The sequence below is a fragment of the Phyllobates terribilis genome, unplaced genomic scaffold (genome assembly GCF_046119375.1).
Source record: "Phyllobates terribilis strain yellow unplaced genomic scaffold, ASM4611937v1 Scaffold_3__8_contigs__length_932513732, whole genome shotgun sequence".
Taxonomy (NCBI): domain Eukaryota; kingdom Metazoa; phylum Chordata; class Amphibia; order Anura; family Dendrobatidae; genus Phyllobates; species Phyllobates terribilis.
Genome location: NW_027362763.1, coordinates 140,704,384 through 140,848,562, shown reverse-complemented (window position 1 = coordinate 140,848,562; position 144,179 = coordinate 140,704,384). Strand labels below are relative to the sequence as shown.

The following is a 144,179-nucleotide window of genomic DNA, read 5'->3' as shown; positions in this document are numbered from 1 at the left end:
TTTCACCACTTTGTCAGAGGAGGCTAAAATAATCTATACTTGTCTTCCTTAGTTATATGAAGCTAATGCTGCAATATCAGTGGTGATTTCCCTTCATTGTTAGTCGGCAGCGTCTAGCCAAGCCGCAGAGATCCAGTAGTGTGATAGAAATTTACACTATGAGTTGTGCTTTCCTGTAAAATGGGTAAAGTCCTCATATCTGTAATTAAACTTCTCCTATCTACTAGACAAACACTGGCGAGCTGTAAAAATGAGTGTAGCAGTCGCTCAATATTAACTTTTCTGCCTTCACAGAGAACATTTCATCTTCTAGATACCAGCAGTGCTAGAAGAACTCGGTGACTTCTGCGGATTTATGGCTTCTGTAATGTCACTGCCCGTGAAAAAGGCGCCATTATATGTAATCAATGACTGTCCTCAGTGCGCAGATGAAAAATCTAATTTCTATATGGCCGAATCGATGCACAGAGAAACATCATACTTATTTCATCATGATGGACTTCCCAGACAAAACTACAGGAGTTAATGTGGAGTTACACCCCATCTAATAGCCTCCACTCTTCTGAGAAGCCTTTTCCCAAGATTTTGGCGTATGAAAAGAGATTTTCCGTGATTATATCAAATTGGCATTACTAGGACCAGAAGTAATGGCACCGTGACCGCTGCAGACAATCACTGGCTTCAGCAGTGATGTTTTCATTTACAGCATATTAGTACAGTGACAGCAGAGGTTGCAGCGGTTAAGTGACTTATAGACTGGACACTTTTCGAAGTGACAACGATTACCAAAGCTGCGTCATTGGAGCACCAGAGAATTCAATGGCTGTTTTTTTTTCTATATACCCTTTAACGCCTTAACACCCTATGACGTGATTATCCGTCATAGGTCGCCTCCCCCTCCTTGGTGCGGGCTCTGGCACTGAGCCCGCAGCTTTTCCGGCACATGACAGCTGATCTGTACAGCTGTTATGTGCCCCTAACAGCTGTGGGTGGAATCTCGATCTACCCGCGGCTGTTAACTAGTTAAATGCCGCTGTCAATCTCTGACAGCGGCATTTAACGAGTGCAAACCGGATGTGCGCCATTAGCTCCACCCATTGGCACGCCCGTCACATGATCGCGGGCCGCCAATGGGTTGGCATGACATCCCGGGGTCTGCAGGAGACCCCTGTGGTTGTCATTGCCGATCTGCTATGAGCGCCGCCCTGTGGTAGGTATCTCTGGGTTCAGAATTGCCCGATGAATCGAAAAAAAGAACTAATCCGATCGGTAAACGGCGTAATGAGAAAAAAAATCAAAATGCCAGAATTAAGGTTTTTTGGTCGCCGCAACATTGCAATAAAATGCAACAACGGGCGATCAAAACATTGTATCTACACTAAGATAGTATCAATAAAAACGTCAGCTTTCGCAAAAAATAAGCCCTCACCCGGCCCCAGATCACAAAAAATCAAAACGTTACCGATCTCAAAAATGGCGCCATTTTTTTATTTTTATTTTTTTACAAACTTTGATTTTTTTTTCACCACTTACATAAAAAAGAACTTATACATGTTTGGTATCTAAGAACTCGTAATGACCTGGAGAATCATAATTGCAGGTCAGTTTTAGCATTTAGTGAACGTGATAAAAAAAAAAATATTGTGGAATTGCACTTTTTTTGCAATTTCACAGCACTTGGAATTTTTTTTCCCGTTTTCTAGTACATGATATGGTAAAGCAAATGGTGTCGTTCAAAAGTACAACTCATCCCGCAAAAAACAAGCCCTCACATGGCCATATTGATGGAAAAATAAAAAAAGTTATGGCTCTGGGAAGAAGGGGAGCAAAAAACAAAAATGCAAAACCCCACGGTCCTTAAGGTATTAAAGGAGTTTTCCTAAAATTGCAAGTTATCCCTCATCGATAGAACAGAAGATAACTTGCTAATAGCTGCAGGTGAAGAGAACAGCACTTACAAGCTCTTTCCAATACAACTTGTAAGTGCTGCTCTGAAGCTGGCCGGATCACTGGATCTGGCCAGCTTCAACTAACTGCACTCCTCTGATGTGGCAAAGGTAAAACTGCCTCTGCTTGCAGCATCAGAGAGTGTAGGGTTTGAGCCAGCAGTGCAACCATGCTGCTTGTTTGAACTGTCAATCATCAGGAACTCATAGCTCCTGGCAAGCACAAAGCAGAGAAGCAGAGATGTGCGCTCCTGAAGATACAACTTGGGACAAACCCTTTTATTTTACTGCAGCAGCATTGCTCTGACATGAGAATAACCATGGTAATGACCTGTCCAGGGCTCTGCTTTTTCCTCTCTTTTCTTCTGTGCAAGTCTGCACTGAGTAATTAGGATAACTCGGCATTAGTGATGAGCAGGGGAGTACATAGGAATCATGGGGCCCCATAGCAGAAGTTCTCATTGGGCTCCCCCCCCAAAAAAAAGTAAATAATTGTCAGGGCCACAGAAGAGCAGATCTCACAACTTTCCAGCCATTACATAGTAATTTTCCTCCTGCTGAAGTCCTAGATTCCTTTTTCATTGCCCCATAAAGTGTGATGCCAACAAAAGTGTCCCCCAAACACAGTATGATACCCCCATGGTGAATTCCTCCACATTCACAGTATAATGACCCTATTCTACCCCACCTCAACTCCCAAGGCACAGTATGGTGACCCCAACACAGCATGATCCCCCAACTGTGACCCCCGCACAGCCCTCCATGCAGTATAATGGGCCTACATACAATATAATGGCCCCACACCTCTCCAAACTCCACAGAGTATAATGCACTCACCATGGTCCTCCATACAGTATAAGGCACTCGCCATGGTCCTCCATACAGTATAAGGCACTCGCCATGGTCCTCCATACAGTATAATGCACTCGCCATGGTCCTCCATACAGTATAATGCACTCGCCATGGTCCTCCACACAGTATAATGCACTCGCCATGGTCCTCCACTCAGTATAATGCACTCGCCATGGTCCTCCACTCAGTATAATGCACTCACCATGGTCCTCCACTCAGTATAATGCACTCACCATGGTCCTCCACTCAGTATAATGCACTCGCCATGTTCCGCCACACAGTATAATGCACTCGCCATGGTCCTCCACTCAGTATAATGCACTCGCCATGGTCCTCCACTCAGTATAATGCACTCACCATGGTCCTCCACTCAGTATAATGCACTCACCATGGTCCTCCACTCAGTATAATGCACTCACCATGGTCCTTCACACAGTATAATGCACTCGCCATGGTCCTCCACTCGGTATAATGCACTCGCCATGGTCCTCCACTCGGTATAATGCTCTCGCCATGGTCCTCCACTCAGTATAATGCACTCGCCATGGTCCTCCACACAGTATAAGACACTCGCCATGGTCCTCCACACAGTATAAGACACTCGCCATGGTCCTCCACACAGTATAATGCACTCGCCATGGTCCTCCACACAGTATAAGACACTCGCCATGGTCCTCCACACAGTATAAGACACTCACCATGGTCCTCCACACAGTATAATGCACTCGCCATGGTCGTCTACGCAGTATAATGCTCTCTCCATGGTCCTGTATGCAGTATAATGCATTCGCCATGGTCCTCCACACAGTATAATGCACTCCCCATGGTCCTCCACGCAGTATAATGTACTCCCCATGGTCCTCCACACAGTATAATGCACTCCCCATGGTCCTCAACACAGTATAATGCACCCCATGGTCCTGTACGCAGTATAATGCAGCCCCCCATAGGGTAAAATGTAGCTTCCCACCACCATAGGGTAAAATGCTGCCCCCAGTCCTCCAGTTTTATTAGTACTCACTGATTTATAAATAAATACATACTTACCGCTCCTCGTTTCCTGCTGCTTCAGTCTCTGCAGCGCGTCTCTGTCATCACCTCAGCAGCTGCCAGCTCCACTGTCTGACAGAGCGTGGAGCGTCATCATGCCGCTGCGTCAGACGCAGAGGAGGAATGATGGGAGAGAGAGTGTCACATGACGTTCCCTCCTTCATCATTGGTATCAACCAGGGCTGACTCCAGGTTTTCGTGGGCCCCGGGCGAAAGAGTCTCAGTGTGCCCTTTAATACATACCAACATTCATGATGTACAGATACGGCAGAGAAATATAGGTATAGTACACAGGGCCCAGGCTGTCCCCTCATCCTTCATATATGCAAACATGCACACACAGTACGCAGACACACACACACAGTACGCAGACACGCACACACAATACGCAGACATGCACACAGACACAGTACGCAGACACTCGCGCAAACACAGTACGCAGACATGCGCACACTCACAGTACGCAGAAATGCACACACACACAGTACGCAGACATGCACACATATGGCAAGCAGACATGCACGCACACGGTAAGCAGACATGCATGCACACGGTAAGCAGACATGCACGCACACGGTAAGCAGACATGCACGCACACGGTAAGCAGATATGCACATGGTACACAGATATGCACATACACAAACAGATACACAGATAAGTACACATACAGCCATACGTACATATTTGAACACATTCTTAAAAACACATTAAACAGACATAAATATATATATACACAGTCATACACACTGACGTACACACAAGACACATTAGAAATATATTTAATATGGGGATTGGGGAATCTGGCGACAAGCCTCACTCACCTACCCCTTGGCCTGTGTCCGGTCCAGCTGCGCAGGGCCGCCGGCTTGTCTGATGGCCATCACAGGCCCTGGACCATCAGAGGGGCCCACTCACCGTTGGGGCCCACACATCTTCCCCAGCATCTCCGCAGGGAGGACCTCCGGCGGTGTTTGATTGCCAGCACTTCATCAGGGCCCCCCTCCTGCTCCACCGGCGCTGCTTAATTGACGGCACTTCATCAGGGCCCCCCTTGGGGCCTCCCTTCGTCAGGACCCCCCCTCGGGGCCTCCCTTCATCAGTGCCCCCCTCGGGGCCTTCCTTCATCAGGGCCTCCCTTCATCAGGACCCCCTCCTGCACCCCCCGCTCCGCTGCTTGATTGCCGCCGCTGCCCCATGGCACTGTTTTCAGGCATGGCCGTGTGCAGTGCGCTGTGTGGCTGTGTCTGCTAGTAATGACAGCAGGGGCGACACAAGCAAAATTAAAGGCGCAGTGTCGCCCCTGCCGTGTCATTACTAAAATACACAGCCGCACAGCGCACTGTGCGCGGCCATGCCTGAAGACAGTGCCGGTGGGCGGCGGCGGCAATCAAGCTGCTGAGCGGGGAGTGCAGGAGGGGGGCGACTGCTTTGGGGCCCCCCTAGCTCACGGGCCCCATAGCAGTCGCATGGCCTGCCGCCATTGGCGGTACACCACTGGTGATGAGCGAGTATGTTTTGTTAACCCTTTCGCCGAGTATGCTCAGACAAGCACCGAGTATTTATAGCTGCTCGGTGATATGTTTGAATCACTCCCGTGTGCATGATTTGCGACTGTATGACAGCTTTAATACATGTGAGGAATGTCTATTTCTTACACATTCCTCACACGTATTAAAGCTGTCAAACAGTCGCAAATCATGCACACGGGAGCGATTCAAACATAACACCAAGCAGCTGTAACTACTCGGTGCTCGCCCGACCATACTCGGCGAAAGGGTTAACAAAACATACTCGCTCATCACTACTCGGTATGCATCTCTGATGTCATCATCCAAGGACTTTTAAGGACAACTCAGGCCGCTGCACACTGCCTGCATTTCCAGGTAGTAGTGTATGCTGCTACCATGTGCTGTCCAGGAGTCTAGCCACACTTCCTACTTAGTTCTGCTACAGCAAGGTGCCTGATTATTTACTCAGCTGCTACTGAGGCTATCTAACATCCAGCTCAGCTCTGCTCTTCCTGGTGCTGTGCTGCACCCTCATGTCTGCTACATTAAGTTACATTCCAAGCTACTCTCTGCTATTCCCAGATGCTGTTTGCCCTCTTAACTTTGCTACATTAAGGTACATGCTAGCCTACTGTCTCTGCTGCATCAAAGTACCTCTCTGCTTACTTTGCTCTCCTGATTCAAAGTGCTGTCCGCGCACTCACCTCTGCTATCCCAAGGTACCTTTCTGCATATTGATCTCTGCTGATTCAAAGTGCTGTCCGCACACTCACCTCTGCTATCTCAAGGTACCTTTCTGCTTGTTTATCTCTGCTGATTCATGGTGCTATCTGCACACTCGGCTCTGCTGCATTTAGCACTTTCAGCTCTACTAATCAGCGTGCTGTTCCACATATCCAGCTCTATTGCTCCTTGCTGTACCATATGCTGTCTGGCTAGTCCAGCTCTACTGTATCAACGCCTCCTGTCTGTGCTGCTCACCTTGACCTATGGCGTAGCAAATCTACCTCACCAGGTGAGCCCATAGCAAACTGCAGCTCATAAAATGAGTTAATGCCGAAGATAGTGATAAATTGAGAAATTGCTGAGTGAGATTCCTTTAACATAATATTTAAAGCATTTGGCTATGTTCACATGTGGCGCCCCTGCGAGTTCAGTCGCCACAGAGGTACTGCATCTCACCCAGAGGTGTGGTACCCCATTCTCAGGTAAGGATGGAGTACTACCCAGGACCCACCTAACTACATCCAACACTACACTACTCCAGACCAGCAGGCGGGGCAAGACGCACTGCCTTATGCTGAGCCCTGTCCCTGGTTGGAAGTGGGGGGAACCAAGTAGTGGGTGTTGGTGGAGGAAGAATAGGGGAGCACTTCAGTAGGTATATAAAATAGGGAGCCATCTTGAGAGAGAGAGTCCAGTCAGAGAGATCAGTCTGAGGAGAGAGTGTGGGAGCAGGAGCTCTGCTCAGAGAAGAGGGCCTAGACAGAGAGGCCCAGGAGGACTGGCTGAAGAGGAAGGGAGCTGAGGAAGGCTCCAGGAGTGAGGGGATCCCAGGGGCACGGCGAGTGCGGAAGCCACCTGTGCGCCCGAATCTGCAGGAACGTGGAGGGATCAGGCCTGAAAGGGGACCGGCCCCTAACTAGTGGAGAACTACAAGGCTCAGCTAGAAACCGGAGGCTTCTGTACTTCCAGGGTGCAGCTGCTCACAACCGCAACTACATCGCTAAAAAGGGAGCCACATAGGATTCAGGGGACTGCAGGTTGCCCGCCAAAATCCGAGGTTACCGGCTTGGGACACTGGTTGCGAGGCGCAGGGCAGGAGGGTGAGAGCCAGCGCAGGAAGACGACCGAGGAAGGCACTTCCTGCCCTGGAGCTAAGCTCTGTCTGGAGAGCTGAACCAACTCTGCTGCGTCACCATCAGCTCCAGAGGATCTGCACCGCAGCGGCGGCTCCATATAGCCGCATACCACAGGTGGCGTCACGAACATTATCTATAAAAACTATATTCCCTTTTCTTTATTCCCCTTTTATTGACCGCCCTGGGTCATGGACAGGGTCACTGCCACCGTGACATCACCAACACCGACAGGCCCTGCTACCGAGTACCCCAAGGCCCAGGGGGCGCGTCACACACATCATGTTTTTTTCAGCGTTTTTTGATGCTTTTTTTTTAATGCAAATTTTCAGCTGGGTTTTGCAGTACCAACAAAGTCTGAGATTCCAGAAATCTCATGCACACATCATGGTTTATTTTTGTTCAGGATCTTGTGCTTTACGTGATTTTTTGAAAGATAGAGTGTGACACTTCTTTCAGCGTTTTTTCACCCATTGGAAGTAATGGCTGGTGAAAAAAACAATGAAAAAATGCACCAAAAACGCAGGTGTCAAGTTTTCAGCGTTTTTTTGTGCAAATACCAGAATGAGATTTTTTTTTTTCACTGAACTTTATGTACATGTGACGCACCCCTGGGCCTTCGTCGCGCGGCATCACGCGCACGGGAGCTTACCCGGAGCCGGATCTGTTGAGGGTTGTAGTCTCGTGGCGGTGACCCGGTCCGTGCCCAGGGAGTCAAACTGAGCGGCGATGCTTTAGCGGTAGATGTTGTACGACTACGCCACCCGTTGAATGCAGCTTTGGAGCTGCCGCTGCAGGGCAGACCGCTGAGGCCGGTGGAAGGATGGTGCAGCGGGGATGGTATAACCCCCAACGGGAGGGGTATGGCCTCAGGGCAGCAGGTGTAGATGATGGGGGTTGTGATGGTGCGGTAAGGAGGCACAGAGACGTGGGATGCAGTTTCAGGGTTTTTACTCACTGGTGTTGCTTCGGTCACTCCGGCCTTGAGTGACCACCCGAGCCGTGCTGCGTCCACCAGGTGTGGGACTCGGCTAACCCCCAGGCAATTCCGGAACGTGGTCCTGAGCTCCCCTCTCTCTCTCTCTCTCCGGCCATCCCCACCAGGGATCCACCTTTGTCCGGTTCCCTTGGGCCTCTATATGGTAAAACCTTTTAAGGCTTTCCTGACCCTACTCGTGGTGTACCTTCCTGGTGAATGTGGTGAGGGTCGTGGCAAAACTTGACCACGACCTCCGGTTCCTGATTAAGGATGTTTTGCCTCCGTCAGTTTGGGATCCGGTGCCCTCTTCTGCCAACCCTTCACCCTTTTTAGCTCACTCGTGGGATCTCAGGGTTCCCTCTTGGTCTTATGCCTCTGGGCCTTTCTTCCTCTTCCTCTCTGCTTCAGGCCTGGCCCTGGAGCTGGGCCCAGCCGGAGCCACAGCTCCCTGTCAGCCCTCCTGGCTGAGCTCCTCTGCTCTGCTTCTCCTCAGACTGACTGACTGACTCTGTCCTAAGATGGTGCCCACCATATATACTCCCTCTATGTGTGAGCCCAGGTGACTAGCACCCAATGGGCTCCTATCTCTATGCCCAGAGCCCCTCCCCTATCTGCCCCTACACTACTGGGATGTTCCACCCCCCCTCCCACTCCAGCCAGGGACAGACACTGTCGTACCTGCACATTCACCTAGTGGGAGTACCATTGATCTGTCCCCCGGAAATGGGATGAGTGTAGTGCATGCAGCTAGCTGAGCTCAGTCCCACACTCCATCCTTACCCGGGAGTGGAATACCACACCTCTGGTTTGAGGTGCAATACCCCTGTAGCAGCCGAGTCCTCAGGGTGCTACATTCCCCCCTGGTAAACCACAGCACGTCCTCGGGCTGTAAAAGAGTAAAACAATATAAAACATACAAAAATTTTAAAGTGCACTTACATATAAAACACATTAACTTTCAATATAAAACATTCTCATATAACACACACTCTTGATCTTCTGGCCACGGTGCAATTTATGACCAGGTAAAAGTGCAACAGTCACAAAAACAGTTCCTTATAAAACCGGTAGGGGGCGCCTTAGGAAGCGCAACTATTTACAGGGTGGCCGCTCTCAGTCCTCGGCCAGTGGGGATAAAGGGATGGCTGCTCACAGTCCTCAGCCTGGTTAGGGATAGGGACACACGGGAACTATTCACTAGTCCCAACGGGGACCATATTTTAATTAGCAGCAGTTCTTGTACCCTCACGGGTAACTATTTACAGTTCCACTTTACCGTACTTCAGTAACGGCGTCCTCCTGCTCCTTCCCGCGGGTAGTCTTCAAACCCGTCCGGGTCCTCTTGTTCCTCCTCGCACTGTAGCTCTTCCTCGGTCAGTCGGTGCACATGAAGAGCATATGGTCCCTTAGCACACTGATGCCGGGTGAAGGTGACCTCGTCACCCGGGTAAAGGTCACGTCCTCTGTGTCCCTCCGGCAGATGACTCTCGACATCTCTGCGAGTGACAAAGACGTCGCCGGGGGTTCTGTGATCCCGGATAAAGCCCCAACCGTGCTCCAGTTGGAACTTGATTATGGTCCCGGTGGCGCGGGGACCGTGGGCTGCACGGGGGTTTCGCCGGGTCCGACGTTTCTGCTCCACACTCTGAACTTGCAGCCGCTCCTCGCGGACCCGCCTCTCTCGCCGTTCCCTGTCGAAGACCTCCAGTTGTTGCCGGCAGCACTCCGCACGCTGGGCTGCGGCCGCCCGGGTCTCTTGGGTGAAGCCGATGAGGTTTTCTCCAGTGAGGTCCCATGCGAACTGCGCCTCCTCCAACGGGAGTGGGGTGATCTTGGCGGGCGCCGGAATCAGGGGCTCACACAGAGGCCATTCCTTCTGGAGTCGGGGAGTGGTGTACTCCGGAGGCCACACAAAGGGCTGCCCATCCGGGAAAGTATGTTGCGTGAACAGGTCTTCACCCAAGGGTAGCACAGTGGAGGTTGAGGGCGCGGTGGTGGTAGCGGCGCCCGGATTCACCAGGCCTTGCGACCAGGCCGGCGGCACCCTGAAGGTGAAGGGCGCTGTGGAGACTGCGGCGCCCGGGGGTACTCGATCTTGCGACCAGGCCGATGGCTTAGTGGAGGTAGAGGGCGCTGTTGGAACTGCGGCGCCCGGGGGTACTCGGCCCTGCGATCAGGCCGGTGGCGTTTCCTGCTTGGCCACGCTCTGGATTGAGGCGCGTGACGTCACAGAGGGCGCGGCCGCGGCTCCTGCCGCTTGAGGCCTAGTTTGGAGCGGTGACGGTGCAGCAACGGGCTCGGTAAGGGGGATTTCGGGCTCTGCGACGGGGAGCTGGGGCAGGCTTACGGCTACTAGGCTTGGGGTGGTGACGTCCCCTTTACCTGCTTCCATCTCTTCAGCTCCTTCCACGGCGTCGTCTCCGGCCTTCGTCCCTCCTGCACCATCTTCAGGGGCAGGCGTGCTCCTCGTTGTGGGTGGCGGCCTTTGCTGGCGGGTTCCAGCTTGCAGGGCCATTTCTCTGCTCCACTCGGCCAGCACTTCTTGCTGCACTCGGGCCATCTTCCGAGCCAAGCCCTCCAGTGCGGTCTGTGCATGCTCCCGATCTCGGGGGAGCTGTGCCAGAATCTCCACCAGGCCTTCGGGGGTGGCGGCCTGCAACAGGCTCCTGACCACAGGGTCGGTGCTGCCTGACTCTCCCTCCATCTCCGGGTGCGATCTCTCCAGACTCCTCCAGGCTGCACCCATCCTCTCTCTTTTGTTCTTGATCCGCCCATACTGAGGGCGGTCCTGGGGCAACTTGGTGATTGTCAGTTCCAGGGGCAGACCCCCCACTCTGATGGACATCTCTATCATTGCAGTCTCTGCTGGTGGGGGCGGTCTTTGCTTTTGGCGCTCTTCTGGGACCAGGCCCACGATGGGAGGTGGCCTCTTGCCACCCTCTGGCACGCCCATAATGGCGTCCGCTCTGCCAGGGCGGGAAATCATCTCAGATGGCGGGAATCGTCTCCTAATGGCGGGAAACTCCGTGGATGGCGGGAAAAGGCTGCAGATGGCGGGCAAACGGCAGGAAACGATCCGAGATGGCGTCCGATGGCGGGGACCCTCTGGAATTGGCGGGAGACTTCTTCTTACGGTAACTGTGAACTTTTCTTCAGGCACGCAGTACCCGGTGGTTGCGGGCACGTGATCCTGCCGACTACGCCAAAGTTGACGCGCCCCTGGGCCTTCGTCTGTTGAGGGTTGTAGTCTCGTGGCGGTGACCCGGTCCGTGCCCAGGGAGTCAAACTGAGCGGCGATGTATTAGCGGTAGATGTTGGACGACTACGCCACCCGTTGAATGCAGCGAAGGAGCTGCCGCTGCAGGGCAGACCGCTGAGGCCGGTGGTAGGATTGTGCAGCGTGATAGTATCACCTCCAACGGGAGGGGTATGGCCTCAGGGCAGCCGACGTGGATGATGGGGGTAGCAGGAATCACTCAGAGACGATGCGGTGTAATTCAGGGTCTTTACTGGTGATAAAGATAGACCCTCCCGGAGTACTGGCTAGCGATCGGGGCCTGGTCAGTCCTTGAGCAGATGGGATCTCCCCTGGCCAGGCGGAGTTGTAGGCCTCCCAAACTGACTGTACTCTTCTGGCTACCTTGCTAGAGGCGGGTATAAGTAGCCCACGTCCCTGAGTGTACCGTGTGGTGCTCACCCGTATGGCCGGTGACTCGGGGCCTTCTAGTGGCGTCCGCTCCACGACGGCGGTGCTGGTCCCACGCGTGTGACCGTGCCTTCGGGTTTCTTGGCCAGAGGACCTGAAATCCCCTGCCGGGCGGTTTCTGCTGCTGGGTAAAGATTAGTCCCCACAGCCTCGGACTCCGGGTCCGGTGATAGCTTCTCAGTCAGGGCGAGCTCTGCAGCTGCCAGCCCCTGACTCCTTATAGCACTGCTCCCACAGAGCTCCTGATGTTCTTTTCCTAGATCTGCTTCTCTTCTCTGTCTCTACTTCTTCTCTACTCACTAACCCTGCCTCAGCCCTAGGTTTATATAGGGGAAGTTCTTCCCCTCCCAGGACTGGGCAGGAGGTGTGGCATGCACAGGATCCCTGACCAAGAGACCTCCCACCTGCTCTCAGACATAACATTGCTGTTACTGTGGAAACCAGACCCCTGGGGTGCCACACATGCATAGCAGAGACAAAAGAACAGTGAAAAAAACGCACGAAAAATGCACCGAAAAAAAAGTAAAAAAGAAACAAAAAATCCTGAACAACCTCCTGGCAAGAGATCAGGTTTTGCTGCAGAAAATGAACACAGAAAACACCATGATGTGTGAACATAGCCTTACAATGAAGTGAGGCTATTGTGCAGATTAGAGGTTTTTTTTTTTTTTACTTCTGAGAAGTTTATTGCAGCACAGTATAATAATAATAATAATAAACGCCATATTTACTAAGCTGCCAAACTACTAAGTACATTGATAATAAATACTGAGGTTGCAAGATGATAACCTGAATTGTAAAGTCTACCAGAAAGATAAGTTTTCAAGGTGATTGTGACCTGTGATCTCAAGGTGAATGTGGCCTGTCATCAGTGACCTCACTTCTAATACAGATAACGCTCAGTCCCTCCTTCCCATAAATATTCACCTGTGGGGCGATCAAACCAGATTGGCGAAGGATTATGTACCCAAAAAATTGTGACATAGAACCATAAAATGCAAGTTTATGAGGTTTTACCAAACATTTGTAAGGAATTGAGTGTAATACACACAGTGCAGATGCCGGCTATGTTACATTGCCAGCATCTGCCTCTAACTGCAGTGATCAGCCATACCGCCAATAGCTGCTGCTAACCTCTTAAATGCCGCTGTCAATCACTGACAGCGGCATTTAAGTGCTGCAATCTGACCTAGGCATTCGCTCGGTCGCCCATTGGCCTCGCTGCAACACCATCGCAGGGAGCTGATTGCTTGCTATGACAGCCAGGAGCTTGCTGAAGGTCCCTGTTTCTGTCGTAATTTCTCCTGTGACTTCCGGCTTGTGGCTGGGTGTCATAGAAGGCTCTCATTTTACTATATACAGTAATATGTGGTAATGAAGTATATAGTACAGGCGATCAGATGATCACAGATCCATGTCCTCTTAGAAGACTGAAAAATAATAAGTGAAAAAAGAAAAAAAAATATATTAAAAATAAATGAAATAAAAACTAAAAATTCAAAATCACCCAGTTAAAAATAAAGAAATGTAAAAAATAAAAAAAAGACATATTTGGGATCGCTGCATCTGTAGAAGTTTGATGTATCTTAACATAAAATTAATTAACCCGATTGGTAAACACTATAAAGAGGAAAGAAATCATAACTGCAGAATTTAGATTTTTGGCTGCCGCAACACTGAAAAAGATAAAATACGATTTGTAAGCAATCTAACCATCAAATCTACCCCAAAACTGTATAAATTAAAACAACACTCAAAAATACAAAAAAAAATGCTTTGGAAAATGACGTCACAAACCAATTTTTTTTTTTTTTTACAAATTTCTGAATTTTTTAAGCCAATAAAATAGTAAAAAGAAAACAAAAAACCTATACATACTTGGTATCACCATAATCGCACTGATCTGGAGAATCATGGTGTCAGGTCATTTTCACTGCAAAATTAACGTTGTAAAAGTAAAACCCAAAAAAACAGTGTCGGAATTTTATTATTTTTTTCACCTGGTCATCGCACTTTTTTTTTTTCCATTTTCCATTATTTGATCAGATAAAATGAACGACGTCATTCAAAACTACAACTAGTCCTACACAAAACAGCCGCTGCTCATGGATGAAATGTGTTAAACTCTCATTGACTTTGCTACTTTAATATGATGGCGATTTTATACTTGCAAATCCGTGCTAGAATCAGCATCATATCTGCTATGTGTGAACATAACCGTAGGACACATTTACACGTAGCAGAGTATCTGGGGAAAACAGGAACAGCAAAAGAGATCATCTCATCCACATCCTGCGGAGACATCAGCACAGAATTATCACCGCGCGCACACACTCTGCAGGCGCTATAATCACTACCGCACACACACTCTGCAGGCGCTATAATCACTGCCGCAACACACTCTGCAGGCGCTATAATCACTGCCGCACACACACTCTGCAGGCGCTATAATCACTGCCGCACACACACTCTGCAGGCGCTATAATCACTGCCGCACACACACTCTGCAGGCGCTATAATCACTGCCGCACACACACTCTGCAGGCGCTATAATCACTGCCGCACACAAACTCTGCAGGCGCTATAATCACTGACGCACACACACTCTGCAGGCGCTATAATCACTGCCGCACACACACTCTGCAGGCGCTATAATCACTGCCGCACACACACTCTGCAGGCGCTATAATCACTGCCGCACACACACTCTGCAGGCGCTATAATCACTGCCGCACACACACTCTGCAGGCGCTAGAATCACTGCCGCACACACACTCTGCAGGCGCTATTATCACTGCCGCACACACTCTCTGCAGGCGCTATTATCACTGCCGCACACACTCTCTGCAGGCGCTATTATCACTGCCGCACACACTCTCTGCAGGCGCTATTATCACTGCCGCACACACACTCTGCAGGCGCTATTATCACTGCCGCACACACACTCTGCAGGCGCTATTATCACTGCCGCACACAATCTCGGCAGGCGCTATTATCACTGCCGCACACACTCTCTGCAGGCGGTATTATCACTGCCGCACACACTCTCTGCAGGCGCTATTATCACTTATCACTGACGCACACACACTCTGCAGGCGCTATTATCACTGCCGCACACACACTCTGCAGGCGCTATTATCACTGCCGCACACACACTCTGCAGGCGCTATTATCACTGCCGCACACACACCCTGCAGGCACTATTATCACTGCCGCACACACTATCTGCAGGCGCTATTATCTCTGCCGCACACACTCTGCAGGCGCTATTATCTCTGCCGCACACACACTCTGCAGGCGCTATTATCACTGCCGCACACTCTCTGCAGGCGCTATTATCACTGCCGCACACTCTCTCTGCAGGCGCTATTATCACTGCCGCACACACTCTCTGCAGGCGCTATTATCACTGCTGCACACACACTCTGCAGGCGCTATTATCACTGCCGCACACACTCTCTGCAGGCGCTATTATCGCTGCCGCACACACTCTCTGCAGGCGCTATTATCGCTGCCGCACACACACTCTGCAGGCGCTATTATCACTGCCGCACACACTCTCTGCAGGCGCTATTATCACTGCCGCACACACTCTCTGCAGGCGCTATTATCACCGCCGCACACACACTCTGCAGACGCTATTATCACAGCCGCACACACACTCTCTGCAGGCGCTATTATCACCACCGCACACACACTCTGCAGGCGCTATTATCACCGCCGCACACACACTCTGCAGACGCTATTATCACAGCCGCACACACACTCTCTGCAGGCGCTATTATCACCACCGCACACACACTCTGCAGGCGCTATTATCACCGCCGCACACACACTCTGCAGACGCTATTATCACTGCCGCACACACACTCTGCAGACGCTATTATCACTGCCGCACACACACTCTGCAGGCGCTATTATCACTGCCGCACACACACTCTGCAGGCGCTATTATCACTGCCGCACACTCTCTCTGCAGGCGCTATTATCACTGCCGCACACACTCTCTGCAGGCGCTATTATCACTGCCGCACACACACTCTGCAGGCGCTATTATCACTGCCACACACACTCTCTGCAGGCGCTATTATCACCGCCGCACACACACTCTGCAGGCGCTATTATCACCGCCGCACACACTCTCTGCAGGCGCTATTATCACCCCCGCACACACACTCTGCAGGCGCTATTATCACCGCCGCACACACGCTCTGCAGGCGCTATAATCACCGCCGCACACACACTCTGCAGGCGCTATGATCACCGCCGCACACACACTCTGCAGACGCTATTATCACCGCCGCACACACACTCTGCAGGCGCTATAATCACTGCCGCACACAAACTCTGCAGACGCTATTATCACCGCCGCACACACACTCTGCAGGCGCTATAATCACTGCCGCACACACACTCTGCAGGCGCTATAATCACTGCCGCACACACACTCTGCAGGCGCTATTATCACCGCCGCACACACACTCTGCAGGCGCTATTATCACCGCCGCACACACACTCTGCAGGTGCTATTATCACCGCCGCACACATTCTCTGCAGGCGCTATTATCACTGCCGCACACACACTCTGCAAGCGCTATTATCACTGCCGCACACACACTCTGCAGGCGCTATTATCACTGCCGCACACACACTCTGCAGGCGCTATTATCACTGCCGCACACACACTCTGCAGGCGCTATTATCACCGCCGCACACACACTCTGCAGACGCTATTATCACCGCCGCACACACACTCTGCAGGCGCTATAATCACTGCCGCACACAAACTCTGCAGACGCTATTATCACCGCCGCACACACACTCTGCAGGCGCTATAATCACTGCCGCACACACACTCTGCAGGCGCTATAATCACTGCCGCACACACACTCTGCAGGCGCTATTATCACCGCCGCACACACACTCTGCAGGCGCTATTATCACCGCCGCACACACACTCTGCAGGTGCTATTATCACCGCCGCACACATTCTCTGCAGGCGCTATTATCACTGCCGCACACACACTCTGCAAGCGCTATTATCACTGCCGCACACACACTCTGCAGGCGCTATTATCACTGCCGCACACACACTCTGCAGGCGCTATAATCACTGCCGCACACACACTCTGCAGGCGCTAGAATCACTGCCGCACACACACTCTGCAGGCGCTATTATCACTGCCGCACACACTCTCTGCAGGCGCTATTATCACTGCCGCACACACTCTCTGCAGGCGCTATTATCACTGCCGCACACACTCTCTGCAGGCGCTATTATCACTGCCGCACACACACTCTGCAGGCGCTATTATCACTGCCGCACACACACTCTGCAGGCGCTATTATCACTGCCGCACACACACTCTGCAGGCGCTATTATCACTGCCGCACACAATCTCTGCAGGCGCTATTATCACTGCCGCACACACTCTCTGCAGGCGGTATTATCACTGCCGCACACAGTCTCTGCAGACGCTATTATCACTTATCACTGCCGCACACACACTCTGCAGGCGCTATTATCACTGCCGCACACACACTCTGCAGGCGCTATTATCACTGCCGCACACACACTCTGCAGGCGCTATTATCACTGCCGCACACACTCTCTGCAGGCGCTATTATCGCTGCCGCACACACTCTCTGCAGGCGCTATTATCGCTGCCGCACACACACTCTGCAGGCGCTATTATCACTGCCGCACACACTCTCTGCAGGCGCTATTATCACTGCAGCACACACTCTCTGCAGGCGCTATTATCACCGCCGCACACACTCTCTGCAGACGCTATTATCACTGCCGCACACACACTCTGCAGGCGCTATTATCACTGCCGCACACACACTCTGCAGGCGCTATTATCACTGCCGCACACTCTCTCTGCAGGCGCTATTATCACTGCCGCACACACTCTCTGCAGGCGCTATTATCACTGCCGCACACACACTCTGCAGGCGCTATTATCACCGCCGCACACACTCTCTGCAGGCGCTATTATCACCCCCGCACACACACTCTGCAGGCGCTATTATCACCGCCGCACACACGCTCTGCAGGCGCTATAATCACCGCCGCACACACACTCTGCAGGCGCTATGATCACCGCCGCACACACACTCTGCAGACGCTATTATCACCGCCGCACACACACTCTGCAGGCGCTATAATCACTGCCGCACACAAACTCTGCAGACGCTATTATCACCGCCGCACACACACTCTGCAGGCGCTATAATCACTGCCGCACACACACTCTGCAGGCGCTATAATCACTGCCGCACACACACTCTGCAGGCGCTATTATCACCGCCGCACACACACTCTGCAGGCGCTATTATCACCGCCGCACACACACTCTGCAGGTGCTATTATCACCGCCGCACACATTCTCTGCAGGCGCTATTATCACTGCCGCACACACACTCTGCAAGCGCTATTATCACTGCCGCACACACACTCTGCAGGCGCTATTATCACTGCCGCACACACACTCTGCAGGCGCTATTATCACTGCCGCACACACACTCTGCAGGCGCTATTATCACCGCCGCACACACACTCTGCAGACGCTATTATCACCGCCGCACACACACTCTGCAGGCGCTATAATCACTGCCGCACACAAACTCTGCAGACGCTATTATCACCGCCGCACACACACTCTGCAGGCGCTATAATCACTGCCGCACACACACTCTGCAGGCGCTATAATCACTGCCGCACACACACTCTGCAGGCGCTATTATCACCGCCGCACACACACTCTGCAGGCGCTATTATCACCGCCGCACACACACTCTGCAGGTGCTATTATCACCGCCGCACACATTCTCTGCAGGCGCTATTATCACTGCCGCACACACACTCTGCAAGCGCTATTATCACTGCCGCACACACACTCTGCAGGCGCTATTATCACTGCCGCACACACACTCTGCAGGCGCTATAATCACTGCCGCACACACACTCTGCAGGCGCTATAATCACTGCCGCACACACACTCTGCAGGCGCTATTATCACTGCCGCACACACTCTCTGCAGGCGCTATTATCACTGCCGCACACACTCTCTGCAGGCGCTATTATCACTGCCGCACACACTCTCTGCAGGCGCTATTATCACTGCCGCACACACACTCTGCAGGCGCTATTATCACTGCCGCACACACACTCTGCAGGCGCTATTATCACTGCCGCACACACACTCTGCAGGCGCTATTATCACTGCCGCACACAATCTCTGCAGGCGCTATTATCACTGCCGCACACACTCTCTGCAGGCGGTATTATCACTGCCGCACACAGTCTCTGCAGACGCTATTATCACTTATCACTGCCGCACACACACTCTGCAGGCGCTATTATCACTGCCGCACACACACTCTGCAGGCGCTATTATCACTGCCGCACACACACTCTGCAGGCGCTATTATCACTGCCGCACACACTCTCTGCAGGCGCTATTATCGCTGCCGCACACACTCTCTGCAGGCGCTATTATCGCTGCCGCACACACACTCTGCAGGCGCTATTATCACTGCCGCACACACTCTCTGCAGGCGCTATTATCACTGCAGCACACACTCTCTGCAGGCGCTATTATCACCGCCGCACACACTCTCTGCAGACGCTATTATCACTGCCGCACACACACTCTGCAGGCGCTATTATCACTGCCGCACACACACTCTGCAGGCGCTATTATCACTGCCGCACACTCTCTCTGCAGGCGCTATTATCACTGCCGCACACACTCTCTGCAGGCGCTATTATCACTGCCGCACACACACTCTGCAGGCGCTATTATCACTGCCGCACACACTCTCTGCAGGCGCTATTATCACTGCCGCACACACTCTCTGCAGGCGCTATTATCACTGCCGCACACACTCTCTGCAGGCGCTATTATCACTGCCGCACACACACTCTGCAGGCGCTATTATCACTGCCGCACACACACTCTGCAGGCGCTATTATCACTGCCGCACACAATCTCGGCAGGCGCTATTATCACTGCCGCACACACTCTCTGCAGGCGGTATTATCACTGCCGCACACACTCTCTGCAGGCGCTATTATCACTTATCACTGACGCACACACACTCTGCAGGCGCTATTATCACTGCCGCACACACACTCTGCAGGCGCTATTATCACTGCCGCACACACACTCTGCAGGCGCTATTATCACTGCCGCACACACACCCTGCAGGCACTATTATCACTGCCGCACACACTATCTGCAGGCGCTATTATCTCTGCCGCACACACTCTGCAGGCGCTATTATCTCTGCCGCACACACACTCTGCAGGCGCTATTATCACTGCCGCACACTCTCTGCAGGCGCTATTATCACTGCCGCACACTCTCTCTGCAGGCGCTATTATCACTGCCGCACACACTCTCTGCAGGCGCTATTATCACTGCTGCACACACACTCTGCAGGCGCTATTATCACTGCCGCACACACTCTCTGCAGGCGCTATTATCGCTGCCGCACACACTCTCTGCAGGCGCTATTATCGCTGCCGCACACACACTCTGCAGGCGCTATTATCACTGCCGCACACACTCTCTGCAGGCGCTATTATCACTGCCGCACACACTCTCTGCAGGCGCTATTATCACCGCCGCACACACACTCTGCAGACGCTATTATCACAGCCGCACACACACTCTCTGCAGGCGCTATTATCACCACCGCACACACACTCTGCAGGCGCTATTATCACCGCCGCACACACACTCTGCAGACGCTATTATCACAGCCGCACACACACTCTCTGCAGGCGCTATTATCACCACCGCACACACACTCTGCAGGCGCTATTATCACCGCCGCACACACACTCTGCAGACGCTATTATCACTGCCGCACACACACTCTGCAGACGCTATTATCACTGCCGCACACACACTCTGCAGGCGCTATTATCACTGCCGCACACACACTCTGCAGGCGCTATTATCACTGCCGCACACTCTCTCTGCAGGCGCTATTATCACTGCCGCACACACTCTCTGCAGGCGCTATTATCACTGCCGCACACACACTCTGCAGGCGCTATTATCACTGCCACACACACTCTCTGCAGGCGCTATTATCACCGCCGCACACACACTCTGCAGGCGCTATTATCACCGCCGCACACACTCTCTGCAGGCGCTATTATCACCCCCGCACACACACTCTGCAGGCGCTATTATCACCGCCGCACACACGCTCTGCAGGCGCTATAATCACCGCCGCACACACACTCTGCAGGCGCTATGATCACCGCCGCACACACACTCTGCAGACGCTATTATCACCGCCGCACACACACTCTGCAGGCGCTATAATCACTGCCGCACACAAACTCTGCAGACGCTATTATCACCGCCGCACACACACTCTGCAGGCGCTATAATCACTGCCGCACACACACTCTGCAGGCGCTATAATCACTGCCGCACACACACTCTGCAGGCGCTATTATCACCGCCGCACACACACTCTGCAGGCGCTATTATCACCGCCGCACACACACTCTGCAGGTGCTATTATCACCGCCGCACACATTCTCTGCAGGCGCTATTATCACTGCCGCACACACACTCTGCAAGCGCTATTATCACTGCCGCACACACACTCTGCAGGCGCTATTATCACTGCCGCACACACACTCTGCAGGCGCTATTATCACTGCCGCACACACACTCTGCAGGCGCTATTATCACCGCCGCACACACACTCTGCAGACGCTATTATCACCGCCGCACACACACTCTGCAGGCGCTATAATCACTGCCGCACACAAACTCTGCAGACGCTATTATCACCGCCGCACACACACTCTGCAGGCGCTATAATCACTGCCGCACACACACTCTGCAGGCGCTATTATCACCGCCGCACACACACTCTGCAGGCGCTATTATCACCGCCGCACACACACTCTGCAGGTGCTATTATCACCGCCGCACACATTCTCTGCAGGCGCTATTATCACTGCCGCACACACACTCTGCAAGCGCTATTATCACTGCCGCACACACACTCTGCAGGCGCTATTATCACTGCCGCACACACACTCTGCAGGCGCTATAATCACTGCCGCACACACACTCTGCAGGCGCTATAATCACTGCCGCACACACACTCTGCAGGCGCTATTATCACTGCCGCACACACTCTCTGCAGGCGCTATTATCACTGCCGCACACACTCTCTGCAGGCGCTATTATCACTGCCGCACACACTCTCTGCAGGCGCTATTATCACTGCCGCACACACACTCTGCAGGCGCTATTATCACTGCCGCACACACACTCTGCAGGCGCTATTATCACTGCCGCACACACACTCTGCAGGCGCTATTATCACTGCCGCACACAATCTCTGCAGGCGCTATTATCACTGCCGCACACACTCTCTGCAGGCGGTATTATCACTGCCGCACACAGTCTCTGCAGACGCTATTATCACTTATCACTGCCGCACACACACTCTGCAGGCGCTATTATCACTGCCGCACACACACTCTGCAGGCGCTATTATCACTGCCGCACACACACTCTGCAGGCGCTATTATCACTGCCGCACACACTCTCTGCAGGCGCTATTATCACTGCCGCACACACTCTCTGCAGGCGCTATTATCGCTGCCGCACACACACTCTGCAGGCGCTATTATCACTGCCGCACACACTCTCTGCAGGCGCTATTATCACTGCAGCACACACTCTCTGCAGGCGCTATTATCACCGCCGCACACACTCTCTGCAGACGCTATTATCACTGCCGCACACACTCTCTGCAGGCGGTATTATCACTGCCGCACACACTCTCTGCAGGCGCTATTATCACTTATCACTGACGCACACACACTCTGCAGGCGCTATTATCACTGCCGCACACACACTCTGCAGGCGCTATTATCACTGCCGCACACACTATCTGCAGGCGCTATTATCTCTGCCGCACACACTCTGCAGGCGCTATTATCTCTGCCGCACACACACTCTGCAGGCGCTATTATCACTGCCGCACACTCTCTGCAGGCGCTATTATCACTGCCGCACACTCTCTCTGCAGGCGCTATTATCACTGCCGCACACACTCTCTGCAGGCGCTATTATCACTGCCGCACACACACTCTGCAGGCGCTATTATCACTGCCGCACACACTCTCTCCAGGCGCTATTATCGCTGCCGCACACACTCTCTGCAGGCGCTATTATCGCTGCCGCACACACACTCTGCAGGCGCTATTATCACTGCCGCACACACTCTCTGCAGGCGCTATTATCACCGCCGCACACACACTCTGCAGACGCTATTATCACAGCCGCACACACACTCTCTGCAGGCGCTATTATCACCGCTGCACACACACTCTGCAGGCGCTATTATCACCGCCGCACACACTCTCTGCAGACGCTATTATCACTGCCGCACACTCTCTCTGCAGGCGCTATTATCACTGCCGCACACACTCTCTGCAGGCGCTATTATCACTGCCGCACACACACTCTGCAGGCGCTATTATCACTGCCACACACACTCTCTGCAGGCGCTATTATCACTGCCGCACACACACTCTGCAGGCGCTATTATCACTGCCGCACACACACTCTGCAGGCGCTATTATCACTGCCGCACACACACTCTGCAGGCGCTATTATCACTGCCGCACACACACTCTGCAGACGCTATTATCACCGCCGCACACACACTCTCTGCAGGCGCTATTATCACTGCCGCACACACTCTCTGCAGGCGCTATTATCACTGCCGCACACACTCTCTGCAGACGCTATTATCTCTGCCGCACACACTCTCTGCAGGCGCTATTATCACCGCCGCACACACACTCTGCAGGCGCTATTATCACCGCCGCACACACTCTCTGCAGGCGCTATTATCACCCCCGCACACACACTCTGCAGGCGCTATTATCACCACCGCACACACGCTCTGCAGGCGCTATAATCACTGCCGCACACACACTCTGCAGGCGCTATAATCACCGCCGCACACACACTCTGCAGACGCTATTATCACCGCCGCACACGCACTCTGCAGGCGCTATAATCACTGCCGCACACAAACTCTGCAGACGCTATTATCACCGCCGCACACACACTCTGCAGGCGCTATAATCACTGCCGCACACACACTCTGCAGGCGCGATTATCACCGCCGCACACACACTCTCCAGGCGCTATTATCACCGCCGCACACACACTCTGCAGGTGCTATTATCACCGCCGCACACATTCTCTGCAGGCGCTATTATCACTGCCGCACACACACTCTGCAAGCGCTATTATCACTGCCGCACACACACTCTGCAGGCGCTATTATCACTGCCGCACACACACTCTGCAGGCGCTATTATTACTGCCGCACACACACACTGCAGGCGCTATTATTACTGCCGAACACACTCTCTGCAGACGCTATTATCACCGCCGCACACACTCTCTGCAGGCGCTATTATTACTGCCGCACACACTCTCTGCAGACGCTATTATCACCGCCGCACACACTCTCTGCAGGCGCTATTATCACCGCCGCACACAATCTCTGCAGGCGCTATTATCACCGCCGCACACACTCTCTGCAGGCGCTATTATCACCGCCGCACACACTCTCTGCAGGCGCTATTATCACCGCCGCACACACACTCTGCAGGCGCTATTATCACCGCCGCACACACTCTCTGCAGGCGCTATTATCACCGCCACACACACTCTCTGCAGACGCTATTGTGGCACCCCAGGGGTCTGGTTACCACAGTAATAGAGATATTATGTCTGAGAGCAAGTGGGAGGTTTCTCTGGTCAGGAGCCCTAAGCATGCAACACGGCCCACCCAGACCTGGGAGGGGAGGAATCTGCCCTTATAAACTGGGTCTGGGGCGGGATTAGTGAGTGAAGTCCCAGACAGAGACGCAGTCTGGAGGGCAGCAGACACAGGGAAAGTGACAACAGGAGCTCTGTAGGAGCAGGAGTGAGTGCCAGAGGCTGGAAGCTAGATAGCTCGCCTTGGCTGAAGACACTAACCCGGACACGGAGTCCGAGGCTGTGGGGACATCCAGGTCCAGCAGCAGAATCCAACCGGCAGGGGATTCCATGTCCTCTGGCCAGAGAAGCCCGGAGGCTCAGTCACAAGCAAGGGACCAGCACCGCCATCGTGAAACGGAGGCTAACGGAAGGCCCCAAGTCACCGGCCATACGGGTGAGCACCACTCGGTATACTCAGGGACGTGGGCTACTTCTACCCGCATAGAGCAAGGTAGCCAGGAAAGAGTGCAGACAGTCGGGGAGGCCTACAACTCCACCTGGCCAGGGGAGATCCTGCTAGCTCTCAGACTGACCAGGCCCCTACTGCTAACCAGTACTCCCGGGAGGGTCTGCTTTATACCATCAGTAAAGACCCTGAACTGCACCACACATCTCTGTGTTTCATCGCCGCACCATTACTACTGGGACGCTCACACCATCACTCCCATCATCCACATTAGCTGCCCTGAGGCAATACTTCTCCCGTGGGGAGTTATCCCATACTCGGCTGCGCAAACAACATCAGCCTCAGCGGTCGGCAGCGCAGCGGCGGTCCCCACTGACCGCAATCCACGGGTGGCGTAGTCGGACATTGTTATTACTTAAGACTGCCACTGGTTTGACCGCCCTGGGCACGGACCGGGTCACCGCCACACTGAGACTACAACCCCCAGCGATTCGGCTCCGGGTATCCCCCTGAACAGCACAGGCCCAGGGGGCGCGTCACTATTATCACCGCTGCACACACACTCTGCAGGCGCTATTATCACTGCCGCACACACACTCTGCAGGCGCTATTATCACCGCCGCACACACACTCTGCAGGCGCTATTATCACCGCCGCACACACTCTCTGCAGGCGCTATTATCACTGCCGCACACACACTCTGCAGGCGCTATTATCACTGCCGCACACACTCTGCAGGCGCTATTATCACTGCCGCACACACACTCTGCAGGCGCTATTATCACTGCCGCATACACACTCTGCAGGCACTATTATCACTGCCGCACACACACTCTGCAGGCGCTATTATCACTGCCGCACACACACTCTGCAGGCGCTATTATCACTGCCGCACACACACTCTGCAGGCGCTATTATCACTGCCGCACACACACTCTGCAGGCGTTATTATTACTGCCGCACACACACACTGCAGGCGCTATTATTACCGCCGCACACACTCTCTGCAGACTCTATTATCACCGCCGCACACACTCTCTGCAGACGCTATTATCACCGCCGCACACACTCTCTGCAGACGCTATTATCACTGCTGCACACACTCTCTGCAGGCGCTATTATCACTGCCGCACACTCTCTGCAGGCGCTATTATCACTGCCGCACACTCTCTGCAGGCGCTATTATCACTGCCGCACACTCTCTGCAGGCGCTATTATCACTGCCGCACACTCTCTGCAGGCGCTATTATCACTGCCGCACACTCTCTGCAGGCGCTATGATCACTGCCGCACACTCCCTGCAGGCGCTATTATCACTGCCGCACACACACTCTGCAGGTGCTATTATCACTGCCGCACACACACTCTGCAGGTGCTATTATCACTGCCGCACACACACTCTGCAGGTGCTATTATCACTGCCGCACACACACTCTGCAGGTGCTATTATCACTGCCGCACACACACTCTGCAGGCGCTATTATCACTGCCGTACACTCTCAGCAGGCGCTATTATCACTGCCGCACACACACTCTGCAGGCGCTATTATCACTGCTGCACACACACTCTGCAGGCGCTATTATCTCTGCCGCACACTCTCTGCAGGCGCTATTATCACTGCCGCACACACACTCAGCAGGCGCTATTATCTCTGCCGCACACTCTCTGCAGGCGCTATTATCTCTGCCGCACACACACTCTGCAGGCGCTATTATCACTGCCGCACACACACTCTGCAGGCGCTATTATCACTGCCGCACACACACTCTGCAGGCGCTATTATCACTGCCGCACACACACTCTGCAGGCGCTATTATCTCTGCCGCACACTCTCTGCAGGCGCTATTATCACTGCCGCATACACACTCAGCAGGCGCTATTATCACTGCCGCACACACACTCAGCAAGCGCTATTATCTCTGCCGCACACTCTCAGCAGGCGCTATTATCTCTGCCGCACACACTCTGCAGACGCTATTATCTCTGCCGCACACACTCTGCAGACGCTATTATCTCTGCCGCACACACACTCTGCAGGCGCTATTATCTCTGCCGCACACACACTCTGCAGGCGCTATTATCTCTGCCGCACACACACTCTGCAGGCGCTATTATCACTGCCGCACACACACTCTGCAGGCGCTATTATCTCTGCCGCACACACTCTGCAGACGCTATTATCACTGCCGCACACACACTCTGCAGGCGCTATTATCACTGCCGCACACACACTCTGCAGGCGCTATTATCACTGCCGCACACACACTCTGCAGGCGCTTTTATCTCTGCCGCACACACACACTGCTGGCGCTATTATCACTGCCGCACACACACTCTGCAGGCGCTATTATCACTGCCGCACACACTCTCAGCAGGCGCTATTATCACTGCCGCACACACACTCTGCAGGCGCTATTATCACTGCCGCACACACTCAGCAGGCGCTATTATCTCTGCCGCACACTCTCTGCAGGCGCTATTATCTCTGCCGCACACACACTCTGCAGGCGCTATTATCACTGCCGCACACACACTCTGCAGGCGCTATTATCACTGCCGCACACACACTCTGCAGGCGCTATTATCACTGCCGCACACACACTCTGCAGGCGCTATTATCACTGCCGCACACACACTCTGCAGGCGCTATTATCTCTGCCGCACACACACTCAGCAGGCGCTATTATCTCTGCCGCACACTCTCAGCAGGCGCTATTATCTCTGCCGCACACTCTCAGCAGGCGCTATTATCTCTGCCGCACACACTCTCTGCAGGCGCTATTATCTCTGCCGCACACACTCTGCAGACGCTATTATCTCAGCCGCACACACACTCTGCAGGCGCTATTATCACTGCCGCACACACACTCTGCAGGCGCTATTATCACTGCCGCACACACACTCTGCAGGCGCTATTATCACTGCCGCACACACACTCTGCAGGCGCTATTATCACTGCCGCACACACTCTCTGCAGGCGCTATTATCACTGCCGCACACACTCTCTGCAGGCGCTATTATCACTGCCGCACACACACTCTGCAGGCGCTATTATCACTGCCGCACACACTCTCTGCAGGCGCTATTATCACTGCCGCACACACACTCTGCAGGCGCTATTATCACTGCCGCACACACACTCTACAGGCGCTATAATCACCGCCGCACACACACTCTGCAGGCGCTATTATCACCGCCGCACACACTCTCTGCAGGCGCTATTATCACCGCCGCACACACTCTCTGCAGGCGCTATTATCACCGCCGCACACACACTCTGCAGGCGCTATTATCACCGCCGCACACACTCTCTGCAGGCGCTATTATCACCGCCACACACACTCTCTGCAGACGATATTGTGGCACCCCAGGGGTCTGGTTACCACAGTAATAGAGATATTATGTCTGAGAGCAAGTGGGAGGTTTCTCTGGTCAGGAGCCCTAAGCATGCAACACGGCCCACCCAGACCTGGGAGGGGAGGAATCTGCCCTTATAAACTGGGTCTGGGGCGGGATTAGTGAGTGAAGTCCCAGACAGAGACGCAGTCTGGAGGACAGCAGACACAGGGAAAGTGACAACAGGAGTTCTGTAAGAGCAGGAGTGAGTGCCAGAGGCTGGAAGCTAGATAGCTCGCCTTGGCTGAAGACACTAACCCGGACACGGAGTCCGAGGCTGTGGGGACATCCAGGTCCAGCAGCAGAATCCAACCGGCAGGGGATTCCATGTCCTCTGGCCAGAGAAGCCCGGAGGCTCAGTCACAAGCAAGGGACCAGCACCGCCATCGTGAAGCGGAGGCTAACGGAAGGCCCCAAGTCACCGGCCATATGGGTGAGCACCACACGGTATACTCAGGGACGTGGGCTACTTCTACCCGCATAGAGCAAGGTAGCCAGGAAAGAGTGCAGACAGTCGGGGAGGCCTACAACTCCACCTGGCCAGGGGAGATCCTGCTAGCTCTCAGACTGACCAGGCCCCTACTGCTAACCAGTACTCCCGGGAGGGTCTGCTTTATACCATCAGTAAAGACCCTGAACTGCACCACACGTCTCTGTGTTTCATCGCCGCACCATTACTACTGGGACGCTCACACCATCACTCCCATCATCCACATTAGCTGCCCTGAGGCAATACTTCTCCCGTGGGGAGTTATCCCATACTCGGCTGCGCAAATAACATCAGCCTCAGCGGTCGGCAGCGCAGCGGCGGTCCCCACTGACCGCAATCCACGGGTGGCGTAGTCGGACATTGTTATTACTTAAGACTGCCACTGGTTTGACCGCCCTGGGCATGGACCGGGTCACCGCCACACTGAGACTACAACCCCCAGCGATTCGGCTCCGGGTATCCCCCTGAACAGCACAGGCCCAGGGGGCGCGTCACTATTATCACCGCTGCACACACACTCTGCAGGCGCTATTATCACTGCCGCACACACACTCTGCAGGCGCTATTATCACTGCCGCACACACACTCTGCAGGCGCTATTATCACTGCCGCACACACACTCTGCAGACGCTATTATCACCGCCGCACACACACTCTGCAGGCGCTATTATCACCGCCGCACACACTCTCTGCAGGCGCTATTATCACTGCCGCACACACACTCTGCAGGCGCTATTATCACTGCCGCACACACTCTGCAGGCGCTATTATCACTGCCGCACACACACTCTACAGGCGCTATTATCACTGCCGCATACACACTCTGCAGGCGCTATTATCACTGCCGCACACACACTCTGCAGGCGCTATTATCACTGCCGCACACACACTCTGCAGGCGCTATTATCTCTGCCGCACACTCTCTGCAGGCGCTATTATCACTGCCGCACACACACTCAGCATGCGCTATTATCTCTGCCGCACACACTCTGCAGACGCTATTATCACTGCCGCACACTCTCAGCAGGCGCTATTATCTCTGCCGCACACACTCTGCAGACGCTATTATCTCTGCCGCACACACGCTCTGCAGGCGCTATTATCACTGCCGCACACACTCTCAGCAGGCGCTATTATCACTGCCGCACACACTCTGCAGACGCTATTATCTCTGCCGCACACACTCTGCAGGCGCTATTATCACTGCCGCACACACTCTGCAGACGCTATTATCTCTGCCGCACACACTCTGCAGGCGCTATTATCACTGCCGCACACACACTCTGCAGGCGCTATTATCACTGCCGCACACACTCTCTGCAGGCGCTATTATCTCTGCCGCACACACTCTGCAGACGCTATTATCTCTGCCGCACACACACTCTGCAGGCGCTATTATCACTGCCGCACACACACTCCGCAGGCGCTATTATCACTGCCGCACACACACTCTGCAGGCGCTATTATCACTGCCGCACACACTCTGCAGACGCTATTATCTCTGCCGCACACACTCTGCAGGCGCTATTATCACTGCCGCACACACTCTCAGCAGGCGCTATTATCACTGCCGCACACACACTCTGCAGGCGCTATTATCACTGCCGCACACACACTCTGCAGGCGCTATTATCACTGCCGCACACACTCTGCAGACGCTATTATCTCTGCCGCACACACTCTGCAGGCGCTATTATCACTGCCGCACACTCTCTGCAGACGCTATTATCTCTGCCGCACACACACTCTGCAGACGCTATTATCACTGCCGCACACACTCTGCAGACGCTATTATCACTGCCGCACACACACTCTGCAGGTGCTATTATCACTGCCGCACACACTCTGCAGACGCTATTATCACTGCCGCACACACACTCTGCAGGCGCTATTATCTCTGCCGCACACACTCTCTGCAGGCGCTATTATCACTGCCGCACACACACTCTGCAGGCGCTATTATCTCTGCCGCACACACACTCTGCAGGCGCTATTATCACTGCCGCACACACTCTGCAGGCGCTATTATCACTGCCGCACACACACTCTGCAGGCGCTATTATCTCTGCCGCACACACTCTCTGCAGACGCTATTATCACTGCCGCACACACACTCTGCAGGTGCTATTATCACTGCCGCACACACTCTGCAGACGCTATTATCACTGCCGCACACACACTCTGCAGGTGCTATTATCACTGCCGCACACACTCTGCAGACGCTATTATCACTGCCGCACACACACTCTGCAGGCGCTATTATCTCTGCCGCACACACTCTCTGCAGGCGCTATTATCACTGCCGCACACACACTCTGCAGGCGCTATTATCTCTGCCGCACACACACTCTGCAGGCGCTATTATCACTGCCGCACACACTCTGCAGGCGCTATTATCACTGCCGCACACACACTCTGCAGGCGCTATTATCTCTGCCGCACACACACTCTGCAGGCGCTATTATCACTGCCGCACACACTCTGCAGGCGCTATTATCACTGCCGCACACACACTCTGCAGGCGCTATTATCTCTGCCGCACACACTCTCTGCAGGCGCTATTATCACTGCCGCACACACACTCTGCAGACGCTATTATCACTGCCGCACACACACTCTGCAGGCGCTATTATCACCGCCGCACACACACTCTGCAGGCGCTATTATCACTGCCGCACACACACTCTGCAGGCGCTATTATCACAGCCGCACACACACTCTGCAGACGCTATTATCACTGCCGCACACACACTCTGCAGGCGCTATTATCTCTGCCGCACACACACTCTGCAGGCGCTATTATCACTGCCGCACACACACTCTGCAGGCGCTATTATCACTGCCGCACACACACTCTGCAGGCGCTATTATCACTGCCGCACACACACTCTGCAGGCGCTATTATCACCGCCGCACACACTCTCTGCAGACGCTATTATCACCGCCGCACACACACTCTGCAGGCGCTATTATCACTGCCGCACACACACTCTGCAGGCGCTATTATCTCTGCCGCACACACACTCTGCAGGCGCTATTATCACTGCCGCACACACACTCTGCAGGCGCTATTATCACTGCCGCACACACACTCTGCAGGCGCTATTATCACCGCCGCACACACTCTCTGCAGACGCTATTATCACCGCCGCACACACTCTCTGCAGACGCTATTATCACCGCCGCACACACACTCTGCAGACGCTATTATCACTGCCGCACACACACTCTGCAGGCGCTATTATCTCTGCCGCACACACACTCTGCAGGCGCTATTATCACTGCCGCACACACACTCTGCAGGCGCTATTATCACTGCCGCACACACTCTCTGCAGGCGCTATTATCACTGCCGCACACACACTCTGCAGGCGCTATTATCACTGCCGCGCACACACTCTCTGCAGGCGCTATTATCACTGCCGCACACACACTCTGCAGGCGCTATTATCACTGCCGCACACACTCTCTGCAGGCGCTATTATCACTGCCGCACACACTCTGCAGGCGCTATTATCACTGCCGCACACACACTCTGCAAGCGCTATTATCACTGCCGCACACACACTCTGCAGGCGCTATTATCACTGCCGCACACACTCTCTGCAGGCGCTATTATCACTGCCGCACACACTCTCTGCAGGCGTTATTATCACTGCCGCACACACACTCTCTGCAGGCGCTATTATCTCTGCCGCACACACTCTCTGCAGGCGCTATTATCACTGCCGCACACGTTATAACTCTATGTGGGCGGGGTCTGGGCGGGTCTCTGAGTGACAGCCGCCCTCTCCCTCTGGCTCCGCCCCCGCAGTCGCACGACCTTTCCCCTACTTTCCAGTTCTCTCACCCGGCACACTCAGCACGCACTCTACACGAGCTGATCACGCTCCCCGGCAGCTCTGCCATTGGCTGTTGAGCTATGGGAGCCGCGCTTCTGATTAGCTGCTGGCTCTTGCACCCGTGAGAGCGCTGTCCTCAGCTTGCCTTCCCCGCCCCCTGGTGGTTGTGTGCGTGCGCTGCACGCCGGCCCTCCCATGCAACATGACATCCCCAATGCAAAGAAGGCGAGCTTGTTATTGCTGATGAGCAGCCCAGGCTCAGGCAGGCGGCACCAGGACCTGCTGCTGCTGCACCTCCATCCTTTGTTACAGTGTACCAGCCGCTCATCATGCTGAATGTCAGCCCAGCAGACAAGCAGCAGCCATCGCCAGCTGTAAGTACCGCAGTGCTGTGTGAGCAGCGCCACTACTTGTAGATCTGCCGGTGCCACTCTGTATTGGCATCTGTATACGTGCACCCTGATGGATGGACAATGCCCATGTAGGAGGAGGTGATCGGATGTGTCCAGACATGTCTGTTATGGGCTGGGAATGGGGGTCAGACACCACCACACATCACACAATAGTCTGCCTGGGCTGGCATGGATGTCTGTGCCTGCACCTACTGTGGATGCGGCGAGCAGAGGGTTAATCTTGGGGTGCGGGTACAGTACAGTGGCAGGAACTGGGGCGTAGAAGCTGGGGTACAGGGGCTGGGATACAGTGGCTGGGGTGTAGAAGCTGGGGTACAGGGGCTGGGATACAGTGGCTGGGGTGTAGAAGCTGGGGTACAGTGGATGGGATGTAGAAGCTGGGGTGCAGGAGCTGGGGTACAGGAGCTGGGGTGCAGGAGCTGCGGTACAGTGGCTGGGGTGCAGGAGCTGGGGTACAGTGGCTGGGATGTAGAAGCTGGGGTACAGTGGCTGGGATGTAGAAGCTGGGGTACAGTGGCTGGGGTGCAGGAGCTGCGGTGCAGTGGCTGGGGTGCAGGAGCTGCGGTGCAGTGGCTGGGATGTAGAAGCTGGGGTACAGTGGCTGGGATGTAGAAGCTGGGGTACAGTGGCTGGGGTGCAGGAGCTGCGGTGCAGTGGCTGGGGTGCAGGAGCTGCGGTGCAGTGGCTGGGGTGCAGGAGCTGGGGTGTAGTCGCTGGGGTGCAGGAGCTGCGGTACAGTGGCTGGGGTACAGGAGCTGGGGTGCAGGAGCTGCGGTACAGTGGCTGGGGTGTAGTGGCTGGGGTGCAGGAGCTGGGGTACAGGAGCTGTGGTACAGTGGCTGGGGTGTAGTGGCTGGGGTGCAGGAGCTGGGGTACAGTGGCTGGGGTGCAGGAGCTGGGGTACAGTGGCTGGGGTGCAGGAGCTGCGGTACAGTGGCTGGGGTACAGTGGCTGGGGTGCAGGAGCTGCGGTACAGTGGCTGGGGTGCAGGAGCTGGGGTACAGTGGCTGGGGTGCAGGAGCTGGGGTACAGTGGCTGGGGTGCAGGAGCTGGGGTGCAGGAGCTGCGGTACAGTGGCTGGGGTACAGGAGCTGGGGTACAGTGGCTGGGGTGCAGGAGCTGGGGTACAGTGGCTGGGGTACAGTGGCTGGGGTGCAGGAGCTGGGGTACAGTGGCTGGGGTGCAGGAGCTGGGGTACAGTGGCTGGGGTGCAGGAGCTGGGGTTGTCCTGCCTGTGTTCTGCTTGCCACTATTTGCGGAGTTGTCTTGTTTGTACACCGCTGTGGTCTGTGTTGCTGCCACATGCTAATAATCTGATCGCACCCATTTTACACTGACACAATAGATGCATTTTCCTTCTGAGACTTTCGCATTTAACTCCTTGCATTCCACAACCGCCCCTGTTTTTCTTAGCTTGATTTTGAACCACACGCCGCCCCCTTGTTGCCCTCCTCCTCATTTCCTGGTCCTGCCCCCCTCACATGGCTATTTTAATGGATGACGTATTGGAAAGCTATATTTGGGTCCCCCTTGTAACGCCGCCCCCTTGGGAGGGTCTGGTGGAGAGGGGCAGAGTTTGGGATTAGTTTCCCACTTATCTCGGGTGGGGTCACTGCTTATTGTCTCCTGTAAGCCCCCCCCTCCTGAAAGTGGAAAACATCTCTGACCCCATAATGAGGAGGGGAGAGCTGAGGACTGGTGACAAGTCCCCGGGGGCGGTGTGTGGCGGCGGCACGACTCCCATTATCCGCCCGAATGTCAGCTCAGCGGGGCAGTGACCATTATCTGCAACAGTGCTCTGCAACCTGTGCCCCACTGGTGACACTACAACTCCCAGCATGCCCCCATAGATATCTGTGCCCCACTGGTGACACTACAACTCCCAGCATGCCCCCATAGATATCTGTGCCCCACTGGTGACACTACAACTCCCAGCATGCCCCCATAGATATCTGTGCCACACTGGTGACACTACAACTCCCAGCATGTCCCCATAGATATCTGTGCCCCTGATTTGGTGACACTACAATCTGTCTCTCTCTTCTCTTTCTGTCTCTCTCTTCTCTTTCTGTCTCTCTCTTCTCTTTCTGTCTCTCTCTTCTCTTTCTGTCTCTCTCTTCTCTTTCTGTCTCTCTCTTCTCTTTCTGTCTCTCTCTTCTCTTTCTGTCTCTCTCTTCTCTTTCTGTCTCTCTCTTCTCTTTCTGTCTCTCTCTTCTCTTTCTGTCTCTCTCTTCTCTTTCTGTCTCTCTCTTCTCTTTCTGTCTCTCTCTTCTCTTTCTGTCTCTCTCTTCTCTTTCTGTCTCTCTCTTCTCTTTCTGTCTCTCTCTTCTCTTTCTGTCTCTCTCTTCTCTTTCTGTCTCTCTCTTCTCTTTCTGTCTCTCTCTTCTCTTTCTGTCTCTCTCTTCTCTTTCTGTCTCTCTCTTCTCTTTCTGTCTCTCTCTTCTCTTTCTGTCTCTCTCTTCTCTTTCTGTCTCTCTCTTCTCTTTCTGTCTCTCTCTTCTCTTTCTGTCTCTCTCTTCTCTTTCTGTCTCTCTCTTCTTTCTCTCTTCTCTTTCTGTCTCTCTCTTCTCTTTCTGTCTCTCTCTTCTCTTTCTGTCTCTCTCTTCTCTTTCTGTCTCTCTCTTTCTGTCTCTCTCTTCTTTCTGTCTCTTCTCTTTCTGTCTCTTCTCTTTCTGTCTCTCTCTTCTCTTTCTGTCTCTCTCTTCTCTTTCTGTCTCTCTCTTCTCTTTCTGTCTCTCTCTTCTCTTTCTGTCTCTCTCTTCTCTTTCTGTCTCTCTCTTCTCTTTCTTTCTCTCTTCTCTTTCTTTCTCTCTCTTCTCTTTCTTTCTCTCTCTTCTCTTTCTTTCTCTCTCTTCTCTTTCTTTCTCTCTTTTCTTTCTTTCTCTCTTCTTTCTTTTTCTCTCTTCTCTTTCTTTCTCTCTTTTCTTTCTCTCTTCTCTTTCTTTCTCTCTTCTCTTTCGCTCTTCTCTTTCTTTCGCTCTTCTCTTTCTTTCGCTCTTCTCTTTCTTTCGCTCTTCTCTTTCTTTCGCTCTTCTCTTTCTTTCGCTCTTCTCTTTCTTTCGCTCTTCTCTTTCTTTCTCTCTTCTCTCTCTCTTCTCTCTTCTCTCTCTTCTCTCTCTCTTTCTCTTCTCTTTCTCTTCTCTTTCTCTTCTCTTTCTCTTCTCTTTCTCTTCTCTTTCTCTTCTCTTTCTCTTCTCTTTCTCTTCTCTTTCTCTTCTCTTTCTCTTCTCTTTCTCTTCTCTTTCTCTTCTCTTTCTCTTCTCTTTCTCTTCTCTTTCTCTTCTCTTTCTCTTCTCTTTCTCTTCTCTTTCTCTTCTCTTTCTCTCTAGCACAGCCTTGCATTCAGTCCCCAGTTTATGAATAGGCATAGACTTGGGGTGGGACAACGCCTGTTAGACCACAGGTTGGGACATATCCCTTTAAGTTTAACCCTTTGTGAACTGGTGACCCGCGGGTGACTAATCTCTGGGAGCTGAGCTCAGGGCAGGAAATTGACCCTAGCAGTTTAGCCTGGCTGCTCTGATGGAGGCTTCTTTACTTCCTCCCTAATTTTCCCACCCCCATCCTCTGCCCTCCCTTTGTGCTAACAGCTCTCATCATCTGTATGTGCTGATGTAGCAGAGCTCAGTTTGTTATCTGGGATCACATAGGGCTGTAGGTAAGCATTGTGTAACCTGATCGGGTGCGCACACTGTGCAGATCTGGTTCACCTCTGCTACATCTGTGACATATAGATCACTAGTTCTATACTATTATTTAATGCCACCCTGCTCTCGTGTGTCTTTCATCAGTAACACTCCTTTATTACTATAGATTGTGAGCTCCTCAGCCAATGCTTTTATTAATTTCTCATTACCTCTTTGACCCTCTACTGCTGTATAAACTACTACCCTCAGCATGCTCAATCAACCTGTGGTGACAGCGGCTGCTAGGAGTTGTAAATCCACAGCAGGTGGAGAGCTACAAGTTGCAGACCAGCTCCGCAAATATTAATGGCAGATGTGATGGAGAATATTTTACGTTCCTGTAGATCTTTAAAGATGTAAACAGAGGTGTTCTGCGAGTCAGCGCTGCGCCCTGTGTTCTGCGGGTTAGCGCTGCGCCCTGTGTTCTGCGGGTTAGCGCTGCGCTCTGTGCTCTGCGGGTCAGCCCTGCGCTCTGCGGGTCAGCGCTGCGCCCTGCGCTCTGCGGGTCAGCTCTGAGCTCTGCGGGTCAGCGCTGCGCCCTGTGCTCTGCGGGTCAGCGCTGCGCCCTGTGCTCTGCGGGTCAGCGCTGCGCCCTGTGCTCTGCGGGTCAGCGCTGCGCCCTGAGCTCTGCGGGTCAGCGCTGTGCTCTGCGGGTCAGCGCTGCGCCCTGAGCTCTGCGGGTCAGCGCTGTGCCCTGCGGGTCAGCGCTGCGCCCTGTGCTCTGCGGGTCAGCGCTGTGCTCTGCGGGTCAGCGCTGTGCTCTGCGGCTCAGCGCTGCGCCCTGTGTTCTGCGGGTTAGCGCTGCGCCCTGTGTTCTGCGGGTCAGCGCTGCTCCCTGTGTTCTGCGGGTCAGCGCTGCTCCCTGTGTTCTGCGGGTCAGCGCTGCTCCCTGTGTTCTGCGGGTCAGCGCTGCTTGCTCCCTGTGTTCTGCGGGTCAGCGCTGCTTGCTCCCTGTGTTCTGCGGGTCAGCGCTGCTTGCTCCCTGTGTTCTGCGGGTCAGCGCTGCTTGCTCCCTGTGTTCTGCGGGTCAGCGCTGCTTGCTCCCTGTGTTCTGCGGGTCAGCGCTGCTTGCTCCCTGTGTTCTGCGGGTCAGCGCTGCTTGCTCCCTGTGTTCTGCGGGTCAGCGCTGCTTGCTCCCTGTGTTCTGCGGGTCAGCGCTGCTTGCTCCCTGTGTTCTGCGGGTCAGCGCTGCTTGCTCCCTGTGTTCTGCGGGTCAGCGCTGCTTGCTCCCTGTGTTCTGCGGGTCAGCGCTGCTTGCTCCCTGTGTTCTGCGGGTCAGCGCTGCTTGCTCCCTGTGTTCTGCGGGTCAGCGCTGCTTGCTCCCTGTGTTCTGCGGGTCAGCGCTGCTTGCTCCCTGTGTTCTGCGGGTCAGCGCTGCTTGCTCCCTGTGTTCTGCGGGTCAGCGCTGCTTGCTCCCTGTGTTCTGCGGGTCAGCGCTGCTTGCTCCCTGTGTTCTGCGGGTCAGCGCTGCTTGCTCCCTGTGTTCTGCGGGTCAGCGCTGCTTGCTCCCTGTGTTCTGCGGGTCAGCGCTGCTTGCTCCCTGTGTTCTGCGGGTCAGCGCTGCTTGCTCCCTGTGTTCTGCGGGTCAGCGCTGCTTGCTCCCTGTGTTCTGCGGGTCAGCGCTGCTTGCTCCCTGTGTTCTGCGGGTCAGCGCTGCTTGCTCCCTGTGTTCTGCGGGTCAGCGCTGCTTGCTCCCTGTGCTCTGCGGGTCAGCGCTGCGCTCTGCGGGTCAGCGCTGCGCCCTGCGCTCTGCGGGTCAGCTCTGTGCTCTGCGGGTCAGCGCTGCGCTCTGCGGGTCAGCGCTGCGCCCTGTGCTCTGCGGGTCAGCGCTGCGCCCTGAGCTCTGCGGGTCAGCGCTGTGCTCTGCGGGTCAGCGCTGCGCCCTGAGCTCTGCGGGTCAGCGCTGTGCTCTGCGGGTCAGCGCTGCGCCCTGAGCTCTGCGGGTCAGCGCTGTGCTCTGCGGGTCAGCGCTGCGCCCTGTGCTCTGCGGGTCAGCGCTGTGCTCTGCGGGTCAGCGCTGCGCCCTGTGCTCTGCGGGTCAGCGCTGTGCTCTGCGGGTCAGCGCTGCGCCCTGTGCTCTGCGGGTCAGCGCTGCGCCCTGTGCTCTGCGGGTCAGCGCTGCGCCCTGTGCTCTGCGGGTCAGCGCTGCGCCCTGTGCTCTGCGGGTCAGCGCTGCGCCCTGTGCTCTGCGGGTCAGCGCTGCGCTCTGTCAGCTGTCTCGGATGCAGTTCGCTCACCATATTGATGCAGGTTATCTGAGGACGCGGGGAAGTGCGCGACTCGCATACGTAAGAGGCAGCACTGAGCTCTGTCCTACCATGGATTTCTGGAATAATAGTATATGGGGCATAGTTTAGGTTTTTCTCACTGTTTTGTTTGTTTTTGTCTTGCTAATTGATATAATATGGGCAGCACGGTGGCTCAGTGGTTAGCAGTCACTTTGCAGCCTTGAGTACAAATCCCATCTGCAAGGAGTTTGTATCTTCTCCCCGTGTTTGCGTGGGTTTCCTCCGGGTTCTTCGGTTTCCTCCCACATTCCAAAGACATACTGTTAGGGAATCTAGATTGTGAGCCCCAATGGGGACAGTGATGATAATGCCTGTAAAGCTCTGCGGAATTAAAGGGGCTATGTAAGCAAAGCATAATCAAAGTAATATATATATGGCCGTATTATACATATAGCGTAGGTAGATGACTTTAAATGTTCAATATGTAATTGCGATTGAAGGACCAATACACACCTCCGACTGCTAAATGCACTGACTGTATTAGGGTCTGTCATGTTGGGGGGAGGGCATCACTGCCTTTAATTTTTGCTTTTCCGTTCCTCTAAGGCAGGGGTCTCAAACTCGGCTGGGTATATGGGCCGCACATGGAAAAAATTTTAATTTGGGGGGCCGCATTCTTTGTTCAATGTGACATTTTTAGTGATACCATTTTTTTTTTGTGTACACCTTTTGAACATTTTTGCAGTGTTTATTTTTTTATGGCTTGGGTCGTTATGGATGTGGCGATAATAAATGTGCACTTTTTTGTGTTTACTTTAGTTTACATATAAAACAGCATTTTTAGTGCCCAATATTTTTTCATGCTTTATTTTATTTTTTATTTTTTTTACAATTTTATTTCCCCCAATTGGCCACATACAGTAATATTGTCTTACAATTAGCATCATATAGTAATAATGGAAAACATCTTGTAGTAATGTTCCCCATCCAAGTCCCCATCTTGTACTAATGTGCCCCATCCAGGTCCCCATCCTGTGGCTATGTGCCCCATCCAGGTCCCCATCCTGTGGCAACGTTCCCCATCCTGGCGCCCATCTTGTACTAATGTGCCTCATCCAGGTCCCCATCTTGGGGCTATGTGCCCCATCCAGGTCCCCATCCTGTGGCAATGTTCCCCATCCAGGTCCCCATCTTGTGGCTCTGGTCCCCATCTTGTGGCTCTGTGCCCCATCCAGGTCCCCATTATGTGCCCCATCCAGGTCCACATCTTGAGGCTATGTGCCCCATCCAGGTCCACATCTTGAGGCTCTGTGCCCCATCCAGGTCCACATCCTGTGGCTATGTGCCCCATCCAGGTCCCCATCTTGTGGCTCTGGTCCCCATCTTGTGGCTCTGTGCCCCATCCAGGTCCCCATTATGTGCCCCATCCAGGTCCACATCTTGAGGCTATGTGCCCCATCCAGGTCCACATCTTGAGGCTCTGTGCCCCATCCAGGTCCCCATCCTGTGGCTATGTGCCCCATCCAGGTCCCCTCTTGTGGCTATGTGCCCCATCCAGGTCCCCTCTTGTGGCTATGTGCCCCATCCAGGTCCCCTCTTGTGGCTATGTGCCCCATCCAGGTCCCCTCTTGTGGCTATGTGCCCCATCCAGGTCCCCTCTTGTGGCTATGTGCCCCATCCAGGTCCACATCTTGAGGCTCTGTGCCCCATCCAGGTCCCCATCCTGTGGCTATGTGCCCCATCCAGGTCCCCTCTTGTGGCTATGTGCCCCATCCAGGTCCCCTCTTGTGGCTATGTGCCCCATCCAGGTCCCCTCTTGTGGCTATGTGCCCCATCCAGGTCCCCTCTTGTGGCTATGTGCCCCATCCAGGTCCCCTCTTGTGGCTATGTGCCCCATCCAGGTCCCCTCTTGTGGCTATGTGCCCCATCCAGGTCCCCTCTTGTGGCTATGTGCCCCATCCAGGTCCCCTCTTGTGGCTATGTGCCCCATCCAGGTCCCCTCTTGTGGCTGTGTGCCCCATCCAGGTCCCCTCTTGTGGCTATGTGCCCCATCCAGGTCCCCTCTTGTGGCTATGTGCCCCATCCAGGTCCCCTCTTGTGGCTATGTGCCCCATCCAGGTCCCCTCTTGTGGCTCTGTGCCCCATCCAGGTCCCCTCTTGTGGCTCTGTGCCCCATCCAGGTCCCCTCTTGTGGCTCTGTGCCCCATCCAGGTTCCCATCCTGTGGCTATGTGCCCCATCCAGGTCCCCTCTTGTGGCTATGTGCCCCATCCAGGTCCCCTCTTGTGGCTATGTGCCCCATCCTGGTCCCCATGTTGTGGCTCTGTGCCCCCTGTGCTGTTCTTCACACACATAAAATAGAAAAAAAAAAAAGATGATTCTCACCTGTCCTCCGTTCCCTCGGCGTCCTTCCTGCAGATGTGGCCCGCAGGCACCACAGAGTCCGACCCCTTGACGATCCCGACCTGGTCCAGGAGGAGCCGCCGACAGCAGCGCTGCATTGCCGCACAGAGACTGTCTCCCAGCACAGCATTTTCAATGTCAGCCGCCGGCCAATCAGAGGCCAGCAGCTGACATCTGCATATGGCAATGACGTCATACTCGCTGCGCCGACACGCAGATATCAGCTGCTGGCCTCTGATTGGTCAGCGGCTGGCATTGGAAATACAGTGCTGGGAAACAGTCTCTGTGCGGCAATTCAGCGCTGCTGTCGGCGGCTCCTCCTGGACCAGGTCGGGATCGTCAAGGGGTCTGTGCCTGCGGGCCGCATAAAGCAGCCTCAGGGGCCGCATGCGGCCCGTGGGCCGCGTGTTTGAGACCCCTGCTCTAAGGGAATACAAATATGGACATAATGGCAAAGCTATTAATATATATCAATAGGAAGATAGATGGGTAATATATGGAGAGACATACAGATAATTAAAGAGGAATTGTTATTTTTATTTCATAAGTACATATGAAAATAAGCAACTTTGTAGTTAATCTTATGAGAAATCTGCTTCTTTCGTCTCCTGTACTGATCTCTCAATTTACAGGTAAAATCTGTATTTAATGAAGACAGAATTTCCCATTACGGAGATAGGAGATGACAGTTGGTGCTTTTAAATTACTATGAAGGGGGAGGAGCTAGCGGAACACACAGACATTCTACTGCAAGTTCTCCTGAAAAGGACAGTTACAGTTCTGCATAGAACTCTATGAGCACTAACTGTCATCTTCTATCTCAGTAATGGGAAAGTCTGTATTCACTGAAGACAGCTTTTACTTGAGAATTAGAGATAGATAATAGAAATGGATAGATAAAAATTAGAGGGGTGGAGATATATACACTTTGTGTGTGTTAAATATATTAGGTGGAAAGATTTATCCGTATATAGCTATGAGACAGGTAGATAGAAAATTATTTTAAATACCATAGAGACAACTAGAAGTGAGAAAACTCATAATGACACATTTTCTGTCCTGCAGGCTTGGTCCATAGCTGCATGCGCTGACTGTACAGAACATGAGTGGGTATTGTCATCCTCTGTGTGGGTGTGTAGTGACCCGGGTGATGTCATGTTATAAATAGATCATAAATGATTTATATCTCTATGAAAGTACTCATTTACAGAAATGACCTAATTATACATGCACATTTACTTTTATGATGATTATTAGTAACAGCAACTACTTCTGCACTGGCTGCAGTGATCTATTATAACATGTCATCCAGAGCAATGCTGAGCCCATGTAATCTCCCTTAACCAGTTCAGTACTGGACCATTTAACCCCCATCCTGACCAGACACATTTTCAGGTTTTATCACACATGCAGTTTAAAGAGTTGCACTTTTTTTTATTGCTTTTTATTCAGATATTCAAATAAGCTTTGCGGGTTTTTTTGTGATACGCGGCACCTAATTTTTTCTTCTTTTTTTTTTTTATGTGGGTGGGAAAATAAAGAAAAATCTTTTTTTCATAATCTTTCTGTAATAATTATTTTTATACATCAGACACTTTTTTTTTGCAATGGGGGTGGGGCTTGTAACAGCCAATTATATTGGTAGCGGCTTTCCCCTGTTCTTGATCTTAGCTTTTAATTTGACATATTTTGCCCACCATAAATACATAAAAGACCCGGGGAGCAATTCAATATATATACATTGAAATATATATATATATATCGGTAATCATATTTTTTTTATGTATTTGTGTGTGTTATATAGATATGGTATCAACTACCATTCAAAAGTTTGGGGTCACCCAGACAATTTTGTGTTTTCCATGAAAACTCATACTTTTATTTATCAAATGAGTTGCAAAATGAATAGAAAATATAGTCCAGACATTGACAAGGTTAGAAATAATGATTTTTATTAGAAAGAATAATTTTCTCCTTCAGACTTTGCTTTCGTCACAGAATGCTCCCTTTGCAGCAATTCCAGCATTGCCGACCTTTGGCATTCTAGCTGTTAATTTGCTGAGGTAATCTTGAGAAATTTCCCCCCATGCTTCCTGAAGCCCCTCCCACAAGTTGGATTGGCTTGGTGGGCACTTTTTGCGTACCATATGGTCAAGCTGCTCCCACAACAGCTCAATGGGTTTGAGATCTGGTGACTGCGTTTGCCACTCCATTACAGATAGAGAATCAGCTGCCTGCTTCTTCCCTAAATAGTTCATGCATAATTTGGAGGTGTGCTTTGGGTCATTGTCCTGTTGTAGGATGAAATTGGCTCCAATCAAGCGCTGTCCACAGGGTATGGCATGGCGTTGCAAAATGGAGTGATAGCCTTCCTTGTTCAAAATCCCATTTACCTTGTACAAATCTCCCACTTTACCATCACCAAAGCAACCCCAGACCATCACATTACCTCCACCATGCTTGACCGATGGCGTCAGGCACTCTTCCAGCATATTTTCAGTTGTTCTCTGGAGTTGCCTCTTCACTGTAGACATTGACACTGGCGTTTTGCTTGTACTATTTAATGAAGCTGCCAGTTGAGAAGCTGTGAGGCGTAGATTTCTCAAACTAGAGACTCTAATGTACTTGTCTTGTTGCTCAGTTTTGCAGCGGGGCCTCCTACTTCTCTTTCTACTCTGGTTAGAGCCTGTTTGTGCTCTCCTCTGAAGGGAGTAGTACAACACCGTTGTAGGAAATCTTCAGTTTCTTGGCAATCTCTCGCATGGAATAGCCTTCATTTCTAAGAACAAAATAGACTGTCGAGTTTCACATGAAAGTTCTCTCTTTCTGGCCATTTTGAGAGTTTCATAGAACAAACAAATGTAATGCTCCAGATTCTCAACTAGCTCAAAGGAAGGTCAATTTTATAGCTTCTCAAATCAGCCAAACCGTTTTCAGCTGTGCTAACATACTTGTGCAAGGGTTTTCTAGGGTTTTCTAAACATCCATTAGCCTTCTTAGGCTATGTGCCCACGATGCAGAAATGCTCTGGATTGTTCCTGAGCTTTTCTGCATCTCCCTGGCAGAAATAAACGCATGCGGATTGTACATGCATTTTTCCAGCCAGGGACAAGCGGAAGCGAAGCATTTTTCACATGCGTTTCCACATGCGGGTTGTCAAGCGCTTTACAAGCGATTTTAGGATCACTTGGAAAGTGCTTGACAACTTGGTCACACTATATAAATCCATGCAACCGGTATGGATTTATATAGTGTGACCGAAAGAATGGTAAAAAATAAATATTATACTTACCTTCTGATGGCCCCCGGAGTCCTTGTCCTGGCTTGCTGCCCGCTCGCGGTAGACTAAAAGGACCTGCCATGACGTCATTTAGTCATGTGACGGGTCACGCGACCCCCGATGTCAGCGGTTGCGTGGCCCGTCACATGACTAAATGACATCACCGCAGGTCCTTTTAGTCTATCGCGAGCTGCCGGCAAGCCAGGACAAGGACACCGGGGGCCATCAGAAGGTAAGTATAATGTATATTTTTTATTTTATTCATTTTTATTTATTTTTTTACAGGTTCTATGGTACCCGGGTCTGGAGGAGAGTCTCCTGTCCTCCACACCCGGGTACCATCCGCACATTGAACCGCATGTTATCCGCATGTACAGATGCAGTGATGCAGAATACATGCGTTCCAATGCAAGTCAATGGCGGCGAAAATGCCGCGATTCCGCAAAATAATTGGTAGTGCTGTAGATTTTTCCGCAATGATAATCTGCAACCGAAATTTCCGCAGCATGTGCACAGCACATGCGGATTATCATTGAGGAACATGGCAGACCTTCTACCAAGCGTTTTTTAAGCGTTTCTGCAGCGGAATTGCCGCTGCGGAAACGCTTAAAAAACGCATAGTGGGCACACAGCCTTACACAGTTAGCAAACACAATGTACCATTAAAACACTGGAGTGGTGGTTGTTGGAAATGGGCCTCTATACACCTATGTAGATATTGCAATAAAAACAAGACGTTTGCAGCTAGAATTGTTAATGTGGTAAATGACTATGTATAGAGTGTATTTCTGATTCATTTAATGTTAGCTTCATTGAAAAAAATGTGCTTTTCTTTAAAAAATAATGAAATTTCTAAATGACCCCAAACTTTTGAACGGTAGTGTGTATATTTTTTAAACTGATTTCAGCCTCTTGACTGGGTCTCTTAGGACCCAGCCAGTCCTGCTCCCTCCCTGCACCCAGAAATCACTTCTTCAGCGCTGTGTATGCAACGATTGGGAAGGCAAAGATGGTAATAAACCGTCTCAGCCTTTTCTGTGGGGAGTCTGGCCGTGTCTGACAGCCAGCTCCCCACTCCCGCTGCTGTAGGATCTTGTGCAGCTGCCATACTATGCATATGTATATTGCGGACCACCCGGACATTTAAATCTCTTGGTGGTCCAGAAGTGATTATCTGATTTTTTTATTTATTTATTTTTTTCTTACATTTTCCCCTGGGTTTGTGTAAAATTTCTTGGGTGTAGCAATGGTTTATAAAACCACCAAGATGCCAACCTGATTGTAAGATGTTGTCAGTCCTGTGTCCTTGGGTGTGTTCTATAATAATGATGCCATGTTTTTTTTGGACCATAGGTTGACTTCATGGACATCTGTGAGTCCATACTGGAAAGGAAGAGACATGACAGTGAACGGTCGTCCTGCAGCACCTTGGAGCAGAATGACTTTGAAGCTGTGGAGGCTTTGGTCTGTATGAGCTCCTGGGGTCAACGAAGCCAGAAAGGCGACACGCTGAAGATGCGACCGCTGACTCCGGCCTCCGATTCTTCTGATTTCATTTTGCATTGTGAATCGCCTCTATCCATGACGAGAGATTTCCACTCTTTAGCCACATTGGTAAGAATTTGACACCTAGTGTGGTTCTGCTATGTTTGCGGGGGTTTCATCTGGGTACGTCCCACACGCCAAAGACATACTGATGGGGAATTTAGATTGTGAGCCCCAATGGGGACAGTGATGATAATATCTATAAAGCGCTGTGGAATATGTGGCGCTATATAAGCAAAGCGTAATAAAGTGGTTGCTATGGGCAACAAAGACAACAGGTTTTACCTTTAGACTGTTTTTATAACTGTTCCTCTGACTTTCTTGCCCATGACAACCAATCAGAGCTCAGCTGTCATTTCTTACACTACTCTGGGAAAATAGAAGCAGAGTCCTGATTGGTTGATAGGGGCAACTATGACAATTTAACTGTTAGATATGTTTTGATAAATGAGGTCTAAGGTAGATTTATTGAAGGGGTATTCCCATCTCAGAGATTCCATCCCAATATCCAGTAGGTGTAATAATATTAGCAGATATCTACAATTAAAAATCTCCTGATTTGCTATGTCGCTTACCCCATGTGCAGGGCACTGCAGTAGCTTAGGTATCCATGGTTACGACCACTCAAAGTATTAGTTAGTTATTAGTGGTCGTAACCATGGAAACCTAAGGTACTGCAGTGCCCTGCACATGGGGTAAGCGACAAAATCCAGTGGGTGCAACAGGGCCCTGTCAGATTTATGTCAGAACTTGATGTACATTTTGGTGGAAATGCGTACATCTTGGGTTTATGATTCTCGGTCAACCCAATTTCAATGTTTTTTACTTAATGAGACACTACAAGGCCTCTAGATGTGGATCCGCACATTTGCCATCATTAGAGATGGCAGGAGCTATTGTTTATGGAGACTGTTCACCATAGTAACCTCCCTGATGATATAAAGCCCCCCGGGCATTGTATAACTGCGCTATTTGAGGCTTGCGCACCCTTTTTTCCCCCGCTGGCAGAGCCTGCAGTTATTTTGACCATGGTTGATAACATTTATTATATTCTGGGCTCCCTACTCTTTTGTGATGACACTAATGCAATAATTTTAGGCCCGGAAAAATGCTACGAGCCAGGAAGTCAATGGGCCTAGGAAATCGCTATTTATATTAATGTCTATGAAAGTTTTTGCTGATGGCCATTAAAAATTCCACATGGGCTCCTCGGGGGTATGCCTGGCTCCAGAAGTTTAGAACAAAAAAGTTTAGCTTCAAAAGTTTAGCTGAATGCCCATGAATACTGATATAAACCTAAACTGCAAAGACCCATAGTAAGGAGGTTCTCCAGGCTTATGGTGTCCTCAGCTTAGGTCATGAATGTCAGATTGGTAGGGGTCTTACACCCGACATCCCCAACTTCATTCACATACAACCAGTGGTTGTATATGAATGGAGCCAGAACAGCATAGCTCTGTACATTGTGTAGTGGTCGCTGCCGAGGTACTGCAGATCAGCTCCTATGCTCTTCAGTAGGAGTTGATCTGCAGTGTCTGAGAACGGCCACTACATAATTTTTTTTTTCAATTGATAGAGATGTATCATGGCTGAATTTTTGCGGCATATGCTGTATTTTATATCATTACTATTTTGGGGTCCATATACAACTTTCTGATCTCTTATTATTCCATTTTTCTTGAATAAAAAACAACTATTCTGCCAATTCGATGTATTTTTGATTTGGTGTTCACGGTAATGGATTTCTTTACATTCCGAGAAATAATATGTTAACATTTTTAGATTTTTCCTTTCTACGTTTTTTTATTTTGAATGGTATTTGAAGCTGCGATCACTTTATCTCTTTTTATGTTTCACCTCAATACTGTAAAGTTACCTCTCTCCTATGAAGATCAGCCACAATCTGAAATACCTAGGTTTACAAACATGGAGGCCATAAGCTCCCGGCAATCATGCTGTACATAAGCGTCAGGAAGAACACTTGACCCCCTCCAATTCAAACTTCTTAGATTTTGCTTCAGCGGCATCTAAGAGGTTAATATAAGCCTGAATGACCCCTTTAAGCCGCCTGTTCATTTTACATTGAGTTGTAGAGCTAAAGTTACTCTGCAGATGCCTGCTAGGACTATGGCTCCAGCTAACACACCTTCTAAATTAGTACTAGTAATGGAAATGTCTTTGTAATTTTTGTTGCAGTTCAACAGTTTCCAAAAATGTGCCTAAATGCTGACCTCGCTCTTGTTTTTTTTTGCAGTGCATGACCCCTCCACACAGTCCAGAATTTGCTGAACCATGCACTACACTCCCTCCCATCTCCCAAGTGACGTATTCCAAACCGGTGACCGTAATGGCCAACAATTCCCATTGTTTGGTGTCCTCCTCAGCCGTGTCCAAGTCATTCGCTCAAGGTATCCACAGCCTGCAGTCTACTCAAGAGTTGGCCGTTTCTACAAAGTCTCAGCCTTGCCGGGCAATGGTCACAAGCGTCATTCGACATACGGCCGACACCTCTGCCTTTCATCGAGTTCCCCAATTTGTCGTAGGGGGAAGCATACTGGCTGATGGAAACTTATCCCATAAGATGTGTGAAGTCAAACATTCCAAGCTCACCAAAGAGACTCATGCCCATGAAAATGGGTCACAACGTTCCTCACCTCTGCACCTTCCTCCACAGACTGATATGCCCTGTGCAAACGCAGAGATGGGCAGCCAGAAAGTAGCCAATGCTCCGACAGACACGCCGATGAAATGTGAAAATGAACACTTAATTGAGACCAACCCCATGGCTCCTGTCCCCATTCCGAGCCCCCCTGTCCTTTGCCAGATGATTCCAGTTGCTGCACAAGCTGGTGTTCTCTCCGCTTTCATAAAGCCTTCTCCACAACCAATGTGCAATACCGTCAAGCCAATCCTACCCCAAACCACACCGCTTGCACAGCCAGTCCTTATGGGCACGCCTATATCTCAGGGGACCGTAATGTTCGTCCTTCCCCAAGCACCTGTTGCACAGCCACCTCCCCAATGTTCACAGACTCTAATGACAGTCGGGAGCACAAAGTTACTTCCCCTCGCCCCAGCCCCTGTGTTTATAACTTCCGGCCAGTGCAGCCCCCCACAATTGGACTTTTCCCGGAGACGCAACTATGTGTGCAGTTTCACTGGCTGTAAAAAGACTTATTTTAAAAGTTCACATCTTAAAGCACACCTTCGAACCCACACAGGTGAGCCGCGTACTTCCTTCATGACTATGCCAGGACTCGTAGGCCCTGATTTATTAAATCTGTCGTTTCGTATGCCTCTCCTAATGAGGGTTATGAAGGAATAAGATGCGACAGATTCAGTAAGAGGTTCATCTTATCAGTGATGTGTTCCTCGCCAGAAATGTTATTCCAGTCCAGGACTGGAGTAACAAATCTGGTGAATGCAGTGCTGCCACTTTTGATCATTTTGATGGATGTCCTACTGAGACTTCTGCCCAGTTCCTTCCATTTTAGTTGAGCTGCCCAAAACTGTCATGAAAATACCACAAGTCACAATAATATTTTATAGCTTTTTCTAAAAACGTTTTTTGGGACGACCAAATATTTTTTCGTTAACTAATTCATGTCTTTTAACTTGCAGGCGAAAAACCTTTCAGCTGTAATTGGGAAGGATGTGATAAAAAATTTGCCAGATCAGATGAACTTTCCCGACACCGTCGTACACACACAGGGGAAAAGAAGTTTGCCTGCCCCGTGTGCGATCGCCGGTTCATGCGCAGCGATCACCTGACCAAGCACGCCCGGCGGCACATGACGGCCAAGAAGGTGCCAACTTGGCAGGCAGAGGTCGGAAGGTTAAACAGAATAACGACGTCAGATCAATCAAGGTGCACAGCGCCCCCGCTAGGCATGCTTGTCTCCATGTCTGCGCCAGTGTAAAAGGGACGGATCAAGCTGTCAAATTCCACCTTTTTACCTTTTAAGCACCGGAGACTGGACACACAAAAAAAAATCCTCACTTCTCGGTTGACTTTACCTTGTCAGATCCTTGTTGCAGTTTTCCTTTGAAGTAAATTCACTTTCCACGTGATTCGAGTTTTTATCAATCTTCGTTCCCAGCCTTTTATAGGAAAATAAATCCTGATATTGTGGCAATAAGCACGTTATGCATCTGTGTATGATTCTGAGAAGACCACAATTTTTGGAAAAAAATATATACATTTATTTTTTTTTTTTACGTTTTTTAAGCTTTTTCCGGCTGTGATTGATTTTGCCATATAGGATGTACACAATTTTGTGGTCGATTTCTTATTAGTATAAGACATGTTTGATACAACCGATCCCCGCGTCGCTTTCACTGCTTGGTATATCATAGCGTGTGATTTATTTATTTTTTTTTTTATGTAATGTCTGGACAACCTAAAAATTCCTCTTTTTTTTTTTTTTAATCAGTCTGTTGTTTACAGTTGCACTGTAGTTGGCATTCAGCATTGCCATTTCCATTTAGAGGTGTGATTATGCTTAAAAGGGTTCTCCGGTGCTGCCCACTTCCCCATCGGGAGGCGAGCAGCAGAGACGGCGGTGCATGGGAAGATGCCTGCCAGGACGCTGTCACGATAGGATATATGCAAATATTTCCAATGTGCAGAGGGTGAGTGCATGATACTTGTCAATTGTACAAGCGTCCTGGCAGGCACACTGTCATCAGGGAGCATCCCCTCCCAATGCGGAAGTATGAGTCGCACTTGGAGACCCCCTTTAAGAGGGAATTGACCATTTTTTTTATCCACATAAAAAAACACCCTAATCCTGTTGTGTCAAGGTGAACTTCAGTATCGCCTGGGCGGCCCATGGGTCAGCGGTGCACCTTCAGCACTTAGTGGCGGAATCGTGGGCGGCCCATGGATCGGCGGTGCACCTTCAGCACTTAGTTGCGGAATCCTGGGTGGCCCATGGATCAGCATTGCACCTTCAGCACATAGTGGCGGAATCGTGGGCGGCCCACGGATCAGCAGTGCACCTTCAGCACACAGTGGTGGAATCCTTGGCAGCCCACGGATCGGCGGTGCACCTTCAGCACATAGTGGCAGAATCGTGGTCGGCCCATGGATCGGCGGTGCACCTTCAGCACATAGTGGCGGAATCCTGGGCGGCCCATGGATGGGCGGTGCACCTTCAGCACATAGTGGCGGAATCCTGGGCGGCCCATGGATCGGCGGTGCACCTTCAGCACACAGTGGTGGAATCCTTGGCGGCCCACGGATCGGCGGTGCACCTTCAGCACATAGTGGCGGAATCCTGGGCGGCCCATGGATCGGCGGTGCACCTTCAGCACATAGTGGCGGAATCCTGGGCGGCTCACGGATCGGCGGTGCACCTTCAGCACATAGTGGCGAAATCCTGGGCAGCCCACGGATCGGCGGTGCACCTTCAGCACATAGTGGCGGAATTCTGGGCGGCCCACGGATTGGCGGTGCACCTTCAGCACATAGTGGCGGAATCCTGGGCGGCCCATGGATCGGCGGTGCACCTTCAGCACATAGTGGCGGAATCCTGGGCGGCCCATGGATCGGCGGTGCACCTTCAGCACACAGTGGTGGAATCCTTGGCGGCCCACGGATCGGCGGTGCACCTTCAGCACATAGTGGCGGAATCCTGGGCGGCCCATGGATCGGCGGTGCACCTTCAGCACATAGTGGCGGAATCCTGGGCGGCCCACGGATCGGCGGTGCACCTTCAGCACATAGTGGCGAAATCCTGGGCAGCCCACGGATCGGCGGTGCACCTTCAGCACATAGTGGCGGAATTCTGGGCGGCCCACGGATTGGCGGTGCACCTTCAGCACATAGTGGCGGAATCCTGGGCGGCCCATGGATCGGCGGTGCACCTTCAGCACACAGTGGTGGAATCCTTGGCGGCCCACGGATCGGCGGTGCACCTTCAGCACATAGTGGCGGAATCCTGGGCGGCCCATGGATCGGCGGTGCACCTTCAGCACATAGTGGCGGAATCCTGGGCGGCCCACGGATCGGCGGTGCACCTTCAGCACATAGTGGCGGAATCCTGGGCAGCCCACGGATCGGCGGTGCACCTTCAGCACATAGTGGCGGAATTCTGGGCGGCCCACGGATTGGCGGTGCACCTTCAGCACATAGTGGCGGAATCCTGAGCTGCCCATGGATCGGCGGTGCACTTTTAGCACCTTATGGCGGCAGCCGCGTGCCTCCTCAGCACCGTCTTTTTTTGCACAGGTGGTTCTGCTGTATGTGCAAAAAAATTAAAACTGGGAAACGGCCACTCGGTCGCTGCTAATTCATGGGTAATAGGGAGTTTGATTGCGTACGTCTGTACACAACAGTTTATGGCTTTTTTTTTTTTTTTTTAAATAAAAATTTGCCCAAAAAGTGGCCCAATGCATCTCTTGCAGTGAGTTCATCATTGTGTAGACTCAGCCAGTTTACCTAAAGGAATTATCCTTTCTTGGAGGGGAGGGGGGAAATATGGACAGGAAGTATTGTCATAGGGACATTCCTGTAAATATATCATATGAGCCCTCTGAAAGTTTACTTTGTAATGCCATTTTAAGGGGCAGTGATCAAGAATAGTGGATTAGAAGTCGCCTGTGTGTGTGGTCAGTCCCAAAATGGACAATCCCTTTAAGAATGCTTCTTATTAATTACGTGAAGGAATCTTCTGGTTTTAATGGATGTCATTCATTTTCACTTGATGGGTTTAGTAGTGAGTATCGTCCCCTTTGTACAAATAGACTACAGCCCATATAGGGGGCACGTGGGAACGAGCTCCAGCCGTCAGACGTAGCCATTGTCTATAGACCCCCACCTGCATGTTTATCAAAGGGAATTTGATACTTTGCATCTATTATATCTATTGCACTATACATTGTATGTTATTATATTATTATTATTATTTTTTTTTTAGCATTTTAATGTTTGATCTCAAGGCTGGAGAGAGGAGTGACTATCTCACCATATAGAAATGTAATGGATAGGTTTAACTAGGTAAGGCGTGGTCCGGCTTCTCTTCCAGTATCTCCTCCGACGTATACCTAATGGTAGGAGATTAAAGTTGTATGAACACGGTAGAGAAACGTTATCCACTTGTATATATGGACCGCGCTGGAAAACTGCATTCTTCATATTGACAGTCGTCTATCCACATCGATATTGTGACTGCTTGTCCTCTGAGGCCCCCTGGTGGTACAATGTGTGAAGTGACACAGCCATCTTTCCACAGTCTTGCCCTTCTGGGTTCACTCAGTATTATTACCTCATACACTGATTATTATTATTTTTTATTATCTCAGATATTTTGTTTTTTTTTTCTCGTAATCTATTTTTACTTTGTGTTTCTTGTACCTCATTCAGCCGCATAGATTATTCAACTTCCCTTTTGGTTTTAGTTGGATAAGTACAGATCTACTGAATATTTTGCTTCAGTTCCTTACTATAATAGCGATATTTTTTTTTTCAGCTTTTTTTATCCCCAAAAGTTGATCCAAGTTAGATCTTCACCTTTAAAAAAAGACCCATCACCGCTCCCGACATGTCTGTTTTAATACTTGGATTACTCGTGATATAATAGTTCTGGAGTATCTTTTCTCAGCACTGTGCATTAAGCAGATCCTCTGTTACTCCTCCTGGAAATATAATGCCATTGTCCTTTTCAACAGTCTAATACTTTCAGCCCTGATTGGACAGTGTAGAAACTGGCTTCTTGGATACTAACGCCCAGTTGCCAATTTACTTATACATTTACAGGAGGAGTAACAGAGTATAATAGTTGCATAACTTTAATAAAACTGTCCTATGTCTCAAATTCTTTCCATTCTTGGAGCGCAAACATTGCTAGAAACTGAAACCTGACCTTTTTGAGAAATGAACGTTGAGCACGTATGCAGCTCTTCTGCAAAACTATGCGCCTCTATGCAATCTATCAGGACTTTGTTTCATTTGCCTCCCTTTTATAATGATCACCAGCAAAAATAGAAACTCGTGATCACAGGATCAGATGACACGTGATTCTTTTGTAGTATGCAGTCATAGCGACCCATAGATCTGCACAGGAGCTGTATACACAAATTGTTAGGATATCATTTTTTTTGCAGAATTGCTGGGACCTGCACTGATATGCAGAACGGGGCATTTTTAGGATGGAAAGGCAGCGTTCGACCACTGCACTATTCATTCCCTACGGGGCTGTTGTAAGAAGCCGAGCGCAGCAACAGTCAGTCCCATAGGAAATGAATGGAGAGGCAGTGGGTTAAGCGCACCGCTGCTTCTAAAAATGCCTCATTGGATGGATCCAAACAATCTGTAATCTTTTGGATCGGTGATAACTTCTTTCCACCAGACAATCCCTTTTAATACCATTTTTAAAAAAAAAAAAGGTAACACATGGCATCCTACTTGCGCTATTTTAATAGAAAAAATATATAATTTTTCAGTTTTATAATTTTGTGAATTTTATATATATATATATTTTTTTTTTATGAAGCAGTTTTATATATTTTTTGCACCCATGTGGCCCACGAGGTGTGTATGGGGATTGTAACATCATCTTCCGGATATACACTTTATGTCCGGGCCAATTCCCACTAGATATTATGGGATGAGGTTTTTTTTTTGCTGCTAATGCTACTGAAAATACTTTGGAAAAAGTTATTACAGATTATGGATCTTTTTCTTTTTAAATAAAAAAAGAAACCCATTGCTGAGCCCATATTCGTAAAAGTGAGGGGTGAGGCACAGAACTCCTCATACCTCAGTGATATTGTTGCAGGCTACACGATGGCGCCCCCTACAGCTGCAGACTCAGGAAGCCACACTTCTTCTTCACTCCCCTGTTCACACAGAGTTTTGGTGACGTGCTGCGGTAATCTCAGCGTCCGTGTGTAGCATGCTTAGAAATGCGATGTTTGCTGGCTATTCTGATTTCCTTTTTTTTTGTTTAGTATTTCAGAACTTTGTTTTTAACAAAAAATTAAATCCGTTTGTTTCATAGAAATGTAACATTGTCACATTTTTTTAAGAATCATAAAAATGTTATTTGTTTGCATAGCGACTGGTGTCGATTTTCCTTATTATTCATGCGCCAACATATTCCACAGGACTGTACACAAACCGTAAAAGTTGGAGCTCTCTCCTTTTTTTCTAGTGGAGCTTACAATCCACTTTTCATATCTGGGTACGTTCACACATGACAAAATCAGTGCAGATGGCTGCAGCTTATTACTGTAGCTGCAAAGTGGGTGAGACATGAACAACTCTCCTATACGCTCCCAAAAATTTAGTTTAATTTAAAGGGAATCTGTCATCAGGAATTCACCCCCAAACTATATTACATGCCCATGTAGCTCTTTCAAAGACAAGTCCAACAATACCTTCACATGGACAGTCCCTTCCTCCATTACTGAGAAATCAGCTTTTGAACTGATATGCAAATAAGGCTGAAGAGCTATGGTAGATCTGAAGCTTCTGTCACTCCAGCTCTGTTCCCTGCCTCTATGCTGTGTGACTTCACAGTTGTAAATACATTTTATTTTGTGTTCCTTTGAATTGATAGGAATGACAGATTGTCAGACTGTGTTTATATGCAGGTGACATTCACACTTGTACCCAGGCTATATAGTGAATTCAGAATGACAATGATGAAAAACATCTGAGGTTTCACAATGGCCCCCGCCACAGAGACGTGCAACACAATACTATGATCTGACTAGTAATACTCCATAAAATCACAGGAAAATGAGTAAATTCCAATGAATGTAGAGAAAAAATGCAATTTCAGTCATCACCTGTTTATGACATTGAATGCGCATGGGTCATTCTGTTCATTATTAGTGATAAGCGAGCACTAAAATGCTTGGGTGCTCGATGCTCGGGTTGAGCAAATTGGAATACTCGGGTGCTCGACCCGAGCAACGCGCCCAATGTAAGTATGGGAAACTCGAGTATTTTTCAGGCGGCTCCCCTCGGCGGTCTGCAGAGGGCCTAAAAATTGCCCAAATCGCTGGGAACAGTGGTCAAATGACACGGGAACAGCATGGGGAAGACCCCTGGAAGCATCTCTGACTCCCAGGTCACTGCTGTCAACAACGTTGTCAGAGTATTACGCCACTTTGACGGATTCACAATAAAACATACAAAAACAAAATGGATTTTCCTGGGAAATATGTTAAGGAACATCCTTTCCAGGGTAATGACTTGTATATAAGGCAAAATAAATAACCAAAAACAAAAATACTCCTCCACACCTTTGGTTATGTTCACACGTAGCGTTTTTGATGCGTTTTTGCACTTTTGAATTGCTTTCAACAAAGACAAATGCATTCACTGGGAAATGTCATTTTAACATTTTACAACCTTATCTGGCCATGTAGTGTGTGACACATCATCAGACACATGTCTTTTCAGTACTGTATGCATGAGAACAGCATGGGGAAGACCTCTGGAAGCATTTCTGAATCTCAGGTCACTGCCTAAAAGTGTGCTCATCATAAGTGATCCTTGGCGCATGCGAAGATGCCTACCGCCATGCACCTGTCGTTGCAGACTTACAACAATCACCGTCCACGTCCTTGTCCCAGTGAAGCGTTCAGTTGTCCCTACCCCATTCCTTGGAATACAAGCGCAAGTATGCAGCCAGCCACCCACCCACCCACCCACAGGCCGCAACACTAAACTGTCAGATTTCTGGGCAGCTGCTTGCACTTGAAATATGACCTTTTAGGCTCGTGGAGGCGGAAGCTTTTCACAAACTCATGCCGGCAGCGGCCGGGTGTCCATACTCAGTCCCAAGCCGCCACTATTTCTCCCGGTATCGTCTCCGCCTTCAACAAGCACGGGTCCCACAACATTATCCGTGCCCTCCCCAGTGCACTTACTGGGAAGGACCGCCTAACCACAAACACGTGGACACAGGTGAATGTGGCCAGGGACGGTACGGAGCCAGTCCACAGCTTTTTTTGCTGAGCGTTGTATTTAGCTAGGTGAAAGGACTGGCATAGAGGGAAACCGTATCTTCCCTGGGTGTCATTTCTCCCAGGAAGTCCTGTAATGCAGCTTGTTGCAGAAGCAATGGCAGCCCGTCCAACATCAACTCGCACTTGTCGGTGGTGCTTTGACTGACACACAAACATCTTTGCGTATTTAATTTCATGAATACAGAGTTGGACAATGGCCTGATCTGCAATGCTTTTTAAGAAATAACATGCATAAGCATGTCCGATCCACATTAAAAAAGCAGCCATAGAGTGTCCGGGAACCTTCCCCCACACTTTTCTTAGCCAGGGCTGCTTCTCGGCAGGGTTGGACGGGCCCACCAGAGAACCGGAGACTCCTCCGGTGGGCCCTGGCTTCTCCTTCAGGAGAGTTCATAGTGCCGAGGTGAGGCCATGATGATGATAGAAGCCACCATCTGCTTAGTTTTCTGTTACTTGGAATGCAAGCGCAAGTATGCAGCCAACCACCCACCCTCCCACAGGCTGCAACACTAAACTGCGAGATTTCTGGTCAGCTGCTTGCACTTGAAATATGGCCTTTTAGGCTCGTGGAGGCGGAATCTTTTTACAACCTCATGCCGGCGGCGGCCGGGTGTCCATACTCAGTCCCCAGCCGCCACTATTTCTCCCGGTATCGTCTCCGCCTCCCACAAGCACAGGTCCCACATTACCCGTGCCCTCCCCAGTGCACTTACTGGGAAGGACCGCCTACTCACAAACACGTGGACAGGTGAATGTGGCCAGGGACGGTACCACAGCTTTTTTTGCTGAGAGTTGTATTTAGCTCGGTGAAAGCATAGAGGGAAACTGTATTTACTCTGGGTGTCATTTCTCCGTCACCAGGTTCCGCCCATTGTCACACACGACCATGCCTGGCTGTATGTTCAGCGGTGAGAGCCACAGATCAGGCTGCTGTGTTACAGCTTTCAACAACTCTGCAGCGCTGGGCGGTTTGTCAATTAAGCATTAAGCATGTTATCTTCAGCACAACCTGTTGCCGCTTGGCCAAGGCAGTGCTGCAGTGCTGTCAGCTTATGACTGATGTGGTCATTTCGGAGATCAAGGAGGAGGTGCAGGAGCTGAACAATGTGATTACATTGAGGTTAAATTGGTGACGCTGTTTTTTATACTAAAGAAAGATCCTATTGTTTTGTTTTTTTTATGTCATTTTTTAAGACAAATGCATTCACCGGGAAATGTAATTTTAACATTTTACAACCTTATCTGGCAATGTGGTGTGTGACACATCATCAGACACTTCCTGTTTTATTTATGATGGAGGGACTCTGAAAGTCATAAAGCCTATTTTTATAGGGACATCAGACAGCCCTTACTATTCTTAAAAGGCCAGCAGTCGGCCCTCGCTATTGTTAGAGAGCCATCAGCCGGCTATGCTTTGTTGTTCCCATTATTAACAAGTGGGTCTCCTATACTGTTATTGCGTATCCAGTGACTGCAAGGGCTGCCAAAAATTTGGACGCAACCCAATACCCATTTGAAGAGACATAGAGGAGGGTCTCAGTAAAAAAAATGTTCCCATTATGAAGGAGTGGGTCTCCTATAGTGGTAATGCCCATGCTGTGACTGCAAGGGCTGCCAAAATTTGGGAAAAACCCCACTAAAAATTTAAAGACACATAGAGCAGGGCCACAGTAACGACAAATTCCATTTAGAAAGGAGAGAGTCTGCTATACAGCTATAGGGTATGCAGTGAGTCCAACGGCTGACCAATTTTAGGAAAAACCCCACTAAGAATTTAAAGACACACAGAGCAGGGCCACAGTAACAAGTACGACATGTTCCCATTAGAAAGGAGAGAGTCTGCTATACAGTTATAGGGTATGCAGTGAGTCCAACAGCTGACCAATATTAGGAAAAACCCCACTAAGAATTTAAAGACACATAGAGCAGGGCCACAGTAACAATGTACGACATGTTCCCATTAGAAAGGAGAGAGTCTGCTATACAGTTATAGGGTATGCAGTGAGTCCAACGGCTGACCAATTTTAGGAAAAACCCCACTAAGAATTTAAAGACAGACAGAGAAGGGCCACAGTAACAATGTACGACATGTTCCCATTAGAAAGGAGAGGGTCTGCTATACAGTTATATGGTGTTGAGAAGTCTGGCCCAATCCAGCCCTTGTTCATTTTTAAAAGAGTCAGCCTGTCATCATTTTCAGTTGACAGGCGGATGCGCTTATCGGTTATAATTCCACCAGCGGCACTAAAAACCCGTTCTGATAAAACGCTGGCGGCAGGGCTGGCCAGGGCCTACAAGGCATAGAGAGCCAGTTCATTCCACGTATCCAGCTTGGATACCCAATAATTATAAGGCACAGCGGAATCACGGAGGACGTTGGTACGGTCGGCAAGGTACTCCCTCAGCATCTTCCCAAACTTTGCAATCCATGTGAAAGTACCCCGCGACTCAGGGCCTGTGCGATGGGAGGGTCTGAGAAAACTCTCCCAGAACTTTAACAGTGTTCCCCTGCCTCTGCTGGATTGAAGTTGTGTCTCTCTCGCCTGTACTCCTTGGTTGTCCAACAAAGTGTGCGCTCTGCCGCCAGCGTTTTCAGATGGGAATTTTTTTAATAGTTCCGCAACAAGGGCTTTCTGGTACAGCCCCATTTTTGTAGACCTGTCCGCCTCAGGAATAAGAGATATAAAGTTCTCCTTGTAGCATGGGTCTAGAAGTGTCATCAACCAGTAATGACTGTCACCCAAAATTTTGAGAACGCGAGGGTCATGGGAAAGGCAGCGAAACATAAACTCAGCCATGTGTGCCAGACTACTAACAGGCAAGACTTCCGTGTCCTCACCAAGAGGATGACTGACCATGCTCTCCTCCTCCTCCTCTCTGTCCCCTGGCCATCCACGCTGAACAGACAGCTGTGCAGGTAGTACCGCCTATAGTGCATGAAACTAGCTCCTGTCTTTCCTCCTCTTTCTCCTCTTCCTCATTGTCACCCAATCCACGTTGGGATGAGATGAGGCTTGGCTGTGTGTAATCACCCTGTATGGTTCCTTGCTCCATCTCATCGTGCTCCGCCTGCAATGCATCCTCTTTGATTGTGAGCAGAGAGCGTTTCAGAAGACAGAGAAGTGGGATGGTGACGCTAATTATGTCTTGGTGGACACCATCTTGGTGGAGTCCTCAAAGTTTTGGAGGATGGTACATATGTCTGACATCCATGTCCACTCCTGAGGTCTTATGTGTGGAGTCTGAACTGAATACCGACTTCCTTGTTGATGCTGGTACTCAACAACTGCCCTCTTCTGCTCACAAATCCTTCCCAACATCTGCAGTGTAGAGTTCCAACTCGTGGGGACATCACACACCAGTCTGTGAGCCGGAAGCTGCAAATGCTGCTGAAACACTGCAAGGGCGGCGGAAGCTGTAGCTGACTTTCTAAAATGGGCACACAGGCGGCGTACTTTAACAAGCAGATCCGGCAGCTCCGGGTAGGATTTGAGAAATCGCTGAACCACGCGGTTAAGCACATGGGCCAGGCATGGTACGTGTGTGAGCTCGCCTCGGCTCAGAGCCGCCACCAGGTTCCGGCCATTGTCACACAAGACCATGCCTGGCTGTAGGTTCAGTGGTGTGAGCCACAGATCTGCCTGCTCTTTCAGAGCTGTCCACAACTCTTCAGCATTGTGCAGTTTGTCACCTAAGCATATTAGCTTCAGCACAGCCTGTTGCTGTTTGGCCGAGGCAGTGCTGCAGTGCTTCCAGCTTGTGACTGATGTGGTCATTTCGGAGATGGAGGCTGAAGAGGAGGAGGAGGATGAGGTGCAGGAGCTGTAGACCGTGGGGGCAACCCTGATTGACCGGGCCTGCAATCCTTGGCGTCGGGAGGACATGTTCCGTCCCAAGGTCCGACTGGGTCCTGGCTTCCACTATGTTAACCCAGTGTGCCGTCAGCGAGATGTACCATCTCAAAGTCGGATGCTTTGCTGCCATGTCCCTGATCATGCTGGTGGTGGTCAGGCTGGTTGTTTTGCCACCCCTGCTGATGCTGGCCTGGCAGGTGGTGCAAATGGCCTTTTTGGAGTTATCGGCAGAGTCTTTAAAAACCAACCAGGCTCGGGAAGACCTAACAGTTGTACTGGCAACTTCCTTCGTGTTGGTGTTAGGGAAACGGTTGCCTGCCTTCTGTCTGCGGCCCCCACACTGCTTCTTCCTGCCTGTTGGGGTGCTCTGCCTCCCTCCCCCTGTGTGCTGCTGTCCTCGCTCTGCATGTCCTCTTGCCAGGTTGGTCAGTTACTATATCATCCACCACCTCGTCTTCCACTTCCGCACCCTGGTCCTCCTCCTGACTTTCTGGCAATTGTGTCTCATCATCGTCCACCTCTTGTGACACTTTCCCACCGTCGCCTTCGTGTGACCGTGGCTGCTCAAATATTTGGGCATCGCTACACGTGATCTCCTCTTGCCCTGCTTCAAGTGGACCGGGCGAGAGGCCCGAATCTATAAATGGAAAAGTGAACAGCTCTTCAGAGTGTCCAAGTGTGGGATCAGTTGCCTCTGGGTACTCGGCATGGTGGGAGGAAGGAGGATCAGGGTGAGGACTATGCGGTCCAGACTCACGGCTACTGAGACTTGACCATGTGGAAGACAGGGTGGTTGTGGTGGTGGTGGCTAAGTGACTGGAAGCATTATCCGCTATCCAACCAACAACCTTTTGACACTGCTCTGGGTTCAATAGTGGTGTGCTGCGGTCCCCTAGAAATTGGGACAAGAAGGTCAGGCGAGAAGATGTGGGTGTTTGTTGTGACACAATTTCAGCTTGCCCACGGCCTTGTCCTCGGCCTCTGCATGCACCATTACCATCACGTCCAGTTCCCCGTCCCTTGCCACGTGCCTTGCCCATTTTAAATGGAGGACAGTATCTTCCACGCTCACTACAAATGACTGAGTTTGGAGCGAACTTATATGTGATCCGTGTGATGGAGAAAACAGAGTTTTAAATACCTGGCCTATAGGTAAGTAGTTTGACCAGCAAACTGCTGAGAATTGCTTCACTGACACACTAAAGGAAATTTTTAATGAAGGCCAGAAATGGCAGTATTTTCTGACAACGTATATGTGAGCCGTGTGACGGAGAAAACACGGTTTTAAATAGCTGGATTTCTAGTGCTGTAATATGGAAAGGACCTGGCTGTATTCTGCAGTGCCAACAAGCAAATGGCGCCGAAAAACAGTGTTCTCTGGATTGCTTTTTAAGCAAATAATGAGGATTAAGATCCAAAGAAAAGTATTCCTGGCCCCTGAGACCTGGGCCTTTGTATAGAAATATCTAACAGCAGCAGAAGGCAGAGTTGGAATGGAGCCTCTTGTACTATATGCACTGCAGTCTGCTATATACCCTGTCTGCCTGCCTATATACACTGCCTGCCTGATATCTCTGCAGATGGATTAGTCCTCAGAAGGACTGTTTGTTGAGATGGATATGTGTAATGTACGTTTTTTTCCCTATACTACCTAATACACAAGCAAATCTCTCCCTAGCTCAGCAGCAGCTCTCCCTATACTGTCTGATTCCGGAGTGACTGTGACGAGCATGGCGGCGCCAGATCTTATATAGACCTGATGACACTGTGCGGCCAGCCAATCACTGTAATGCCACAACCAACATGGCTACGGCATTACAGTGTGTGGCAGGCAATCCCTGCATGTTGATTGGCTCTCTAAAGAGCGCCAAACATGCAGGGAGAGGACCCGAGCTCCCGCCGAGCAACCCTGGAAATACTCGGCGAGCGCCGAGCAGTGAGATGCTCGGGCGAGCACCGAGCAGTAGCGAGCATGCTCACTCATCACTATTCATTATGTATCACTTAATGGTAGACATTTACAGCACAGGAACCATAAAGTGCTATACACCCTGCTCGGACTACTAGTCAGTCAGCTGTTTCTTTTTCCTCCTCCCTCTGCTCTGACCACTGGGGAGTGTGCTGTTTCCTTTGCCTCCTCGCCCTTCTCTGACCATTAGGGAGTGTGCTGTTTCCTTTGCCTCCTTACTCTGCTCAGTTCACTAAGGAGTGTGCTGTTTCCTTTGCCTCCTTACTCTGCTCTGTTCACTGGGGAGTGTGCTGTTTCCTTTGCCTCCTTACTCTGCACTGATCACTAGGGAGTATACTCTTTTTTTGCCTCCTTACTCTGCTCTGACCACTAGGGAGTATGCTGTTTTCTTTTCCTCCTTACTCTGCTCTGACCACTAGGGAGTGTGCTGTTCCCTTTACCTCCTTACTCTGCTCTGACTACTAGGGAGTGTACCGTTTTCTTTGCCTCCTTACTCTGCTGTGACCACTAGGGAGTATGCCATTTCCTTTGCCTCCTTACTCTGCTCTGTTCCCTAGGGAGTATGCTGTTTCCTTTGCCTCCTTACTCTGCACTGATCACTAGGGAGTATGCTCTTTTTTTGCCTCCTTACTCTGCTCTGACCAATAGGGAGTGTGCTGTTTCCTTTACCGCCTTACTCTGCTCTGACCACTAGGGAGTGTGCCATTTCCTTTGCCTCCTTACTCTGCTCTAATCACTAGGGAGTGTGCCGTTTCCTTTTCCTCTTTACTCTGCTCTAACCACTAGGGAGTGTGCTGTTTCCTTTGCCTCCTTACTCTGCTCTGACCACTAGGGAGTGTGCCGTTTCCTTTGCCTCCTTACTCTGCTCTGACCACTAGGGAGTGTGCAGTTTCCTTTGCCTCCTTACTCTGCTCTGACCACTAGGGAGTATGAAGTTTCCTTTGCCTCCTTACTCTGCTCTGACCACTAGGGAGTGTTCTGTTTCCTTTGCTTCCTTACTCTGCTCTGACCACTAGGGAGTGTGCTGTTTCCTTTGCCTCCTTACTCTGCTCTGACCACTAGAGAGTGTTCTGTTTCCTTTGCCTCCTTACTCTGCTCTGACCACTAGGGAGTGTGCTGTTTCCTTTGCCCCCTTACTCTGCTCTGACTACTAGGGAGTGTGCCTTTTCCTTTGTCTCCTCATCACAGGACAGATATTCCTGATAGACTTCCTGTCTGAGCAGGTTGCAGTCTGGGCATTATGTGCTAACAGAAGATAAGTTGCTCCTTTTGTAAATAATCCATTACATATTAGATGGAGGAGGAAGAATTGTTTAATAGAACCCACACTAAACCCAATAATAACTGCATGCGGTATATATTATGCAACGCATAAAACAATAACATAAGAAGCATTTCATCGATGTAAAAACATAGAAAATGAAGACAATTCGATTCCAAACACGACACATTGTGTAGGTCCTCCCAACCAAGCAGCTCTGACCTGTTGAGACATGGACTCCACAAAACCTCCGAAGGTGTCCTGTGGCATCACGGACCCAGATGTTGGCAGCAGAACCTTTAAGCCCTGGAAGTTGTGAGGTGCTGCCTCCATCGGCCTTGTTCTACCAGCACATCCTACAGATGACAACGCTATTAGTGCACGCACAATAACAATGTTCATATGCCCACCATATTAATAGAAACCTTAAACACATGACATATGAACTATGGTAACGTAAAATATAACATTTATTAGAGAATTTGATAAAATACACATAAAAAGTATATATCTGGACAAAGGGAAAAAAACATACATAGAAAGGTCAGACTCAGGGGGATACAGGCAGTGTATAAATCAGTAAAACATCCCTGCAATGCCCTATTGCAAAAAGGTGCTATGGATAGCTTGATATCAGCAAATCAATACCCCAAAGTACAATTTATTACATGGTATTACTACAGTCATGGCCAAAAGTTTTGAGAATGACACTAAAATTATATTTTCACATGATCTGCTGGCCTCTGGTTTTTATTAGTGTTTGTCTGATGTTTATATCACATACAGAAATATAATTGCAATCATATTATGAGTACCAATAGGTTATATTGACAGTTAGAATGAGTTAATGCAGCAAGTCAATATTTGCAGTGTTGCCCCTTCTTCCTCAAGACCTCTGTAATTCTCCCTGGCATGCTCTCAATCAACTTTTGGACCAAATCCTGACTGATAGCAGTCCATTCTTGCATAATCAATGCTTGCATTTTGCCAGAATTTGTTGGTTTTTGTTTGTCCACCCGTCTCTTGATGATTGACCACAAGTTCTCAATGGGATTAAGATCTGGGGAGTTTCCAGGCCATGGACCCAAAATCTCTATGTTTTGTTCCATGAGCCATTTAGTTATCACCTTTGCTTTATGGCAAGGTGCTCCATCATGCTGGAAAAGGCATTGTTGGGCGCCAAACTGCTCTTGGACGGTTGGGAGAAGCTGCTCTTGGAGGACATTCTGGTACCATTCTTTATTCATGGCTGTGTTTTTAGGCAAGACTGTGAGTGAGCCGATTCCCTTGGCTGAGAAGCAACCCCACACATGAATGGTTTCAGGATGCTTTACAGTTGGCATGAGACAAGACTGGTGGTAGCGCTCACCTCTTCTTCTCCGAATAAGCTGTTTTCCAGATGTCCCAAACAATCGAAAAGGGGATTCATCAGAGAAAATGACTTTGCCCCAGTCCTCAGCAGTCCACTCCCTGTACCTTTTGCAGAATATCAGTCGGTCCCTGATGTTTTTTCTGGAGAGAAGTGGCTTCTTTGCTGCCCTCCTTGAAACCAGCCCTTGCTCAAAGAGTCTCCGCCTCACAGTGCGTGCAGAAGCACTCACACCAGCCTGCTGCCATTCCTGAGCAAGCTCGGCACTGCTGGTAGTCCGATCCCGCAGCTGAAACAGTTTTAAGATACGGTCCTGGCTCTTGCTGGTCTTTCTTGGGCGCCCTGGAGCCTTTTTGACAACAATGGAAGCTCTCTCCTTGAAGTTCTTGATGATGCGATAGATTGTTGACTGAGGTGTAATCTTTGTAGCTGCGATACTCTTCCCTGTTAGGCCATTTTTGTGCAGTGCAATGATGGCTGCACGTGTTTCTTTAGAGATAACCATGGTTAACTGAAGAGAAACAATGATACCAAGAACCAGCCTCCTTTTAAAGTGTCCAGTGATGTCATTCTTACTTAATCATGACTGATTTATCGCCAGCCCTGTCCTCATCAACACCCACACCTGTGTTAATGGATCAATCACTAAAACGATGTTAGCTGCTCCTTTTAAGGCAGGACTGCAATGATGTTGAAATGTGTTTTGGGGGTTAAAGTTCATTTTCTGGGCAAATATTGACTTTGCAAGTACAGTAATTGCTGTTAAGCTGATCACTCTGACATTCAGGAGTATATGCAAATTGCCATTACAAAAAATGAAGCAGTAAACTTTGGAAAACTTACTATTTGTCTCATTCTCAATACTTTTGGCCATGACTGTACATAGTGCAGAGAGAGAATATCAGAAGAATATCTGTATAAAGTGCTACGTGCAAAGGCTCCATACTGATTAGACTCTTAAAGCAACAGGATAAATGTTGTCTATTGTAACTTGCTTATGGGTAATTGTTTGTAAATATCTCAAAAATCACACCTATCAAAGTGGAAGACCATGTATAATGTTGGGAAGTCCAACCAAAGCATGCAATGAGGATGTATAGTAATAATTAAAGCTCACCCCTGTGTGCTGACCAGGTCCGACGCGCGTTTCTACAGATGATCGATCGGATTGGGATCTGTCGAATTTGGAGACAAGTCTTCGTCTTGAATTAATTATGTCCCTCAAACCATTCCTGAACAGTTTTTGTATTGTGGTAGGTTGCATTTGGGAATGCGGCTGTCTTTGAGGTGTGCAATGTTTAGGTAGGTGGTAAGTGTCAAAGTAGCAGCCACATTCCACTGGAATGCCAGGAAAAAAGGTTTCCCTGCAGAATATTCCCCAGAGCCTCAAAATTCTTCTACTGGCTTGTCTTCAGTCCATAGTGCATCCGAGCGGCATCTCTTCCTCCAAATGATATAAAACAAAATGTGATTTATCAGTATAAGTCACCTTCCATCAAAAGTAAAAAAAATATTTTTTTAATAAAATTAACTATTTTTTTTAAAAAAACCTAAATGTTTGAATTACGCTCCTTTCCATCATTGAAGATAATGAATTTTTAAAATGATATTGCAAAGTCTTTAAAATTCCAATAGAACAATCAAAATATAAATTAACACGTATGGTAAATGCTGTAAACCAAAAAAAAAAAAGTACAAATACAGTCAGCGAGACCTGGCTCCGGAGCCAGATACTGGAAACGTGGACTACATTGGAGCTTCGTGGAACTTTTTTTGTACTAAATTGGTGAACGAAGGACTGTCTCTTGTTTTTCTTTCTGTCTTTTTAGGTTTTTCAGGTATCCATTTCTGGACTATATCGAATTCGGTGGATTACGGCGGACCTGCATTTTTACATTTTCTTCAATAAATTGTTGAACGAGGGATAGTGTGGGGGAGTCTTGGTGACTCTAATGTGATTCACCACTTCTGGGTCGGCTGCGGGCTGGTATTTTTAGGCTGGGAAGGCCCAATAACCATGGACCTTCCCAGCCTGATAATATCAGCTCTCAGCTGCTTTACCTTGGCTGGTTTTCAAAAATAAGAGGGACCCCACGTCATGTTTTTAAATTATTTATTTAATAGGTTATATAAGGCTAAACACCCTTTAGTGCCACATGAAAGGCAATAAAGGGTGCACGTTTATTATATGCAAGGGGCTTGTGACATTATATATGTACAGGATATCTATGTATATAAGGCATACAAAGCCATTGACTTCATGCAAATTGTGATCTGTTACCTGACATAGGCAAAACCACTGAAGATAGGACTATCTATAGGGTAACAGATGACCCGTATCATAACTCCCTCTCTTGTTAACTATTGTGTTTTATATTTCTATAAAAAAATACAATTACTTCTCCCCCATTTTATTCAAGATAAAAAAAACTTCCAAAAGGACGACTCCGCGCCCCATGTCATTAAGTGTTATTCCACGTACACATATATACTGTTTATACGGCGCAGACACCATGTAATGCTATGTGCATCTTTATCAATGTGGGAATATTTTCCTTGGCAATTTTATAAAATCATAACGACCGGATAAATTAAAAAGAGGCATTAAATAGAGATTGTGCCTTCCACGACTCAAATGGAGGGCATTTATTAAAATTAGTGTAAGGGAAAAGTGGAGCATTTGCTCATATCATCGAATCAGATTCCACCTTTTATTTTTCAGAGGCGTTTTGGTAAAAGAATGGACTAATTTGATCGTTTGTTAGGCCACGTTCACACGCTCAGTCAGGGCCGGCTCCAGGTTTTTCTGGGCCTCGGGCGAAAGAGTCTCAGTGGGCCCTTTTAACACATACACGATTCATGATGCACAGATACGGCGGAGAAATAAATATATAAATATATATATATATATATATATTTATTTATTTATTTATTACACATGGCCCAGCCTGCCCCCTCATCCTTCACATACGCAGACATATGCGCGCGCACACACGGTACGCAGACATATGCACACGCACACACGGTACGCAGACATATGCATGCACACACGGTACGCAGACATATGCGTGCGCACACACGGTACGCAGACATATGCGCGCGCACACACGGTACGCAGACATATGCATGCACACACACGGTACGCAGACATATGCACGCACACACGGTACGCAGACATATGCGTGCGCACACACGGTACGCAGACATATGCGTGCGCACACACGGTACGCAGACATATGCGTGCGCGCACACGGTACGCAGACATATGTGTGCGCACACGGTACGCAGACATATGCGCGCACACACGGTACGCAGACATATGCACGCACACACACGGTACGCAGACATATGCACGCACACACGGTATGCAGACATATGCGTGCGCACACACGGTACGCAGACATATGCGTGCGCACACACGGTACGCAGACATATGCGTGCGCACACACGGTACGCAGACATATGCACACATACAGACATACACATAGATAAAACAGACAAATATATATACACAGTCATATACACTGACATTCACATACATGCACTCACACAGACCCATTACTAATATTTTTAATATGGGGATTGGGGAAGCCTCACTCACCTGTCCCCGGTCCAGTGTCCTGTCCAGCAGCTCCTCGGGTATGGGGCAGTGCAGGGCCCCCGGCGTGTCACAGACTTCATGGCCCTGGAACATCAGAGGGGCCCACTTGCGGTCGGGTCCGGGCCCCTCCCGCCCATCTGTGCAGGACCTCCGCTCCGATGGTGTTTGATTGCCGGCACTCCCCCAGACATGGCCGCGCGCTGTGCGGCTGTGTCTGCTAGTAATGACGCGGCAGGAGCGACACACAAGCACAATTAAAGGTGCAGTGCCGTCGACCCTGCCGTGTCATTACTAGCAGACACAGCCGGACAGCGCGCGGCCATGTCTGGGGGAAGTGCCGGCAATCAAGCAGCGCCTGCGTCCCTGAACAGGTGCCGAGGAAGCGGCCAGGGCCCCGACAGTGAGTGGGCGGGTGGGTGTGTGGGCCCGGCCCCGACAGTGAGTGGGCGGGTGGGTGTGTGGGCCCGGCCCCGACAGTGAGTGGGCGGGTGGGTGTGTGGGCCCGGCCCCGACAGTGTGTGGGCCCGGCCCCGACAGTGAGTGGGCGGGTGGGTGTGTGGGCCCGGGCCCCGACAGTGAGTGGGCGGCTGGGCCCCTCTGATTTTCCAGGGCCCCGGCACTTGCCCGGGTACGCCGGGTGCTGACGCCGGCCCTGCGCTCAGTATTCGGTCAGTATTTTACATCAATAATTATAAGCCAAAACCAGGAGTGGAACAATCAGAGGAAACACGTCACCACTTCTGTAATTTATCACCCACTCCTGATTTTGGCTTACATATACTGATGTAAAATACTGACCAAATACTGAACATGTGAACGTGGCCTTAGAGCTCCATATTTTCTCGGCACTAATCTTGATTAATATAAATCAAATGAAGGAAAATATAATCCAATATACAAACTGTACATTTTAACTTTTAGCATTTACAAAAGATTGGGCCTCTGGAAATCCAACATGCCTGATCCCATTTTCTTCTGAATTTCATACACATTAGATTGTTCACATTTGGGGATTCATCCGACTTTTATCCAATGTCTACAGGCAGATGAACTTCTGAATTTTTTTTAATACTTCCATTTTTTTGTTTTGGGTGGAAATCCGTTTTATTAGAGCCAGTTGTTCATGGCCTTCGTCATTCATCTATTTATTTCTTGGTCCGGTATGATGCATCTTGAAAAAAACACAGCAGTCCTGAAAATGAATGTGTCGTACAAAAGTCTGAGTAGCAAATTACATAAAAGACTGTCAAGAGCGTGACATGTTAAATAAATTTAATGCATATGGACGGCGCTCACACAATGAGGTCATTTATTAATTGCCACCACCCATCCTATAGAGAAGCTCAAGCTTTTTTTTCTACTGGGGCCTCCCCAGGATAGATCTAGATGAGGTCCAGGCCTCCCCATCTATAGTGGAAGTCCATGTGCAAATAAAAAAACTCTCCGCTTTTCTTTTTTCTCTCCGGAGCTCAATATAACAAAAAAACAAGTGCAGAATGAGTCAATTATAGTGCTAAAATATAGACTGCTGCAGCCACATAAAGGGCTGTGCATCCTGCCTGCGTTTGCTAACTTTTTAAATGCCGCTGTCAATCTCTGACAGCAGCATTCAACATGTGCCACTCTGGGGGCACGTCCTTTCAGGAGCCCATTGGCATGCCCGTGACATGATCGCAGGGTGCTGATGGGATGCCACTACAGTCGGGGGTCTGCTGATGACCCTTGTGCTTGCCATGATGTTTCTCATGTGAAAGCCAGCCTGTTGTCGGCGTTCATAGGAGATTGTAATTTTAGCTATACATAGCAGTGCTGATGCGCTGCTATGTATAGCACAGTCGATCAGACAATCGCAGCTTCAAGTCCCCTAAGGGGACTATTAAACACGGTAAGAAGTAAAAAAAAAAAGTAAAAAAGTAAATAAAAAAGTTTTAGAACAAATAATATATATTTTTTTATAAATCACCCCATTAAAAATAAAGCAATTAAAAAAACTATTAAAAAAATACAATATCGCCTTATTCGTAAAAGTCCAATTTATTAAAATATAAAAGAAATTAATCAGATCGGTAAACGACGCAACGAGAAGAAAATCAAAACACCACAAATACGTTTTTCTGGCAGCAGCAACATTGCAATAAGAGGCGATCAAAATATCGTATCTACCCCAAAATGGTATCAATAAAAACGTCAGTTCAGGGCGCAAAAAATAAGCCCTCACCCGGCCCCAGATCTCGCAAACTGACAATGCTATGGGTCTAGGAAAATGGCGATACAAGCAAATATTTTTTTCTACAAATTTCTGAATTTTTCTTCACCACTTAAATAAAAAACATATACAGGTGCATCTCACTAAATTAGAATATCATCAAAAAGTTCATTTATTTCAGTTCTTCAATACAAAAAGTGAGACTCATATATTATATAGAGTCATTAGAGTCATGATCGCCTCCATGCCACATTGCCGCATTGATGCAGTAATTGATGCAAAAGGAGCCCCGACCAAGTATTGAGTGCATTTACTGAACATACATTTCAGTAGGACAACATTTCGGATTTTAAAAACATTTTTCAAGCTGTTGTTATAAAGTATTCTAATTTACTGAGATAATGACTTTTGTGTTTTCATTGGCTGTAAGCCATAATCATCAACATTAATAGAAATAAACACATGAAATAGATCCCTCTGTGTGTAATGACTTTATAATATAGGAGTTTCACTTTTTGTATTGAAGGACTGAAATAAGTTTACTTTTTGATGATATTCTAATTTAGTGAGATGCACCTGTATATACATATTTGGTATCTTCATATTGTACTGACCTAGAGAATCATATTGCCAGGTCAGTTTTACCGTATGGTGAACATGGTAAATACAAAAACCTAAAAAAAAAAAAGGTTAAATTGCACTTTTTTTGCAATTTCAACGCACTGGGAATTTTTTCCCACTTTCCAGTGCATCATGTGATAAAATGAATGGTGTCATTCAAAAGTATACCTCGTCCCACAAAAAAAAACAAGCCCTCATACGGCTATGTGGACAGAAACATAAAAAAGTTTTGGCTCTTGGAAGAAAGAGAGGAAAAATGCAAACAGGAAAAACAAATGGAAAATCGACTGGGGGTGAAGGAGATATGACTTAAGCTACTTTCTAACTCCCCTACAAACAGTTTGGCTGAATTGCTTACATTTTTCCTTACATTTTTCATTCCCCATTTATATTAGATTGACAGCTTGTCCCACTGAAGTCGTCATACTTGATCAACTAAAAGTAGTTAGTTATCCACCTTTGGGGACAGTTTTTTTTTTTATTTAATTGGAGCTAAAAATCATTTTTTTTGTAATTGGGTTTTATTGAATTTTTTTTTTATTGTTGGCTGCAGAATGAGTTAGCTAAGAATCCATCAGTGAGATCATTCTGACTGGAGAGTTTGTAATTCTTTCGTCTTTTTTCTGAGCTCCTCTCAGCTGATTTATCTTCAACTCTGCTCTGATGTGGTTTGTCATTATAATTCAGCTCGCCAACAAAGTCTTTGTTAACACATTTTACTGCCAATACTGCTAATTTTTTAATGAAACCCAACTGCAAAAATTATATTTAGCCCAAAATACATGTACTTATTGGAAGTAAAAAAATAAGAAAAAAATTTCCCCCGAACGTGACAAACTTTTTTACGGTAAACCTCTCCCAACAGACCACTTGTTTATTAGGCCAGATTTCCTTTAAGAGACTTTTCAGTTCTATCATACGCTATACTGGCCTCTTCTTTGGGAGGATCAAAACTGAAAAAGACCACCTTTTATTTCTATGTGGGCGACTGTTTCTAAGAGATTTAACCTTCCAGAGTAGAAAATTTATAATTTTATTTCAAAAAAAATTTTCTTATGTTTTTGGATGGTTTTGGTGTCGTCTGGGCAAATATCACTGGCTCCTCAACCTGGGATTAGTACTAAATTGGAAGAATTTTATACACTTCTGGCTCTGTTTCAATCTGCAGATCATAGGCCTGCCAGAAGTGGAAGAAGTATTTTCAATCTATTGCACTACTTCCTCCTGTCCTGCGGGGGCAGCAGATAAATATCACAGTATTGGTCTAACTTTGTTGCACATCCTTGTGGGACAATTTTAAAAAGTTCACTGGGTGCAGTCAGATGAAACTTTAATTATGAGTCACTTCGCAATTCCATACTAACACAATCTAAAAGAGCAGACCCAGGTAAGACAACTCTTGGATACAAAGTTGGATCTAGAACATATGTTCCGTCGTCTCTTGCTTGTTTCCACTCTCACAGCACATAGGTGGGACGGGATGGAGTTGTGCGTATTCTTGTTCAATGCTGTCCATCAGGGCTTCCTCTGTGTCATCGTATCCCATGGGGGATGGTGCTTCTGTAGGAGCAGGACACATGTGTGACTGCCTGAGAGTAACAGGAAAATGCAGAATTTAATCAGAGGTAAAATGCACATGGCCGTGTAGCTTCCCACTTTGTCTTTGTAAGAGTACAAACAGAATTTTTAAGTAAAAAAAAACAATAATTTTAAGCATTTATTATAACTTTTTTTGGTGGTGTTGTTCCTGAGCATTACAAAAACCTATGATAAAACAGACAGAAAAATTCTATAGCCAGAATGTTGTGTATAAAAAAAAATAATGCCACTGACCTGAAAAATCAAATCATTATATATAGTACATTTCATATTCTAAAGGACCATGTCAGTTTTTTGTATTGTTCCCTCCACTAACCATCAGTAATCTGTGCACTAAAATACTTAGCCATCATTGACGTCTCCCGTTTACAGCGCTGCTCCAGTCTACTGCTGCATTATGTCACTGCAATTGTGACCAGCTGGCTCACACAGTGTCTGTCACAGACTCTCACAGAGTTACATTAAGGAAGGTCCGCCGTCTGAGCCGGCAAGTCAGAGCTGTCGTCAGATTATGCAGGAGAGGACCAGAGCAGCGCTGAAAACGGCAGAAGACAACAATGGCTAAGTATATAAATGCACACACATTACTGATGACTAATGGTGGGAGTGGTCCTTTTATATAGACTTTAAAGAAGGGGGTCCTAATCAGTGATTGACAGCCTTTGTTGTATGCAAATAGAGATAGATGTCAATCATGATTAGCACCACCCACTGAACTTCCGAGCCCAAAATTAGCAGGGAATAAAATATAAGAGGGACTAAGTCTTTTTTCACAAACCTATATACCAATCTGCTCAGCTGTGCAACATGCTGCTGACAGATTGTACAGCGTTTCCAGGCTGTCAGGTTCCCTTTAATAATAAAAATGATCTTGAGATCCCAAATAAATTGCTGTGTGACACAGTCCATGGATCTCTTGGATGTACCTTCCCTGCAATTCTTCCATTTACCGTATATAGAAATAAAATGTTATAGGAAGAATCACTGAGAATTTTTTCATACGTACATGGGTAAATTGTTGTTTTCAAGATCAAAGACCCTTGTGGTTCCTGGGGCCTAAAATGGAAAAAAACATTGTTAATATGTTGAATCACGTTGACTTTGGTAACCATTTGTGGTTGACATATTATCCAGAAAACACAATACAATGGGCGCTGATATGATCCAGTCGGCCCTAACAAACGGGCTGCTCTTCTTCAACGTCCATTTTATATTTAAAGGGGTTGTCTGGTGAAAACGAGTTATTACCTATCCATAATGGCATAACTTATTGATTGATAGGAGTCCGACTGCTGGGACTCGCACCGATTCGCAGGGGAAACAATTCTTTATCCCCGATGGGGAACTTTTATCACCATTAGAATTGAGCGGAGGAGCACATGCCTGACCAATGCTCCATTTATTCTTCATGGGGCTGCAAGAAAAAGCCAAGCCTATGTCAGCCCCTTAGGGATCGATTGCACCGGTTGTCGAACATGCGCATTGTCACATCATTCAAATAGAGATAAGAGTGCACCATCGGGGATAAATATTCCCCGACATTAGGACGTAGAATCCTTTTCTTCGCAATTGAATTTTGTAGATGAGTTACAAGTGTTGAGCATTAAAACGCTTGAAAATAAAGTAACAAAAAGAAAAGGAAGTAAAATTATTTTAGACTGTCAATCATACAATGAGGGCAACTGTCTATACGAGCTATAATGATATTCCTCAATTTCATGATGATATTGATTTTGTTATTGACTAGAAACACTTACATGTGGATCATTCATTGAATCTCCCTTGTTTGGTACTTAAAGAAGCACTCCTCCTCCTCCTCCCATCAAAGTTTTTATCCTCTTAATATATTGCAATCATCATATCATATGGCACTTTGTACTTACAATTGCTCATTTTGCCTTTCTACCCAGCTAATTCTTCTCTTTTCTCTGCTCTATATAGAAACAGGAAGTCTCTTGTCCCTGCAGAAATTATTCCCTTCTTCAACTCCTGACCCAGTTGCCCCACTTCTGCCTACTGCCTTTAACTTTTGCAGTGACTGAAGAGTTGAAGATTGGCACTCCATACATGAATATATAAGAAATATTGTATCTAGACTAATGTCACTTTGAAAAATGAAGGGTTTTTGCGCATAATTTGGCCAATTTATGTGTGCCCATCAACCACGACAAGGTCACCTTCGTATGATGGGAAACTACGCTACGCTACCACTGGATATGCCACTCTTGGGCTGTAAGCCTGTATGGACAATATGTCTCTGCTTGGGCTTTTAACCTACAATGTATGGGCTGGTAGAGCTAGTTAAAACCACCTGTGACTGAATGGGAGGGACACATGGTCAGAAAAAAGGCTGTCAAACTTCTAATAGTGTGAACACGTACCTGCTGCAATGCTCCAGGAGCGGGATCCCAAAAATGATTAATAGAAAAAAAGAGAGGGGTCGCTCACTGGTCTATTCGGGTGCTCTGAAGAAAAGAGTAATCTCAATTGCAAAAAGAACTTCGGCACTCCATACATGAATATATAAGAAATATTGTATCTAGACTAATGTCACTTTGAAAAATGAAGGGTTTTTGCGCATAATTTGGCCAATTTATGTGTGCCCATCAACCACGACAAGGTCACCTTCGTATGATGGGAAACTACGCTACGCTACCACTGGATATGCCACTCTTGGGCTGTAAGCCTGTATGGACAATATGTCTCTGCTTGGGCTTTTAACCTACAATGTATGGGCTGGTAGAGCTAGTTAAAACCACCTGTGACTGAATGGGAGGGACACATGGTCAGAAAAAAGGCTGTCAAACTTCTAATAGTGTGAACACGTACCTGCTGCAATGCTCCAGGAGCAGGATCCCAAAAATGATTAATAGAAAAAAAGAGAGGGGTCGCTCACTGGTCTATTCGGGTGCTCTGAAGAAAAGAGTAATCTCAATTGCAAAAAGAACTTCGGCACTCCATACATGAATATATAAGAAATATTGTATCTAGACTAATGTCACTTTGAAAAATGAAGGGTTTTTGCGCATAATTTGGCCAATTTAACTAGCTCTACCAGCCCATACATTGTAGGTTAAAAGCCCAAGCAGAGACATATTGTCCATACAGGCTTACAGCCCAAGAGTGGCATATCCAGTGGTAGCGTAGCGTAGTTTCCCATCATACGAAGGTGACCTTGTCGTGGTTGATGGGCACACATAAATTGGCCAAATTATGCGCAAAAACCCTTCATTTTTCAAAGTGACATTAGTCTAGATACAATATTTCTTATATATTCATGTATGGAGTGCCGAAGTTCTTTTTGCAATTGAGATTACTCTTTTCTTCAGAGCACCCGAATAGACCAGTGAGCGACCCCTCTCTTTTTTTCTATTAATCATTTTTGGGATCCCGCTCCTGGAGCATTGCAGCAGGTACGTGTTCACACTATTAGAAGTTTGACAGCCTTTTTTCTGACCATGTGTCCTTCCCATTCAGTCACAGGTGGTTTTAACTAGCTCTACCAGCCCATACATTGTAGGTTAAAAGCCCAAGCAGAGACATATTGTCCATACAGGCTTACAGCCCAAGAGTGGCATATCCAGTGGTAGCGTAGCGTAGTTTCCCATCATACGAAGGTGACCTTGTCGTGGTTGATGGGCACACATAAATTGGCCAAATTATGCGCAAAAACCCTTCATTTTTCAAAGTGACATTGGTCTAGATACAATATTTCTTATATATTCATGTATGGAGTGCCGAAGTTCTTTTTGCAATTGAGATTACTCTTTTCTTCAGAGCACCCGAATAGACCAGTGAGCGACCCCTCTCTTTTTTTCTATTAATCATTTTTGGGATCCCGCTCCTGGAGCATTGCAGCAGGTACGTGTTCACACTATTAGAAGTTTGACAGCCTTTTTTCTGACCATGTGTCCCTCCCATTCAGTCACAGGTGGTTTTAACTAGCTCTACCAGCCCATACATTGTAGGTTAAAAGCCCAAGCAGAGACATATTGTCCATACAGGCTTACAGCCCAAGAGTGGCATATCCAGTGGTAGCGTAGCGTAGTTTCCCATCATACGAAGGTGACCTTGTCGTGGTTGATGGGCACACATAAATTGGCCAAATTATGCGCAAAAACCCTTCATTTTTCAAAGTGACATTAGTCTAGATACAATATTTCTTATATATTCATGTATGGAGTGCCGAAGTTCTTTTTGCAATTGAGATTACTCTTTTCTTCAGAGCACCCGAATAGACCAGTGAGCGACCCCTCTCTTTTTTTCTATTAATCATTTGTGGGATCCCGCTCCTGGAGCATTGCAGCAGGTACGTGTTCACACTATTAGAAGTTTGACAGCCTTTTTTCTGACCATGTGTCCTTCCCATTCAGTCACAGGTGGTTTTAACTAGCTCTACCAGCCCATACATTGTAGGTTAAAAGCCCAAGCAGAGACATATTGTCCATACAGGCTTACAGCCCAAGAGTGGCATATCCAGTGGTAGCGTAGCGTAGTTTCCCATCATACGAAGGTGACCTTGTCGTGGTTGATGGGCACAAATAAATTGGCCAAATTATGCGCAAAAACCCTTCATTTTTCAAAGTGACATTAGTCTAGATACAATATTTCTTATATATTCATGTATGGAGTGCCGAAGTTCTTTTTGCAATTGAGATTACTCTTTTCTTCAGAGCACCCGAATAGACCAGTGAGCGACCCCTCTCTTTTTTTCTATTAATCATTTTTGGGATCCCGCTCCTGGAGCATTGCAGCAGGTACGTGTTCACACTATTAGAAGTTTGACAGCCTTTTTTCTGACCATGTGTCCCTCCCATTCAGTCACAGGTGGTTTTAACTAGCTCTACCAGCCCATACATTGTAGGTTAAAAGCCCAAGCAAAGACCTATTGTCCATACAGGCTTACAGCCCAAGAGTGGCATATCCAGTGGTAGCGTAGCGTAGTTTCCCATCATACGAAGGTGACCTTGTCGTGGTTGATGGGCACACATAAATTGGCCAAATTATGCGCAAAAACCCTTCATTTTTCAAAGTGACATTAGTCTAGATACAATATTTCTTATATATTCATGTATGGAGTGCCGAAGTTCTTTTTGCAATTGAGATTACTCTTTTCTTCAGAGCACCCGAATAGACCAGTGAGCGACCCCTCTCTTTTTTTCTATTAATCATTTTTGGGATCCCGCTCCTGGAGCATTGCAGCAGGTACGTGTTCACACTATTAGAAGTTTGACAGCCTTTTTTCTGACCATGTGTCCCTCCCATTCAGTCACAGGTGGTTTTAACTAGCTCTACCAGCCCATACATTGTAGGTTAAAAGCCCAAGCAGAGACATATTGTCCATACAGGCTTACAGCCCAAGAGTGGCATATCCAATGGTAGCGTAGCGTAGTTTCCCATCATACGAAGGTGACCTTGTCGTGGTTGATGGGCACACATAAATTGGCCAAATTATGCGCAAAAACCCTTCATTTTTCAAAGTGACATTAGTCTAGATACAATATTTCTTATATATTCATGTATGGAGTGCCGAAGTTCTTTTTGCAATTGAGATTACTCTTTTCTTCAGAGCACCCGAATAGACCAGTGAGCGACCCCTCTCTTTTTTTCTATTCTTCTGAAGAGTTGAAGAGTCATACAGGTAAAACTGACCTCCTGTTTCTACACAGAGTTTAGAAGGATTGTTATTAATCACGTGATGTCATAGACCTAAAGGAAAAGAGAAGAATTAGCTGGGTAGAAAGGCAAAATGAGCAATTGTAAGTACACAGTGCTGTATAATATGATGACTGCAATATATTAAGAGGTTACAAATTCTGATGGGAGAGGAGGAGTACTTCTTTAATTGCACCAAAGTTCAAAATTCACTTACTGGAATGTCTCTTTCCTTGAGTCCAAAGGCAGCATGCACAAAGAGTTAACAGAAGAAAACTATTAGATTAATTTAATCAGTTAACTAATTAGGCAGTTGTACCCCATAAAAAGTAGGAAGTAGAGAGAGACATCATATTTGAATACAGAAATGATTTTATTAGAGGGAGATTATTTGTGCTTCCTTTGGACTTAAGGAAAGAAAAATTACGATAAGCAAATTTTAACCTTCCTTATCGCCCTACAGGCCGCACACACAAAGGCATTGGAAAATCAATATTACACAAAAGGAGAAATTGTAGCACTCATCACCACTTGTCTGCCAAAGGCTAAAGCTCTAGCATCAGATATGTTTAGTCTGTAGTGTTTAGCAAATGTACAAGAAGAAGCCCCGGTATCTGTCCTGCATATTTAGTCCAAAGATATTTAATGAGGTTCGGCCCAAGACACAGCCATGGAACACGTAGAGTGAGCTTTAATTGGTGAAGTAAGTTATAAGCTGAGACAATAGACCCTTTGATCCATCGGACTAGCATTGATTTACTACCCTTAAAACCTTTCTTTTGGCCCTGAAATTGGAGAAACAAAGCATCTTCAGTGCAGAATTCTCTTGACCTGTCATGATACTGCTCTTTTCAGTGCATCTACCTACAGTAGTGTTCAAAATAATAGTCGTCCAATATGACTAACCAGATTAATCACTGTTTTTGGTATAAATTCTATTACCACATGTCAAGCCATTTACCAGTTGGTGCAGTAGATTCTAAGAAAACCAACAGACTCGGCATTCATGATCTGCAGGTTTTTGAGTCGGAGTATTTGAATTGAAAAGGGATGTGTTCAAAATAATAGCAGTGTGGAGTTCAATTAGTGAGGTCAATCATTCTGTGAAGAAACAGGTGTGAATCAGGTGGCTCTTATTTAAGGGTGAAGCCAGCACATGTTGTACATGCATTTCTCCTTAAAAGCCTGAGAAATATGGGTCTTCGAGACATTGTTCAGAAGAACTTTGATTAAAAAGTTGATTGGGTAAAACTTATAAAGAAGTGCAGACAATGATAGGCTGTTCAGCTAAAATGATCTCCAATGCTTTAAAATGGAAAGAAAAACCAGAGAGAAGTGGAAGAAAACAGATCGAAGAATAGCCAGACTGGCAAAGACTCAGCTAATGATCAGCTCCTGTGACAGTTATAAGACGGCTGTGTAAAGCTAATCTCTTAGCAAGAAGTCCCCGCAAAGTCTCACTGTTAAAAAAAAAAAGACATGTACTGAAGCGGATACAATTTGCCAAAGAACACATCAACTGGCCTAAGGAGAAATGGAGAAACATTTTATGGATTGATGAAAGTAAAGTTGTTCTTTTTGGGTCCAAGGACCACAGACAGTTCGTCAAACTCTGCATTCAAGCCACAGTACACTCTGAAGACAGTGAACTATGGTGGTGCAAGCATCATGATATGGGCATGTTTCTCTTACTATGGTGATGGACCTATTTACCGCATACCAGGAATCATAGACTAGTTTGCATATATTAAAATACTTGAAGAGGTCATGTTGCCTTACGCTGAAGAGTATATGCCCTTGAAATGGATTTCAACAAGACAACGACCCTAAGCACACCAGTAAACGATCAAAATCTTGGTTCCAGTCCAACAAAATTGAGGATTTGGAGTGGCCAGCCCAATCCCGGACCATAATCCGATAGAATACTAGTGGGGGTGACATCAAAAAGGCCGTTTCTGAGGCAAAGCCAACAAATGCCAAAAAATTGTGGGATGTAGTCAAAGCATCCTGGGCGGGAATAATAGTTGACAGGTGCCAGAAGTTGGTTGACTCTACGCAACATAGATGCAAAGCAGTTCTAAAAAACTGTGGGTATACAACTAAATATTAGGTTAATGATTCACAGGAATGCTAAATCCTCAAAAAAAGATGGACACTGCTATATTTTTAGAACAGCCCAATGTCAGTTTTTTGTCATTTTCTGTAAAGTAGCTAAAAATTATATACATTTCTCTTCATGTTTTGAATTAGAAAACATTGTGCAATGTTCCCAATGCATGGAAATAAAAACTAGTATAAAGATTTTGTGTTTAACTCGTGTTTTTGAACACACTGCTATTATTTTGAACACTACTGTACCTTCTATCCATGGTTTTGAGGATCTAGATAGAAGATAGGTAGATGAATATCTTGATTAATATTCCTTTCTGATGACACTTTTGGTAAAAAATAGGGGACAGTCCATAAGGAAATGCCATCGAGTTTTATTCTGATGTAGTTTTTTTTTACAAGAAAGAGTTTATAATTCTGATACAAGTTTGGCTGAAGAAATAGCTACCAGAAAGAAAATTTTAGGTTGGCTTCAAGTAAGGATTCAAACGGAGGGTCCACTAAAGATTCAAGTGCTATGGATAAGTGGCAAGTTGGTAATGGGTACCTGACAGCAGGGCATACGTTTTTTTTTATAGCTTTAAAAAAACAAGAGGAGTACATTTATTGCTGAAAAATGAACCTTCAAAGTGTTTGGTTGCAGCCCCGTTTGAAATCCAACCTGAAGAAATTCAAAAAATTTTGAAACAGAATGATCAGCAACTTCTTTATCTTTATTATTGGTAGCCTTGGAGTCCACCAGAAATCCTAAGAAGACAATAGACTGAAAGGGGATTAGAGCTGATTACTCAAAATTAATTTAAAACCCATGCAGCTGAATAACCACCAGTGAACGACTGAGATGACAGTTCAAAAGTTCTTTAAAGGCGGCTCTATTTAGCCAATCATGTAGATATGGTATTATATAGATCCTCTTCAATATAAGAGCAGAAGCCAAGATAACCACCAGCTTGGAAAAGACCATGGGAGGAAAGGGAGACAAGTAAATTGTAAATGATGAACAGTACCTTGTATTGGAACTGCAATACTAAGAAATACATGGAGATATGCATCCAACAGATCTATTGTTGCTAAGTCTCCTTGCTAAGGAACGTTCAAGAAAGACCTGATTGTTTCTATTTTAAAGTGCTTTGTCATAACAAATTTGTTGAAGTAAGTCGATCTACTATTAGTCTCCACTTGTTTTGTGACTTTGGTACTGTAAGTGACGCGCCCCTGGGCCTGCTGTGTCGCGCAGCGTCTCGCGCACGGGGGCTTACCCGGAACAGATGAGGGTTGTAGTCTCCGAGTGGCGGGGACCCGGTCCGAGCCCAGGGAGTCAAACTCAGTGTGTGGCAGTCTTGATAGGTGTTATTTGAGTGTCGACTACGCCACCCGTTGATTTGCAGCTATGGAGCTGCCGCTGCAGGGCAGACCGCTGAGGCCGGTGTAGAATTGTGCAGCGTGATAGTATAACCCCCAACGGGAGGGGTATGGCCTCAGGGCAGCCGACGTGGAAGATGGGGGTAGCAGGAACCACTCAGAGACGGTGCGGTGTAATTCAGGGTCTTTACTGGTAACAACGATAGACCCTCCCGGAGTACTTGCTAGCGAACGGGGCCTGGTCAGTCCTTGAGCAGATGGGATCTCCCCTGGCCAGGCGGAGTTGTAGGCCTCCCAAACTGACTGTACTCTTCTGGCTACCTTGCTAGAAGCGGATATAAGTAGCCCACGTCCCTGAGTGTGCCGTGTGGTGCTCACCCGTATGGCCGGTGACTCGGGGCCTTCTAATGGCTTCCGCTCCACGATGGCGGTGCTGGTCCCACGCGTGTGACCTTGCCTTCGGGTTTCTGGGCCTGAGGACCTGAAATCCCCTGCCGGTCGGCTTCTGCTGCTGGGTAAGAGTTAGTCCCCACAGCCTCGGACGCCGGGTCCGGTAAGAAAGCTTCTCAGTCAGGGCGAGCTCTGCAGCTGCCAGCCCCTGACTCATAGTAGTATTGCTCCCACTGAGCTTCTGCTGTTTCTTCCTATGACTGTTTCTCGTCTCTACTCTCCTTGACTCCTCACCCTGCCTCAGCCCCGGGTTTATATAGGGGAAGTTCTTCCCCTCCCAAGACTGGGCAGGAGGTGTGGCATGCACAGGATCCCTGACCAAAGGACCTCCCACCTGCTCTCAGACATAACATTACATTACTGTGGAAACAAGACCCCTGGGGTGCCACATAAGGACTGTTTCTAAAGCTCCTTTCTTTATGAAATCTTCTATTAGAAGAATAATGTGAGACTTTTCTTCAGAATCCAAGAGAATTCTGTCTGTAGGCATGAACTTTTGTTCCGGGGATTATTCTCTGTGTATCCAAAACCTGAACCAGCAATCTGAGTTAGTCTTTTCCCAAATAGAGAATTTTAAGTCTCGCCCCTACAGGAGGGATGGCATAAAAATTCTGTTTGTTTACTCTTCGCGGAGTTCTTTTTAAAAGTGGACGATGCAAACATTTTGGTCCTGAATCACTTTCTCTGATCATTGAAGAAGTTTTTTCTGTTCTTCAGAGAATTTCTCCCTTGAAAATCAAAAGACCCGAGACTTCTGTTTCAATGAAGACTGAAGAAAAGACATTCCTTTGCCATGTGATAAGGATTCAAGGATAGACTTCAACTTGGGTCCATAGAGACTTGAAGGCTGGAAAGGCAAAGAGCTGAAATTATGTTTAGATGGAATGTCTCCTGACCAGGGTTTTAGCCGTAAGGCTCTTCTGGCTGAGATGGTGAGAGCAAGGCTTCTAGAGGAGAGTTTATTGGTATCTAAGGCAAAATCACAAAGAAAATCTGAGGTGGAGTTCATCCTATCCAAAAGTTCGTTCTTGAGGACCCCATTTCAATATCTCTGGAAAGCTGGCTTAGCCAAATTCTTAGTACACAAACTACAGGAACGGACACTATCTTCCCTTCCATTTAATCTTTAAGAAGATTAGATTCATCAGCCGCACATATTGAACTTTTCCCAAGAAATGCCAAGGTCAAATCAACATTGGAAAGGTCTTCACCAGTCTCCAAAAAAAGATAAGACCTGAGAGATAAATGGCTTTAAATCTTGCTCCAACATCAAGTTTATTTTCCAGATGTTTCTAATCTGCCTATAAGAGTTCATTTAGGACCGGGTAGTGTGGAAAAATTCTCTTTTCATTGATAGGAAAATAGAAAAGTCTTTCCTTCTTTGGTCTTTTATCTTTGGTGTCTTCTGACTCTAATGTGAGTTTAACATTTTTTAGTAGAGATGGTAATTTGTTCTTAAGGAAAACGAAGAGGACATTAGAAAAATCTTCATTAGATGAATCTGAAAGGAGCTCACCTCAGATAAAGACTGAATTTCTGAAACCAAATGGTGAGAATATGATGCAGGGCCAGATCTGTGAGCTTTAGGTGGCACTAGAGTTCTATTCCTTTTCCTCTCTGAAGAGGAAATTTGCATATTTAATTTCCCAGAGGAGTATTGCAAGGCTTAAAAACCTCCTCACATTGGCATGCCAGGGTTGGCATGCCACTCTCCACAAGAAGAAACATTACTCCTTGGATCCCGGTCAGAAGCCTCTGACTAAACCAGATCTCACAATGTGCAATGATGAGAGGCATCACCTCAAAACACTGTGTCTGCAAAAAGAGATTCTGGTTTGGCTTTTATTTTAAGTCATATGGCAAGGCTCGTTAAAGGGTTGATTTTGACTTATAGGATTACTACTTCCAATAAGTGGCACAAGAGTTCAAGTCCTATTCCTGTCTGAAGAGGCAGTTTGCATATTTATTTTCCCAGAGAAGCATTGCAAGGCTTAAAAGTGTCCTCACATTGGCATGCCAGGCTTGGCATGTCACTCTCCACAAGGAGAAACGTTATCCGTTGGATCCCGGTTAGAAGCTGAAGAAAATTCATCAAAGGTGTCAGAATTGAATTTTAGACCAATTGAAGAACTGTCTAGCTTTAGACTACATAGGAGTTTCTTCAGCAGAACTTCATAATTGACAAATATCTTCTTCATTATCCTAAGGTAAAGGTTGTGAGCTATATAAGCATAAGCTAAGCTTTAATTTACATTTTCTTTTTGAACTACTAGAAGAGGACACCTATAAGAAACCACTAAGACTTAACGAGACCCAATCTCTAAATAATAAAACAGAAAGACCTGTATCTATGAGACAGAAGGTACCTTTCCTGCTGTTAGCATCGCTCTTCACATGACATATTTCTGGTTGAAGAACATGGAAATACTACTGGCCGAACACGCACTTACTCGGACTACACAAAGATAGTGCCACGATCATGCACCTGACATATAACCTGGCTTGACTAGGATGGTGTCCGCCACTCCAACTTACATATCGGTGCTGCCAGATGCCCAAGCAGAGCCGCACCATGTGGTAATTCTTGTATTGGAAATGGTAAACCATGCTGCGCCAGGAACACAACTAGGATGCCGCATAAGCGATAGAAAGATAGGGTCCATGGGGGAGAATTAATACTGTCCTAGAAGGAAAAAAACACTGTGTCTCCCTCTACTTCCTGCTTTTTATGGAGTGTGCCTAGTTAATTAGTTCATTGATTACATTAATCTGTTTTCTTCGGTTCTAGGACATAAATGTTAACCCTTTTTGGCAGTTAATCAATACCCCACTGTATTAAAACGGATAGAAAGCAAAATGATTCCTAGCCAAGTAGAAATTAAGAAAGATAGATACATTTTTACATGATAAGCAAGATTTTGACAGTGGAAAAATCTTTCAGTGGAATGGGAAAAAATTCAGAAAGAACGACTAAAAAACAAATGTAGGAAGTAGAGAATAGAGTAGAAAGGACTCACTGCGCTTGGCAATACACTGATTGTAAATTCTGCTCCTGATAATGATGTCACTAATGTTATTAATCATCGTCTATCAGTGTTATCCAAAAGACTCAACTTCTATATGACTAATTGTTTTCATTACACTGAATGTGAGACAGATTCTTACAAACAACGCGCAAAATTAATTTAACCCATTCATATGCGATGAGCCTGCACCTTTCCGGGAACATGACAGCTGATCTGTACAGCTGTTGTGACGCCTCTACTCTCGACAGAGCCCCTTTAGTTTTGAGTTTACCCTGGGTGATGGGGGACTCGGTGTCGGGTCCCGTAATGAAGAGATGGGATGTAGCCGTGGCCCGGACCCGACCCGTGCTCAGGGCCGTCACATGAAAATGAAGATGTTGTGGGCTTCTCCGGGTTGAGTGGCTTATTTTAACGACTACGCCACCTGTGGTGCCTGGTGAAGGGTCACCAGCGCCGCTGCAGTCCGCTGACGCCTGGTGTCATGGCGGCCTAAGTTCTCACTGCTCCCCACAGGCGGAGCAAGGCCTCAGGGCAGAGGGACAGGATAGATGAGAGATAGTAGTAGAGGGAGATGGGCGCCGCATCCCGCGGTGTAGCGCAGAATAAGCAGTCTGGAGGCCATAGGGGTGAACTTCCAAGGCTTTACTCACGTACCTGGCAAAGGAAGGCGACTCCCTGCTCCCCGCGGAGTCCTGCGGTCACCAGGGACGGGGGTCCGACAACCTCCAAGTAAGTCCAGCATTCAGTCGCGACCTTACACCAGAGTGTTCCTGAACTACAGACCGAAACCTTTCCTGTCCGTGTGTACAAATAGGCCGGGTCTCCCTCTGAGCTCCTCTCAGAACAAGGGTACGGGTGGCAATTCCTTTCCATACGATACCCGGTGGGATCCTCTGGGCTAACCGGGCTTTCCCGTCCAGGACGTAGAGTAGCAAGGTCGGGTGTCGGGGGCCGGTACCCCTCTTGCAGCCGGAGTCCCTCTGAATATATCAGCATGGCGAGGACAGGTGGTGTACTCCGCTCCGTCTGCATCCTGCCTGGGATCCATTTGCTGTGGAGCTGCACTCTTAAGCTCCGGGCCTTCTTGATCCTGGTCCTTGGCCGGGTTGAGACATTCCTTGTCTGCAACCTACCTCTCGTCCCAAGGCCAGGGTACGAGGGCTGTGTCCCTTGCTGGTGCAGGCCCACACAGGATCTGCGCTCCCGGAGGGAGGTCACATTAACACACAGTACATGACAGCACAGAGCAACCAAGACCGACTAGCCAGGTTGCGCCAAAAGACCGACTAACTAGGACCAGCCAAAAGAACCAAGATCAAAGATGGCACTTTATTAAATATCAAATCTAAAGTGTAACTAACTTGTAAGTCCTCCGCCCTCACCCACTAACTGGTTCCTACCACTTTGTGTTCCCCAGTCTCCCTGTAACCAGGGGAGCAGCACCTAGTGCATACTAGCTCCCTCTGGTGGAGAAGTGTGGTGTTGGATGCAAAAGGTTAGGTCACGGCTATCACACCGGCCTTACCTCAGAGGAGGAACACTACACTCCATTAGAGAAGTGCAGCATCCCTGTGGCGGTCGAACCCTCAGGGCCGCCACACTGTCATGTGCCCCTAACAGCCGCGGGTGGAATCACTATCCACTCGCAGCTATTAACATGTTAAATGCCGCTGTCAATCTCTGACAGCGGCATTTAACATGGCCGTGGTGGAAAGATGTCACTAGTCCCACCCATTGGCATTTGACCGCGGTTCGCCTATGGGTTGGCATGACAATCTGGGGTCTACAGGACCCCTGCGGTTGTCATTGCCGGGATGCTATGAGCGATCGGTGCTCATAGCAAGTGAGCACTTTAGTTACACACAGCCCTGCTTCAAGTGTCCCATGGAGACTATTGAAGCATGTAAAAAGTAAAAGAAAAGTTTTAAAAAATATTAAAAAATATAAAAGTTCAAATCACTCCCCTTTCGCCCCATTCAAAAGAAAACAATAAAAAAAATCAAATATACACATTTGGTATTATTGCGTTCAGAATCACCCGATCTATCAATATAAAAAAAATTAATCCGATTGGTAAACGGCGTAAAGAGAAAAAGAAATCAAAACGACAGAATTACATTTTTTTAGTCTCCGCAACATTGTAATTAAAATGCAATAACAGGCGATCAAAGCATCGTATCTACCCCAAAATAGTATCAATAAAAATGGCAGCTCGGCGCGCAAAAAAATAAGCCCTCACCCGGCCCCAGAGCCTGAAAAATGGAGACGCTCTGGATCTCGGAAAATGGCAACTGTTTTTTTTTTTGCAAACTGGATTTTTTTTTCCACTACTTAAATAAAAAAGAACATATACAGGTTTGGCATCAACAAACTCGTAATGACCTGGAAAATCATAATGACAGGTTGGTTTTACCATATAGTGAGCATGGTAAAAGATAAAAAAACAATTGGGAAATTGCATTTTTTTTGCAATTTCACCATACTTTGAATTTTTTTCCCAATTTCCAGTATACGATATGGTAAAACCAATGGTTCAAAAGTTCAACTTGTCCCGCAAAAAATAAGCTCTCACATGGCCATATTGATGGAAAAATAAAAAAGTCAATCAAAACACAAACAGCTCAGCACGTCCCTGCACCAGGCTGGACACTGAGCTGTCAATCAAAGTACCGATAGCTTCAGCACACCCATGCACCAGATTGGATGATTGAGCTGTCAATCAAAGTACTGATAGCTTCAGCACACCCATGCACCAGATTGGATGTTTGAGCTGTCAATCAAACTACTGATAGCTTCAGCACACCCATGCACCAGATTGGACGACTGATCTGTCAATCAAAGTACTGATAGCTTCAGCACACCCATGCACCAGATTGGATGTTTGAGCTGTCAATCAAACTACTGATAGCTTCAGCACACCCATGCACCAGATTGGATGATTGAGCTGTCAATCAAAGTACTGATAGCTTCAGCACACCCATGCACCAGATTGGATGTTTGAGCTGTCAATCAAACTACTAATAGCTTCAGCACACCCATGCACCAGATTGGACGACTGATCTGTCAATCAAAGTACTGACAACTTCAGCTCAACCCTGCACCAGATTGGACGACTGAGCTGTCAATCAAAGTACTAACAACTTCAGCACAACCCTGCACCAGATTGGACAGCTGAGTTGTCAGTAACTGCATCCCAGACACATTGGGGGGTGGAATTGTGACATGATCTTTGTAACATATAGAAGTAGAGTTGGGGGTGCTTTCACATAGTTTTATTAAAAAGCTGTTGGTAGAATTCCCTTAAAAACATACTAATATTTCATAGCTATTTTTACACTATATAGATGATATATTTATGGATAGGTTAGGAAGAATCAAAACATGTGAAGCCTTTGTGCAGTATATTAATAGCGATCAGATGAGGTTCTCTAGTCGATTTGGAGAAACTCATACTGATTTTTTGGATGTTGAAGTAAGGACTCATGTTCCTACTGTGCAGCTCCACAACTAAGCACATCCGTCTATCGCCAGCACCGGGAACAGTATGTCGCACCCTCAGGCACGACAGCATCTGTCCCTGGCTGGAGTGGGGAGGGGGAGGAAAACCCAGTGGTGTAGGAGCAGATAGGGGTGGGTCTCTGGGCATAGGTAGGAGCCCATTGGTTGCTAGTCACCTGGGCTCGGGTGTCAGAAGGAGGTATAAAAGGTGGGCACCATCTTAGAACAGTGTTCAGTGCAGTACAGAGAAGAAGCTAAGAGTGAGAGGAGAAGACAGGAAGCAGAGCCCCTGCATGGGCTGTGCTCCGCAGGCAGGCCTTGTCAGGAGGCTGGAGCCTGAGAGAGAGAAGAAAGAACATAAAGGAAAGTAAGAAAGGAACTGGAACAGAGGAGAAAGGAAGCAAGGAACACAGAGAAAGGCCCAGAGACACGAGGACAGAAGGAACCCCATATGCCCAGGAGATACAGGGTGAAGGGTTGGCAGAACAGGGTACCGGAACCCAAATTGGTGGAGGCAACAGATTCCTCAGCCAAAGACCGGAGGTTGTTACCACATCTTGGTGCGACCCCTCACTACATCCACCAGGAAGGCATACCATATAGAGTCAGGGACGCAGAGATCAGCGTGCCCAGAGAAGGCCCGAGGGAGCTGGACAAAGGTGGGTCACAGGTGGGGACGGCCAGAGAAAGGAAAGGAAAGGAGCCCTGTGCCACGCTCTGGAATTGCCTGGGAGTTGGTCGAGTCCCTTACCTGGTGAACGCAGCACGGCTCAGGCGGTCCCTCATGTGCACAAGTGACCAGAATAACAACCGTGAGTAAAGCTTTGGAAACTGCAATTACAAGTCTCTGTGTTTCATCGCCGCACCAGCACCATCAGTACTGGGACACTCACACCATCACTCCCATCATCCACATTAGCTGCCCTGAGGCAATACTTCTACCATGGGGAGTTTTCCCATACTCGGCTGCGCAAACAACATCTGCCTCAGCGGTCGGCAGCGCAGCGGCGGTCCCCACTGACCGCAATCCACGGGTGGCGTAGTCGGACAATTACAATACCAAGAACAAATAAAGTAGCACACTGTAACACTGAGTATATAGATATGAAATATGAAATATGAATAGCTTAACTGCTGTAGAAAATAGAAATAAATGAAAAAATTTTTGAAAATTTTTTTTGCGCATGTAAATATGAAGTATGGAAAATGAATAGCATTACTGCTGTAAATAAATGAGAAATCTTAGCGCATAAATTGGCCAATTCATGTGTACCTGACAGCCGCGGTAAGGCGTTTCTCGATGTCAGGACCTATAATGTGAATACCTCTCTAAGAGACCTCCGTCTGCTTATGTGTGGGAAACGCCTTACCGCGGCTGTCAGGTACACATGAATTGGCCAATTTATGCGCTAAGATTTCTCATTTATTTACAGCAGTAATGCTATTCATTTTCCATACTTCATATTTACATGCGCAAAAAAAATTTTCAAAAATTTTTTCATTTATTTCTATTTTCTACAGCAGTTAAGCTATTCATATTTCATATTTCATATCTATATACTCAGTGTTACAGTGTGCTACTTTATTTGTTCATTATATATGGAGGTAGCTGCTCTTAGTAAGCACCTGTTCACACCTAGTTTTTGTAGTGGAAGTGCCGTCATTTTCTTTGTTACAATACCAAGAGACTGCCACTGGTTTGACCGCCCTGGGCACGGACCGGGTCACCGCCACATTGAGACTACAACCCCCAGCGATCCGGCTCCGGGTATCCCCCTGCACAGCACAGGCCCAGGGGGCGCGTCACTATCCTATGGATAGGCTAACTATTTTAAAGCACAAGACAACCCCTTTAATTCTCAGGATAGACATATTGGGACTGGCTGGTTTCAATGACCATAACGATTTGAGTCCTTTTCTATAGAAGTGGTGGAGTAAAATTAATTTATGGGATGATGCAAGGTTTTAAAATAAGTGAAGAGGTGATATACTTTGTATCCTTGTTTGTAATTAAATGGATATTCTTGGTATCTCCAAGATCCTATCCCAATATGTTGTAGGTGTAATAATAAACATATCAGCAAATACCTCCAATTAGAAATGTAGTATAGTTCTCCTGATTAGCTATATCGCATATGTAGCACCCTGGGGGTTCGGTTGCTACAGAGATATTGCATCTCTTCCAGACATGCGATATCTCACTCTCAGGTAAGGATGGAGTGTGGACCAGGACCCCGACACCTGCATGCATTACACCACATGTCCGGGGGGCAGGGCGACCGATATGCTCCAAGTAGAGCACGACAGTCCCTGTCCCTGGCTGGAGTGGGGGGAGGGAACACCTAGTAGAGGGGGAACCCGGTAGTGCAGGAGCAGGGAGGAAGCAGTTCCTGGGTGCACCTAGAGGGAGGTACAAAAGGTGGGCACCATCTTAGTTCAGAGAGAGGTCGGTTCAGTAGAGTCAGAGAGAAGATGTGACAGAGCAGGACTCTGTGGAGCTCTGCTCCGGACTCGGGTCTAGCCATTGAGACCCAGTCAGCACTGAAAGGAGAGAGAGAGAGAGAGAGAGAGTGGGGGAGAAGAGATGAAGAAGAGCGGAGGAGGCTCCAGAAACAGAGGAGAGAAGGGACCCCAGGGGTGTGGACCGGCTGATAGCCACCATACGCCCGCATCTACCTGAGTAGTGGGGTCAGGTCAAGGGGGAGACCGGTCCCCGAAACTAGTGGAGGCGGGGAACTACCCTCAACTAGAAACTGGAGGCTGTGACATTTTATATGGTGCAGCCCCCTGCTAAACCTGCTAGGAAGGCGCCACATAGGGCCCAGGGAAAACGGCCGGCACGTTAACCCGACAAGGTCCGAGGCAGCCAGACAGAAGTGAGGTCACTGGTGGGGTATGAGAGGCCAGAGAAAGGACACATAAAGGGGGGTCCTGTGAAGCGCTTCTAAATTACCTGGAGGTTGATCGAGCCCCTCACCTGGTGAGCGCAGCACGGCTCGGGCAGTCCTTGCTGACAGAAGTGACCTGGATAACAACTGTGAGTAAAAGACCCTGGACTGCATCATTGGACTCTGTGTGATTACTGCTGCGCCTGTACCATCACTCCCATCCACCCTACACGCTGCCCTGAGGCTACGCTCCTCCCGTGGGGAGTTATCCTATCCCTGTGCTGCACACCAACACCAGCCTCAGCGGTCTGCCTTGCAGCGGCGGTTATCCCTGACCGCAATCCACGGGTGGCGTAGTCGGACATTCAAAACACTGATAAATAGACTGCCACAATTTGGTCTGACCACCCTGAGCCACGGGATCGGGTTGCCACTACTACCCCCAACATCGTACAGAAGCCCGGTTCCGGGTACCCCACGGCCCAGGGGGTGAGTCACTTACCCCATGTGCAGGGCATTGCGGTAGTTTAGGTATATATGGTTACGACCACTCATATAGTGACAGTTAGTTAGCTGTTAGTGGTTGTAACCATGGATACCTGAGCTACTGCAATGCCTGCACATGGGGTAAGCAACATAGCAAATCAGATGAACTATACATTTCTAATCGGAGGTGTTTGCTAATATTATTATTATTACACCTACTACATATTGGGATAGGATCTTGGAAATGGGAATACTCCTTTAAATGCTTTCTTTTTAATTATGTAAATAAGGTTGAGCCAACATGATTTAAGGGGACCCATGACAATTTACGTCATGGCCTGGAAGAGGCATGAAACAGCTGTTGTCATATACATTGTGTGACCACATATTTTTAATATTGGAATGAAGTGGCTTATACTGTCGGTGATGAGTGCCACAATTATTATACCTGTTGGGGCTTATGGTAATAATTATCTATTGGATAGGTCATCAAAATCAGATTGGAGGGGGACTGACACCCGACACCCCCCAACGATCATCTGTTACCAGCTCTGTCAGTGGCCGGATGTAACAGAGTATAGAGCAGAACACCACTGCTCCATGCAAAACCCTTTTAATAGCCATGTTTTATAGTGTGTCCCACTCTGTACTTGCCCAGGTTCTATCTTTTAGATCAGGGCGTTCTTCCACTTTTCTAAAGTTGCCAACTGGTAGTCACCAGGGAGCGGTCCGTAACCACTTGCTATTTCCAGAGCCTCCCTCCTCCAACAGGATATTGTTGCATGAATCACTGCAGGTCTCTCCTTGCACTAACCAGTTAGCACGCCCTTGACTAGCTGCGCTCTGTCACATACTTTAGCTAACTACTAATCATGAGACCCAGTAGCTCCCCTATTTATACTCCCGACATGCCTTAAATAGAGTATGTGCAATGCCCCTCTTTAGGCTTCCTGCACAGGTGACCTGTGACTTCAGCCAGCCTGTGCTCCCACCGCACAAAACAGCAGTGGCTGTACACCCACCACACACAACAGCAGTGCCTGCACACTTACCACACACAAAAGCAGTGCCTGCACACCCACCTCACACAATAGCAGTACCTGCACACCCACCACACACAAACACACAACAGCAGTGCCTGCAAACCCACCGCACACAACAACAGTACCTGCACACCCACCGCACACAACAGCAGTGGCTGCACACAACAGCAGTGGCTGCACACCCACCGCACACAACAGCAGTGGCTGCACACCCACCGCACACAACAGCAGTACCTGCACACCCACCACACACAACAGCAGTGGCTGCACACCCACCGCACACAACAGCAGTGGCTGCACACCCACCGCACACAACAGCAGTGGCTGCACACCCACAACACACAATAGCAGTGGCTGCACACCCACCACACACAACAGCAGTGGCTGCACACCCACCGCACACAACAGCAGTGGCTGCACACCCAGCACACACACAACAGCAGTACCTGCACACCCAGCACACACACAACAGCAGTGCCTGCAAACCCACCGCACACAACAGCAGTGCCTGCACACCCACCGCACACAGCAGCAGTGCCTGCACACCCACCGCACACAGCAGCAGTGCCTGCACACCCACCGCACACAGCAGCAGTGCCTGCACACCCACCGCACACAATAGCAGTGCCTGCACACCCACCGCACAGAACAGCAATACATGCAAACCTACCTCACACAACAGCAGTGCCTGCAAACCCACCAGACACAACAACAGTGCCTGCACACCCACCGCAGACAACAGCAGTGCCTGCACATTTTTCTATTTAAAGGGCCAGCTATCTCACTGGTCCAATCCAATCCAACATTAGAGTTAAAGGATATGTCTTATGTTAGGGGTTGTGATCAGGATCGACCCCAGCTTGAATGCACTCTGTGCAAAATTGCAATTTGGTGCCCTATTTATTTTTTACCCAGTTTCCCAGAACATGAATGAGGGCAGAATATATTTTTATATTCTAAGAAAACTAATTTCATCACCTATTTTTTTTCTGACATGAAATGACCCCCCACATGTATTGTACTATAAACTCCTCCAAATACGTGGTGTTAAATCTGCACCTCAAACCCACATCAATTTCATTACGTCTGAACTTATGCTAGAATGGTTATTCTGATCACGTATATTTACATAAGCTCCCAACCGTCTTAGTTACAACACGACTGTCCCGACACTTCAGGGCTTTTGTCCCGGCTTCTAATACTCACCTCTCTCCAATGTAGTCATCGCTCCATTGATCCCCCTCCTTGGGGGGGGCGGGGCCGCATTGCTAGAGGTGAAGAAAAAGTCAGATTTTTTTGTTCCTATAAAACTACTAAAAATAATAAAAAGCAATTACAAAGATGAAATGTTTTTCTTTTTTGTGAGTGTCCCCAGTATTTGAACCTACAACCTTCAACATTACAGGTAGGAGCTAAACATACTGAGGCACTGGCTCTGGTGATATAACAGGGAGAATTTTGTATACTTGATCTGTATTGCAGGCTCTCACTCCACAGGCAGATTGTACTGCTAAATTGTACACAGCAGTGTATTACTATGTATTCGTATTAAAGAGGGAGAATAAAAGAGATTTTTTTATCCTATACAATTACTAAATAATAATGAAAAACACTGTGTCATAGTGTCATTTTTAATGTGTTTTTTTTTTAAATAATAAGCATCACAAATCAGCAAATAACAGAGATATTTTGTGTCCCTGTAATCGTACCGACCCACACAACACAGCTATCGGATCTTTTATGGGCATCGGTAAATGGCGTAACAAAATGGCGTAATTGATATGTTTTCTCTATTAAACCCATAAAAAATGCAATAAAAATGTAATGCTGAGGCCGTGTTCACACGTAGCGTAAATGCTGTGTTATTTCTGCTGCTTTTATTTTGCAGGTGTCCTCACACCACACAACGCAATAAAAATTTTCTCTGATTATTACGTGTTTGCAGCGATTTTGGCACAGATATAAAGCAGAGTTTTTAACGCTTTTTTAATAGTACAGAGAAGCTCTGATTCTGCTCTTAAAAATGCAGTGGCGTTTTTTTCAGAAGAAACCTATAGAAAAAAAAACCCACCAAAACCGCAGAGTTCAGCAGAACACAGGGGGCGAAGATTTAATGGAATCACTTTCACTTTGCTTGGAAATTTAGACCTCGTTCACATGAAGCGTAAATGCTGCATATTTTCTGCTGCTTTTTTTGCACAGAAATTCTGCTGTGTTTGTGGCACCCTGCTACCACAGGTACCACAGGACCCAAAAGGGTGCATGGACGGACTTCTCCACAAGAGGCCCTCACTACAAACAGACACCTCCACCCTTCCACCTCATACCACCAGAGGGAGCCCTGTCAGGGATATATATACTGGAGGGTGGAGTTAGGCAGTCAGAGAAAGTCAGAGAGCGTGCTGGCGCTGAGACCAGTGAAGGAGCAGCACGTCTGCTGCTGTATTGAGGACCCCGAGTGTGGCCGAGGCAAGGAGAGAGGAGTTGAGGGGGCAGAGACGCATCACAGGCTCACCTCAAGACATAATCCGGACACCGGGTCCGCGCCTACAGGGTTCTCTACACCCAGTAGGGACAACCGGCATACCAGGAAGCTTCCAGACCCCTGGTCATCCTGAAGCTACCATCAAAAAAAGGACTAGGAACCACGAAGGCCCCGGCGTCCAGGGATAGTGGTTGCCAAGGAAAAGTCCTACTACCAAGCGGTCAGGTGAGAGAGCAACACAACACAGAAGCTAGGCTAAGTTCCAGGCTGGCTAGAAGCTTAGAGAGAGGAAGACACGGATCAGGAGGCCTTATACCCGCTCACTGGGGAGAAGTCCAGAAGTGCACCCTCCTAGCAAGTACCCTGGACCATACCTGCCGTTACACCAGTAAAGGTACTGAAGCGAATCCCCTGTGTGAGTGTCCGTCATTCCCCCTGACCCGACCGGGTCACCTCTCACCTGCATCCCTTCCATCAACCCTGCTCCGGGGGCCCGCTCCGTCTGTGGGGAGCAGAAACATCCCAGCTGCCATCCCATCACCCCCGGAGGTCTGCAGCAGCACTGGTAACTATTACCAGAAACCACCGGTGGCGTCACGAAACAAACTGTTAACAAAACCCCATTTAAAGAGTGACCCAGAGGACGGGCCAGGGAGCCGACTGCCGCGACATCCCAAGGAGGTAAAGGCCCGGGTACCGAGTCTCCCCCATATATCCCCCTTGGGCGAGTCATGTTTAACTGTCCAAGCAAAGTGGATGTGATTTCATGAAAACTGAGCCCCCTGTGCGTCTAAAGACGCTGCTGAATTGTGCGGTTTTGGTGCTTTTTTTTCTCTTTTGTGTTCTATGTGGAGCCTAAAAAAAGTATGTAAAAAACTGCAGTTACTTTTTAAGTGCAGAATCAAAGCTTTTCTGTACTATAAAAAAAAAACGCGGCTTCACATCTGCACCAGAAACGCATGAAATAAAAAGGAAAAGGCTTAACAAATGCAGCAATAATCAGAGAAGATTGTTATTGTGTAGTTTCGCACGCATACCTTCAGAAAACAAAAAACACAGTATTTATGCAATGTGTGAATACGGCCTTACAGACACAAAAAAACCCAGATAACGTATAGTGAAGCTACATAAAGATGAGTTCTGGCTGCTCCGGAAGAATGAACAAAAAATAATCCTCAGGTCCCAACTAGAGATGAGCAGGACGCACAGATGGTGTCGCTCCAGCCCTAGATGATCAAAAGCCGAGGACACCGGAAGGTAAGAGATTCAGGGCCTACGTCCAGCCGCCAGGTAGCACTGACTGGATGCTGGACTGGAGACCCGTGAATCCATATGCTCATCTCTAGTCCCAACTGTCCCGGATACAGCGGACAGTCGGACAGTCCTGGATTTAGGTCTACGCCCTGCAGTCTCGGGGGTCTGCAGAATTTCCCTCACTGCCACCGCCCCGCTGACATCTCCTCCTGCCAGGGGAGAAAGAAATGGTAAATGGGTGTGGATTGGGGTGTGGCCAAAGGCGTGACCAAAATTTGATCTGGTGTTCACAGTAGAGATGGGAGGTCCGGCTCTTTTTGGTGGTGATCTGACTCTTCTGGCTACACTCACCAAAAAGAGCCGGCTCTTTTGGATCCTAAATGGATCCCTATTAAATATGTGTTCACCATAGGTGAACTCATATTTAACATGACGTTGATGTGTGTCACCCAGGGGGAATATAGGGGACTCAGTACCCGGGCCTTTTACCTAGTTTAGGAGGTCACGGCAGTCGGCTCCCGGGTCCGTACTCTGGGTCTCTCTTTAAAAATGGGTTTTAGTGTACAGTTTATCTTGTGACGCCACCTATGGTTTCCGGTAATGGTTACCGGCGCTGCTGCAGACCTCTGGGGGTGATGGGATGGCAGCTAGGATGTTTCTGCTCCCCACAGGCGGAGCGGGCCCCCGGGGCAGTGTGGGTGCAAATGGTGGTGATGCTGGGGCTTGCAGTGCAGGAGAGATGGCGCAGCAGGAGTAACTGACAGAGACAGGGGATTCACTTCAGTACCTTTACTGGTGCGGATGTCAGGTACGGTCCAGGGTACTCGGTAGGAAGGGTGCACTTCAGGACTTCTCCCCAGTGAGCGGGTATAAGGCCTCCTGGTCCGTGTCTCCCTCTCTCTAAGCTCCTGGCCAGCCTGCAACTGGACCTAGCTTCTGTGTCATGCTGTTCCTTCACCTGTCGCTTGGTAGTAGGACCGTTTTCTGGCAACCACTATCCCTGGACGCCGGGGCCTTCGTGGTTCCTAGTCCTGTCAAGGGTTTAGCTTCAGGTTGACCAGGGACTTGTAGTGCTCCTGGTATGCCGGTAATCCCTTCTGGGTATAAAGGACCCTGTAGGCGTGGATCCGGTGTCCGGTTTGTGTCTTGGCGTGAGCCTATGATGCTCCTCTGCCCCCTCAACTCCTCTCTCCTCTCCTCCTTGCCTCCGACCACACTCGGGGCCCTCAATACAGCAGCAGACTGCTCTCAGTGGCAGCACACTCTCTGACTAAACTGACTGAACTGCCTGGCTCCACCCTCCATAAATATATCCCGATCCGGGCTCCCTCTGGTGGTATGAGGTGGAAGGGTGGAGGTGTTTGTTTGTAGTGAGGGCCTCTTGTGGAGAAGTCCGTCCATGCACCCTTTTGGGTCCTGTGGTACCTGTGAACAGCAGGGTGCCACATTCCTCCCTAGTACAATTCAGTACTCCTGGACTGAAGCATTTTGTAACAGGTTACAACAATAATTTATAATAATAATAACAATAACAATAATAATAATTAAGTTACAGCAAGTCTCGTAACCAGGTGTCCATTTCACCGAAGAAAGCGTAAAATGAGTAACATGAGGGACCCGCCTGAAAACCCTCAATGTAGGCCCTGAGCGTGGCTACAGGGCATAAGTGACCCAGGTGCTGGACCACGTCTTCGGCCACGCCAAACGGGTTTTTGTTCAGTGGTCAAATAAGGAGGCACTTTTGATGAGTGCAACTATTTACAAGGACAGTTTTTGGCTGCTCACAGTCCTCAGCCTACAAGTCTTTGTACCCTTACGGGTAACTAAAGGCACACATTAATTTCAGTTTACACAATAAACAATAGGCAATACCCAACTGGGTAACTATTTATAATGTAGACACTTTGTGCTTATTCGCTAAACCTGGCAGGGATTTGTCCTTGTGTGCTGCGTGTGGACCTTCATAGCACTGGGTGATACTGGTGTCTGTGCATGCACTCTCTGCTAACCTATCAGGTGTACGTGCTGGTAGATTATAAAACTGCCTCAATCTCTCTATGGGACTGGCAAGTGCACTGATTACTGGGCCTTCAGGCTCTGCTTCAACGGGTGATCCTCCTCTGACTGGGGACTCTTCCTGTTCCTGAGCAGGTTCCTCTAGGGCGCTCACAGGTTCTTCTTGTGGTTGATAGAAGTGTATTACTGGTATAATAACTGCTCCATCAAGTTGAGGCCAGTCAGCAGAGAAATCTCCTAGAACTGTGTGAAGCACATCTTCCTTGGGTTCTTCCGGTGCTATAAGAGGTACTTCTTCCTCCGTTGTCTTCAGTAGACCTGGGCACACTTTCAAGTGGTCTCTTGAGACTGTTGCGGTTGTCTTACCTCCATCCTTAGTAATCAGGAAGGGTTTACTGTTGTCAAATCTGGAGTTTAGCACAGTGTAGGGCTCTCTTTCCCACTGGTCAACGAGCTTGTGACCTCTTCTTTTCCGCTTTAGCACTATCTCTCCAGGTGCCAAGGGTTCTGCTGGTGCATGTTTATTGTACTGCTCTTCCTGTCTTTCCCTCACCTTGTTTAGACTGTCTTCGACACAGGCCTGTACCTTCCTGTACTGCTCTTGCCGACTTGTGTCCCAATCTTCAGTGGACGTATCTGCAGCAGGTTCTACCACTCCGAGTTCCAGGTCTATGGGCAATTTTCCAGGTCTTGCTCTCATCAGGTACGCTGGGGTACAATTTGCAGAACTCACGGGTATGTGGTTATACAGGTCCACTAGGTCAGGTAGCTTTTCTGGCCACTGATTCCTTTCTTCCAAGGGTAGGGTTTTCAACAGGTCTATAACGATGTTGTTCATTTTCTCGCACATACCGTTGGTTTGCGGATGATATGGCGTAGTCCAGATCTTCTTGCATCCATACAGGTGGCAGAATTCCTTGAATAGCTCAGCTTCAAAAGCAGGGCCTTGATCTGTGAGCACCTTTTCCGGATATCCATGGGGTCTGCAGAAGTAGGCTTGGAACGTTCTTGCCGCAGTTTCCGCTGTCAGGTCCTTGACAGGGGCTACCACCAGGAACCGGGAATAGTGATCCACCATGGTCAGGGCATAGGAGTAGCCTGATCTGCTGGGTGACAGTTTGACATGATCCAGAGCGACAATCTTCAGGGGTTGGGTTGTTTTGATGGACTGCAAGGGTGCTTTCTGGCTGCCGTAGTCTTTTCTTCTAAGGCTACAGGGCCCACAATTCCGGCCCCACCTTTCTATGGAGCTCTGCATTCCAACCCAATAGAACCGGTCCTTCAGCAGGGTTTCCAGCTTCTTCCAGCCAAAGTGACCTGCTTGGTCGTGGTAGGCCTCCAACACCATCTGGATATCCGTCCTGGGTACAACAATCTGCCACACCATTTCATGGGTCTTGGGGTTGACATACCTTCTGGACAGCTTCTCTCTGTAGATGAGCAGCCGGCTTCTCTCGTTCCACAGGTGTTTGGCTTGTGGGGGAGCATCCTTCTCCAGGTGAGAACCTTCTTGGGTTATCAGTCTTTTGATGAGGCTGACAACCGGGTCACTGTCCTGGGTCTCCTTCGAGCTGTGATGAGGTAGAGGGTTTGGCGTCCTACCATGACATCTTCTGGAGGCGTGCTGCTCGTGGACCATTCCATTTCTGCGGAAAGCAGGTAGTTCAATTTCTTCGAGATCATCCACTTCATCCTCGGTGTCCGACTGGTGGGGCATTCTTGACAAGGCATTAGCATTGGTATTCTTGTGACCTGCCTGGTACTTGATTGTAAACTGATAATTTGACAGTCTGGCCACCCAACGCTGTTCCATGGCTCCCAACCTGGCTGTCTCCAGGTGTGTCAAGGGATTATTGTCGGTAAAGGCTGTGAATTTAGTTGAGGCTAGGTAATGCTTGAATCTTTCAGTGATAGCCCAGACCAAGGCCAGGAACTCCAGCCTGAAGGAACTGTAATTCTCCGGGTTCCTCTCATTAGGGCGAAGCTTCCTACTGGCATAGGCAATTACCTTTTCTCTGCTGTTTTGCTTCAGGGACAACACAGCTCCCAGTCCCTCATTGCTGGCGTCGGTGTACAACAGGAAAGGCTGGCTGTAGTCAGGGTAAGCCAGGATTTCTTCACCAGTTAGGACTTCCCTCATTACTGCAAAGGATTCAGCCTGTTCTTTACCCTACTGGAATGGGGGACTTTTACCTCTCTTGGACTGTCCTACCAGGAGATCTTGTAAAGGTGCTGCCTTTTTGGTGTAATCCTTTATGAACCTCATGTAGTACCCGACCAGTCTCAGGAATTGCCGTACTTCTTTGATGTTTCTCGGTTCAGGCCACTTCTGGATGGCAGTGACCTTCTCCGGGTCTGGTGCTACTCCCTCTGAGCTGACTACGTGTCCCAGGTACTGAACCTTCAGCTTGAGCAGGTGGCATTTAGAAGGTTTTAGTTTCATCCCATACCGGGACAATACATCAAATACTGGTGCTTTAGATGGTCTTCATACGTCCTCGAGTACATGATAACGTCATCCAGGTATAGTAGCACTGTCTCAAAGTTCCGGTGTCCCAATCAACACTCCATCAGCCTCTGGAACGTTTCGGGTGCGTAGCAGAGTCCAAACGGCATGTTGTTGAATTCGCACAGTCCCATCGGGGTGGTGAAGGCTGTCTTCTTCCGGTGTTCCTCAGCAACAGAGACTTGCCAGTACCCGCTAGTGAGATCCAATGTAGAGAAGTAATTGGCAGATTTTAGTGCAGCCAGGGATTCCTCTATACGGGGCAAAGGGTATGCATCTTTATGTGTTATTCGATTAATTTGTCTATAATCTACACACATCCTCATGCTACCGTCCTTCTTTCTGACCAGGACCAGGGGAGCTGCCCACGGGCTACAGCTATCCCTTACTACCCCTGCCTTTTTCATGTCATGCAACATTTCCTTGGCTTTTTGGTAATGTGCTGGTGGTATGGGTCTGTAACGCTCCTTAATGGGTGGATGATTACCGGTGGGTATGTGGTGTTGTACCCCTTTAACCCTTCCAAAATCAAGTGGTTGCTTACTAAACACTTGTTCATATTCCTGAACCACTCTGTAAACACCGTGTTTCTGAAGGACAGGGGTGGCGTCAGTCCCAACATGGAGCTGTTGACACCAATCCTCCAGCTGAGCTTCGGAGTCATTGTCCTCCACTGTATCTGGTGGGGTCAAGGATTCCACTGTGTGTATGGCATCAGTATACAGTCTGGCAACAATGGCGTATCTTGGCAATTTAACTTCCTCCTTCCCACAATTTAGGAGACGTACGGGTACCCTCCCATTGCATACATCAACTACCCCTCTAGCAGTTAGGAGTGTAGGTCTGTGTTCTGAACTAATGGGCTCCACTACCGCCTGGTAGTTCTGTCCCTTGAGACCTATTGCTGCTCTACACCAAATCAGCATCTCACTCATTGGGGGAATCACAATAGGTATCGGGTCTGTCACCCGTACATTACCAATCTCACCACCTGTTAGCTTTACCTGTTGCTGGTACAGGAGGGCTCGAATTTCTTTCTGGAGCACCTTCCCCTGCCCTGGTTTGGCAGTGTCAGCAATCTGTTGGAGCAAAAACAACACTTCTCTCAAACAGTTACCAACAATATTTGTACCAAGTATTGTGACGCCCTGCTGTGCATGGAGTCACAGACCAAAGGGGGGTGCATTTCAGGTTTTCTCCACAAGAGGCCCTCAGAGCATACACACACCTCCACCCTACCTCAGAACCACCAGAGGGAGCCCTTTAGTGAATATATAAAGGAGGGTGGAGGCAGGAAGAGAGGAAGTTCAGTCAGTTGTCTAAGGAGTGAGTCCAGTCAGGAGTCTCTGCTGAGACACAGAAGGTTAGTGACTCAGCAGGTTTCTGCTGAGAGGAGTTGTTTGGAGTCTGCTGCAAGCAGCTCAGAGAGAGACAGCTAGGAGCGTTGCCGATGCTCTAAAGAGCGGCAGAAGAGGCAGCCAGCTTACTGCCAGTGTGTATAGCCTAGTGAGGGCCCAGAGTAGGCCGAAGGCTAGTGGAACAGTAGCATCGGGGACCGAGGAGCTTCATAAGCTCACCCCAGAAATATACCGGACACCGGCTCCGAGTCTGCAGAGCAGTATACCCTCTGTGGAAAACAACCGGATCTTTCCTGGAAGACTTCAGGTCTCAGGATAGCCCAGGAGCTGACACGTAACAGGACCAGGAGACACGGAGGCTCCGCCATACCAGGAGCGTGCTCTTCAGCAAAAGGCCCTAACACCAGGTCAGCCGGCGCAACACAAGGACTAAGTTAGGCCTAGTTTCAGACAGGCCATAAACTACACAAGCGGCAAGGATACAGGAGGCCCTACACCTGCTCATTGGGGAGAGACCTGCAGTGCACCCCTCACCCTACAGTGCTCTGGGCGGTACCGCAACTCCACCAGTAAAAAGGTACTGAAGCCAAACGTGAGTGTGTCTCCCATTTTTCCTTGGACCCGGCTGGGTCATCGCCATATAGTGCACCTTACCGAACACCGCTGCCCTGAGGCCTAGCTCCACCTGTGGGGATCTACCCCATCATAGCTGCCGTAACACCGGCCTCAGTGGACTGCCGCAGCGCTGATGGTCCTCACCAGACACCACAGGTGGCGTCACGAACTTTCATTTTCCATTTAACCTCTTTTTTTTTAAGAGAGACCCCAGGGTACGGCCCGGGAGCCGACCACCGCGACATCCCCCAAGGCCAGGCATTAAGGCCCGGGCGCCGAGTAGTCCCCATCCCCTGGGTGCCACATGTCTCTAACTGGCGTCACGAACAGGATTGCGTGCCCGCGGCAACAGAAGGAGTTGTGCCCGTTGCCACCGGGTACTGTGCGCCTTAAGAAACTGTAAAAAAAAAAAAACTCACAGTGGTGAAGCTTTTCCTGCCATTTTCTGGAGTTTCCCGCCATTGGCCGCCATCTTTCCGGTCGCCATACGAGAAGAAGGGCGTAACCGCTGGAAAACTAGAGGGCGTAACCGCTGAAAGCGCGCAAAGTCGAGGACACGCCCCACGCACTAACGCAGCGTCAGGTCCTGGCAGGAAGCCCAAGCGAACGCTCTGACGTGGAACGTAAGCGACGCAAGGTCCTATCAGAAGACCTCCCCCTGCGGAGCTGCGGCCTACAGAAGGAAGGTAGGCCACGGTTCACTAGGGGGGCGCCAAGATGTTGCAGCAACAGCCCGACGTCGCTGACCAGGCTGACAGCCCCGATGATGCGCCCGCAGCCGCCGCCGCGCAAGACGGAGCAGCCGCCCGATTACCAGGGCCTGTAGCCCCTATTGTACCATTGACTTTACCGTACATGCCTGGAGCAAAGTGGCTCCCCAGTACAACGGCAAGCCGGACACCCTGTCCGGATTCAAGCGCAAAATATGCAGCATCCTGGACATGTATTCTATGACCGGCAAACAAAGAGCTGCAGTAGTTGTGGGACAATTGACTGGTGCTGCGGAGAGAAAAGTAGAGACTTGGTCGGCCGCAGACCAGGAATCAGTGTCCACAATTTTCAAAAAGTTACAGACTGCCTTTGAGGACCGCACTGAGGCAGACCTCCGGATGAGGTTCTACCAATGCTCTCAGAAGCCGGAGGACAGCGTTCGGGACTATGCCTGCCGTTTACAGGTGGCCCTGCGAGCTCTAAAACAGGTTAGTCCAATTAGCATAACCAATGAGAGTAAAATGCTAAAAGAACAATTTGTCCGGGGGCTGAGGTCCCAAGCGGAGAGCAGGACTGTGCGTTGGTGGTCCTTGGACCATCCAGATGCTACCTTTGACACCCTTAAGGACATGGCTATCAAGGGACTGCAACCACTGGAGACAGCAGATATGTCTATCCAGCGTTACCAGGGTGGGGCCACTCCAACGCCAGCAGCACCCACCTTTTCCCCGCTGGCTGCTGAAGCCAAAGTGCAGGCAGCGCCCCCTACTGAGCTAGACTGTCTGCGCTCAGAAGTGCGCCAGCTGACCAAAAACCTGGCCACTGTGATGAGTGCCCTGCAACTACGGACTGAGCCAGAGACGGAAGGAAAGATCCTGCTAGCCGACTGCCCTGAGGATGTCCCCTGGATGAACCGGAGGAGAAGGAGGACGTCGCCACCCTGGAGGAGGACATCGCCACCCCGGAGGACAACGCCACCCCCAGGAAGGACCAACAACCAGCGCCATCCTCACCAAGAGTTCGTCTGCCACCGCTGCCAGAAGGCAGGTCACACAGTGCACCAGTGTCCTTTAAACGAGCAAACCCTGGGTCCGAGGGCCAGCACCCAGGAATAGACTCAGCAGGCCCCTCAGACTGGCACCGCAGGTTCGTGGGAGGAAGACCTTTCCTATCCATCATACTTGACGGCATTGCGATACCTGCCCTGCTGGACACCGGATCCCAGGTAACAATCATACCTGATATCCTCTATAGCAAATACTGGTCCATGGACAGTCTCCAACCCCCAAACCCAGACTTTTCAGTATATGCCTCTAACGGCCTCCCTCTTGACCTACTCGGGGTTAAGAATGTAGCAGTAAAAGTGGGGAGAGTGGAGTTAAAGGACCAGGGACTCATTGTAGTGAAGACTGTCAATGAGGAAAATGGACTGAATATGGTACTAGGCACTAACATTGTTGGTAACTGTTTGGAGGAGGTTGTGTTTTTACTCCAACAGCTCGCTGACGTTGCCAGACCAGGGCAGAGGAGAGCGATCCAGAAGGAGATCCGAGCCCTGATGTACCAGCAGCAAGCGCAGCTGACCGGCGGTGAGATTGGTAACGTGCGGGTAACTGACCCGATACCCATTGTAATTCCCCCAATGAGTGAAATGCTTATCTGGTGTAGAGCAGCAATAGGTCTTAAACGACAGAGCTACCAGGCGGTAGTAGAACCCCTTAGCTCAGAGCACAGACCTACACTCTTAACCGCCAGGGGGGTAGTAGATGTACGCAATGGGAGGGTGCCCGTCCGTCTTCTTAACTATGGGGAAGACGAGGTTAAATTACCACGTTATGCCACTATTGCCAAACTCTACACTGTAAATAATAACTCTATTCACACGGCGGAGTCCTTAACCTCCCCAGACCAAGTGGAGGATAATGACCCTACAACACAGGAGGGGGATTGGTGTCAACAGCTCCACGTTGGGACAGACACCACTCCTGCCCACCAGAAACAGGGAGTACACCGGGTGGTTCAGGAATACGAGCAGGTATTCAGCAAACACCCGCTTGACTTTGGGAGGATTAAGGGGGTACAACATCACATCCCCACAGGCAACCATCCCCCCATCAAGGAACGGTACAGGCCTATACCTCCAGCGCACTACCAGAAAGCCAAGGAGATGTTGCATGACATGAAGAAGGCAGGGGTAGTAAGGGATAGTTGTAGTCCCTGGGCAGCTCCCCTAGTTCTAGTCAGGAAGAAGGATGGAAGCATGAGAATGTGCGTAGATTACCGTCAAGTAAATCGCATTACACATAAAGATGCATACCCTTTACCACGTATTGAGGAATCCCTGGCTGCCTTGAAGTCTGCAAATTACTTTTCCACCCTTGACCTCACTAGTGGGTACTGGCAAGTAGCTGTGGCTGAGGAGGATCGGGAGAAGACGGCCTTCACCACCCCGATGGGACTCTGCGAGTTCAACAGTATGCCATTTGGACTCTGCAATGCCCCCGGAACGTTCCAGAGATTGATGGAGTGCTGCCTGGGACACCGCAACTTCGAGACTGTGTTATTATACCTGGATGACGTGATTGTGTACTCCAAGACATATGAGGACCACTTGAAGCACCTGGCGGAGGTATTTGAGTCACTGTCCCAGTATGGGATGAAGTTGAAGCCCTCCAAGTGCCACCTGCTCAAGAAGAAGGTACAGTACCTGGGACACATTGTCAGTTCAGAAGGGGTAGCACCAGACCCGGAGAAGGTCACTGCCATCCAGAAATGGCCGGAGCCGAAGAACCTCAAGGAGGTGCGTCAGTTCCTGGGACTGATAGGATACTACCGGAGGTTTGTAAAAGATTACACCAAGAGAGCAGCACCTCTGCAAGACCTCCTGGTAGGACAGTCCCCCAAGGGCCGAAATCCCCCGTTCCACTGGGGTAAAGAACAGGCTGAATCATTTCAAGAAATGAAGGAGATCCTGACAGGTGATGAGATCCTAGCCTACCCTGACTACAGCCAACCGTTCCTGCTGTATACTAATGCCAGCAATGAAGGATTGGGAGCTGTCCTAAGTCAGAAGCAGAATGGCCAGGAGAAAGTCATCGCGTATGCAAGCAGGAAGCTCCGCCCAACCGAGAGGAACCCAGAGAACTATAGCAGCTTCAAGTTGGAGTTTTTGGCCTTGGTCTGGGCCATTACAGAAAGGTTCAATCACTACCTAGCCTCCAGCAAGTTCACTGCCTACACTGACAATAACCCCTTAACTCATCTTGAAACAGCTAAGCTGGGAGCCATGGAACAACGATGGATGGCTCGGCTGTCAAACTACCAATTCACCATAAAGTACCGGGCGGGCCGCAAGAACGCCGATGCCCTGTCCAGGATGCCTCACCAGTCAGACACAGAAGAAGAAGTGGATGACCTGGAAGAGGTTGAACTACCTGCCTTCCACCGGAATGGGATGACCCACGAGCTACGAGCCTCCAGGAGGCAACGCGGTAAGACGTTTAACCCCTTGCCTCACCACAGCTGGAAAGAGACCCAGGACAGCGACCCGGTTGTCAGCCGTATCAAGGAACTGATAACCCAAGAAGGTTCCTCCCTGGAGAAGGATGCGTCTCTCCAAGCAAAGCAGCTGTGGAATGAGAGAAGCCGGCTGTTTATCTACCGTGAGAAGTAGTGCCGGAGGTACGTCAATCCCAAAACCCACGAGATGGTGTGGCAGATAGTGGTCCCCAAGACGGACATTCTGATGGTGTTGGAGGCCTACCACGATCAAGCGGGCCACTTTGGCTGGAAAAAGCTAGAGACCCTGTTGAAGTGCCGATTCTACTGGGTGGGGATGCGCAGCTCCATTGAGAGGTGGTGCAGAGACTGTGGACCCTGTGGCCTCAGAAGAAGAGACTACAGCAGCCAGAAGGCACCTCTGCAACCCATCAAGACAACTCGCCCTTTGGAGATCGTGGCCCTGGACCATGTCAAGTTGTCACCTAGTCGGTCAGGATACTCCTATGCCCTGACCATGGTGGATCACTACTCCAGGTTCCTGGTGGTCGCCCCTGTCAAAGACCTGACAGCAGAGACAGCAGCCAAGACGTTTCAAGCGTACTTCTGCAGACCCCATGGATACCCTGAGCAGGTACTGACTGACCAAGGCCCGGCCTTTGAGGCTGAATTGTTCAAAGAGTTCTGCCATCTGTACGGGTGTAAAAAGATCAGGACTACACTGTACCACCCCCAAACTAACGGTCTCTGTGAAAAGATGAACAACATCATCATCGACCTACTGAAGACCATACCACTTGAAGAGAGAAACCAGTGGCCAGACCTACTACCTGATTTAGTGGATCTGTATAATCATATACCAGTCAGTTCCACCAATTGCACTCCGGCATATCTCATGCGGGCAAGGCCAGGAAAGCTGCCCATGGATTTGGAGCTTGGTGTTGTGGAGCCTGAAGCTGATATGACCACTGAGGACTGGGACACCACCAGACAAGAGCAGTACAGAAGAGTACAAGCTTGTGTCAAGGACAGTCTTACTCGGGTGAGAGAAAAACAGGAAATTCAATACAACAAGAACGCACCTGCAGAACCCTTCACACCAGGAGAAGTGGTATTGAAAAGGAAGCGGAGGAACCACAAGCTTGATGACCAGTGGGAGAGAGAACCCTACACTGTGTTGAATTCAAGGTTTGACAACAGGAAGACGTGTTTGATCAGCAAAGATGGAGGGAGAACCACTGCAACAGTATCTCGGGACCATCTAAAGTTGTGTCCGGATCTGCTAAAACCCCAAGAAGTGCCCCTCATCATCCAGGAGGAACCTGAAGAAGCAGTAATCCATACTGACTTAGGTGACTTCCCGGCAGATTGGCCTCAAATAGGAGGAGCGGTGATCGTCCCAGTACTCCACTTCTTCCAGCAACCAGAAAACTCTCTACAGCAAGTTGGACCTGTAAGTGCTGCTGAAGAGCCAGCTCAAGAAGGATCTCTGGCTGGAGCAGAGCAAGAAGGCCCAGCCAATGGTACACTTGCCAGTCCCATAGAGAGGTTAAGGCCATTTTACAACTTACCCACACGAAGGTCAGACAGGGTAACTGATGATACAGACATTGATACCGCACAGACCACTGCATTACGCAGATCAGTACGCAGCACGAGAGGTAAACCCCCTGCTAGGTACATTGAATAAAATAGTACAATTTCTGAGAATGTAGATAGTTACCCCTGAGTTATTATGTATTATACTACGTATTGTATTAATGTGTGTAACTTATATTTCTTCCCTTTGAATGGACAATTCAAGTGATATGGACACTTTAACCCTAACCTGTTTATTCCTTATATATGAACTCTGAGGCTGAGGACTTTGTGCAGCCCAAAGATTTTCTTTGTAAATATTTGCGCTCCCTGGAGTGCCCCTTTGGGCAACCTCTCCGGAAGAGACTTGGACTTTCTGGTTGCTCACTGCCTACTGCTTTTGCAATGTATATATATATTTTTATTCATGTTTTGTTATGCAACGTTCAAGTGTTCTAACCTCCCATAAAGGGAAGCTTGTTATTTCTATTGTTTACAAAATGTGCTTCAGCCCGGGAGTGCTGACTTTAACTAGGGGGGAATGTGACGCCCTGCTGTGCATGGAGTCACAGACCAAAGGGGGGTGCATTTCAGGTTTTCTCCACAAGAGGCCCTCAGAGCATACACACACCTCCACCCTACCTCAGAACCACCAGAGGGAGCCCTTTAGTGAATATGTAAAGGAGGGTGGAGGCAGGAAGAGAGGAAGTTCAGTCAGTTGTCTAAGGAGTGAGTCCAGTCAGGAGTCTCTGCTGAGACACAGAAAGTTAGTGACTCAGCAGGTTTCTGCTGAGAGGAGTTGTTTGGAGTCTGCTGCAAGCAGCTCAGAGAGAGACAGCTAGGAGCGTTGCCGACGCTCTAAAGAGCGGCAGAAGAGGCAGCCAGCTTACTGCCAGTGTGTATAGCCTAGTGAGGGCCCAGAGTAGGCCGAAGGCTAGTGGAACAGTAGCATCGGGGACCGAGGAGCTTCATAAGCTCACCCCAGAAATATACCGGACACCGGCTCCGAGTCTGCAGAGCAGTATACCCTCTGTGGAAAACAACCGGATCTTTCCTGGAAGACTTCAGGTCTCAGGATAGCCCAGGAGCTGACACGTAACAGGACCAGGAGGCACGGAGGCTCCGCCATACCAGGAGCGTGCTCTTCAGCAAAAGGCCCTAACACCAGGTCAGCCGGCACAACACAAGGACTAAGTTAGGCCTAGTTTCAGACAGGCCATAAACTACACAAGCGGCAAGGATACAGGAGGCCCTATACCTGCTCACTGGGGAGAGACCTGCAGTGCACCCCTCACCCTACAGTGCTCCGGGCGGTACCGCAACTCCACCAGTAAAAAGGTACTGAAGCCAAACGTGAGTGTCTCCCATTTTTCCTTGGACCCGGCTGGGTCACCGCCATATAGTGCACCTTACCGAACACCGCTGCCCTGAGGCCTAGCTCCACCTGTGGGGAGCTACCCCATCATAGCTGCCGTAACACCGGCCTCAGTGGACTGCCGCAGCGCTGGTGGTCCTCACCAGACACCACAGGTGGCGTCACGAACTTTCATTTTCCATTTAACCCCTTTTTTTTTAAGAGAGACCCCAGGGTACGGACCCGGGAGCCGACCACCGCTACATCCCCCAAGGCCAGGCATTAAGGCCCGGGCGCCGAGTAGTCCCCATCCCCTGGGTGCCACAGTATCATATACGGATTGGTATCACCAGGGTTAGATTCTATGACAATTAGTCCTTGGTCCTTTAGTTCCACTCTCCCCACCTTCACTGTCACGTCCTTAACCCCTACTAGGTTAAGAGGAAAGCCGTTAGAGGCATACACAGAGAGGTTCGGGGCTGGCGGGTTGAGTTCATCTATGGACCAGTACCTTTTGTAGAGGACATCAGGTATGATTGTTACCTGTGAGCCGGTATCCAGTAACGCAGGTGTGGCTATGCCGTCCAGCACGATGGACAGGAAAGGCCTTCCTCCTACAAACCGGTCGTACCAGCTTGATGGGCCTGATTGATTTACTCCTGGGTGTCGACCCTTGGCCCCAGGCTTTGCCCGTTTAAAGGACAGTCCTGCGCGGTGTGGCCTGCCTTGTGGCAACGGTAGCAGATGAAGTCTCCTGGAGGGTGACGTTGGTCGTTGGTCCTCCCACGGGGTGGCATTGTCCTCCTACGGGGTGGCGCTGTCCTCCTCCTTCTCCTCATCCAGGGGACATCCTCAGGACTGTCGGCGAGTAGGATCCTTCCTTCCAGCTCGGGCTCCGTCTGTAGCTGCAGGGTGCTCAGGACAGTGGTCAGGGTTTTACTTAGCTGACGCACTTCAGAGCGCAGGCTGTCCAGCTCGCTAAGGGGCACTGTTTGCATCTTTGTTTCAGCCGTTAATGAAGAAGCAGTGGATGCTGCGGGCACTGGGGTGGCCCCACCCTGGTAACGCTGGATAGCAGTATCTGTTGGTTCCAGGGGCTGCAGACCCTTAATAGCCATGTCCTTCAGGGCGTCAAAGGTAGCATTTGGATGATCTAAGGCCCACCACCGTACGGTTCTGCTCTCCTCCTGGGCCCTCAACCCCCGGATGAACTGTTCTGTCAGCATTTTGTCCTCACCATGTATGCTGGCTGGACTAACCTGTTTCAGGGCCTGCAGGGCCTTTTGTAAGCGCCAGGCATAGTCCCGGATACTGTCCTCAAGTTTCTGGGTACAGTGGTAGAACCTCATCCGAAGATCTGTCTCAGTGCGGTTTTCAAACACAGTTTGCAGTCTCTTAAAGATGATGGATACTGATTCCTGGTCTGCGGCTGGCCAGGTTTCAACTTCCCGCTCGGCGGCACCAATCAATTGTCCCAGCACAACAGCGGTTCTCTGCTTACCAGTCATTGAATACATATCCAGTACACCGCATATTTTCCTTTTGAACCCAGACAGGGTGTCAGGTTTGCCGTCATACTGGGGAAGCCATTTTGCTCCAGGAATATACGGCAGGGCCATGGGTATCAACGGTGTCACGACCCCTGCTGGTGGGGCGGCCGCTCCGGCCTGAGCAGCGCCGGACGCGAGTTGAGCATCAGGAGCGTTAACTGGTGCTCCGGCGTTTTGCTGGTCGTCGGCCATGGTTGCGCCCCCCTAGTAAACCATAGCCTACCTCCTGTTTCTTTAATCAGGTAGGCCGCAGCTCCGCAGACGACGGATTCCTTCCAGGACCTGACGCTTCCTGGTGCTGCGTTAGAGCGTGAGGCGGGGCTTGAGCTTCGTGCGCTTCCAGCAGTCACGCCTCTCTGATTCCCGTGGTTACGCCCCTCTTCTTCCCGCGTGGCGACGCGGTAATGGCGGCGATGTTCACCACAGTTTAAACACAGTTCAATTACGGCACACAGTACCCTGTGGCAACGGGTACGAAATCCTGTTCGTGACGCCAGGAAAGAGAGATGTGTCACCCAGGGGGAATATAGGAGACTCGGTACCCGGGCCTTTTACCTTGTTTAGGAGATCACGGCAGTCGGCTCCCGGGCCCGTCTCTCTTTAAAAAAGGGGTTTTAGTGTACAGTTTGTCTCGTGACTCCACCTGTGGTTTCCGGTAATGGTTACCGGCGCTGCTGCAGACCTCCGAGGGGTGATGGGATGGCAGCTGGGATGTTTCTGCTCCCCACAGGCGGAGCAGGCCCCCGGGGCAGTTTAGGTGCAAATGGTGGTGATGCTGGGGCTTGCAGTGCAGGAGAGATGGCGCAGCAGGAGTAACTGACAGAGACAGGGGATTCACTTCAGTACCTTTACTGGTGCGGATGTCAGGTACGGTCCAGGGTACTCCGTAGGAAGAGTGCACTTCAGGACTTCTCCCCAGTGAGCGGGTATAAGGCCTCCTGGTCCGTGTCTCCCTCTTTCTAAGCTCCTGGCCAGCCTGCAACTGGGCCTAGTTTCTGTGTCGTGCTGTTCCTTCATCTGTCGCTTGGTAGTAGGACCTTTTTCTGGCAACCACTATCCCTGGACGCCGGGGCCTTCGTGGTTCCTAGTCCTGTCAAGGGTTTAGCTTCAGGTCGACCAGGGACTTGTAGTCCTCCTGGTATGCCGGTGATCCCTGCTGGGTATAAAGGACCCTGTAGACGCAGACCCGGTGTCCGGTTTGTGTCTTGGGGTGAGCCTATGATGCTCCTCTGCCCCCTCAACTCCTCTCTCCTCTCCTCCTTGCCTCCGGCCACACTCGGGGCCCTCAATACAGCAGCAGATGTGCTACGTCTTCACTGCTCTCAGTGGCAGCACACTCTCTGACTAAACTGACTGAACTGCCTGGCTCCACCCTCCATATATATATCCCTGGTGGTATGAGGTGGAAGGGTGGAGGTGTTTGTTTGTAGTGAGGGCCTCTTGTGGAGAAGTCCATCCATGCACCCTTTTGGGTCCTGTGGTACCTGTGAACAGCAGGGTGCCACATTTGCAGCCTAAACTCCGACCACCCATGACAAAACCCTGCCCACTCGCAAATTAGCCAATTAAATCATAGAATGGCCAGAGTTTGGATCGGGCGGTGGGTGGAGTTACGACCGCCAAACACCGCAATTTTACGCCCAGAGAGAGACAATTAGAGAAGTTAGTGGCTCTCACTGGGGCTCCGACTTCCATCAGTCACAGCAGGGACTGACACATCACTAGTTCACAGGAGTACCCTCATGGAAGGCACGGGGGTCTTCAGCAGACCCCCGGCCGTCATAGCAATCCATCGGCACCAATGAGAGGTTAGAATAGCACGGTTCCCCTGTCGGTGAGCTGTGAATGTCCGCTGTCAGAGAGTGACAACGGCATTTAACAGGTTAACAGCCACAGGCAGAGCTCTGCTCCACTCGCGGCTGTTAGAGGCAGATGATGGCTGAATATCACAGCCATCATTTGCCGGAGATGGACTGAGCCCCCTTCATCCATCCTCTGCCAATCAATGGTGCTGGTCACTAAGGGGTTAAACCAACATTGTAGTACTGTATGTTTTACTCTGACCCTGCCATGTTTTAGTGAAAACATACAAGTAATATCCGGCCGGGGATGATGTGACCAGGATGACTAGCTGAAAAGGCTGGTCCCCAGCGGCTTCTCCCTGCACTGCTGTCCCAGACTGACAGGTCCCCCTGTGTTTGTAATTCTGCAAGTTGACTTTGACACGTCGAATCCTAAAGGTGTGTAATATGCGCTCTGCTAGGGCGCAGTCAGACGGCCATATAAATCGGAGGGAGATTGGAGCGCACTGGCCAATGGCTCTTCTGACCCGAGCTTGACAGCTGCATAGAAATACATGAAGCAGTCACGCTCGAGCCAGGAGAGACGCCGGGCAGTCCGTGCACTGCGGTCCGATCTCAGACTGATTTATACGGCCGTCTGACTGCACTCTTAGGCTGCGTGCCCACTATGCGTTTTTCAAGCGTTTTTGATGCGGAATTTCTGCAGCGGAAATGCTTTAAAAACGCTTGGTAATCCGTGCCCCATGATCCGCAATGATAATCCGCATGTGCTGTGCACATGCTGCAGATTTTTCCGCAGCGGATTTTCTTTGCGGAAAAATCCGCAGCATGTCCATTATTTGTGCTTTTCCGCATGCAGATTTGACTTTCCAATGCATTTGAAAAACGCAAGTCAAATCCGCATGTAAAAAAGCTGCAGAAACGCTTAAAAAATGGTGTAGAATCCGCATGCGTTTTTACTGGCAAGGACATGCAGAAATGCTGCGGGAATTTTCTGCTTCAATTCTGCATCGTGGGCTCATAGCCTTAGAATTTCGCTCTACTTGCTGATTCCATTGACTTCTTTTATAACTACAGAGTGTCTTCCAAGCAGAAAATGCTTTTAACAGCTTAGTGTTTTTGGGAACCTGAAGTGGTTAAAAGACGCTCAAAAACCTGAACATATGAACAGCAAGTTGTTGTTTTTTTTTTTTGCTTTTATTACATAGAAATGAATAGAAAGATTCTTTAGAGCATTTTTTCAGCGATTTTTCAGGTGATTTTCAGAGAGGACCAGCAATTTTATGAACATACCCCTGGGCGGCCTCTCTGGTGAGACGTCCCCCAGCTATTGGTGCGGCTCAGCTGGGAGGGGGCAGTTGTCTTAAAAGTGAGTCTGGGCTGCACAGGCATTTCTTTGGTTGCACGATTATTTGGTTTAGCTCAGGGGTCTCAAACTCAGCTGGGCATATGGGCCGCACACGGAAAAACATTTAATTTGGGGGGCCGCATTATTTGCATGACAAAGTGACATTTTTAGTGATACCATTTTATTTTCTATACACCTTTTGAACTGGTCCTCATCTTGCAGACATGGTCTCCCCGCCAGGTCCCCCATATTGCAGACATGGTCTCCCCTCCAGGTCTCCCATATTGCAGTCATGGTCTCCCCTCCAGGTCCCCCATATTGCAGACATGGTCTCCCCTTCAGGTCCCCCATATTGCAGACATGGTCTCCCATCCAGGTCCCCCATATTGCAGACATGGTCTCTCATCCAGGTCCCCCATATTGCAGACATGGTCTCCCATCCAGGTCCCCCATATTGCAGACATGGTCTCCCATCCAGGTCCCCCATATTGCAGACATGGTCTCCCATCCAGGTCCCCCATATTGCAGACATGGTCTCCCATCCAGGTCCCCCATATTGCAGACATGGTCTCCCCTCCAGGTCTCCCATATTGCAGTCATGGTCTCCCCTCCAGGTCCCCCATATTGCAGACATGGTCTCCCATCCAGGTCCCCCATATTGCAGACATGGTCTCCCATCCAGGTCCCCCATATTGCAGACATGGTCTCCCATCCAGGTCCCCCATATTGCAGACATGGTCTCCCATCCAGGTCCCCCATATTTCAGACATGGTCTCCCATCCAGGTCCCCCATATTGCAGACATGGTCCCCCATCCAGGTCCCCCATATTGCATACATGTTCTCCCATCCAGGTCCCCCATATTGCAGACATGGTCCCCCATCCAGGTCCCCCATATTGCAGACATGGTCCCCCATCCAGGTCCCCCATATTGCAGACATGGTCCCCCATATTGCAGACATGGTCCCCCATCCAGGTCCCCCATATTGCAGACATGGTCCCCCATATTGCAGACATGGTCCCCCATCCTGGTCCTAATCTTGCAGACATGTCCCCCATCCAGGTCCCCATGTTGCAGACATGTCCCCCATCCAGGTCCCCGCCCATAGTGCGCACAGGGCCGCGTCGCCCCATGCTGCGCACAGGGTGCCCGTCCCCCAATACTGCGCACAAGGACCCCATCCCCCCATACTGCGCACAGGGTCCCCGTCCCCCCATATTGCGCTCAGGGTCCCCGTCCCCCCCATACTGCGCTCAGGGTCCCCGTTCCCCCCATACTGCGCTCAGGGCGCCCCCCCCATACTGCGCTCAGGGTCACCGCCCCCCCCCCCCATACTGCGCTCAGGGTCCCCCCTTCCCCATACTGCGCTCATGGTCCCCGTCTCCCCATACTGCGCACAGGGTCCCCGTCCCCCCATATTGCGCTCAGGGTCCCCGTCCCCCCCATACTGCGCTCAGGGTCCCCGTCCCCCCCATACTGCGCTCAGGGTCCCCGTTCCCCCCCATACTGCGCTCAGGGCGCCCCCCCATACTGCGCTCAGGGTCACCACCCCCCCCCCATACTGCGCTCACGGTCCCCCCTTCCCCATACTGCGCTCATGGTCCCCGTCCCCCCATACTGCGCTCAGGGTCCCCCCCCCCCCCCATACTGCGCTCAGGGTCTCGGTCGCCCCCCCATACTGCGCTCAGGGTCCCGGTCGCCCCCCCATACTGCGCTCAGGGTCCCCGTCGCCCCCCCATACTGCGCTCAGGGTCCCCGTCGCCCCCATACTGCGCTCAGGGTCCCCCCCCCCCCATACTGCGCTCAGGGTCCCCGTCCCCCCGCATACTGAGCTCAGGGTCCCCCCCCCCCATACTGCGCTCAGGGCCCCCGTCGCCCCCCCATACTGCGCTCAGGGCCCCCGTCGCCCCCCCATACTGCGCTCAGGGTCCCCGTCGCCCCCCCATACTGTGCTCAGGGTCCCCGTCCCCCCCATACTGCGCTCAGGGTCCCCGTCCCTCCCATAATACTGCGCTCAGGGTCCCCGTCGCCCCCCCATACTGTGCTCAGGGTCCCCGTCCCCCCCATACTGCGCTCAGGGTCCCCGTCCCTCCCATACTGCACTCAGGGTCCCCGTCCCCCCATACAGCGCTCAGGGTCCCCGTCCCCCCATACAGCGCTCAGGGTCCCCTTCCCCCCCATACTGCGCTCAGGGTCCCTGTCCCCCCATACTGCGCTCAGGATCCCCGTCCCCCCATACTGCGCACAGGTCCCCTGTGCTGTATTTCACATGACAGAGGAAAAAAAAAAAAAAAGATTCTCACCTGTCCTCCGTTCCCTCGGCTTCCTTTCTGCACCTGTGGCCCGCAGGCACAGACCCCATAACGATCGTGGCTCTCTCCAGCAGCCACCGACATCAGCGCTGTAATGCAGTGTATTGCCGCGCAGAGACCGGCTCTCTGCACAGCAATACCAGTATCAGCCGCCGGCCTATCAGAGGCCAGCAGCTGACATCTGCGCATATCAGTGACATCATACTCCGCTGCGCTGGGACGCCAATGTCAGCTCTGATAGGCCTGCGGCTGACACTGGTATTGCTGTGCAGAGAGCCGGTCTCTGCGCGGCAATACACTGCATTACAGCGCTGATGTCGGCGGCTGCTGGAGAGAGCCGCGATAGTTACGGGGTCTGTGCCTGCGGGCCGCAAGAAGCAGCCGGAGGGGCCGCATGCAGCCCGCGGGCCGCGTGTTTGGGACCCCTGCCCTAAATTATGTATAGGATGTGGTAGATGATGGATAGATATCCCCACCAAATATCATCGGCGATACTGACGCTCGGTCCAGCGGTGGAGCAGGGGAAATACATTTTTGTTTATTCAATCATGCTGACGTCGCCCCCTGCAGTCTGCCACCCTAGGCACCCGCTCTAAGGTGCCCAGGGGTAAATACAGCCCTGAGTTACGCCCCATTTCCTTAATCTGTGACCCCGTGTCCCTCGTGCAGCGACCTGTCCTGTCAGGATGATGTTCCAGTCTATCACATGGCTGCAGATGCAGCATTCCACAGCCAGCCAATCAGAGCGCTCGCTCACCGACTTATGCAAATGAGCTGGTGGCAAAACCAATGACTTTTCAACGAATTTGCCCTAAATATTCAGCAGGGGCGGGACAATTTGCCCGCAGGGGAGGGGTCACTGTCAGCAGGGGCGGGGTCACTGCCAGCAGGTCTCTTTAGATATTTTTTTTTTAAGTCTCCCTAAGTTAGAAGTTTCTGCCATCACGGGCACATAAATAGAGCTGAGGTTTACCTGTATAATCGGGTGCAGTGCAGAGATCATGGTAGTGTAATAAAGAAAGCATCTGCCAGCAAGCCAGATATCTATCAGAAGATGCCAGCGAGCCAGATAGCTATCAGAAGATAGATAGGATAGATAGGCGGCAGATCGGAGAGTTCTCCTATGTGGCTTGCCTGCCACATATGTAGCTGGCAGGACATTGCCAGGGACTCCAAGACATGAAGTGGTCTCGGCCAAAGCACAATTTTTTCCTACAGGTTTGGTGGCCCCATCCACACAGTATTATAGGCTCGTACTGCTTTTCTCCCATCTGTTAAATATTAATTCACAGGCTTAATAAATTCAAAGCAGGATTCGGTCATATGCGCTGACAGTGACATTGACTATAATGGTGAAGGTAGAGTCAATGGTCCTATCTGCACCATTATAGTCAATGGCCCTGTCGGCGCATATGCACGAATCCTGTTTTGCGGGGGGTTCGGACGCAAGCCCCGAGTGAACGTGGTGAAGAACGCAGTGGGAACGGCCCTAAGGCTATATGGACCGTGATTTCCAGTCCGACTGTGAATCTCCTGACCCCACACTCCACATCCTCAGGCACATATGAAGCTGTTGGGTTCGGGTGAGGAGACTCGCAGCCAGTCCTGAAAATGCATTATGCACCCAGACCATAAAACACAGGCTTGGAATGAATCCTCAGTATAATTATTACTCTCTTTCATTACATTGTCCTGGTAGTATGTGTGAGGGAATAGGCCCCGACAGTCCCCCAGGTATAGACAGCACATCCATGCTGTGGACAGAAAACTACCTTGTGATATTACAAAATGTATCAACAGAGACAACTGGTGGATACACGGCATCAGCCCGGTACCCGTTATAACCTAACCGGGTGTCCTTGCAAAACACATGGAGACAGGTCTGTTTTTTCTGGCAGCACGGATGACAATGGCCAATACAAGTCTAGGGGTCCGTGGTAAACAAGTACAACTCATGGATGGAGTTAGTGTACCATCAGTGTGCTGTACGGGTTTAACCCCTTCATGATGTCTGCCGTAATAGTACGACACACATCACAACCCCCTGTTTAGCGCGGGCTCTGGTGCTGAGCCCGCACTTTTCCGGGCACATGTTAGCTGATCTATACAGCTGACATTTGCCCGCAACAGCCGCGGGTGGAATCGCGATCCACCCGTGGCTGTTAACTTGTTAAATGCCGCTGTCAATCTATGACAGCGGATTTAACTCACACTTATCGGAAACGCATCGTTGGCTCCACCCATCGGCGACCCCATCACATGATTGCGGGTCGCCGATGGTTTGGCATGATAACCCGGGGTCTGCAGGAGACCCCTACGGTTGTCATTGCCAGATTGCTATGAGTGCCACCCAGCAGTCGGCGCTCATAGCCAGTGAGCAATTCTGCTACACACAGTTGATCTGATTATCACCTGTGTGTAGTAAAGGAGAACAGACAACTGCAGCTTCTAGTCTCCCATGGAGACATTGAATCATGCAAAAGGTAAAAAAAATTTTTTTGAAAAAAAGTATAAAAGTTTAAATCACCCCCCTTTCACCCTATTCAAAATAAAACAATAAAAAAAAACAAATATACACATATTTGGTATCGCCGCGTTCAGAACCGCCCGATATATCAATGTAAAAAAGAATTAATCCGATCGGTAAACGGCGTAACAAGAAAAAAATTAAAACCCCCAGAATTAAGTTTTTTTGGTCACCGCAACATTTAAATGAAATGCAATAACGGGCGATCAAAACATCGGATCTACCCCAAAATAGTATCAATAAAAACGTCAGCTCGGTGCGTAAAAACTAAGCCCTCACTCTGCCCCAGATCCTGAAAAATGGAGACGCTATGGGTCTCGGAAAATGGCGCCATTTTTTTCTTAACAAACTTTGGATTTTTTTTTCACCACTTACATAAAAAAGAACCTATACATGTTTGGTGTCTACGAGCTCGTAATGACCTGGAGAATAATAATGGCAGGTCAGTTTTAGCATTTAGTGAACATGGTAAAAATAACCCTAAAAAACAATTGTGGAATTGCACTTTTTTTTGTAATTTCACCGCACTTGGAATTTTTTTCCCGTTTTAAAGTACACGATATGGTAAAACCAATGGTGTCATTCAAAAGTACAATTCAAAAATAAGCCCTCATACGGCCATATTGACCGAAAAACAAAATAAGTTTGGCTCTGGGAAGAAGGGGAGCAAAAAACCGAAAAACGCAAAATTGGAAAATGGCCTGGTCATTAAGAGGATAACATTGAGAAGTATAGGAGAAGCTTTGTCATTTCTTTATCCATACTGGAAAAACACTGATGACTACAATGATAGTAAAAATGGAGACACGGATGAATAACACGGATGGCACCAGTCCCGTTATTTCACGTACGTGTTTAAACACTGATGTGTGAAGGGGGTCTAGCGCCTATATAAATATATATATATATATATATATATATTTATTATTATTGCCTAAGGCCTCCTTCACACATCAGTGTTTAAACACGAACGTGAATTAACGGGACTGGTGCCATTCGAGAAGTCTATACACACACGGACCCCTGTGCTTTTATCGGTGGAAGTGGCCCCTGTGAGCACCTATGATTTGTCTGCCCCAGGGGTCTCAAACTCAGCTGGGCATATGGGCCGCACACGGAAAAACATTTAATTTGGGGGGCCGCATTATTTGCATGACAAAGTGACATTTTTAGTGATACCATTTTATTTTCTATATACCTTTTGAACTGGTCCTCATCTTGCAGACATGGTCTCCCTGCCAGGTCCCCCATATTGCCGACATGGTCTCCCATCCAGGTCCCCCATATTGCAGACATGGTCTCCCATCCAGGTCCCCCATATTGCAGACATGGTCGCCCATCCAGGTCCCCCATATTGCAGACATGGTCTCCCATCCAGGTCCCCCATATTGCAGACATGGTCTCCCATCCAGGTCCCCCATATTGCAGACATGATCCCCATATTGCAGACATGGTCCCCCATATTGTAGACATGGTCTCCCATTCAGGTCCCCCATATTGCAGACATGGTCCCCCATCCAGGTTCCCCATATTGCAGACATGGTCCCCCATATTGCAGACATGGTCCCCCATTCAGGTCCCCCATATTGCAGACATGGTCCCCCATCCAGGTTCCCCATATTGCAGACATGGTCCCCCATATTGCAGACATGTCCCCCATCCAGGTCCCCCCCCCATAGTGCGCACAGGGCCACGTCCCCCCCCATACTGCGCTCAGGGTCCCCGTCCCCCCCATACTGCGCTCAGGGTCCTCCCCCCCCCATACTGCGCTCAGGGTCGCCGTTCCCCCATACAGCGCTCAGGGTCCCCCCCCATACTGCGCTCAGGGTCACCGCCCCCCCCATACTGCGCTCAGGGTCCACGTCCCCCCCCATACTGTGCTCAGGGTCCCCCCCCATACTGCGCTCATGGTCCCCGTCCCCCCATACTGCGCTCAGGGTCCCCGTCGTCCCCCCATACTGCGCTCAGGGTCCCCGTCGCCCCCCCCATACTGCGCTCAGGGTCCCCGTGCCCCCATACTGCACTCAGGTTCCCCATCCCCCCATACTGCGCTCAGGGTCCCTGTCCCCCCCCATACTGCGCTCAGGGTCCCCGTCCCCCCCATACTGCGCTCAGGGTCCCCGTCCCCCCCATACTGCGCTCAGGGTCCCCGTCCCCCCATACTGCGCTCAGGGTCCCCGTCCCCCCATACTGAGCACAGGTCCCCTGTGGTGTATTTCACATGACAGAGAAAAAAAAAAAAAAAAAGATTCTCACCTGTCCTCCGTTCCCTCTGCGTCCTTTCTGCACCTGTGGCCCGCAGGTACAGACCCCATAACGATCGCGGCTCTCTCCAGCAGCCGCCGACATCAGCGCTGTAATGCAGTGTATTGCCGCGCAGAGACCGGCTCTCTGCACAGCAATACCAGTGTCAGCCGCCGGCCTATCAAAGGCCAGCAGCTGACCTCTGCGCATATCAGTGACATCATACTCCGCTGCACTGGGACGCCAATGTCAGCTGCTGGCCTCTGATAGGCCGGCGGCTGGCACTGGTATTGCTGTGCAGAGAGCCGGTCTCTGCGCGGCAATACACTGCATTACAGCGCTGATGTTGGCGGCTGCTGGAGAGAGCCGCGATAGTTGCGGGGTCTGTGCCTGCGGGCCGCAAGAAGCAGCCGGAGGGGCCGCATGCGGCCCGAGGGCCGTGGGTTTGAGACCCCTGGTTTAGCTCATTTTTGTTCTCATATGTTCTGTAGATGTAATTTTATGATAATATTTTGGATGCTGAGGCCATAGTAGATAAAGCTTGTGAAGCCCTGGCCTATACAATAGAAGAATGACGTCTAAACAACTGACTTTGGCAGGAGCCCTGTATACACATTAATCCCTAATAAATATAAGGGTCTCATGCACACAGCAGAGATGCACCCAGAGGGGCAGGGATTTGGTGATACTGTAGATTCCCACAGCAACGCTTCTAGGAATGATTACCTCTGTAATATGGGATTGGATGGAGCAGTCTAGTGGATGCAATAATATGGACATGTATTACGGCTTTGTGCACTAGGCCTCGGATTCACCACAAGGTGACGCTAGAAGCATTTATTCCCGTTCAGCCCCGGAGCGTCTGCACTTACAGATGTAATAGATTTCATCTACATTGCAGCCAATTCTGCATATTTTTTCTCCCAGTAAAGGCCTCAGTTTCCCGTCACCTGTGACATCTCTACACACTGGACGTTATTAGATCACAATGAAGATTAACAAAAATATCTCATATCATACATTAGGTTTATTTGCTATTCAAGATCCTGGGAAAACTGATTAGAAAAACAATGGTAGCTGTAATAGCGGCCATATTCTTTATTAAGGATTTTTTTTTTGCGTGTCGAGCTGTAGTTTTTATTATTACCATTTTGGGGTGCATATGATGTTTTGATCCCTGTTTATTCCATTTGGTTGCAGGGCATTTTGATTGCTTTTTACTCTTTGGCCTTTACCGTATTGGTTAAATCATTTTATATTTTGACAGAATGGACTTATAGTATATGGATATGGTGATACTAAATTTGTTTATTTTTTAGATTTCTTTTAATGTCTACTTTTAATGGGGGAAAATGGGTTTGATTCAAATTTTGAGTTTTTTTTTTTTTTTACTCTTTGCCTCTTTTTTTTAGTCCCATATTGGTCTGGAATCTGAGATTGCTTACTTGGACTATAAACTGCAATACAACTGTATTACATAACTTAGTTAAAACCAAGGTCTCCTATGAAGGGCTTCATAGCAATTCAACATGACAGCCAAGGGGGCCTTCAGCAGATCCCTGGCTGCCATTCCAACTCATCGGCACACAGCAATCCCAGGTCCATGTGCCATAAATGCCGCCATGAGAAACTGACAGCGGCATTAGTGAGGACCTCTGACCAAAGTTTTGATGTTGAACTGGCCAAATGACGTAATAGTGGATGGAGGGTGGAATAAAAAACATTTTTTGTGTGTTTTTTTTAAATTTTGCAGATTAGCAAAGTATTGGAACTGTCACGGGTGTGTCAGGTGTTATAGTCAGCTGGATCTGGCTGTAGAAGGTCACTGTGCTTGGCATTGCAGATGCCTTCTTAATCCTTCTTCCTTTAAGACCCAGTGGCGACCTCCCTCCTGCTGTTAATTGACACACCCTTGCAGGGGAGTTAAAAACTCTCAGTTTGCTGCAGGGAACCGCCGGTGATACTTATACTTACCTTTGTGCATGCTTGGAGCACTAGCTGTTGGCTGACTTCTTCTCTGGTGCCCTTGGAAGACAGTTGACGTTTCCCCTCTGGTGTCTGCTCAAGCTAAGTTTATCCCCTTTGTTTGTCTACTTTGTTGTCTTTAGTTTGTAGTGGGGCCTGAGCAGTGCTCACCCCTCCCCCTCTCTATCTAGGGCCAAGCTCTAGGGACATACAGGGTTGAGGGTCTTGTTCGGCGATAGGTGTGGAACCTATATAGAGATGGTTGGGTAGGCAGGGTGATATTAGATCTGCCTAGGGGTCTCCACTCCCCCTTTCCCTAGTGTTTGGACTTCCTCCCCCTCTTCCCTTTGTGTTGCACACCTTGCGTGACATGAACCTAATGAGTAAACTTTTTTTAAGCCCAAGTGGATGATATCAGATTGCAACTCATATAGGGAGAAGAAGTGCCCGCTCTGAGTGAAAACTATCTGATAACACCCACTTGGACTTAAAGTGAACCTGATAGCTGATCCATGCTGCCCAATCCACAGGCATCATGTAGTATCAGACAGTGGCTGTATGATTTCAGTCAAGTATGTTTGATACTGCAACATTTCAGAGAAAAACATACTTTAAAAGTTGCCAAGGATCGAGCTGCACTGCTATTGATGCTCGTATATAATGATTGACCACTTTCTAGATTACAGTACATACTTTTTACATACCCTGGCCATGTTATTGGTGTCTTTCCCTTCAGCAGGGTCCAGTAATGTGCCACTAGATCCTGGTACCAAAACATGGAGCAGGCAAATGAGAACTCGCTATAGGATTTCCCCAACCCGTAACAGCTGATTACATGGGGTTTAGCAGAGAACCTCCAGGTTTAATTTGCTTCCCGACATACTGTAGATTGTCCTATGTTAGGTGTGGATGTATGCAGTGGGCTCTGAAGCTGAGTGCTGTCCACACATGGCAAAATAAAAAGGTTTTAGAATATTCAATAGTTAACAAAGCAGAAATTTGCATCACCCACCTCTTCTCCCTTTAAGAATAAAGAAATATAAAAAAAAAAACATATGCGGTATTGTGGTATCGCTGTATCCTCAGAAGTGTCATCTTTCAAAATATAACATTTTTCAACCCGTGTGGTGTATATCCCTTAAAACAAAAAAAAAGATTGAAATGCCAGAAAAGCTGTTTTTTGGTCGTCACACCTTCCCCCAAAAATGGATTACATGTACCCCAAAATGCCACACAAAAAAACCCCTCCCACAGCTCCATCAATGGAAAAAAATGTTAAGGATCTCAGAAAATGGGGAAATTAACCAAATTTTTATTGTTACAAATTTCTGAATTGCTTTTTGCCACTTCTAAAAACTATACACGTTCAGAATCCATAGGCTATGTTCACACGTTGCGTTTTTGCAGCGTTTTTTTCTGCAGGCAAAACCTGCTCTCTTGGCAGTAAAAAAACAACCTCAAAAAAGCAGGTTTTGATGAGTTTGTGCTGAGTTTTTTACTGCGTTTTGTCAGGGTACATTTGTCTGTTGTGCAAGCAGATAAAGTTTAGTGCATAATAACCTGATTCAACTTCCTCAGGTTTTAGCACCAAAAACGGAGCAAAATCTGATACCTGCGTTTTTTGCTGCATTTTTGCACTTCCCATTGCTTTCAATGGGTGAAAAACGCTGCAAAAAATGCTGAAAGAAGTGACATGCTATATTTTGCAAAAAAGCAGCTCTTTGACAAAACAGTCAGGAAAAAAAACAAGCTGTGGGCATGAGATTTCTGAAATCTCATAGATTATGCTGGTACTGTAAAACTCAGCTGAAAATTTGCAGCAAAAAAAGCTGCAAAAATGCAATGTGTGAACATAGCCTTACTGACCTGGAGAATTTTACCCGACAATAAACTGTGAAAATGAAACCCCAAAAAACAATGGTGGATATCTTTTTTTGTCTCTATTTCATCCTACTTGGAATTTTTCCCTATTTCTCAGCAAATTATATGATGAAATGAATGGGGTCATTCAAAATTACAATTTGTCCCTCAATAAACAAGCCCTCATATGGCTATGTCGATGAAAAAAAAGAAGGAGAAAGAGCAAAAAATAAAATTGGCCCTAGTTAGAAGAGTTTGAGGAAGATGCAGAATCTGAAACAGGTTCTCGAAAAAATATGACCATTTTATGGCACGTGCAATGACAGATTAGATGCAGGAGCTCAGCAGGAAAGTATCCCGGAAATCATTGGAATTATTGTTAACTCATGAAGCTGTCGCCCTCTTTCGGGCGGTAGGTCTGCTTTCTACTCACTGTTTTGCTGTCTTCTATATGTTGCACTCTGTGTTGGGTTCCTCTACTCTCAGAAGATTCAGGCTGTATCTCTGTGGTGGTTTGTAGAATCCTTGGAACTTTTTTACCCTGTTTTTGATTTTCTTGGCATTGTGACAGCAAGTCAGGATTACCATCAGTGTGAGGCGAGGCTGTCATCTTCTGCCCTTTACATATGGGCTCCTGCCAAGACAAGCAATCCTCAGACTCAGTCAGTATGTCATCTAGTAGCTGCAGATCTGGGTCATCTGGAGGGAACCTGCTGTCTTCCATCTCCAGACCAGGCTGGGTGGCCTTTGATGTCCTCCCGTCATCTTTTTCATTTTGCTTACAGTCAACACTTCCTTGTATAGTACTTTCGCCTTCGGTTATCTCTGTAGGACGTAGGAGCTGTTGGCTGCAGAAGTTGATGACTCTTCTTTTGCTCTTACTGCTGCCACTGCCCATAACAGCACAATTTACATCCGTGGAGTCCTACATGAACTACTTCTAGCCAAATATCCTTAATCTGTAGTATTCGTTTTAGGATATATCCTTGAAGAACCATAAAATTAATGAAAATGTCTTCTGAGGATCCAACCATCCATGTTCAGGTCTTGAGAATCTCTTACAAGATCACTGCTCTTTCTGCACAGGCAAATTCTCACTTCTAAAATATGCATTTCTTGGTTTGACTTGTGTTAACACCTCTCTTTCTTTCTCTCTCTGTTCTCCACAATGCCCAGGCTCTCTCTGTCAGGCACCAGACGCACACAGTTAAATATTAAAGTCAGCCTGGAAGGAAAGCACTTTACTCTGAAGCGAGAAGCTGCAGTAAAAAGTTAACTCAGACAGAGGAGTGTCTGGGCCAACAACAGGCGGAGCAGGGACAAGAGCCTAAAATAATACAGCATGGAAAATTTGAAACCTTGGAATTTAGGCTTAAAACAGGAGCGGAAATTGGGTGGAACTGGTGGATTTTCACCAAAAGTAAAAAAGTGTATAACACATTGCTGACATTTCCCTGTGCATGTGAAATGTATCTATATGTGTATTTTAGAACATTTGACTATAAGCTATGGAACACAAAGGATAATTTGGGGTAAATATGAAATGGCCCAAAGTAAGGCCAAAAAGTGCATCTACTGTATAATAACCTTGGCCCTGAAAAATTGGATATTGCAAGCAGTTCACACAATACTAGATCTCAAAGATATAAAGAAATGAAGTACAAACAAACATAAAATGAAAAGTGCACAATGAAACTGGAGCTTCATAATGACACCCAATAACTGCAATGTGACCTCAAGGATACCCAACAGAGTTAAGAAAAAAGATTCAGGACCCTGGTGCAGCAGTCACTTCCGTAGTCCGCGACCAGAGCCCTAAAAAACTCCTACTATCTGCGGTATCCCTGACGCCTCTTCTGATGAGTAGGTTCCACAACATCAATTATGCTATAGCACAATGCACATGTGGGATAATACAAATCTGTTAGGTGATTCGGAAGGCTCTAGTCTGGCAATCATGGAGTTTTTGCTCAACTCTAATACCCAATAGAAAAAAAGTTGTCACCATTGCAAAAATAAATAAATAAATAGTCATGGCTGAATTTTTTGCAATTGTCACAAACTTTTCTCTATAGAGGAGATCATGGCAAAATTTTTTACTATGTTTTACAACTAGTGCTGAAAATTTAATATTACCAATGTTTTCCACAGCGATGTACAGATATTATCACCATTCACAGATATGGTCACCATTCACCATCAGTCCCTGTCCCCAATCGTGAGGACAATAAGGCAAATTTCTTGGGTCAGGATGCATTAGTGAAGTAATTATCCCCATCTGCTCCTCTTTGGTCAGACCTCATCTGGAATACTGTGTCCAGTTCTGGACACCACATCTTAAAAAAGACATAAAAAACTGGAGCAAGTTTAGAGAAGAGCGACCAAAATGGTGACCGGTCTGCAAACAATGTCCTCTTAGGAACTGTTAAAGGATCTGGGAATGTTTAGCTTGGAAAAGAGAAGACTGAGAGAAGACTTAATAGCTGTCTATGAATATCTGAAGGGATGTCACAGTGTAGAGGGATCAGCTTTATTCTCATTTGCACAAAGAAATACTAGAAGCAATAGGATGAAAATGAATGGGAAAAGATACCGATTAGATATCAGAAAAAACTTTTTGACAGTTAGGGTGATCAATGAGTGGAACAGGCTGCCACGAGAGGTGGTGAGTTCTCCTTCAATGGAAGTCTTCAAACAGAGGCTGGACAGCTATCTGTCTGAGATGGTTTAGTGACTCCTGCATTGAGCAGGAGGTTGGACACGATGACCCTGGAGGTCTCTTCCAACTCTAACAGTCTATGATTCTATGAAATATATACATACACGATGCGTCAGCACTCTGTGATGAATGAGTACATGAACTCCGATATTGCTGTAGATGTTAAAAACGTAAGGTACTTAGCGTTTTTGATCAAAGTGCGCAAAAAGCCATCCAACCACATCAAGGTGCACTTAAATATGGATGGTCTCTAACCACTAAATGTCCTACCTCTCCATGTGCCAAACCAGCCTCATCTGAATGTAGAGTGAAAAGGAAACAAGACATAGCTCGCTATTAAAACCTTATGTGGGAAAGATGGGTAGACAAGGGTGCTGAGCCCTGGAGGGGCGCACACATCCCGATATGTACTACAAAAAATAAAAAATAGGGCCTGCACAGCTTTAGTGTTAAATTAACGTACAGGTGCACAAACATGCTATGTGACCAATACACAACATATACATACACCATATATCTATATATATATAATCGTCTTATCCCGTCTGTCTGTCTGTCTGTCTGTCCAGGAAATCCTGCGTCGCTCATTGGTCCGGCAGCGGCCAATCAGCGCCGCGGGATTTCTGAAAAAAGATGGCGGCCGTTAGCGTCTCATCTGCGGGACGGAGCTGAGCGGCGATGCAGCCGGGAGATGAGCGCCGCGAGGCGCTCATCTCCCGGCCGGTACCAGCAGAAGGACCTCGACTGCCGGACCCATCTGCGGGACGGAGATGCAGCCGGGAGATGAGCGGCGCGAGGCGCTCATCTCCCGGCCGGTAGCAGCGGAAGGACCGCCGGCGTCGCTGACCTCCATGCGGAAGAGAGGACCGGGGAGCGCCGCTGCGGGTCGGGATACTTCTGCTGTGAGCGCCCGCTCATGTCCCGGGTTCTCGCAGCGGAAGTACCCGCACAGGCAGCGCCGCTCCCCGGTGCTCGCCAAGACGATTCGATGATTGGTCGCGGTCTTCGGACCCGACCAATCACTGATTTAAATATCGGCCGCGACCAATCAGCACAGCGGTGTTTAAATGTGGAGCCAAGATCGGTGATTGGTCGCGGCCGATATTTACATTTGGCGCCCAAATCGGTGATTGGTCGCGGGCAGCGTCCGCGACCAATCAGCACAGTAGTGTTTAACTTTTGCGGCAAGATCAGTGATTGGTCGCGGGCCAAGACGGCGACCAATCACCGATTTGTGCGGCACATTTAAATAGCGGCCGCGACCAATTGGATGTCAGCTCCGCTCCCCGGTCCTCCCTTCACACCCTAGCCGCATGGATGTCAGCGGCGCTGCCTGTGCGGATACTTCCGCTGCGAGAACCCGGGACATGAGCGGGCGCTCGCAGCAGAAGTATCCGGACCGGCAGCGCAGCTCCCCGGTCCTCCCTTTACACCCTAGCCGCTGATGTCCCCACAGTATCCGCATTTACAAAGGTCCGGACATTTGTGTTAAAAATCGCTGATTGGTCGCTGGCGCTGCCCGCGACCAATCACCGATTTGGGCGCCAAATTTAAATATCGGCCGCGACCAATCACCGATCTTGGCTCCACATTTAAACACCGCTGTACTGATTGGTCACGGACGCTATTTAAATGTGGCGCCAAAATCGGTGATTGGTCGTGCCCAGCGTCGGCGACCAATCAGCACAGCGGTGTTTAAATGTGGAGCCAAGATCGGTGATTGGTCGCGGCCGATATTTAAATTTGGCACCCAAATCGGTGATTGGTTGCGTGCAGCGCCAGCGACCAATCAGCGATTTTTAACACAAATGTAAGGACCTTTGTAACACCATGCGGATACTGTGGGGACATCAGCGGCTAGGGTGTCAAGGGAGGACCGGGGAGCGGCGCTGCGGGTCGGGATACTTCTGCTGCGAGCAGTCGCTCATGTCCCGGCTTCTCGCAGCGGAAGTAGTCGCACAGGCAGCGCCGCTCCCCGGTCCTCACTAATACGATTCCGCTGCTCACCAATACGATTCGCTGATTGGTCGCGCTCTCCGCACGCGACCAATCAGTGATGTTGGCGCTAAAGTTAAACACCGCTCTGCTGATTGGTCGCGGCCGCTGCTCGCGACCAATCACCAATTTTGACGCCACATTTAAACACTGCTGTGCTAATTGGTCGCGGACGCCAGCCGCGACCAATCAGCGAGCTTGGCGCCAAATTTAAACAACGCTCTGCTGCTTGGTCGCGGTGGCCGGCCGCGACCAATGAACGAGATGGGCGGCAAATTTAAACGCCGCTCTGCTAATTGGTCGCGGTGGCCGACCGCGACCAATCAGCGAAATGGGCGGCACATTTAATCGCCGCTCTGCTGATTGGTCGCGGTGGCCGGCCGCGACCAATCAGCGATATAGGTGCCAAATGTAAACACCGCTGTGCTGATTGGTCGCGGCCGCCAGCGACCGCTACCAATCAGCGAGATTGCCGCCAAATTTAAACAACGCTCTGCTGATTGGTCGCTTTTATCGCCAAATTTAAACAAGCTCTCCGGTCCTCACTAACACAGTTCACTGATTGGTCGCGGCCGCCACCCGTGACCAATCACCGATCTTGTCGCTAAATTTAAACACAGTTTTGCTGATTGCGCCCGGTCGGCCGCATACATATTCTAGAATACCCGATGCATTAGAATCGGGCCACCATCTAGTATACTATAAAAATGTATGCCACATAGGCACATGGGTTAAAAATGGATACAAATTAGATCCAATTCTGATGAAAAATGGTCCGATTTTCTTGTATGCAAAAAAAGAGTCCTTAGATTGTGTAGCGTCGGCGTCCCTGCCTCCTGCTAGGCAGGGACGCTGTTCCCCTCACCTCTCCACTCCGTGCCCGGCGTCCTCCTCCCGCTCTGCTGGCAGCGCGCGCTGCTTCCCGGCCACTGTGCCAAAATGGAGGTGCCCGAGCAATGTTGTTGCAAAGCCTACACTCTGCTTCAGCCCTCAGGTCCCGTTACCAGTTACCTGCCAGTCACCTGCCAGATTCCTGCTTGATACCTGCCTGATATCCGTTTACCTGCTTGCAAGCCTGCGGTCCGACGGTCTGCCTTCCGACACCTGTCAGTCTGTCTATGGACCAGCCTGCCCGTTCACCTGGGAGCGCTCATCTGCTACCTGCCTGCTAGCCTAACTGCAGGCTCCGCTGTCACTTGCCGTGACCACCTGCCCGTCCAGAGACTCTTGCCCGATCACCTGGGAGCGCTCACCTGCTACCTGCCTGCTAGCCTACCTGGAGGCTCTGCCGTCACTTGCCGTGACCGCCTGCCTGTCCAGAGACTCTTGCCTGCTCACCTGGGAGCGCTCACCTGCTACCTGTCTGCTAGCCTACCTGGAGGCTCTGCCGTCACTTGCCGTGACCACCTGCCCGTCCAGAGACTCTTGCCCGCTCACCTGGGAGCGCTCACCTGCTACCTGCCTGCTAGCCTACCTGGAGGCTCTGCCGTCACTTGCCGTGACCACCTGCCTGTCCAAAGACTCTCGCCCGCTCACCTGGGAGCGCTCACCAGCCACCTGCCTGCTGTCCTTCTACCCAGAGACTGTCCCTGTCACTTGCCGTGAGTACCCGTCCTTCTACTCAGAGACTGTCCCTGTCACTTGCCGTGACTACCTGCCCTTCTACCCAGAGACTGTCCCTGTCACTTGCTGTGACTACCGGCCCTCCTACCCAGAGACTGTCCCTGTCACTTGCCGTGACTATCTGCCCGTCTTCCCCGGGAGCCACCCGCTTCCTTACAAGGACCGCCCCCTTGTATAGTTGCTCAGAGGTTCCGCCTCCCAGACCCGTTACAGTTTGCTCGGGCCAGGGAACCCGGTGGCACCCAAGCTCCCTTGCTCTCGGACCTATGTCATGAACTGTCCCATCAGAGGTCCCAACAGGAGTCCATCCTGAGTCATCTGCGGAATGTCAACTCTCGCCTGGACACTCTGACTGCTCCACCAGCAACCACCGCTAGTGTCATGACTCGCAGCCCGGCAGCGCCGCTGCCCACCAATACCATGGCATCCTGCCCCGGACCCCGGCTTTCTGCACCTCCTCGCTTCGGAGGCAACCCCGCTCAAGCTCGGGGCTTCATAAACCAGTGCACTTTGAACTCCTGTCCCACCAGTTTATCTCCGACCGGGCCAAAGTAGCCTTCATCATGTCCCATCTCACGGGGGAGGCACTGGCTTGGCTAAATCCTCTGTGGGAGAGAGGAGACCCCCTGGTGTCCAACCTGCCAGCCTTTCTCACGGCTTTCCGGAAAGTCTTCGACGAACCCGGACGGAAGACCTCATCCGCATCATCTCTGCTACTTCTCCATCAAGGAAATCTCACGGTGGGCCAATATGCCATACGGTTCCGTACCCTTGCTTCGGAGCTGGCCTGGGATAACGACGCCCTGGTGTCTGTCTTTTGGGAGGGTCTGTCCGGCCGTATTAAAGATGAACTCGCCGGTCGGGACATACCTACCACTCTCGACGACTTAACTCTTGCCACCCGGATTGACATCCGGTTCCAGGAACGCGCCAAAGAGGTCACCCGTGAGAGGAGGTTTCCACGTCTAGCCCCTACCTTTCAGAAACCTGTCCCTTCTCCTGCTACTCCCCAGGCGCACTCACCCGAGCCTATGCAGGTCGACCAGACCAAGATGGTCAAAACCCGTCAAGAGTTACGCCGTGCCGAGGGGAGCTGCTTCTACTGTGGCAGTAAGGAGCACCGGATCCGTTCCTGCCCGGAGAGGTCGGGAAACGCCTGTGTCTAGGATCGCTCAGAGAGGTCGTCCTAGACAAGAGTAAACCCTCTCCATCTCTGTTGCTGTCGGTCTCTATCATCTGCGGGGAGAACCGTTATTTTGAACTAGCCCAACTTGACTCTGGAGCTGCCGGAAATCTCATTTCTCAGTCTCTGGTAGAGAAATTCCGCATTCCCACCAAACCTCTAGCTGTACCCTTATCTGTCGCTGCCGTGGATGGGGGCCTCTTACCACATCCCATCCAACTCATCACCGAATCCATAACCCTGCAGGTGGGAATGCTGCACTCTGAGAGCATCTTCTTTCATGTTCTGCCTGGACTCTCTCACGCCCTATTGCTAGGCCTACCTTGGCTTCAGAAACATGCACCCATGCTTGATTGGCAGACCGGAGAAGTCCTTCGCTGGGGACAGGACTGACATAAGACTTGTTTAGTTCCCATCCATCCTGTCCGTCCTTCTCCTACTCCAGCCAATCTACCTGGTCTTCCGGCTCCTTATTGGTCGTATGCGGACGTCTTTAATAAAAAGGAGGCAGAGACATTACCCCCTCATAGACCATACGACTGCCCAATCGACCTGATGCCCGGCGCTACTCCTCCCCGTGGGCGCATTTACCCTTTGTCCGCTGCTGAGACCCGATCCATGTCAGAATATATTGAGGAGAATCTGGCCCGGGGATTCATCCGGAAATCTACTTCCCCGGCGGGAGCAGGCTTCTTCTTCGTCAAAAAGAAGGATGGCTCACTCCGTCCCTGTATAGACTATAGAGGCCTTAACCAGATCACGGTGAAGAATAAATACCACCTTCCGCTCATTCCGGAATTATTTGACCGTCTGAGGGGGGCTAGAATCTTCACCAAGCTGGACCTCCGTGGGGCGTATAACCTGGTCCGTATCCGTCAGGGGGATGAATGGAAGACGGCATTCAACACCCGGGACGGCCACTATGAATACCTGGTAATGCCCTTCGGTCTCTGTAACGCTCCCGCCGTCTTTCAAGAGTTGGTCAATGACATCTTCCGGGACCTTCTCTACTCCTGCGTAGTGGTGTACCTGGACGACATCTTGGTCTTCTCTCCGGATCTCCCCACACACCGGAGGGATGTTCGTCAGGTTCTGCTCAGGCTCAGGCAGAACCACCTCTACGCTAAATATGAGAATTGCCTCTTTGAGCAGTCCTCGCTTCCGTTTTTGGGCTACATAATTTCTCAGACCGGCCTACGAATGGATCCTGAGAAACTGTCTGCCATCGAGAAGTGGCCTCGACCAGAGGGGTTGAAGGCTATTCAGCGGTTCCTGGGCTTCGCCAACTACTACCGCCTCTTCATACCGCACTTCTCTTCCCGGACTGACCCAATCTCTGCGCTCACCCGTAAGGGCACTAATCCCAGAGAATGGCCGCCCGAAGCTGATGAAGCCTTTCTTTCCTTAAAACAGACTTTCTCTTCCGCCCCGGTGCTGCATCGCCCGGACGGCAACAAGCAATTCTTCCTGGAAGTTGATGCCTCCTCCTCTGGAGTCGGAGCGGTACTTACCCAAAAATCGTCTTCCGGGAGAATGGTAACGTGCGGCTTCTTCTCCAAACTCTTCTCCTCTTCCGAGCGCAACTATTCTATAGGAGACCGAGAATTATTGGCCATTAAGCTGGCATTGGAGGAGTGGCGTTACCTGCTCGAGGGGGCTCTTCACCCGGTAATAATTTACACGGACCACAAGAACTTGGCTTACCTCCAGAGTGCCCAGAGACTTAACCCGCGCCAAGCCCGGTGGTCCTTGTTTTTTGCTCGCTTTGATTTTGTTCTTCATTTTCGCCCGGCTGACAAAAACATCAAAGCTGACGCCTTGTCCCGATCCTTCCTGGTGTCTGATCTTGAGGAGGAACCTAAACACATCATCGATCCCACCAGAGTAATGCAGGTGGCCCCCGTGAGTCTAAATCGTCTCCCTCCAGGTAAGACATTCGTAACGGTACCTGATCGGGAGAAGATCCTACACTGGGGTCACTCGTCTAAGCTTGCTGGCCATGCCGGTCAGAAAAAGACCCTCCAGCTTATCACCCGGCACTAGTGGCTTACCCTGCACAAGGACGTAATAGACTTTGTTTCTGCCTGTGTGTCCTGCGCCCGCAACAAGGTTCCGAGACACCTGCCAGCCGGTCGCCTCCTTCCTCTTCCAGTACCTGCTGCCCCCTGGCAGCATATAGCTATGGACTTCATAACAGATCTCCCTGTCTCTGCCAGTTGTACGGTCATTTGGGTGGTCGCTGACCGCTTTTCCAAAATGGCTCATTTCATTCCCCTGCCAGGACTCCCGTCTGCACCCGAGCTGGCTAAAGACTTTATCCGCCACATCTTCCGTCTCCATGGCCTGCCCCTCCACATCGTGTCGGATCGTGGGGTTCAGTTCACCTCACGCTTCTGGAGAGCCACATGTAAGCTGCTAGACGTCACCCTGGACTTCTCCTCCGCATACCACCCACAGTCCAATGGTCAAGTGGAGCGGATCAATCAGATCCTGACCAGTTACCTCCGGCACTTCGTTAATGCCCACCATTCAGGTTGGGTGGATCTCCTGCCATGGGCCGAATTCTCTTACAATAATCACGAGAGCGAATCTTCCTCCAGATCCCCGTTTTTTGTAGTCTTCGGTCAGCATCCTCTGATCCCATTTCCCGTCTCCACATCGGTGGACAATCCGGCTGCGGAATCTCTCGTTAGCAAATTTTCCTCCATTTGGGAGAGTACCCGATCCGCACTCCTTCAGTCGTCCGAGCGGATGAAAAAACACGCTGACAAAAAACGCCTGGATCCTCCACAATTCCGTCCTGGAGATAAAGTCTGGCTCTCGTCCAAGTATGTCCGGCTCAAGATTCCTTCCTACAAGTTCATCAGCCCACTAGACGTTATCAAACAAATCAACCCAGTGGCCTATAAATTGAAACTCCCTGCCAACTTGCGGATCCCTAACTCCTTCCATGTATCTCTCCTCAAACCCGTGGTACTTAACTCTTTTTCCAAGTCTACAGGTACGCCTCCTGCTCCGGTTTCCGCTGAAAATGAGTTTGAGGTAGAGAACATTCTGGCCACCAAAAGGGTAAGAGGAAAAACCTTTTTTCTGGTAGATTGGAAGGGGTTTGGTCTGGCCTAAAAAAGGGGGGGCCTAAAGGGGGGGGTACTGTAGCGTCGGCATCCCTGCCTCCTGCTAGGCAGGGACGCTGTTCCCCTCACCTCTCCACTCCGTGCCCGGCGTCCTCCTCCCGCTCTGCTGGCAGCGCGCGCTGCTTCCCGGCCACTGTGCTTAGGGTGCGCGCTCCCCCTCTCTTAAAGGGGCCGCGCGCGCCGTCCTAAGGAGTCCCCGGCCAATGGCCGGGGGACCTCACCATATATAAGGCACCTCCTCCAAAATTGAGGTGCCCGAGCAATGTTGTTGCAAAGCCTTCACTCTGCTTCAGCCCTCAGGTCCCGTTACCAGTTACCTGCCAGTCACCTGCCAGATTCCTGCTTGATACCTGCCTGATATCCGTTTACCTGCTTGCAAGTCTGCGGTCCGACGGTCTGCCTTCCGACACCTGTCAGTCTGTCTATGGACCAGCCTGCCCGCTCACCTGGGAGCGCTCATCTGCTACCTGCCTGCTAGCCTACCTGGAGGCTCCGCTGTCACTTGCCGTGACCACCTGCCCGTCCAGAGACTCTTGCCCGCTCACCTGGGAGCGCTCACCTGCTACCTGCCTGCTAGCCTACCTGGAGGCTTAGCCGTCACTTGCCGTGACCACCTGCCTGTCCAGAGACTCTTGCCTGCTCACCTGGGAGCGCTCACCTGCTACCTGCCTGCTAGCCTACCTGCAGGCTCCGCTGTCACTTGCCGTGACCACCTGCCCGTCCAGAGACTCTTGCCCGCTCACCTGGGAGCGCTCATCTGCTACCTGCCTGCTAGCCTACCTGGAGGCTCTGCCGTCACTTGCCGTGACCACCTGCCTGTCCAGAGACTCTTGCCTGCTCACCTGGGAGCGCTCACCAGCCACCTGCCTGCTGTCCTTCTATCCAGAGACTGTCCCTGTCACTTCCCGTGAGTACCCGTCCTTCTACCCAGAGACTGTCCCTGTCACTTGCCGTGACTACCTGCCCTTCTACCCAGAGACTGTCCCTGTCACTTGCCGTGACTATCTGCCCGTCTTCCCCGGGAGCCACCCGCTTCCTTACAAGGACCGCCCCCTTGTATAGTTGCTCAGAGGTTCCGCCTCCCAGACCCGTTACAGATTGACTGTAAGTGCTTAATGTTCTCTATCTCCTCTCCCCCAATTTGTACAATCAGTTCTTTGGAACGTTTATGGCCATGTTTTTATTTATATAAGTATATATGTATGTATATAATGTAGCACTTATTGGTGTAGAATCATTTGTGCCGAGAGATGAATTACTAGTTACTGAAGGATGACCATAAACTCAAGATAATAAAGTTCACTAATTTCTACAATTTACTGACTGTGGTGAACTAACTTTAAAATGTAACTTTAATTAGGATATTAAAAACAATTATTCAATCATCCACCGTGCTTTTATACAGTCTATCCCCTCTGTATCCTAATTCAAGGACAGAGCCGGATACTAACAATAAAATAATGTGTATAACCTTCCGTCGTGAATGTCTCATATACTTTTAGCTAATTCAGCAGAGTATCTCCTCCACTCCACTCATTCATATTGCACAGTCCCCAATATATTTATTTGTGCATAGATATTTATTTCATTTTCAGCCAAAACATAAAAGACCATATATTACACTAGGCCTAAGGCCATAGATAACAAATCCCCTACTAGTTCCACTATCAGGTGGCCATTCACAAACTCCCTTAGATGTATTGGGATATCTGTGCCTCCTACCTAGGGATTTTTGTGCTTCATGACACAGTGTAATTATTTTACCTTCATCAAGAATAGTGGCTTGCACATTAAACTGTCTTGCTCATAGCTCATGGAAACAGCAGTGCCTATTTCCTTTTATTTAGCCCATATGAGGTCATATATCCGTCTTAAGCATAGGGCACATATCACCCCTCTGCTGACTACTCCTCTGCTCTACACTACAGACGCTATTTCTCCCGGCCATGATGCAAGCGGCTGTAGTGAGCAGAGGAGTGGATAATAGTTTTTAATATCCTAATAAAACTTACAATTTAAAGTTAGTTCACCACAGTCAGTAAGCTGCTCAGGAGATGAATTACATTGCACGTCTCCATAATGACTCTTCACGTGCTTTTGTGCCATCTGACAAGTGTTTCAATTAGCATCACAAGTCTGTGGGTTTTATGACCGTTCCCTCTTACACCCACCCACCAGTCACTAACAAAGCTCATTCACAGTGTTATGATTACCATTGATGTGTGCGTTAAACGCTGTAGTTAAAATAAAGACATTTCTAGCTAAATGTAGTTTGAAATGGAGTATTACGCCTCCCTGAGAAAGTGACACAGCGAAAGACGTGTTGTAGTGCAGTGAGCAGGATCAGTCATCCAGTATTATGCAACTGGGTTGATGACTTGATTGTTCCAGTGCACTGTGCAGCTCTTTCCCTGTCATAATTACAATGTTCGGACTCCATTATTATTATTATACTCCTTCCAACCTCTTTTAAGACTGTAGTATTTATATATTACACCTATTTGGAACAACCACTATCATTCTTCCTAAAACGTATTTGACTCGCCCCCTGGGCCGTGGGGCACTCGGATCCGGGCAATAGGGGGAACGATGGGAGTAGTAGTGGCAACCCGGTTCCGTGGCTCAGGGTGGTCAGGCCAGTGGTAGTCCGTTATGTGTTGTTGATTATGTCCGACTACGCCACCCGTGGATTGCGGTTATTACGAACCGCCGCTGCATGCAGACCGCTGAGGCTGATGATGTGTGCAGCTGGGGTAGTGTGACTCCCCACGGGAAGAGTGCGGCCCCAGGGCAGTATAATGGATGGTGGGAGTGATGGTGGTGAGAGTCCCAGTACCGGTAGTGCTGGAGGCGCGAAGGAGCACACAGACAATAGGTTGCAGTCCAGGGTCTTTACTGAAACAGGTAAACTGACCCATAAACAGTCCCAGCTAGGAGGGGACCTGGATGTCTGAGAGCAACGGGGAAATTGGCCCTGGTCAGGGTGAGGGTGTAGGCCTACCATGCTTTCTGCGCTCCTTCTGGCTATCTCCTCGTTATAGGGTAACAGCCCACGTTTCCGAGCTTTCCGTGTATTCTCGCCTGTATGGCCTGCGACGTGGGTTCCTTTCTGCTCCCAGCCTTGTACGGCTTTACTGGTCCCTTCGGTTGTGGCAGGGCCTCCAGGCTTCTTAGGCCAAGGAATATACAGTCCCCTGCAAACTGGTCATCTGCTGGAGGATGTAGAATCCTCCCAGCCTCAGACACCAAAGTCTGGTAAACTAAGTCTTTTATCTGCCAAGACAGGCTCTCTTCGCCTCTTGTCTCTGGCTTGTGGCTCTCCTCCTGCCACACCTCCTCTTAGGTGCAGTGCAACTGTCTGTCCCTGCTCTGCTCTGGGACACGTCTCAGTGCTGAGACAGGCCATCAAGTTCTCCCTAACCCTGCCCCCAGCACCAGCTTTTATAGGGGCAGCCTGCTCCCCCTACTGGACTGAGACAGGAGGTACTGCATGCTAATGTTCCCCTGACTAGAGAACCTCCCCCTTGCTCTCAGACACAGCTTTATTACATTTTGTGGCATCCAGGCCAGGGTGACACATATTTGTATAGAGTGTATCAGACTCTTTTTCAACTCGGCATCTACGGAGGTGCTTGCAATTTTGTAAATCTATCAGAATTTACCATATTTCTGTAAAAATTTGAACAAAAATTATATCTAAGAGTAGATAAAGAAAAACAAATATAACAAAGGAGTCAAAAATTTTAGACTTTGTCATTTTTTAACTGAGGAAAATGATCCAATAAGTATGTGACCCTTTGCCTTCAGTATTTGGTGTGACAATAACTGCATCTAAATGTTTCCGGTAATTGTTGATTAGTCCTGCACATTGGTCTAGAGGAATTTTAGCTTATTCCTCCCTACAAAAAGGCTTCAACTCTGTTATGTTGGTGAGTTTTATCCCATGAACTGCTCGCTTCAGGCCGTTCTGCAACGTTTCTATACGATTAAGGTCAGGACTTTGACTTCGTCATTCCAAAATTTTAACTTTATTCCTAATTAATCATTCTTTTTTAGACTTGTGTGCTTTGTGCCGTTGTCTTGCTTCATGATCCACATTCTCTGGAGTTTAAGCTCAAGAACAGATATCTTGACAGTTTGCTGATAAAATTCAGAAATTATTGTTTCATCAATGTTGACAAGCTGTCCTGGCCCAGGTGCAGCAAAACAACCATGATACTACCAGCACCGTGATTCACAAATGGTATGAGGTTTTCATGTTGTAATGCAGTGTTTTTTTTTCTCCAAACATAATACTTCTCGTTTAAACTAAAATGCTCACTTTTGGTTTAATCCGTCCACAAAATATATTTAGCAAACTGCAGACAGGCAGCAATATTCTTTTTGGAGAGCAATGGTTTTCTCCTTATAATCCTGCTATGCACACCATTATTGTTCAGTGTCTCCTGATCATGGATTCATTAAAACTAACACTAGCTAATGTGAAAGTGGCCTTTAGTTGCCTAAAGGATACCTTTAGTTCTTTTGAGACTTTGCGGACTATCATACCCCTTTACTAGCCTGATGAGTATCAACAACTCTTCTGAGGTCCACAGCAATCTCCTTTGTTTGAGTCATCATACTGTCACGGGTGTATCAGAGGTGACAGACAGTCGCCCTGCCGTTGGTTGCAGGAGATCTCTACGTTTGGCATTACAGACATCTTCTTAGAGGCTGGCTGTCTCTAGGACCCAGCGGCTAAGTCCCTCTGGCTAATTAGCTCCCTGGCCTGAGTATATAAATACCTGGTGTGTCTGAGAGTGAGGTGCTGGCGATATTCATTACTACTTGTGAAGCTTTAGCACGGGCAGTACTTCGTCCTCTCTGGAGCTTGAGGCACATTTGGCTGGAGTTGTCTAAAGCTAAGCAATCCCCCCTGTTTGTTTACCCTTGTTGTCTATAGAGTATAGTGGAGATCGACTAGTGCTCCTCTCCTCCCTTCCCTAGCTTTAGCCATACGCCAGAGAAAGTCAGGGCGAGGCACGCGTGCGGCGATTGGTGAAGAGCCAATATAGGGACGGTAGTTGAGACAGGGTGACACCAGACCAGACTAGGAGTTCTCCACTCCCCCCTTTCCCTGGTATCTGGGCTCCATTTCCCTCTTCCCTCTGTGTTGCACTAAGTCTTTCCAACACCCTGCGTGACACATACACATCCAAAAACATGTGTTATGAAAAATCAGCCTTAGATACATCCCTGTTCTTTAAATAAATCAGGATGCCAACTCACGTGGGATTGTCATTGATAGAAAACGCCAGACTCTAATTTCACCTTTAAATTATCTGCCAATTGTAAAGGTTCACATACTATAGCCTCTCACCGACATGTGAAATTGGATTATTTTCATCTTAATGAAAAAATTTCAAAGTCTAATAATTTTGATTCATTTCATTTTATTTGGTTCTCTTTATCTACTTTTAGGTCTTGAAAATATAATGTACTGTTAGGTCAAATTTATGCAGAAATATGGAAAATTCTGATGGGTTCACAAACTTTCAAGCACCACTATATGTTCATATATTTTTTTTTATTATTGCATGAACACTGCATTCATATATCCATTCAACATGCTCTTGCCTGTTCCCCCTCTCTTTGATTTGATGTTTTTAATGTGGAGCTAATCATTGTGAATTAAGATTTATTTTTCTTATTACTTTGGAAATATTTTTTTGTGTTTTTTAACATTGTCTTTTGACATTGGGATATCTGTTTCCATTTTCCCATTTGTCAAAAATTTACTTTTCTCCAGTGTCATCCGATTTGCCTCTGGCCCCCCACCCCATTCTTTTTATAAACTGAAGGACGTAAACTGTCTAAACCTTTTTTCCCCCATTTACGCATTGATTTCTCTGCAGTCAGAAGCCAAGTCTTTTCTTTCATGGCTTAATAATGAGCTGCTTGAACATTTCAGGAGTTTAAAGACACTCAAAAAAAGAAGAGATCAAGAACCTCTTCTAGATCTTCAACCTCCACATAGTTTCCTTCTCCCTCCTCTGAGGATTCCTTATCTGGGGGTTAATGAACTTTCTAAGGTGGATCTGGTAGTGTCAAAATTCTGAGGAGGGTATGTGCACACGATCAGTGTTCACTGCGGATTG

The 144,179-nt window shown here is 49.1% G+C and overlaps 2 protein-coding genes across 6 annotated transcripts; one reads left to right on the top strand and one right to left on the bottom strand.

Annotated features, from left to right (window-relative positions):
- The first annotated feature begins 28,854 nt into the window (after positions 1–28,854).
- Positions 28,855–55,487, top strand: KLF11 (KLF transcription factor 11). 2 transcript variants are annotated; one of them, XM_073674167.1, is made up of 4 exons: positions 28,855–28,972; positions 46,234–46,494; positions 48,680–49,646; positions 50,047–55,487. In XM_073674167.1, exons 2-4 carry the CDS (start codon positions 46,243–46,245, stop codon positions 50,343–50,345), a joined length of 1,518 nt encoding a protein of 505 aa, XP_073530268.1. In that variant the 5' UTR covers positions 28,855–28,972; positions 46,234–46,242; the 3' UTR covers positions 50,346–55,487. The 2 variants fall into 2 exon arrangements, with proteins under 2 accessions (XP_073530268.1, XP_073530267.1); XM_073674166.1 differs by lacking the exon at positions 28,855–28,972 and adding an exon at positions 32,914–33,245.
- A 15,990-nt stretch (positions 55,488–71,477) lies between these two features.
- Positions 71,478–128,692, bottom strand: LOC141258913 (uncharacterized). 4 transcript variants are annotated; one of them, XM_073674165.1, is made up of 4 exons: positions 127,822–128,692; positions 103,671–103,745; positions 74,895–74,944; positions 71,478–73,849 (listed from the first exon to the last, which is right to left on the bottom strand). In XM_073674165.1, the coding sequence occupies exons 1-4, from the start codon at positions 128,284–128,286 to the stop codon at positions 73,822–73,824; spliced, it is 618 nt and encodes a 205-aa protein (XP_073530266.1). In that variant the 5' UTR covers positions 128,287–128,692; the 3' UTR covers positions 71,478–73,821. The 4 variants fall into 4 exon arrangements, 3 of the variants coding, with proteins under 3 accessions (XP_073530266.1, XP_073530264.1, XP_073530265.1); XM_073674163.1 differs by having other exon boundaries at positions 71,478–73,878; positions 127,822–128,691; XR_012318347.1 differs by lacking the exons at positions 103,671–103,745; positions 127,822–128,692 and adding an exon at positions 79,541–79,578 and having other exon boundaries at positions 71,478–73,878.
- Positions 128,693–144,179: the final 15,487 nt, after the last annotated feature.

Excerpts from the sequence above, each read along its gene's own strand:
- KLF11 (XM_073674166.1), top strand. The coding sequence starts at position 33,201 with ATGCTGAATGTCAGCCCAGCAGACAAGCAGCAGCCATCGCCAGCT. Across the intron at positions 33,246-46,233 it reads AGCAGCAGCCATCGCCAGCT|GTTGACTTCATGGACATCTG; the intron begins GTAAGTACCGCA and ends TTTGGACCATAG. Across the intron at positions 46,495-48,679 it reads TCCACTCTTTAGCCACATTG|TGCATGACCCCTCCACACAG; the intron begins GTAAGAATTTGA and ends TTTTTTTTGCAG.
- LOC141258913 (XM_073674163.1), bottom strand. The coding sequence starts at position 128,286 with ATGGGCAGTGGCAGCAGTAAGAGCAAAAGAAGAGTCATCAACTTCTGC. Across the intron at positions 74,945-103,670 it reads CCCTCCTGTACCAGCAACAG|GCCCCAGGAACCACAAGGGT; the intron begins GTAAAGCTAACA and ends TTTCCATTTTAG. Across the intron at positions 73,879-74,894 it reads GAAAACAACAATTTACCCAT|GCAGTCACACATGTGTCCTG; the intron begins GTACGTATGAAA and ends TGTTACTCTCAG.